Source organism: Labrus bergylta, chromosome 18 (genome assembly GCF_963930695.1).
Source record: "Labrus bergylta chromosome 18, fLabBer1.1, whole genome shotgun sequence".
NCBI classification, from domain to species: domain Eukaryota; kingdom Metazoa; phylum Chordata; class Actinopteri; order Labriformes; family Labridae; genus Labrus; species Labrus bergylta.
This window is the reverse complement of record NC_089212.1, coordinates 23997364-24100772: the sequence shown is the minus strand read 5'-3', so window position 1 is coordinate 24100772 and position 103409 is coordinate 23997364. Positions and strand designations below refer to the sequence as shown.

General features: G+C 41.3%; 7 protein-coding genes across 17 annotated transcripts; 3 read left to right on the top strand and 4 right to left on the bottom strand.

Moving 5' to 3' along the window:
• Positions 1–1232: 1232 nt before the first annotated feature.
• Positions 1233–12265, bottom strand: pgrmc2 (progesterone receptor membrane component 2). The gene is made up of 3 exons (XM_020649698.3): positions 11807–12265; positions 6355–6510; positions 1233–3010 (listed from the first exon to the last, which is right to left on the bottom strand). Exons 1-3 carry the CDS (start codon positions 12147–12149, stop codon positions 2913–2915), a joined length of 597 nt encoding a protein of 198 aa, XP_020505354.1. The 5' UTR covers positions 12150–12265; the 3' UTR covers positions 1233–2912.
• A 2456-nt stretch (positions 12266–14721) lies between these two features.
• Positions 14722–47592, bottom strand: larp1b (La ribonucleoprotein 1B). Of its 7 annotated transcripts, none has more exons than XM_065966007.1 (20): positions 46814–47592; positions 43654–43715; positions 40708–40764; positions 39294–39525; positions 36379–36558; positions 35632–35757; positions 35317–35485; positions 33116–33260; positions 32469–32646; positions 31506–31687; positions 31286–31360; positions 30743–31102; positions 24035–24149; positions 23737–23918; positions 22243–22349; positions 21028–21185; positions 20737–20881; positions 18726–18835; positions 16609–16736; positions 14722–16285 (listed from the first exon to the last, which is right to left on the bottom strand). In XM_065966007.1, the coding sequence occupies exons 1-20, from the start codon at positions 47151–47153 to the stop codon at positions 16025–16027; spliced, it is 3312 nt and encodes a 1103-aa protein (XP_065822079.1). In that variant the 5' UTR covers positions 47154–47592; the 3' UTR covers positions 14722–16024. The 7 variants fall into 7 exon arrangements, with proteins under 7 accessions (XP_065822079.1, XP_065822077.1, XP_065822078.1 ...); XM_065966005.1 differs by having other exon boundaries at positions 21028–21188; positions 24035–24146; XM_065966006.1 differs by having other exon boundaries at positions 21028–21188; positions 39294–39522.
• A 2486-nt stretch (positions 47593–50078) lies between these two features.
• On the bottom strand, positions 50079–60218 carry LOC109995832 (phospholipase B1, membrane-associated). 2 transcript variants are annotated; one of them, XM_065966011.1, is made up of 16 exons: positions 60080–60218; positions 58847–58884; positions 57627–57717; positions 57492–57550; positions 56228–56295; positions 55909–55952; positions 54881–55001; positions 54544–54595; positions 54383–54463; positions 53982–54047; positions 53482–53573; positions 52867–52948; positions 51977–52078; positions 51784–51879; positions 50871–50942; positions 50079–50779 (listed from the first exon to the last, which is right to left on the bottom strand). In XM_065966011.1, exons 3-16 carry the CDS (start codon positions 57655–57657, stop codon positions 50669–50671), a joined length of 1077 nt encoding a protein of 358 aa, XP_065822083.1. In that variant the 5' UTR covers positions 57658–57717; positions 58847–58884; positions 60080–60218; the 3' UTR covers positions 50079–50668. The 2 variants fall into 2 exon arrangements, with proteins under 2 accessions (XP_065822083.1, XP_065822082.1); XM_065966010.1 differs by lacking the exon at positions 60080–60218 and adding an exon at positions 59041–59193.
• LOC109995837 (dr1-associated corepressor) lies at positions 60169–64260 on the top strand. The gene is made up of 6 exons (XM_020649704.3): positions 60169–60307; positions 60885–60957; positions 61713–61806; positions 62243–62359; positions 62562–62661; positions 63812–64260. The coding sequence occupies exons 1-6, from the start codon at positions 60266–60268 to the stop codon at positions 63836–63838; spliced, it is 453 nt and encodes a 150-aa protein (XP_020505360.2). The 5' UTR covers positions 60169–60265; the 3' UTR covers positions 63839–64260.
• A 500-nt stretch (positions 64261–64760) lies between these two features.
• ahsa1b (AHA1, activator of heat shock protein ATPase homolog 1b) lies at positions 64761–69560 on the bottom strand. Its single transcript, XM_065966012.1, has 9 exons — positions 69328–69560; positions 67858–68048; positions 67497–67579; positions 67287–67404; positions 66806–66897; positions 66511–66639; positions 66295–66396; positions 66098–66149; positions 64761–65809 (listed from the first exon to the last, which is right to left on the bottom strand). Exons 1-9 carry the CDS (start codon positions 69405–69407, stop codon positions 65637–65639), a joined length of 1020 nt encoding a protein of 339 aa, XP_065822084.1. The 5' UTR covers positions 69408–69560; the 3' UTR covers positions 64761–65636.
• A 7053-nt stretch (positions 69561–76613) lies between these two features.
• Positions 76614–83961, top strand: cdca4 (cell division cycle associated 4). Of its 4 annotated transcripts, XM_020649673.3 has the most exons (3): positions 76614–76794; positions 80861–80998; positions 81342–83961. In XM_020649673.3, exon 3 carries the CDS (start codon positions 81351–81353, stop codon positions 82269–82271), a length of 921 nt encoding a protein of 306 aa, XP_020505329.1. In that variant the 5' UTR covers positions 76614–76794; positions 80861–80998; positions 81342–81350; the 3' UTR covers positions 82272–83961. The 4 variants fall into 4 exon arrangements, with proteins under 4 accessions (XP_020505329.1, XP_020505328.1, XP_065822492.1 ...); XM_020649672.3 differs by lacking the exon at positions 80861–80998 and having other exon boundaries at positions 76617–76794; XM_065966420.1 differs by lacking the exons at positions 76614–76794; positions 80861–80998 and adding an exon at positions 79715–79737.
• Positions 83962–87116: 3155 nt separating this feature from the next.
• si:dkey-177p2.6 (cell division cycle-associated protein 4) lies at positions 87117–93427 on the top strand. Its single transcript, XM_020649700.3, has 2 exons — positions 87117–88449; positions 89969–93427. The coding sequence occupies exon 2, from the start codon at positions 89973–89975 to the stop codon at positions 90723–90725; it is 753 nt and encodes a 250-aa protein (XP_020505356.1). The 5' UTR covers positions 87117–88449; positions 89969–89972; the 3' UTR covers positions 90726–93427.
• Positions 93428–103409: the final 9982 nt, after the last annotated feature.

Sequence of the window (103409 nt, the reverse complement as noted above, 5' to 3'; positions counted from 1 at the left end):
ACGGGCGGATTGGCTCAGCATGGACAGTAATATGGGAGCAGAGCCTGAAGGCAAAGCTCTCGATTTACCGGTCACCTGTGGTCATGAGCGTTGGGTAGAGACTGAAAGAATAAGATTAGAGATACAAACGGTCAAAATGAGTTTTCTTCCAGAGGTTGGTTAGGCTCAGCGTGGAGGCACTACTCCTTCACATCGAAAGGAGCCAGTTGAGGTGGTTCAATCAGATGCCTCCTGGACGCCTCCCTTTCGATGTTTTCCAGGCATGCCCAACTGGGAGGAGACCTCCGGGGTGGACCCAGAGCATGGAGGGATTATAACCTGGGAACAAAACTAAAAGTATCAAACGCCTCAAAAAAGAGCTGGAAAACATTTCTGGGGCGAGGGAAGTCTGGGTTAACTTCCTTCACCCGTTGCCACCGCGAAATGGATGGATTGATTTTTAATTTCTCAAAATCATGGTTAATTTTGATGTTATTTTTCATGTTCATGTGGACATTGTGCCGCTGGGTGTTAAAAAGAGAGCCCGTTTTACATTCGGTCAATGTGGATGTGACTTTATATAGATGTGTATCCATATCGCCCAGCCCTAGTTACAACCTCATATGGGGTTATCAATAAATATCCAACTGGTGTCCAATGTGGAGCTCAAAGTTCACCGGTAAAAACTGTCACCCACAATTTCAACAGAGTTCTGTCAGTGCCATAGTTTTGCTCTGTCCAATGGTGCTCGCCCTGCCCCACTGGGTCTGTCACCGGGGGCGCGGCCATGATCCGCTTTACACACAGGTTCACAAGATCCCACAGGAATAAAGAGAAAAGTTCATAAAGTGATGGAACATGTGATCAGGATTTCTGCATGTTGTGTTTTATTTTGAAATTGACCGGACGCTGTGTCTGACTTCCTGTCTGGGTCGGTCTACTCTGTTCAGCTTGACGCGTGCTTGTAGGGGCCTCCGTTGAAAAGTAGACTGGGCCTTTTTGAGCGGTCCTGCTGGTCCACTCTGGAGACGGGCCGCGGCGTGCACTGATGATGTGGAAATGGAAGTTGACTTTGATGCACTTCTTTCCCTCCAAATTCCAAACCTCCCTCCACATCACCCGTTTGTATTTTCCCCCTCTGGGTGAACTGAAGAAAAGCCACTTACTGTTAAAACATTTGATAATGAGCCATAAAACATGTTCCAGGTAGCGATCCCGTCTCGTCTCTAAAAGCAAATAAATTTTCAGACATCTTCAATTATTAACCAAATCGATTTATTATGCATGAACAAATCCCTTCCTGCCTCGGTCACGCAGACACGCACACACACACACCCAACATTTAAATACATGACGTGGTGGGAATTTCGGCATAGCTCACTTTGTTGTTGCACATGCTTTAATAAAATGATAGATATATTTACAGGATAAGCAACGTCTCCGAACGAACGAACAAAAAAAACAAAACATATTCGCAAGAACAGCTCCCGGTCCCGCCCTGCAGCACTTTGCAACTCTCCTCTTTCGGTTCGCTTTCATTTTTGGAAAATTCACCCACGTTTAAAAAAAAAAAGAAGAACTGAAAGAAAAAGAAAAACAGAAAAGAAAAACAAACCATGGGGGTTTTGGCCAATACGACATAGCATTATACATATATGGAGTTCATCAACTACATAAATATGGCAGTAACACTGAGTAATTCATACGGACTATTTACAGAGTTTGTGAAGTGGGGGAATATTACAGTCTGTGCAGGGACGACTGACAGGACGTATGCCTTCTTTAAAGTCTGGGGGACCGAGTCTAGGAGAACAACCGACGCCTCCTTCCTTCCTTCCTTCCACTTGCCTCCTCGGTTAGAACGGTCAGGACTGACGCGACAAACGAAATAAGGCACAATTAATACTTGGACCATTTTCAGGGGGATCTACAGACTTGCAGCTGGCTTGTGAGGCATGTAAACAATTGAAGTCGATTGATTAGGACTGCCTTATCACCTTCCCTTTTGTATTCCCGATCGGTGATTCAGTCCGTCTGATGCGATTCGAAACAGGATTCATATGGCAAGGACCTTCAAACCCCCCGCTCCCCCCAAACCACAAAGAAGAAGAAAAAGTATTTCCCTCCCGCTTGCCCCTCCCTCTATATGCTACTGACAAATACAATCACATGGTGACAAACAAAGAAAACTAGTAGTGCATACACTACAAACACAACAGGAAAATGCGACGCGACGCCCCGCCGATTTCCACAGCACGGGCGAGGCCGCGGCGCTGCCCTCTCAACAAGGGGGGGAAATGATTTGAACAGAGAAAACGAACGATTGATTGATGAACTGTCCGGAAGCTGAAGCAGTCTCAGTCGCGATGTGACCTAAACCAACAATAAAAAGAGAGAAATGTGTTTCCCCGTCCCGATCATCCACTGATCATCTTTGACCAATGTTTTTTTTTTTCTCTGACTACCTCGGACCGACCTCCACACAGCGCTCAGCGTTGACCACCATCACCACCATCACCACCACACTCCCCCCCTCCTCCCTCCCCCCAGCCCCCCCATGGAGAAATGACTAAAATATTTTGTGGTTTTGTTTCAATTACACCTAATGGCACATCACCTCTCCTCACACCCCCCAGACAAGGTTTCTGACGTTTTAAAAAGCCCTCATCGGTCGCCTTCTGTTTGGTGGTGATCTTCGCAGGATGGAGAGGGAGGGAGGTCGGTGAGACTTTGAGTCCCTGCCCCTTCCAGGACAGCCACGGCAGCGGACAGATTCAGGAGGGGGAAGAGTTTGGGGAGAGGGGGCGGGGTCTAGGAGTGGCCGGTAGATTGATGATGGGGCGGTAGGAGGAGGAGGAAGTCTGGAGGGGCTGGGGGGGCGGTCTGTCGCAGCTGTTTGGGGCTCCTGGCTTTGGTAGGAGTGATGGAACCGCTCAGTCGTGTTTCAGGTGGTCCTTAATGTCCTCTTCGTCTGTGTACTCCGAAGGCTCGTCTCCGGGCTTCAGCAACCTCCCGACGTAATCGTATTTTTCTGGAAAATAACAAAAAAAATTATCTCACGTTAAAAGAGACTGACTTCTTTTGGGCTTTTGTCAGATCAGAAGTCGGAAAATCTGCTTTTTCTTATTCTGCACCGGACTCTTGGACCAACATGCAGCATCTACTGGAGGGAAATGAACTTTTACCTTTTGGGCATTTTAGAAACCTGATTTTAAACCTCCCAACCTGTTTGTAACTGTTTTACATAAATGTGTTTATTTATTGCAGTTTTGTACTCGTTTAATTATCTTACTACATTTCATGTCTGTTTTCTAATTATTTCTGTAATGACTCGATGTCTTTGTAAATGAGGGTTTGCCCCTCAATGATCTTTCGAGTATAAATAAAGGTTGAATGAATTTTGTAAGAGATGAAACCATTGGTTGATTAAATACGATTAGTTTGTTTGACTGTTTGTTTATGTTTGGATAGGCGGCTTTAGATTTCCTTTTAAAAGGTGGTTTAACATGTCATTAGTCACATTGATGTTTAATACTTGGAAAAATAAAACACAATAAAATATCAAATATCATTTGAGCGATTTCTCAAACAAAAACATGATCGTTGAAGTGTTGTGAATAACCACCATCTTGACTATTCATTTAAATATTTCCTAAATCATCACGACAGCACAAGGAGACATTTCAGACACAAAACAAAGACGAGCAGAAAATATTCTCCATCAAGAGGAAGTTAACGACAGCGTTATTTTGCCTCAATCGACACAAAGTTTTCTATTTCTGTCGACTGATTTTGCAATTTGTGTTTTCAGCAAAACTCGTGACAGAAAAGTGAAAGTAGGAAACGATCTGAAACAAAACAACCACCTCGTCTTCTTCTTTTAATCCTCTTTCAATCTGTAAAGGAAGAATGTGCGACATGTTACATATAAATATATCATAAATCGAGTCTCTCCTGTGTAAATGTGTCTTTGAGTCCTGACTGTCTACAATGAGGGAGAAGCTCGAGTCCCGCTGGCTGTGTTGTTGTCAGAGCCGTGTTTACATGGACGGGACGGCCGGCTCCTCCCCTTGTGTATAAAAGCTGTTTTAGTCAAGAACTAGAGAGAAGGAGAACAGATCCTACTCAGTGCTTATTCTGACTTTATGTAAGTGTCTTTATATCACGATCATTCTGTGACAGTTTACATTAATGTGAAGCTACGAGCTAACATTAGCATGCTAACACAATAATGCAGGACACAGGACAACTGCAGCTCGAGCCAAGGACAATTTTTTTTAAGCTGCCTTAATTATGGTGCGTTCCAATTTTGCAAATGTGAGCAGAGGGGGGGTTGGAGGTGTGTCTCTGGAGGAGAGCGGAGGCTTCAGTATGGAGGAGGCGTGGCCTAACAGAAGTTTGTTTTGGTTTCATGCTGGAGCTCAAGGGCGACATCTAGTGGATGAAAAACTTGCACATTCTTCTTTTATTCCTCTTTTAATCTTATGATCGTTATTCAGGCGTCTTACTGCTTTCATTCTTCTAATCACTCATTTAATTGTTTTGCTTTTACTCTAAATTGACATATTTGTCTTTTTTTTCTCCACGTGCGTTTATCCTTTCTGATTTTTTAAATGTTGTAATCGATCTTTTGTTTGAATCTTGTAGACGACTCTGTGTTTGGCCCACCTGTTGATGCTGAGTCTGTTATAGCACTTTGTAAGGAGCTATAATAATAAAAGTTATTATAATGATCTCAAACCTCACTTCTCTGTCCTGAGATTTCATCAGAAGGACTCTCGGATCAGCCGAGTGTCAGACCTGCTGCGAGTCATTTACTCACAACTTCTGCTTTGAATTAATCAGTCACCGTCTGGAGCCGCCAGCTCCTCTAAAGCCGCCCAGTCCAGCTTTAACCGTGTTATTTGCATCAAGCGGACCTGCTTCGAGCTTCCACAGGCTTGCTATTTAAGTAAGCGGGGGCCTGGCATTACTAAGAGGGGATTCAGTCCAAAATTAGACACCGAGCGCTCAGAAAGGAGGCGAGGCCTTGATCTAAAACACAAGCTTTGATTTGAGAGAAAACGTATAAAACAGCTGACTGAAACAGGAGCTTCAGCTCTGATAGATTTACACTACGGATGATTCAATTATAGAAAAAGGAGGCCTTCATTTTCTTCCAGTTTTATTTTCCTCTTGTAACGGCTCCTCAGCAGATGTGGCTGCAGAGGATATTTTTAGTTTTGTGTGGTTTGCAATTTCACTCCAAACTTAAGTTCAGCTGCACATAATGGAAATAACCTTTTTTATTTTTGTTCTGAAACAATTGCACAAAAAGTGAATAAGTTGATCGATGGACCAACGTGCCAAATGAAAGAAGATTTTTAAGCAGAAAATGATGAATATCCATCGGTTTCAGATTCCTGATATTCATGTGTTTTAGTGCGAGACTCTTCAGCTTCTCAACAAACACACCTGTGTTTTAAAAACTGAGTAAAACAGTTTCACCCTCAGAAGCTCCTCAGCGGATGTGAGCTGAGCTGCCGGTAACTTTAGCCCAGCTTGTTTTTAGAGAAGTTAAAGAACAGTGACAGTCTCAAGTTGAGTCTATAATATGCATCTTTTTTGGAGGTTTTTATATCAGTCAACTGAGGGTTAAACACTGAAGCGTCCTAAACCTGAACACCGAAAAACCAGCACGCAGCAGCTCAGCTTGCAGCCCCTTCTGACTTCACGTTTGCTGCTGAAGAGCAAAAAAAACACATTTCTGAACCGGGGTTACTCTGTTGTTGTTTTACACTCAGTCACTGAGCAACAATCTTCTCTCACACATGCACAAACAGGATCTGAGGACATGCATTAATGGAGAGATGTCAGAGTGGGGCTGCTACACAGGAAGCTAACTAGAGCGGCTGGTTTGGTGCCTTGCTCAAGGGCACCTCTGCAGTACTCTGGAAGTGACCTGGCACAGGACCAACTTCCATATTTTGGTCGCACTGGGACTTGAAGCGGCATCCCTCCATTCCCAACCCAAGACCCTACAGACCGAGCTGCAGTCGCCCCGACTGACATGAATCACTTTTAGGAAGAGGGCTGGAAATGTTAAATATCCAGACATTAGCCAGACCTGTAAGCTGGATCTAAAGGTATCTTATCTCAGATCAAGACGCATCTTATAGGTGAAACATGAGACAAACATGTGAGCTGATAGGAGTTTGTGGGATTACTCTCTAGAGTAGAACCAGATATTTTGAATGTATCATAAACTGAAGGTATTTGTGTGAATCTTTGTGATCTTCAGTTTGATCTGCAGCGGTGATGTGGAGAGGAGATAGAGACGCTGGAGGTATCCATGAAACCCGAGCCAAATCGATCTCTCAGGAGCATCAATCTCACCCATGAACTGCATCTCCCACTCCCTCACGCTCTCCATCTGCACAGCGTTGAGGTCTGACAGGTCGTCGTACTCGTCCCTCAGGGCGTCTTTCTCCAGGCAGAAAGTGGCCAAGCCCCTCGAAGCATCCCGACCCGCGAAAATGCCGTAAGGACCATCTGAGAAGAAACAAAACACACACACACACACAGAGTCAGGATCAATACAGAGTCGAAGTGGGTTTTTGGGGGTTAAACTAGTCGGGATGCTTAAGGACACATACGTCAGTGTTCTGCCTCGTCTGGTTTGACTTTCTGTACTTTAAAAGGTTTCTCTGTTGCAAACTGATTTAAACCAGAAATTAGCTGCACAAGTTGAGCCGTGTCAGATAATGCTGACCTGTGTCATGTGACCGCTGCTAAACTTTCAAATCTTCACAGAACTGCGGATACATAGACCACATGAGAGCAGCACAGATACACAGCGAGCTGAGAAGAGGCGAGGAGTCAGGATTCTTTCTTATGAGGGCGACTAGACTCAAAACGGTTTCATTATGCCGCTTGTTTTATGACAGCTGAGGAGACGTATGGGTTTGGATGTGATGCTGCGAGGTGAAGAGGGAGATAGGTTTGGATTCCTGTGATCCTGAGAGTTGGTGAAAAATGAATTTAGAGTTAAAAATAAGAAAGTGGTAGGATGCAGCCCCGGGTTAAATAATTAAGCTTCTGACCTACAAGTTTTTCAGTTGTGTAAAACAGTTATTAATCATTTTACCTGCTTGATTAATAAAATCCACATTTCTGCTGATTGTTTCTAAAACATTAACCAACAGCAAACTTTGATGCAGAAATAAACACTAAAGGGGGCGGGGCAGATGGCCTAGCATCGGTTAGGTAGCGCACCAGGTACAGAGGCTGTAGTCCGCCAAGCGGGCGGCTTGGGTTCGAGTCTAACCTGCGGCCCCTTTCCTGCATGTCATTCTCTGTTTAAGTCTAAACCTCTTCATGTTTTGAAGTAGGGACGCGTCGGTATCGGCCGATATGTTGACAGACAAATAATGTGGCATGAACTGATGTCAGTAGCAGATGTTTATTTGTTGTGCCACATCAATTTAATGCTGCCATCTAGTTCCCCTAACGACGGATTCAGAGAAGAGGATGAAGTCACCTGTTGAACAAACTCTGACCTGTTTTCAATGCATTGTGGGAGTCTGACACCAAGAGGAGTCAGGAGTCTGATTTTCCCCCGTCGCTGCACCTCTCTTTACAACGTTTTGTTGGATTATTATGAATGACACTGTGGTGAAGAGGAGGTGTGTTCTAATCAGGAACTTCAACTCTCCTGATTTTTATCAAACTCATTTGAATATCACAACACAGGGTCTGGTGATCCTTGGACTCGCGCTTCATTCCAGTAAACAACCCTCGAGGCTTTCCTAGTGTTCATCTTTGCCCTCTTCTTGCAGAAGGAGCATCATCTGATCAGCATGTGAAAGCTGTGCAGACTCCCAGGTTTTCAGGCTTTTAACTGTGCAACAGAAAGAAAAACAAACACACACACTCTCTCTCTGTCCACAGTGTTCAAACGGCCGACCGTGAAGCAGAGAAGCCTTATCACCTCATAGATTAGATGTGCTCCCACCTTGCATAACTACAGGATCAAGCATTTCACAGATAAAGCTGCTAACAGGCACAGCATGCCAACCTCAGTGAAAGAACAGTGACGGCTCCCTCCTGTTATTTTTATATGAAACTCTTTTATTACTGAGACCTTGTAACTAGGTGTCAGATCCACCGTCAGCCACAGCTGCCAGATCGCCTCACTTCAGTCACTCTGCTGCTTTTTTTAAAGGTTTATTTTTTGGGGCTTTTATTGTAGAGACAGGACATAGAGAGAGAGTCAGAGCTCAGGGAGGGAGAGAGAGAGAGAGAGAGGCCACAGGTCAGAGTCAGACCCTAACCACGAGGTTACCATCTCCCCTTCTGTTTTGTCTTTTAAAACAGAAGTTAAACAAAATGTTTTAATAACTCACAGCAGGTTTTGAATGCAGTATGTCATGTTTAAAATAGAGAGATTATTGACTGTAAATGTTATTCTCTTCCTGTTTTCAGACTTTATATGAATACCATGAATTTGTGCATATTTTGCGACAACCCTTGCGGATGTTTTCACCTCAGTGTTAGACGTGTTCCTTGTAAAGATAAACCCGTTTGCAATTTCTCTGGACGATTCTGTTTCACAATTTTTACCTGGTCTTACCTGCTGATACGGATTTTTGGCCGATACAGATTTCTGTCTTTAAAGCTCTTTGACAGCAAAAGCAAAACAACGCTTGAGAAACGTCTTTGATTTAAAGTCTTTCTATGTGATTTTTCACACTTAAATAAAATATAAATCAAGTATATCCTCTGAAAATAACTCTGTGAGTCATGACTGTCTACAATGGGTGTAACACCCGAGTCCCACTGTCTGTGATGTTTTCAGAGTTTTCAGAGTCCTATCTTCAGTTTGTTTACATCGCCCGGACGGACGGCTGACTCCTCCCCTCGTGTATAAAAGTTGTTTAATTGAGGGACTAGAGAAAAGAAGAATAACATACTGTACTCACTGCTTAACTGTGTTTCTAGATCACGCTCATTTCAGGTAAATTTACATGCAGTGTGAAGATACCACCATAATAAAGATCCTAGCATTAGCATGTTGTGTGTGTGTGCGGCCGTCTGTTAGCGAGGTGTCGCTGTGTGGGATGAAACCGCTCGTGTGTGTTTGAGTCTGAGGTTGGAACAAAATCGGCTAAACTCATGAGGACCGGTCAGGTCGGAGGGCAGGGCAGGCTGGAAACCGGTTGATTCCCTTCACATGCCGATCTATAGCTGCACCTTTAGTTCATTGTGGAAGCCCTGAGGGGTTTCTTTTCTCCCAGCTGTGCATTTCACACACACACACACACACACACACACACACACACACACACACACACACACACACACACACACACACACACACACACACACACACACACACACACACACACACACACACACACACACACACACACACACACACACACACACACACACACACACACACACACACACACACACACACACACACACACACACACACACACACACACACACACACACACACACACACACACACACACACACACACACACACACACACACTTCTGTGTTAATGTACTCTCTTCTGCACAAATAAAAATAAAGAGTTGTATTCATTTTAATGTCATGAACTGCGACTCACAAAAAGAAGACATCACTGGGCTGGATTTGTACCTGACTACTGACAGATGTCTGAAAAACTTCTTCATGTTTAAGATAATCAAACCTGTGACATGTGCATGAAAGTCACGCTGCGTCTCGTCTTTGAGCAACAATAAAAAAAAAAGTTAAAGCGCATTTAAATTCACAAGAAAAGACGAAAATGTTAAATGCCCAGAAGCAGACTCAGAAAATTATTTGGTTTAAGTTTCTCACAACAGACTTAAAGTATCCCCAAGCATACAATAATGACATTTCTGTCGTTCTAGTGTTGACACATGGATTGGTAAACATATTGTCTCAACACTGACATGAACACCGACCGCACTATTCAAGATACGGCTCCGATGCTAACCTCGCTGCGGCTCTGAAACTTGTGTCATAATTTAAGCGAGCTGGATAGATTCAGATCTTGGCTCCTGTCCTGGCGCTGTGAAACAGGAACAGCAGACGTGACATATGAGACTGTTGGGAATGTGTTGGAATAATTAGAGCTGATTATAGAGTTGATGGGCGGGTAGGCTGGGATGGAGAGAAGCCTCTTGACTGGAACATGTACTTTACATCGACACCTTGCTGAAGGGGAGGAAGATGTAATCAATCATTTTTCTGAAGGGCTCAAGTGGAAGATGTGTGCGACATTTTCTTTGTTACGTTTACTTTAAGAGCTTTTCTACTCAGTTTGACCCGAGTAAGTAAATCCCCTTTGCTATGCATTAAAGAGCTTAACAACCCACAACTCTAATAATAGTTCAGGATCAATTTCAAGTTTTTATTAATTACACACAAAACCCAGCGTGGCCTGGCTCCTTCTTACATCACTGAAATACTGTTCCCTTATTCAACCAGCCTTCTCCGATTCTTCTGATTTAAACAGTTCTTCGTAGGACTGGGCGATACGGACCAAAACTCACATCTCGATGTTGTTTAGCTGAATGGCGATACTCGATATATATCAATATATACAGTATATAGAATATATACAGTGAAAACACATGGAAAATAAACTACCTGTTTATGAATTTAAAAAGTAATATTGTAAAATAAAAATGTTCCTTAAATACAATAAAAGAGAGAGAGAGGAGCAGACAGTCATCATCAGTGAGATGAGGAAAAGGAGACCTGGCACCTCTGTAACGTTATTTTAATGCAACATAAACTAAATCCATATTAACGATATTGTCTTACTCTATATGTTGTTTGAAAATATATCGATGTATCTTAAAAACTCGATATGTTTCCCAGCCATCGTTCTTCATTCATGTTTTAAAATCCAGAGGTGATCTGTGTGTTTACAGTTTGGAGCTCCTGAACTTTAAGCTGCAAAATCTAAAGTTTCTTTTAAACTTTTTGTGTCCTGTGCGTCTGTGCATTTTAACTTGTGTTTGAGTGCATGCTGGTTTATGTGACTTATGTTGGTGCATGTGTGTGTGTGTGCTTCTCCAGGAGTCTTCAGTCTGTGAGGATGTGAAGAAATGTGTAACTGTGTGATTGTATAAATAATTATCTGATGATGATTAAACAGCAAGGCTGCAGGAAGGTAACATCTCAACCTTTTAAAGTAATCTAAGCATCACTATCTATTCTTACAAGAAGGGGTGCTAATATTAGAGATTATTATGGGGTGATAAAGACTCTAAGGAGCTCAAACTGAATATTTTCTCTTCATATTTGTGCATCAATGTTGTTCTCTTTGAGCAAGGCACTCCTCCTAACACCTGCCTGCTTCACACTTATCATCAAAAGCGTGATGTCTCTAAATGATCAGACATTAGGGGGGTAAACCTCTCAGTGTGCATGCATGTAAACACGCTGCGGGTCCAGACAGCACACACAGTCTGCACGTCTCACAGCTAACAGGCTAGCATTAGCAGGCTAGCTTGTTAAATCTTGCACTCCTGTGGGGAACTTTGTCGAGAAAGTTTGAGACGTTTAATGTGATAAATACAAAGTTTAGGAGGGGCTCGTACAAGACCACAGCAGTCACGACTCCTGAGAGCTAAAACAAAAAGCAGCTAACACCTAGCATCCCATTCAAAAACACAGACAAAGCCAAAGAGCTAGCTTTAGCTTTAGCGCCCAAAATGTTGGGTTCGGGACCTCTCAGCGGGGACGTGTCAGCTCCCCCCCCCCCCTCCACCGGCCCCCCTCCCGCTGTGACTCTGAGAGATAACCCTCCACACACACTCACCTTTCCCGTAAAACTTTTTCCCGCTGGTCACGTCGAAGACCTTCATGTTGACAGCCATGAGGATGCGCGGGTTCTGGAGCCCGTCGTAGTCCCGCAGCTGCTCCAGACTGAAGTCCCGTCTCCTCATCTTGGGAAGCGCCGAGGCCTCGTCGCCCTGGGCCGCGTCAGAGACGAGCCGCCTGCCCCACCGCCGGTACACCGCCAGACACACCGCCACCAGCACCGCCAAAATACTTATGTTCAGCAACATCCCGCCGAGGCCGAGCCCGTCCGACTCATCCGCTGCCCCCTGCCCGCCGCTTGTGTCAACTGGTCCGCTCGAACTGTCTCCATCGTCCGCCATACTGCACGGTTAGCGCCTTACCCGCCCCTGGCCAGATGCTGCGTTCACGTCCTGTCGGAGACGACGGAACCACTGGTTGAGCGAGCGATCCGTGTTGTTAGGCTACATCGCGTCCTCTGGGGCGAAGTGACACCGTCAATGGTTAGGCAGATAAATAGAGCTGCAAGTCCCGATAACTTTCACTATCGATTGTTTTCCCATTTTGTTTTGTACCTTTTTGCACTATTTAGAATTTATTACTGCAAATATTATTTATCTTATTTGACCTTATTTTGTTTTATTTGACCTTATTTTTTTAAAATCTTATTTTACCTTATTTAGTTTTATTTGACCTTATTTTATTTAAATCTTATTTTACCTTATTTAGTTTTATTTTACCTTATTTTATTTAAATCTTATTTTACCTTATTTTATTTTCTCTTATTTTGTTTTATTTTACCTTATTTTTTTAAATCTTATTTTACCTTATTTTATTTTCTCTTATTTTACCTTATTTTGTTTTATTTTACCTTATTTTTTTAAATCTTATTTTACCTTATTTTATTTTATTTTACCTTATTTTTTTTAAATCTTATTTTACCTTATTTTATTTTATCTTATTTTACCTTATTTTGGTTGTATTGCACCGTGGGACGGAGACCAACGCAATTTTCGATTCCACTGTATATCTGGCATATTTTGAAATTGACAATAAAGTTGACTTTGACATTGACATTTTTAAATGACCTTTTGGAAGTCCTAAATCCAAAAAGTATCCACTAATTATCTTTCTTACTACTTTCTAGGCCTGCACCATGTGAGAAAAATATGTGATTGTGTTGGTTTTGACATGAATGTTTGCACTCTATAGCATTCAAATAAATTACTCCCTGTAAAAGTGATACAAACTAATTAGTATACCGCTCAGTTTTTACTGATGTTATAGGATAACCAACCATTTTTGTATTTATTGTTGCCTATTTCAAAAAGTAACCCCTCTCCCTACCTCCCCTTTCTTAAATCAGTATTAAACTTGTTGTTTGTGATGTTAACATCATGGGTGGGCATGTCAGACTTTGTACAGGCGACACATGCCAGGACCAACCTGCACATTTGACCCCAACAATAACTTGTCAATAAAGTTTTATCAGTCAGCTCCAAAAGCTGATCAGATCCAGGACGAGGAGGCGAACGTAAGCCAGGAGGCTTTCACTCCTGATCCAACATGCATACATTAATATTATTAAATTACATCTGAGGAGGGCCTGTTCAGGGGCTCAGACATGTGGAGAACTGGAAATGTTATTCATTGCTCATTCTGATTGGAGGCTTGTTTTATGGATTCAGTGCAACTTTAATTCAGTAAAGTTTACTCCATGTGTTAAGTATTATATTTGACTGAACACGGGGGAATTCACTGAGAAAAGCCAACATGAATAGTCAAAATCAAAAGCTGTAGGATCTTGGCTTTTGGGTCCTACATTTCCCATAATGCAATTTTAGAGACTCAGCTAAATAGATTCATTATTTAGGCTGTAGTAACTTGAATATGTTCAGCTTTGATATTACATATAACAACTCAATCAGTGATACATTTAACCTTATTGAGTTCTGAAAATATAGAATTAAAGAGAAGATAACTTTGTTTTTAGAGAAATTGACCATAAAACAGGTTAATAGTAACTTTTAAGAGGACTAAAATAAGCACCACAATGTGACAAACACACAAATGACAGGATTAAAGTGTAATATTTTCAGAGATTTACCAGTATATATATTTTGAGACATATTTGAAAAGCTAACACTAAGATTTACCTCCTCCAATATTCCCATCACGCATAAAAATGGCTGTATTGACATTGTGGCAATCGTCGTTTCAATGTAGAGCAGAGGTGATATTTACGAGGGACACGTGAAGGCATCAAAGCACCCGCCCACCACTTTTTCTAAGTTGCGACTGGACTACTGATGGTTTTTGTCCCTTGTGAGGACCCGTACTGAAACCCAAAAAAACTTCTTACCTGTTGTAAAACTAAATTTATCACGTTTGTTTTTCCCAAACAATGAATTTAATTTAATGTGTTGTTACGCAGGAAAAGATTGAGTTTGTTAGTGACGCATTTATTCACGTGAATTCATGACGTTTATTTTTTTTAATTTTTTTTTACAGGATTCAGCTTTTCAGGCCATTTTAAAGTTATTTTATGTTCAGAAAGATACTTTAAAGCCTTTTTAAAGATGACAAACTGGATCTGTTCCCCAAAGTGTTGCCCATTTAATCTGTTTTCCGTGTTATTTGCACACTTTATGTAAACACCTCCTCCAGTTAAGTGCTTGTTTACTCTGCTGGAGATGATAACTGCTGAAAGCTGCTCACTTGTTGGAACAAATCTCACTTTAGATTTAAAGTCTCCTCACAGACTGTTTTCATGTTTGACTGATGACTTGCTGACGGGAACAAAAAAACCTGTCGATCAGGTTCGATCACTCGCCCTCAGCAACACGACTTAATATTTAAAACTCAAAGTCAGAGGGGGGAGAAGTGTGCAGAGTAACAACAACAAGAAGCACAGATGACGCCAACACAAACTCATACAATCAAATGTTATTTTATATTTTTTTGCATTTTACAATTCAAGACTCTGGCATTAACATGCAACGCTAAAACACACTCAAAACCACACTACCGATAAAACAAATCACTTCTTAAAATCAAAAGAATAACTGAATAGCAAATGATTTTTTATAGTATTTACATTTTTTTTTCTTTAAATTCAACTCTGAAACTCTTTAAAGTCCATTTATAAAGTAAAAGGAAAGATAACGATTTAAGTGCTCTAGAGCACCAAGCCTCAAAATATAATACGAAGTTAACTTCAAGCTAAAATACGCGCTAGTTTTACGATGCTAGCTCACACCCATAATTCCAGCAGAAACATTTCCTTTTTTTTTTCTTATTTTTTTTTTTAATATCATATTCAATAGCAAAAGCCATTAAAAACTGCAATGATTACCTAAGACTAATCCATTAAAATCAAGTAAATGGAGAATAAAAACAGAAATAAAACAATAAATTATACTACCACTGGGTGTAAAAACAAAGGGGCTTAAAGCTTCCCAGATGAATTCATCGTTATTTCTGCAGGTTTTGAATTAAAAAAACCCAACATGATCGTTTAGCTGCGATGCCTTTCTGTCGGTTAAAAACATCGGGGCGAGTTTTGTTTCGGCTCAGCGGCCTCGGAGGGGTCAGTCCTTCACAAATATGTAGCTGTAGCGGTCAACATGATTGTCTCATAAAAAAAAAAAAAAAAAAAAAAACTATATCTGAAGGAAAGAAAACGTGTAAGTGATGACAGTTTCAAACCCCAAATAATTAACTTGGAAGACTTTTAAAAGCATTTTTTTTTTTTTTTGCATCTGATCGCCCCCTTTTCCTCTACCTGCAGATTCAGATTAAGGCACACACGACTATCTGCAGCATCTCTAATCTTGGCAAACTAGAACCACAGTGTGACAGGTGGAGAGCTCTTTAAATACCAGAGCTGTTTACAGATCGAGGAGATTAACAGACTTGTTGAAGACTTTTGGCATCTTGAGAAGAGAGTATAAAGGCAAAATGCAGGGAATGCATTTTTTTTGTTTAGTTTTCTTTTTTGTAAACGTTATGACGAGCTGTGAGGCGCACAGAATGAAGCTCTCTGCCTTTGCTTGCTTTGCTATTTTAAAAAATGAAATGATAAAAATGATCAAATGAAGTCAACCACGCTCAGTCTCTCTTCATACCCAAACTGTTTGCTGCTGAAAAGAGCGAACGCTGAGCCCAGAGCTGCTGCAGCCGCCGCGTTCGCTCTGCATCTCTGCTATCCAAACTCCACACCTGCAGGAGAGGAGCTTCATTTATTTGGTGCAGCGCTTTCCTTCTTCCCGGCTCCAGGATCAGACTTCTCGGCCCGGGCGGCGGGCGCGGCTGCTTTCTGCGCGCTGTCTTTGGGTGTGTTCTGTGTGGCTGTGGCGGTGGCGGGTTGAGCTGCGGCATTAGAGGATTTAGAGGCCTGCGTTGGTTTTGAGGTAGTGTTGGAAGGATGGCGCCGACGCCTTCCTTCATCCCCGGCCGAGGATGAGTGGCGTCTCCTCCTGCCTCCCTCCATTGGAGGCTGCAGACACAGAAGTCAGGATCATTAGATGAAGAGAGGTTATGTGTTCACATCAACAAATTGACTCTTAAAAAATAAATAAATTAGAGATTAATAATCGAGCTTCTGCAGCGCCGTAAAATGACCTCCTAACTGTCAAACGATCAAACTGCACAAAAGGCAAATCAGCCAAAGTTTCTGAAGATTTTTGGGGACTCATTCTCATTTTTAAGCTGATTACGGTATATTTGAGATATTTATCGATGTGTACGGCCACAATCTTCCTCGTCTCTCTTTCAAAGACCCAGCATGCGTCTGTTTGGATATCTGACATGGACACTCACCACCACCCTGAAGTCCTCCAGGTTCTTGAATTTATTGAGGTGCTCCTGCAGCTTCGGGTCGATGGGCTGGTTCTTCATCCTAGAGTATTTCAAGAAGGCCCAGAACTTCTCCAGTCCGTACAGCTGACCTGCAGGAGAGAAGACAAAAACAAAACAGCGCAGCGCAGAGATTATTTCATTTCTATTTTCAACTCAAGCATGGAAACGTTCAAGCATCACACTCCTGATCTGTGCAGATTTCAGACTAGTTTGATTATAGTTCTTTCTTTTTTTTTGATCAATAAAGGATTATCTTTCAGCAGTGAATATGGTGCTCTAGGTGTTTCCCGACCTTTATTCCTACTTGTATCTAAGAATAGCTGGGACCCTCAAGGACCCAATCAGACAGAAATAAATATGAATGTTGTTAATATGTTTTTTTATTGTAAAATCCAAACAGAATAGACTCTCATTCTTATCTAAAGACCCTTGTAGGAACCATCCAAAAAGTGTGTTGTCATGATTTTTAGTTTCTCTGTGCAAATCTTATATATTGACGCTGCAATATCTTCAGTGTTTGAAGATAAGAAAACGACTCACGGGAAGCCAACTACCCTAATAAACCACAAGAACATTTATTATCAGAGATGGTGGTGACTCATGAAGACAGTATCTGTTGTCGATTGTGGGCATACACTCATTATTCAGTGTTCTAACGTGAAGCATCTCGGTGATGGATCAGCCTCCCGAACACTGAACTCACTGAGCTGGAAATAAGAGGCTGAAGAGTTCACCGCGAGTCCTCTGTTCTGCTTCAGCGGGTCACTCGCGGTGATGAAATAAGAAGAGAAAATCGACTTTAATCCTTTTTCTTTTCCCCCCTTTTCACACAACAACACATTCAGCTAAACGACGGGCGAGCCGCAGCGACGTGAACTTTTAAACCGGGTCAAGCAGGTTTACAAGGCGCCCGTTGGTGACCCGGATCGTTTAGCATTAGTGAGCTGTGAATGTTCAATAAATAAATGTATTGTAACGCGCTTGAAGGTAAAATATGGAGAATGTTTACACTAAAATATCTAAATTAATTAAATTACTAAACCTATACTTCCATCACCTCAAATATTTCCAACAGTTATCAAAAACAGAGAAATCTGTAATTTTATTGTTGTGACACTCCATGTCTTTTGTGGCGGCTGCCATGACAGACACATGTTTATCGTTGCCGTGGAAACAGCGGATGTTACGTCAAAGACCGGTGCATAAGGAAACGTGAGCTGCTACTGAAAGCTGTCGTGTAAATTATACTCGGCTACATTAGCTCGTCTGTAAACATATTCTCTTCCTCAGGACGGTTTTGTACGTTTGTCTCGACCAGAGTCAACACAGTTTGTTTTCATCGGGGTCGGGGGGGGAGTAGCAGAGAGAATCACTCCCATGATTCCCCGCCAGCCTCAACGTCAGCATTTCTTTTTTAAAGATTTATTTTTGGGCCTTCATTTTAGAGACAGGACAGTGGATAGAGTCAGACATTGGAGAGAGAGAGAGAGAGGGGCATGATGTGCAGGAAAGGAGCCACAGGTCGGACGAAGGACGAAGGACTACAGCCTCAGTACATTCACTAACCACTAGGCCAAACATCACAGACAGTGGGACTCGGGTGTTACACCCACTGTAGACAGTCATGACTCACAGAGTTATTTTCAGAGGATATACTTGATTTATATTATATTTAAGTGTGAAGAATCACATATAAAGCCTTTAAAGCTTCAGATTTTAAAGTTGGGAACCTCTGAGTCTCTGCTCAATAGAAGAAAAAGCTGATTTTTAAATATTTGCTTTGCTTCCTGTGACCTTTTGGACCTTCATAGAGATCAATAGAGAGCGTCATTCTGTTACTGTGACGTTTTGTATCATATTAGACTGTGGATTAAAGTTCTCTCTTGCATGTGTGCTTCTTTAAATTCCACTAATTAGCCCCGTCTGTCACTGCTAGCTCCATGTCCATGTGTTTATTTGAAGCTCAGTTTGACTTGCTTTTTGTTTACATGCTTTGTCCAGCTGTGTGATTTTTTCCCACATTCTTGCCAAACCAGTGAAAGTGGTTGTGAAGTTTGGGGACAGCTGATGTTAATTACCTTTCTCAAAGTCTCTGAGGGTCTCTTCTTGAAAGTCCTTGAACAGATCTAACCGGAATCTCTTCTCCAAACCGTAGCTGTAGTATCTGAAGAGGCACTCCAGACCGTACCTGCGGGAGAGAGACAAATATTTACCTGCACTCTGATCTCAGACACGACTAAACAAGTGACACTCAAATCTGGCCTCTAGACACATTTTGTTTACACAGAGAGCATGTTTCAAGATGTCATTGATTCAGTGTGAGCTGGTCTTTAGCGTAGCAGACATTTTCCCACATGTGCACTTCACAATAAAAGCTTTGTCTCTTGATTTATTGATGGCTTTCTTAAAGCTGGCGGAGGAACCTGACGGACGAGCCTCAGAATAGGTCAGCTGCTGCATAAAGCAGCTGATGGGTTTGTTAGATTGTCTGCTCACACACCCTGAAACCACGCTCACTCCCGCTTTAACAAGCGACTTGTGTGACAGGAATGTGAGTTTGGCGGGTGTGTGAAGTGGCTCCTGGCAGATAGGCAGCCTCCCCTGTTAACCCTCTGCTGTTGAATAATGGCGGTGTAACACCTCTGCTGCCTGCAGGCAACAACGCAGGGATCAGGAACCCATCAGAAGGTCACAATTAAAAGGAGGAATGTGTGTTAGCTTTCAGGAATTAAAGTCTTACTGCTCATATGTGGAAAGTTTATATATCAATACTTGGTAAATGGTTTTCCAATCTTCTGACTACTCAAAGCGCCTTTAAGGCCCTGACACACCAGGCAGACGGTCTTGGCCAAAAAGTTGCACTTGAACACACCGCAAAGACTACAGCCGACGGCCAACCACCACGTTCGTTCTGTGCATGCGTTAGGAAATAACTCTTCATGCCAGCAGGCGGTGGTAGTCCGTTGTTATGATACGAGAAGACCATTTTCACACCGCTGTCGGTCACCACTCGTATTATAGGTCGTCTACTAATGGAGAAAAATGTCTGATAAAAAGTTGAAAATGGCGTTGTCAGTTCTTGGTCTTTTAGTGGAAAAAGAAAAGAAGAGGCGGAGGAGACAAATCAGGAGAAACCGCATTAATGAGTGAAAGCATGGAGTCTACAGCGAGGGGCTTTAATGAACCTGTGAGGAGAGCTGGAGAGAAATGAAACCTCCGACCGCTCACCGACAGTAAAACTAAAATGATCTCCTTGGTGTTTCAGGGCCTTCACACCGCAGGTCACACCTACACATTCACACCCTGATGGTACAGATTGCTTTGTAGTGTCCATCAGTGTCAACCAATCCCGTTCATACATATTCACAAGCTGCAGACGAAGCAGCAGGAGCAACTCGGGGTCAAGTGTGTTGCCCGAGGACACATCAGATATGTAGCTGCAGGAGCTGGGGGTCAAACCCTGATCATCTGATTGAGAGAAGATTGACTCTACCACTGAGCCACAGCTGCCCTGCTTGAAAAACAAATCCCAACTACCCCAGTATACGCCATTTTTGACAACAAAAAGCTTAGAAACATACTTCCAAACGAGGCGCTTGTGGCCTAGTGGGTAGTGTGCGCGCCCCATGAAGGGAACAGGAGACAAATCAAAGATGGCGGTCAAAGGGCACAGGGTCAGAGGGATGTTAAAAACTAGGGAAAGGGCGTCAAAAACCGACGTCCAAAAGGAATCGATCTCCTTGGGGGAGGGAGCACCTGATACAGGAATCGTCTATATTAGTGATTTACTTTTTCAGCCTGATCTCCAGACTCTGGGATAGTGAGCCCTCTAAACCACTTTACACTGAAGAAGGCTCGTACAAGAGAAAGCACAAGTGGAGTTGATCCTGATTAGTGCGTCCTTCCACCAGCCTTTGCCCCAGCGTGTCCTTAACCAGACAAGCATTATAAAACAAGAGCAACAGCAGAGAGGGAAAAAGTAATCAGAACAAATGTTACGTCAGGTATGACGGGATCCACCCAAAAGGCCTAAAGATAAAGTCAATGTCCTCAATTTGCTTTGTTTTATATTTCCGTCCTGAGCCTCACCTGTTGTTTTCTTTGGCATCTTCCAGCGCACTCTGTTTGAACTCCTCGTACATCTTTCTGTTGAAGTTGTCCCTCAGGAAGAAGGACCAGAATCGGAACAGGGTGTTCATCTCCTGAGACTGGCCGACCCCCAACCGTTTCCTCTCTGTGAACATGAGACACAGATTCAGTCCCGGGCAGAAGAAAGAACTATCTACATGTGAAGCCTCGACCTCAATCTCAGGTCAACAAAATGACATCAGCTTGTTTTTTTTTTTTTATGCTTCAAGGAGAAGTTGAGATCATGCGTACCGTTCAGGCACCGTCGGCGGTACTTGTGGTATCCCTGCTGAGTGAAGCCGTTGTCTCTCAGCAGCTCGTGGGAGGGATGCCAGAATTTGGGCAGAGACTGGGGGGTGCAGCCGTAACTTCCTGTCAGCGGGGCTCCTTCTGATGGGGAGGCGTTGGAGCTGCTGCAGGAGGAAGGAGGAGGATGTTTTTTTACAAAGGTTTTATGCAAATAAAGTTACTTTCAATTTGATTATCTTGGACATTTTGTCAAGGGAACAACTTTTTTTATCGATGGTTCACACTAAACAGTTTGTGATAAGGGTTAGGGTGTGTTTGCGCCCGTTTTCAACATGAAGACGCCCTCGGCATCAGCTGTTTTTTTTTTTTTTGTCACTGCACTGTCAGCGCTCTCTTGAAACACTGCCACGCTCGTCAATGTCGATTCCCCTTACTGACCAATAGAAATCAAGAGGGGGCGGGACATCCTTTTTTTTTTTTTCTTGTTTTAAGAATTTGGATTGTTTCATATTTTTAACTCCTTTTTTTGGGTCTTTTCATCTTTATTGGATAGGACAACTGAAGAGAGACAGGAAATGTTATGAGGAGAAACATGCAGCAAAGGGCGGAGGTCGGACTCGAACCCACTGCTGCTGCGACGAGGACTATAGCCTCTGTACAAGGGGCGTGCGACATAACCACTAGCCTATCCTGCACCGGGGCTTTCAGGGAACAATTTCCAGGTCTAAAGCTGCTGCTAATGCCAGGACAGGATTCCTCTACATTGATTTCACATTTTCTTTGATCAGATTTTCAAATTTAAAATCACACAGAGCTTTAAAAACTGAAGCAGCTTTGTAACCTAGCAACAACAAGCGCAGGTGAGAAGCACTCTGAAACGGAGGTCATGTGAGCTGCCAGCGCTTTATTGGACACAGGCCCTAAAAAGCTGTCCACCTAACTGTACAGGTGTGAAAGAACTCAATCAGAAGATTTGTATTTAACACCACTTGGCCATTAATAAACTTCAGTAAGTCGATCTTTTTAAAAAGTGAGTTCAAAAAGAGAAGTGGATACAGGTCAACTCGACCGACCACAACCAAGGAAGAATGGACGGAGAACAGAGGGAAAAATGGAAATAATCATTTTATGTTCTTCCTCTGCTTTCCCTGTTTAAAAAATGAAAACATGCAGCCTCTGTTTATGTTTTTAGTCTTTACTAAAAGCGAGCGGTCAGACCTGATGGAGGCAGAGCGCGGCCGGTGTTCGCGGGAGTCCATCACCCAGCCGATGTGGGCTTCCTGAGGAGGGTTTGAACTATGGCTGGTTTTCTTCTTCCTCGGCGTCTGGAAAGACAAAAAACAAAAACAACACACCACCAGATTAATTCATGAACAGGACATCTATCACCATTTAGCTCAAAAAACTTCATCAATGGGATTTAAGTCCGGTTCAGTTTGCTTTGAAACTCTTGAAACCTTTATGTTTTATTTATTTTTACTGTCTCCTTTAATCAATCATCGTCAAAGTTGTTTCTATTTTACTCTCCATGTCTTCTTGTTTTATTGCTACATTTTTTGGTTTTATTTTCAGGGATTTGTCGGGACTTTCTCTTTTATTGTTGGGATTTCTATGTTCCATAATACACTTTGATTTCTTCTTTTTTTTCTAGAGAAGCGTTTGCATATGTTGTTCGAAGCTTTTTGCAACAATGCAACCGAGTAAACACACAAATGCAAAACAGGTAAGAGGAGGCAGCGTTTACCTGCAGCTCAAGCTTAAGCACCTGTGGTAAAAACGTAACAGTTCTAGTACAGCCCGAATTTCCCCTCTGGGGATCAATAAAGTACTATCCTATCCTATCCTAGTTGCAAAAAGCAAATTACGCTCACAAAACTCTCCAGACCTGCACAAACAAAACGTGATTGATTTAAATGTCTCAAGTTTCACCAGGTCTGAAGGAAAGGTTAGTGTGTATTTAAAGAGCACCGTTCATATTTAAAGCAATTTAAAGTGAGGGAATAAACCAGGAATCACTTCATTTCTAAACAGCAAACTGTGAGCTGTAAAATTTGTTTCATTAAGACCATCATCTCTGAGCAGATTTTACAGAACATAATGAACTTAAAGTGAAACAATAAGTGCTTATTTCTAAAGAGAATAAATATGAAAAAGAAATAAACAGGAAGAGAAAGAAAAGGGAAATCGAACCAGGCTGAGTCACACATCTGTGCCGGCTGACCTTTGTGACCTTTGAAAAAATCAGAAATGCCAACTTCTGACCTTTCTTCAGCAGATTTGAAAAATTTAACCAAGTTGTTTTTTTTCCATTCTGTCTTTAACTTTAAAACTTAATAAATAATGAACTACTGGAATGCATCAAGAAAATAACATCAGGTATTTATGTTAAGAGATGGACAGTGGATCGAGTCGGAAATCAGGGAGAGAAAGTGGAAGAGTGACGCCAGCTTCCAGGACAACAGCATCTGTACATGGGGGTGCACATTCTAACCACTTGTCCACCTTCCTCCCCATCATGAAAATGTAATTAGACTTGATTTGACTAGATCACAGCCACCCCAAAGACCCTGTTATTTATCCCACAAGTCGTCATATCTATATCAATAGCCCCTCTGCTGGTCAAGACCATAACATCTAAAGAGGACCACTGCAATGTTAAAATCTGAACCCTGCTCGGGTTGTTCGAATAGTATCTCTACACCCGGTACTCACCTGCCCATCGAGGTTTCCGCTCTCCTTCATGACGGGGTAGAAGCGTGGCGTCTTGTTCGGGTCCTGGCGTCCGGGGGTGCGAGGCGTTTTGGGTGTTCTGGGCTGGTGAGAGCTGGGTGACTCTGGGACCGTCGTAGGCAGAGAGCGTGCCAATTCTGCACCGCTGTCCACTGAGGCCAAACCTTTATTAAAACACAGGGGAAAAAACATCATTAGCATTAAAGGAGTAATATGTAGCTCTGACACCTAGTGTTTAAAAAGGGTACTGCAGTCTAAATTCAAAGCATTGCGGTCTCACCTGACATGGGAATCGGAGGGGCTTCCTGGTTCGGCTCGACAGGCACTTTGGGGGTGAGAGTTTCAAACTCATCTTTACTGATCACGTTCAGCTTCTTGAAGTTCTCCACGTCCTGCTGAGAAACACAGAAACACGTTCACAGTTTAGAATCAGCAGCAGAACAATATGAATAATATGATCTCAGGTAAATGAACTTATATGTGATTATAACATATAACATGATATGTGTTTAACAGTTACATATTTAAATCTTTATCTGTATATATTTTTCTTCTTTTTCGTCTTGAAAGGTTCATTTGCGTTTATTTTATTTATTTATTTTAATTAATTTCCTTTTTTTATTTATTATAAAAAAATATTATTATTATCATTATTTTCTGCTATGTTTTGGATGTATTCTGTATTAAATAGTGCTATCAATCCCTGTACAGTTACTACATTACATATAGACTTTGTATTAGCAGCATGAGGGTGGGGGGGGAAAAAAAAAAAAAAAAAGAAGAATAGGAAATGCTTGTTTTTGTTTCTTAAATTAAAAAAATAAATGAAATAAATCAGCTGCAGGGAGAAAGATTCAGCTGGGTTAAGCGGTCCAATCATCTGGAACTGTTTTTCCGCCTCACTTCTCAGTCGCTCTTTTTTTTTTGAAAGAGACGTTAATCAAGTGCAGCCGTATTTACATGCAGTTTGTTACAGTGTTTAAAAAACGACTGACTGTAAATCGCCTTCTCTTCCTGCTCTTAGACTTTATTTGAATACCTGCTTTTGTTTGTGTCAAGACTTCGCAGATGTTTTATTTTAATGTTAGGTGGGTTCTTTCTGCATGTCTTAACAGCACTGTCCTAACTGCATCCGTTAAATATTTCCTTCTTTGCTCTGTGAATTTCACTTTCCCCTTGCAAACATTCACAACATCCAGTGCTTTTATTTTGAAGGTAGACAAAGGGTGCAAAGTGTGATGCTTTGTTTTGACGAGCTGTCGACTCGAATCACAACACTCAGAGGCTCGTTAACAAGCGGCAGGATAACATTTTTCTCTCTGTGTCGACACAAGTCAAAGCTCAACATTTGAATCATGTTAGTGGATATTATTAATGCCCCACCATCTCCACTTTGTAAAACAAGCTAACGAGCTCTTTTTAGGGAGACAAGCGAGTGCAACCGCCTTGTAAAGCCGCCTCTTTCCTCCGTCCTCGTCCATGTCTACGCAAGATGTTGCATCAAGGTAAAAACGATGCGACGTGTTGCTCACAGGCTATTCGGAAACTCAAATAGTTAACAGTAAAATCAAGGTGATTTTGTCGCTGACGATCGCTCGCAAATGATGAAACTCCAAGACAATCAATATTTCAGTTTAATTTATAACTTCAAATCGGCTTTCTCTACGATTCTGTGAAGAAGACTTCAGCAGTAAGATAAAATAATACATCTTAAAGTGTTCCTAGGCTGAGTTTACGTCTGAGACTTTTTAACGCCGCGGCCTCTCGGGCTGTCTAAACTGATAACACAGAGGTGACATGGTGTAAATAAAACTCGACGTGCCAGCGGCTGTAGCCACGGCGGCCTGTGTGACACACAGCAGATGTGCAGCGTACTTTGAACTTGAACACGTCAGCGTCAGAAAGAAATCCAGGTGACCTTGGTGTGTGCATGTGTGGTTATGTGTGTGTGTGTGTGTGTGTGTGTGTGTGTGTGTGTGTGTGTGTATTCAGGCGTGACATTTCCCACATGTGGAGATGTTATTGACAACCTTTGAACCAAGAACACGCTGACCGAGCTGAAAACACACGTCGGCAAAGACAGGAGCGGAGCGAGCCTTCAAACAGCTTGAACCAAAACTTTGGTCCTGTTCTGATAACAGTTTTTAAACACTTTATTTGTATTCTTTAAGACATTCTGTCCTCATTTCTTATCAGAGGGATAAGTCGTACTTTTAAAGGATCTGATTCATATTTAGTTGAAATTGTAACGATGCTGTTGTGCGTACCTTTTCTTTGAAGGTTTATTTTAGATATAGGACTGTGGATGAGTCAGAACTCGGGGAGAGAGAGAGAGAGAGAGAGAGAGAGAGAGAGAGAGAGAGAGAGAGAGAGAGAGAGAGAGAGAGAGGGGAACGCCCCCTCCACCTTCTGTTTGTGTAGGGGAGGAATCAACCCACTGTACTTTATGCCCTGTTGTTGTCTGTTGTTGTTGTTGTTGTTGTTGTTGTTGTTGTTGTTGATTGCTTTTTCTTTTCTTCTCTTCCCTACCTGAGTCTAATTTTGCCAGATTGTTCAAATTACTGTTTTGTTTTTGTCTTTTTAACATGTAAGTTGGGGATTTTTGTGCCTTTATTAGGAGAGATAGGAAAGGGGGTAGAGTTGGAAATCAGTGAGAGAGAGTGGGGAACGACATGCAGGAAAGGAGCCACAGGTCGGATTGGAACCCGGGCCACATTAACCACAGAGCCACCAGAGCCAAACTGTTATTGTTGTTTTTTTACCTGTATGTTCAAGTACTAAAATGAGTATCTGTCACCAATATGCCCGTATGTACTTGATGTTATTAGTGCAGGGCTGTCACAAGCCGCTATATATGCATGCAGTGGGTGATGCTGGCGGCTGACTGCACTTGGGGTCATGATGCTGCATGTCTCAGCATTTATATACCACAGACGAAGCTGCGGAGTAACTCGGGGTTAAGTGTTTTGCCCAAGGATGCATCGGACATGTAGCTGCAGGAGCTGGGGATCAAACCCCCGACCTTCCGGTTAGGAGTCGACAGACTCTACCAACTGAGCCAAAGCCGCCCCAAAAGTGTAAAGGATGCAACAACCTTTTTATTTTAGAGATAGGACAGTGGATAGAGTCAGAAATCAGGGAGAGAAAGACAAAGAGAGAGAGGGGAATGATATGCGGGAAAGGAGCCACAGGTCGGATTCAAACCCAGGTCACCTGCTTGTGAGAGCTTAATCCTCCACTCATGAGACGCACACACTCACCCACTAGGCTACCAGCGCCCCTGCACCTCACTTTTTAGAGGAAAAATCTGATTTTTAAAGAACGTCTTATACAGCTTATTTTACTGTAATACTTTCATGCTGATATTCTTTGTTTGTGTGTTTTTTTTAATGGTGCCATAAATATAAAGCCACACGTTCAAATCAAACTTTATCTAAGGGTTAGAGTATTTTTATTATCAGCTATGAGTTTTGGACGTCGGTGATGCGACAGCGTTGATGTGTCAGAGTGTGACGCTCGTTGGTCAGAGTGTTGTAGGTCAAAGGTCACAAACGTCTGACCTGTCTCCAGACGCCTCATCGTGCTGCTTTAACTTTGACAGAGGTCTTGTTTTTTAGGAGAAGATCTTTGAAGTTAAGCGTTATTTTGTTGTCGGGGCCGAGTGTTAGTGTTCATCATTTTATCCAGTTTGTGGTGAGAAACTAATGTAGGGTAACAGCCCTTTACTGACATTAAACACAACGCTGTAACCGGTCCGAAGCCCTAGAGTTTAATGCGTTCTTCTGTAATTCGCTGACATAATGCGGTGTAACCTGTCGTCAGTACTTCTAATGTTCACACTTGTTTCTGCAGACGAGGCAGCTTTCCCAAAAAGCAGGTCACACTCGTCTCTGGCGGCAGCTGTGAGACACACATGTAAACCTGGAGGCTCGTATAGTAGGTGATAAATAGTCCGCTATTTATGTCCCGCTTTACAGTTTGAGACTTAACACCTCTGTCAAAACGTCTTCATGTCAAAGTGCTCAGAGCGTCGGAGGTGCTGCTTCTGAATCCCTCAAAGTGTAGGAAAAAAACGGTGCAACTTTTAAACATATCCTTCTGAAAAAGCCTCTTTCTTTATGATTGTGTCTACAGACGAGGAGTAAATGTTGGGCGCTCGCCGAGTTCAACAGTCAAGAAGCGGTCTGACCTATTTTTCAGACTCAGGATTAAATGTCAAGTCCCTCGCCACGACAGCCAGCTTCTTTATTTAAGACCGCACATTGAGGAATTACAGCTGGAGGATCCAGTATCAATTTAAAAACGTTAAAAGCACATTGTGCGTTTGTCTTTAAAGTCTGAGTATGTTTGAGCCAAACGTTATGTATGGATGAAGTTTATTTGTTACAAATAGATTTTCTAAAATTTGCACTGTTGAACTTTTGTTTAATTTTCCGTTAATTGCAATTATGGTGATAAAGGAGCTGCAGAATTAGTCATTTTAATGTGATCATTATTTTTATTTTTAACATTTATTTTCTATATTTGTGTTCTTCCTTGCAGGGTCTTTGCTGCTCCTGTTTTTTTTTTTTTTTTTTCATGCTTCTACGCTATGTACCTTTGAATTACCCCCTGTTGGCAAATAAAGTTTTTTGAATTGAATTAAAACAGAATCATCCCGATGCCCTCCAGGTGTATTTCAGGACATCATTGGTCCAGTTTGATACGTTGGTAGCTATACTGGGAAAACACATTTCGAGGGAGGGACCTCCATTTTCTGCAAAGCTATTGATGCTGAGCAGCGGCTGGTGATATGTTTGAAGTCGACACACAAACACACTCTGAACAGTCGAATGACCTCTTAACAATTTGGACAGTTGTGAAAAAAAATGCAGTAAATTAAACCTTAATTATATCAGGCGAAGGATTCAGAGTCAGAGTGCAAACATGATTGACACGTCATGAGATCAAATTTCCTTTTTAAACTCGAGGCAATTCCTGACGGTGTGCAAGGCCTCATGTTAAACAGCTGTGGAGCGCCGATAGCCTTTAGCGGTTATGCAGCATGTACAGAGGCTGTAGTCCTCGTCGCAGTGGCTGTGGGTTCAAATCTGACCTCTGCCCTTTGCTGCATGTCGTCACCCCCCCCCCCCCCCCCCCCCACTCTCTCCTACCAACATATCCTGACTCTCTTCAGCTGTCAAATCTAATGAAGGCAAAAAGGCCGCAAAAAACATCAACATAAGCTGCAGCTATAGACTCTAAAAAGTAGAAAACTTCACTGCAACTGAAGATGATTCAATCGTTTCTTTCCCTAAAGCAGCAGCACGAGGACTTTGCAGGGTTGTTGCATCAGAAGCTACAGTCATAAAATTCAGGATGGAGATTTTAAGAATGTCGCAGTCTAAACCCGTACAGTAGGAATGAAGAACATCATGTATTAAATATTAAGTTACTCCTGTACGTCAGCGTGCGGTCTGTATTTGTATCCGGCTGTTTATGTTCAGGGTTTCTGTGTCTAACTTTAGACGTAGTCGCTCTGTTGACCCACTGGCACAGTGACTGTGACTGTAACTGTAAAATGTTAGAAGCATTCAGTGGCTTTACAAACAGGGGAGCCAATTCAATAACAGGAAGTGAATCACGCTTTCCAGAGGCCGAAGAAACACAACAATAGAGTTAACCGACGGCATCACAAGATCTCCTTCATTTTCTCTCCAACGATCATACGCCTCCATCTTAATTCTGACCCCGAAGCAAAATCATTTATTTGTTCTTTTTGAAAAACTAATTAAGCATTATTTAAAACATATTAAACACTTTGGTACGCTCTTAAATTTGATGCTAAATTCTAAACAAAAGTGTGTTTTAAAAACGTATAATTCCAGATCCAAGTGTTAAAAAGACGACAGAAAACGGTTGAATTTAAACTGAAACTTGAAGACTTCCTTCTGTATGAATGAGGAGCTTCTTGTTCAGACATGACGAGGTGAAAATGTAAATTCACTTCTCCGTGACGTACCTGCTCAAACATGTTTAGTTCCTGAGAAAAGTGAGTTTTAAATTAACTGTCAATCTCACGAAGAATATTCTCTACCGACTGGATTAAAGGTAAAATAGAGAGAGAGAGAGAGAGAGAGAGAGAGAGAGAGAGAGAGAGAGAGAGAGAGAGAGAGAGAGAGAACAGAGAGAGAGAGAGGGAGGGGAACGACATGCAGGAAAGGAGCCACAGAGATTTATTTTTGGGCGTTTTGGGCCTTTATTGTAGAGATAGGACAGTGGATAGAGTCAGAGATCAGGGAGAGGGAGAAAGTGGGGAATGACAGGAGGGAAAGGAGCCACAGGTCGGATTTGAACCTGGGCCGCCTGCTTGGAAGACTACTAACCACTGTGCCACCAGCGCCCCCACACTGGATGCTTTTAAGAGGATGTTAAATGACTTGGAGGCGGACACATCTGGCTGTAGATGTTCTCCCACATGTGTTTGTTTTTGACAAACTTTGCCGTTTAGATTTGTTAAATGTGTCTTTTAATTTCTAATAATAATAAAAATGTATTTTTTGGGGATTTGCATGTGTGGCTGCTCGTTGTTTTTTAGTGAAACTCTGTAAATTGTGCTGCTGCCCGTCTCAGCCAGGACACTCATGAAGGAGATATTTAATAAAGATTCAAACACATTTCCTCTGTAGGAACAAAATACAAAAGTCGTTTTCTGCCCAGATGGCTTTGATTTTTGTCAAAACTACAGCTCTCAGAAACCACAATATAGATTTTAAAAAATAGATTAGCTATCTATTTTTTGTACATTTGTAATTCTATTTTTTTTATTTAAAATGTGTACTGTGTTCACTTTTTGTTTGTAATCTTTGCTCTTTGCTGCTGTAACACTGTAAATTTCCCCGTTGTGGGATAAATAAAGGATTATCTTATCTTTCTAATCCATGATGACTTTGTAGAAAAATAAAATCTTTTTGAATTTCTGACACTTTTCTGTGTGTTACTTTCTTACCTTGCTGCACTCGATCTGGTCCTCTTCCTTCCACAGGTCCTGTTCGTAGTAGTACAGCCCGTCGTTGATGGCTTTGGCCAGGTCGGTTGTAAGCTTGGCTCTGGACTCGTGGTTTCCCGTCCGGTCACCACTGGGGTGCTTACGGATGTAAGGGGGCGTCTGGGTGACGATCAGGATCTTGTTGACGTCCTGGTCGTCCATCTCGTAGTCCGAGTCGTCCTCGTCCGACCAGTCGGTGAACTTGTTCTTCCTTGGCGCCAGCTGCTCCATTTCTTCGTCGAACAAGAAGTCCAGCTCCTCCTGGTCGGGCTCGGCCTTAGTGGGGGTCTGGTGGCTGTGTGGAGACGCCTCAGACCGCTCCTGGAGGACACAATCAACGAGGAACAATTTGTCAAAGGAACACAGAGAAGATCGATCAAACTTTCAGGATGGATTGATAAAATAAAGCATCAAAAAATGTGAGAGTTGGATGAGAAAAGTTGGAGTTCAGACAGTTAATAAAAGATGAGAGAAGAAATCAAGTGAGAGCAGAAAGTACTCAACTGCAGAGAGGAGGAGGTCGGGACGGAGCGGTGAGGGGGGAGGAGAGGTGACTACACACACATCGTCAGTGTCGTGCTGTCGGCAGAAAGGTGGAAGGAGAGACGAACGGGCGGGAAAAGAAAAAGTGAACACAGAAGACGATGGAGGAAATGGAGACAAAGAATAGAAAGATAGAGGATGAATGAAAGGGATGAAGAGGGGGATTCTCTTTTTTTTGTACCTTTGCTTTTCCGGAGGGTTGTCGATGGCGTTTCTCCACCTGGATCCAGGCGTCGGGGTCGGGTTGGGGGGCGCCTTTGGAGGCGTCTGTGCTCGGGAGCGACTCCTGGCTGGAGGAGCCGGGGTCAGTGGAGTCCTCGGGCTCAGCAGAGTCAGGAGGAGTCTTCTCCACGGGCGAGGAAGCTGAAAGGCCGAACAGGTCACACTCAGACAAACTTCAACACGGCTTTGAAATCACTCGCCGCTCTGTCGGCTCTCATTCAGCCACAGAGGTGAAACTGCAGCCCTGCATCTGACTCTTCAACTTAGTCGACTGTTTTCATTAACTGAAGACATGATCGTGTGTTTATTTTCAATGTCTTAATGTCTTTTTTTCATTTTCTTCTTCATGCTCTTTTAAAACTGTGTAAAGCATTTTGGATAGCTACATTTTTTTACTGATGCCCTATAATTAAACTTTCCCCCTAAATAAAAGCCTGAATGATCTCCTGTAACAGCTGGTAATTATAATTTTATTACATGCTTCAGTGTTTTTGTTTAGGGCTATTTTTAGCTGTAGATGAATCCACATCTACTGCTCTCTTTGCACTACTCACCACTGCAATATTATCTTATATTATCCTATTTAGCCTTGTACATATTAGTCTTTGCTTATTTGTTTATTTTTGTGTTTATTGTTGATATTTAATATTATACCTTTGTACTCAGAGAGCACAGTTTACCAAAGTAAAATTCCTTGTGTGTTTAAGCATATCTGGCCAATAAAGCTGATTCTGATTTTTAGTTTTTGTGTTTAAGATAGCATTCAAGGCATTGGGCTCACATGCACAATATTTGTAAGTAAGCTAATTGTTCTCTTTGATCTTCTCATGACAGTAAAAAAAAAGAAAAAACACAAGAAATCTCCATTAATTTGAACTTTTGTCTGAGAAAAAAACAAAAAACGAAGCGGTTAAATACTGACCAGAGTTTGTGGAGCTGAGGGACTGACGAGGAACGAACTCGGGGCAGTTGATGAGTTGTGAGAAGTCGGTCCGAGGGGAGCCGACGATGGCCGGGGTGGGGATCGGCCAGCGCTCGGGGTCGGATTTACAGCGGATCTTGTCGTCCACCAGCTCGACCTCTTTGCTGCTCTTCAGAGCCTGGAGAAGGAGAAGGAGGACATTATTAAAGACAGGACTTGTGAACATGCTTTAAAAGGAGAGATGTAAGTGTGAGGAGGGGGGGATGCTTTACAGGGGGCGCTCCTGAGCTGTTGGGGCTTCCTTGCCTTACTCAAGGTCACTTTGGCAGCAACCAGGATCAACTCCCATACTTTGGTCTGAAATGGCTACTCTTCAGTTCCCAACCCAAGTCCCTACACACTGAGATACTGCCGTCCCTAAATAGATAAATAAAATCTAGCAAATCTGTTTCCAAAACCATTAAAAGCAATAAACCATACTTTTTTTTCTTACAAACCGTCTTCTCAACATTTTTATTTTCATAATAGGATTGGAAGTTGGAAGCAGATACTCCGGTAAAACTGCCAGTTATCCTCAGATCAAATCTGAGTGAGGAGCCTCGTATCAGCTGCATCTCTGACCTTATTGAAGGTTTTTTTTTTTTTACCTCGACGATGAGGGCGATGTCGGTGGTCAGAGCCTGCACCCTGTGGAAGCTGGCGATGAGGGAGATGGGGAGGAAGCCCTGCACGTCCATTTTTCTCCTCAGGAAGAAGTCTCGCTCCAGGTTGTGGAGGCTGAAGTAGTACTCACTGGAGGAGGAACAAAGTGATCAATCAGTGCATCAACATCTTTTAATGTGTTCATTTACACCGGCTGTTGGTGTGCACACTCACTGTTCCTTATTGTGTTTCAACATGGACCTGGACAAAGTGTGTAATTTTAAAAGAGCCCAACAGACCGGACCGATACAGTGACTATCAGCTTATTTTATCCCAGATGTGTGCCGATGTACTGTAACTACATTTATTCACCAGTCATAAAGCTTCCTGAAGTTTATAAAGCTTCTTTACTCTCCTCAATAGATGAAGACTGACTGGGGCACCAAATACCAAATCTGCAGGAGGAAAAGCTCTCCGTCCCCACTTGTCACACCACTTAAAAGTCACCATACCACAAAAATAAAACACACACACACTCATGGACGCACAGACACACACACACACGTCTGAACATGGAGCTCAGCCTGCAGGCGGTGTGGAGTCGTCGCTTCATGTGGAGTAACGCTGGCTGAGTGAGCAGCCTGAATAACGCTGAGGGAGACGAGAGAGGAGAAGACAAGAATGCCCCCTCCTCCTCCTCCTCCTCCTCTTCTCTTACTGTCTCCTCTTCTCTCTCACCCCTCCCCCATGAAACACTTTCTTTTTTTCTATTCTTTTTTTTTTTTACATTTCCTCGCTCAGGCCTGCACATAATAATTCATCCTCTGTCCCCTCCAAGGCACTCAGGCTATATTTAGGAGTCCACCTCACCAATCCACTATTCTGAGTCTGCTGCTGCAATGAGGCCAAAGCTGTCAGCGAGACGCAGAGCGAACGCTGCCCCCTGCAGGACACACACACAAAAAACCCCAGGGGAGCTTCACTGACCACACTGCACATGCTCTGTTCACTCTTCACACCTGTAATCTGCACAGTTACAACCTTCACCTGTTCGACTTTAAGCTGGTGGTTAAAACTTAACTTTTTTTTCCCCACCTTGACCTTTTCAGCCGCGTTTCTTTTCCAAGACACTGATAAAGTGCAGACGCTTTATGTAAGAGTTAGTCAGGTCGAGGTTTCACTTTTGGCCAATTATTATCACAATTTTTGTGAAGGTAGTAACTAAAAAGTGGCTTTAAGAGGATTGTGTTTGATGCTATTAAAGTCACTTTTGTTAAATTAATCTTAACAGATCAATTTAGGGGATTTGAGGAGAGAGATAAATCATTAAAATCTCTTCTTTAGAGGCGATTACGGCTTGAAAAATGTTTGAAAGGTTTGTTTTAAGGCTCCTGTTTTTGTTTATTTTTAAGCCTTCTGATGACTTTGTTGCTGCAATTAAGTTTATTAAGTCCATTTTATAATATTTGAATACTTCACCCTTCACTAATATTCAAATAACTTTCCTAAATTCCTAAAATAGAGTACGTGTTACCTCACCCGACATGCAAACATCTTCAATTGCTCCACCCTCGGCCCGGCACACACTTTCTAAAAGATTCTGTTTTTCCACCTTGATGAACAAACTGTAAAATCCAAAACATACAGATGTTTTCCAGACTAATCGGTGATACCTGACTTTTTTTTTTTTTTCAGAGGGATACTAAAGTGTTAAGTTGCCCAGACGGTCATAAACAAAAATATACCATGACGTAAATTTGAAAGATTATGGTAAAAATGTATCAAAATGATGGAAAACTATAAATACTGAAATTCTGGTTAATCGTTTAATTTAAAAGCTGATCGTGATAAGTCAAATTTGGAATCGCTCGTTGTGAAATTACATTATTTGTCATTAAGCTTTTATTTTGAGTTTCTGTACTTTGAGGGTACTTTACTTCCTGTTTGGATAAAAAACCTGCTTTTATTTTGAAATGAAATAAGGAATTTCCAGTAGATCGAAGGTTACAAAATTAACTAAACTACAGAAAAGGGAACTCGCTATAGATCAAAAAATACATAAAATAAATACAGTAAAATGTTCTTCTACTGCCAGACGTGTTCTCTTTTCAACATTTATTCTCGTCTGTTTTTTATTTCATGTTTCTTGTCCTTTACCCGACTCTGAGTCCACATTTAAGTTTGAATTCAGAAATAAATCACTCACATTTGTCGTTTGATGTACTCCTTCAGGAGCTTTTCATCCACTGTGTACATCTGGACCTTGCTGCCGTCGTCGTAGTAATACACCATGTTGCTGCCAAACTCTGAGGAACCCTGAACGCCGCCGTCTGACGACTGAGAGTCCCGGAAGCTCTGAGAGTATTCATAACGGCCTGGAAGGAAAAAACAGTCAACAGAAAACATGAGAAATGTCGACAAACAGCAGATTAAACAAGATACATTTTTTAAATGAATTAAGGACAAATTCTATAAAAGTGGAGGTTTAGTCAGAGGGTGGTGTTGAAGTGAAAAACCATACCGCGTCCACGACCTCTCCCGCGCCCACGACCTTTCCCCCGGCCCCGTATTCCTCCTCGAACGCTCCCGCTCTCACTCCGGACGCTGCCGGTATCGTCCCCAAAGTCCCGCGGCTCTCTTCTCCAACCTGTTGGCAAGAGCAAAAATTAAAAAAAATAACATAATCAAGCTGTCTCATTTAATAAAAGTAAGGAGCATTACTCTATCGCTCAGATTATAAATAAAATATGTCAGGAACTGTAAAAAAAAAAAAAAAAAAGAAGAAAAAAAGAAAAAAAGGAGGAGGCCACAGATTAATATTTAAGTCTTTCTGCCTGAAAGTTGTGATTCCTGCTGCGTCTCTGAACCCTGAGATTAAGTAGCCTCCCATTTTAAATCCTTTTCATTTTGATTCACCACTCCTGAAATGGAGGAAATGTTACCGGGTACAAAAAGTATTTTGAGCTCCTGCTGGCTGAGGCGGAGTGATACATCTTGTGAAAAGCCCCACTGATGATGTTGTCCCCTATCATGGAACGCCTCCTGTCCAATCAGATTGCTTGGTGGTAACTATCTGTTGTGTAATATATGAAATAAAGCCTTGCCATGCATTCATTCTGTATTGTGCATTCTCATGTTGGAAAAGAAAAAGCTTGCAGGGAGACGGACTGCAGAGAGCAAACAAGCCGAGGAGTTCAAACAGTGAAGCAAACGCAGCACGGAAAGAAAAAAAGAAAGGAGACTAAAAAAGTGTGAACAAAGAACTTACTCCTGCTGCTGCTGCTATCATGCGCCCTGTTATTATGGAGTGTGTGATTGGGCGACGTGGGGTCAGGCGAGTCGCTGGTGGGATCTGTGTCCGAGCGTGCCGGCCCCCCGCCGGGCGTCTTGTCACCGTCGTCCCGGGACGCTTCCTCCAGCGGCAGAGAAACCCACTTACGTTTGTTACCTATCGATGATTACAACACCGGAAAACAGAGCGTGAAGAGTTTTGTTCCAAAAAAATAAATAAAACAAAAACGAATGAACTTTAGGTTTTAACAAAGTAGAATGTCGACTGAAATTCAGCAAAATTGTGTCTAAAAATCGTTTCCCTGACTTTCAAAGTGTCGCTGATAATTAAGGACTTAAGAGGTTTTAAACAAAACCTCCATGAGCTGTAATGCGATGGCGCTACACGTGCTACAAAAAAAAGGTAAGAGACAGGTAATTCAAAACCTTCAAAAAGATAAATATTCAACCCCCAACCTCAGAAACATGTCGTTTCAAGGTGCGGCTCATGAGCCCGACTCGTCGACAATCAATCTCGCTTTTTTGGGGGGGCTGAGAAGAACGAGAACGAGGAACAACCTGGCTGAGTCACGACATGTTTCCGACTTCACGTTGACAGAATGATCCTTGAAACCCAGTGAGCATCGGTGATAAATCTCACAGATGCCTCTTGACTCGCTCTGGATCCCTAAATGTCTTGGTCTTGACTCGCTCTGGATCCCTAAATGTCTCGGTCTTGACTCGGTCTGGATCCCTAAATGTCTCGGTCTTGACTCGCTCTGGATCCCTAAATGTCTTGGTCTTGACTCGGTCTGGATCCCCAAATGTCTCGGTCTTGACTCGGTCTGGATCCCTAAATGTCTTGGTCTTGACTCGGTCTGGATCCCTAAATGTCTTGGTCTTGACTCGCTCTGGATCCCTAAATGTCTCGGTCTTGACTCGGTCTGGATCCCCAAATGTCTCGGTCTTGACTCGGTCTGGATCCCTAAATGTCTCGGTCTTGACTCGGTCTGGATCCCCAAATGTCTCGGTCTTGACTCGGTCTGGATCCCTAAATGTCTCGGTCTTGACTCGGTCTGGATCCCTAAATGTCTCGGTCTTGACTCGGTCTGGATCCCCAAATGTCTCGGTCTTGACTCGGTCTGGATCCCTAAATGTCTCGGTCTTGACTCGGTCTGGATCCCTAAATGTCTCGGTCTTGACTCGGTCTGGATCCCCCTAAATGTCTCGGTCTTGACTCGGTCTGGATCCCCCTAAATGTCTCGGTCTTGACTCGGTCTGGATCCCTAAATGTCTCGGCCTGGATCCCTAAATGTCTTGGTCTTGACTCAGTCTGGATCCCTAAATGTCTCGGTCTTGACTCGGTCTGGATCCCTAAATGTCTCGGTCTTGACTCGGTCTGGATCCCTAAATGTCTCGGTCTTGACTCGGTCTGGATCCCTAAATGTCTCGGTCTTGTCTCGGTCTGGATCCCTAAATGTCTTGGTCTTGTCTCGGTCTGGATCCCTAAATGTCTTGGTCTTGAATCGGTCTGGATCCCTAAATGTCTCGGTCTTGAATCGGTCTGGATCCCTAAATGTCTCGGTCTTGACTCGGTCTGGATCCCTAAATGTCTCGGTCTTGAATCGGTCTGGATCCCTAAATGTCTTGGTCTTGAATCGGTCTGGATCCCTAAATGTCTCGGTCTTGACTCGGTCTGGATCCCTAAATGTCTTGGTCTTGACTCGGTCTGGATCCCTAAATGTCTTGGTCTTGAATCGGTCTCGGTTATTGTGGTCTTGACTCCAACACTAGTTGTCATTATACCTAATTTTAAATATTTATATCGATACCACAGCGGCAAAAATAAGCGCCCTTGGCACCCGATACTGGATAATTTCTTGTTTTTAAATACCAAGCATAGCGAGCAAACTCCTGCACGCCGTCTAAATTACACAAATATGTTGGCAAAGTTTCAGTCAGCGTGTTTGTGTCATTTAGACAGTGCTCTCTTTCTTTCGCTCTCGGCAGCTTTTGAATAAAATATGTCTGAAGATCTGAAGTTTGACCATCAATGTTTACATTTCACTGCATTCACACTGTTCATTATTCAAACAGGTTTTAAATTCATGCTTTTAAATCATTTTAAATCTTAATTTATTCAAAATTGATTAAACCTAAGTTATATTTTTGTTTGTTGGGTTCTTACATTACCTCAAATATTTCCAACTGTTATCAAAGCCAGAGAAATCTATTATTTTATAGTGGTAAAGGGACGTGTCTTGTCGAGGCGGCTGCCGTGGCAGACAAGACATGCGTACCGTTGCCGTGGAAACACCAGATGTTACGTCAGCTGCCGTGCTGTTGCTGTATGTGCTGCTGTGATAAAAACTACACATTACGATACATTAACTAGTCTGTAAAGATATTCTCTTCCTCAGGCCTGTTTTGCCCGGTCGTCATGACTACAGTCAACCTTGCCAGCCTTGGCGTCATTTTTTTTTAAAGTTATTGCTTTGATTGAGATCCCTTTGGCGGCGGTGTTTACACTCCGCGCGTTTAAGAGGAAACTTTAGCCGGCGATCTCGACGGATTAGGAACAAAACTCTTCATTTCCTCTCCACTTTAGACTCTCAGAGTTCATCAAGTATTGTGTCTTTTTACTCTCCACAAGGAGTCTGCGCCTGCTACTTATTTAAATAAGGTAAAGATCAGCATGAATCAGGAGAAGAGCATGCACCATCTACACCAAGCAGCAATCAAACACTACGATCATTAACATGCTACCTCTGTCCGATTACATTTCTTAATTTGGTTAAAAGTAGCAAATAGCTAGAAAAGTCATGAATGTTGTTGTACCTGGTTTCCATGACGACGTGTGTGCATCAATCAAACCTTTTAGTGTTTCTTAACGTGCTTAAAAGACAAACTCACCCTCTCCTCCCCTCTTCTTCAGCGCGGCGCTCTTGGCGTCCTGTCCCGTCTTGGACTCTCCGTCTTTGGGCAGCTCTCCCAGCGGGTCCGTCTGAGCCTCCTGGTTCTCTTTGCTCTCGCCGCCGTCGTGGCTGCTCTCGGACTTCCTGTCGGGTCGCTCCCTCCTCTTCTCCTTCTCTCTGCGTGAGGAAGGGGGCTTCTTCTCGTTGTTGTTGAGGACATTTTGTTGCTGCTGAAAAAAAAAAAAAGGGTCGTTTCAGGTCGTACTCGCAGAGGTCGATGACTCATGACGAGGCCTTTTTTATTCTCACACATTTGTCTTTGTGAATTTGGTTGCATTTGGCTGTTGCACCTCTTTTTTCCTGAGTTTGGGTTGGAATTTGAGTCGGAGAATAAACTCTCGCTATGAGACTAATTAAATCATGTCTCATGTACGGAGGCTTTACACCTCCAAGCTGGACGACCCGGGTTTAAGTCCGACCTGTCCCTCCTTTAACTGTGTAACTCTAACTAGAGGATTTACACCATCACTGTATCGAGGTAGTCATATTTCTAGTTTTCTCCGCTACTTTTTGCGGCGCCATTTACTTTAAATTCAGGTGACACAATAAATACCGCAACATATCAAAGATTAAAAAATGTTGATTTACAGAAAGAAAGAGTTGATCAACAGACTCTTTAAAGGTTAAATTAATTCATTTTTTACATATTTTTGTCAAGATTTGCTGCAAATACTTTTGATTTTTTAAGTTTATTTCTGCCCTTTTATGACTTTATTTAGAGATATGAAAGTGGAAAAAGCCAAAAATCAGGGAGAGAGAAAGAGGGGAATGACATGCGGGAAAGGAGCCACAGATCCGCTTGGAGGACCAAAGCCTCCATACATAGGAAGCACGCACTAACCACTAGGTTACCTGCACTCTGCTTCAAATACTCTAAATAATATAAACAATAAATCTGAATTAATTTGTAAATTAAGTTTGGACGGTTGATTAAGCAGTTTCCCTCAGGCTCTGAGAAACCATTAAAACATTTCTGACAATTTTTCAGTATTTAAAACAACAAACCAATTTGTAGCTAACGCTGTCGAGTCCAAACAAGTTGCCATGAAGATTAATGAAGTTGAATATATCTTATAAATGTTTGTTATACTGTTCATTCAGACATTTATTTAGTCAAAGTGTTTGTTATTTGTCTGTTATGTTCGTCCTGTCGATTAAGTTTTATTTAAATGTCACATGACTCCGAGACCAGGAAGCTATGCAGCGCATTTTGAGAGAGAGAGAAAACGCAGGTACATCAGAGAACTTTGTAATTTTCCAGCACTGTTTGTATGTTTGTTGTAGCAAAAACGTGTCACACAAACACACACACACACACACACACATCGGACACAAGCACTGAGTTGTCGTACCTCTTTGGCCAGTTCCCCAGGTGTGGGCCAGTTTGTGATATCACTGAAGTCACTTGACTGTAAAGTTAAAAAAAATTAAGACGTTAACATCAAACATCGTCAAGTCAACATTTCACAAACAAAGGATCAAACTTTATTTGTATAAAACTTTTTTATACAAAAATGCAGCAACATTAAAACGCTGATCCTCCAAACATCTCAAGGTAAAAAACCCGAGGTGATCCCTGTCGCCTGCTCTTTCATCGTATGGTTATTTCATCATTAATGTGGGTCAGGTGGATTCTGACTCCTGGTAGAAACCAGCGGGGGAGGAAAAGGAGGTCAGTGCTCCGGCTCTGTGAGGAAACTGCAAACAACGTCGATAAACAGGCTCCGGTGCGCTCCACTAAGGTGAAAGTTGTAAATTTGGACAGCCTGATATGAGCTCAAGGCTACACAGAAAAAAAGGTTAAAGTTACTCTAAAAGCTGCACAGCAGATATTTAATAGATATAGATATTTGCACGATATTTAGCAGATGCAAGTCTGTGGCGGGCGTGTCACCCTATATAAAGATCTACATGTTTATTTGTGGATTCCTGAGTGAAGGAACAAAAGTTTATTCATCCTTCCAGGTACTCTGGAGTTTAAATAACGTGCATTAACGGCTGCTTTGGCCCTTTAGCCTTTAAATGGTCAGAACAAAAATAATTACAAGAAATGTTTTCTTCAGCTGGGGCGGCTGTGGATGTCAACAGTAAGGTCGGGGGTTCGATCCCCAGCTCCTGCAGCTTCATGTCTGCTGTGACCTTGAGCATAACACTCAACCCCAAGTTGCTCCCACTGCTTCATCAGCGGGGTATGAATGGGATTAGTTACTTCTGATGGACTCTTGACTCAGCAGCCTCTACCATCAGTGTGTGAATGTGTAGGTGTGAATGTGTAGGTGTGACCTGCGGTGTAAAAGAGCTTTGAGGAGTCAGAAGACTGGAAACACGCTACACAAGCTCAAGTCCATTTATCAATTTGTGATGTGCAAAAGAAACTTGTGCCGGCAGATTTCTGATCTTCGTCCTTATCAATACTTTTTATTATTTGGTGGAAAGATGAGAGTTTCTCCTCCAATCAAACTTCATTTTTCATTAATTACAGATTAATTAATTCTAATTACATGTTTTTTTCCTCAACTGTTTCTAGGTTCTTGTTTAAATCTCACATATTTTTTATCCCTGCACAGGTTATGTACACTTCTCGTATAAGTCTATTTTTAATTGCACAGTTTAAGTTTGAGCGTCGGTTATGTGGTTAATTTGTAACAAATGTTTCATGTCATGTCTTTGTAACCTGCTACTGGATGCTTTGAATTTCCCTCGAGATCAATAAAGTATCGATCTATCTATCTTCAAGCTTCTCGCCAGAACCTACATTTTCTGTTTCTTGACGTTACATGTTCATACATCATGATGCTGTTTAATTACCTTACTGTCATTTTACCGAGCCGACCTTGAACGCATCATAATGTCACCTGGTTTAGTTAGCTAACTTCAGTACTTCACTATTTTTAACTAACGGGACTTGTGACAAAGTTTGATCTTACGGCGGCTGCTCTGAGGGGAGGACGAGGACGAGCGACCTGCAGCAGACAATATTAAGTGTCTGCATGCTTCTTGCAGCAGCCGTCAGCCAGAGTGAGTAGTGCTAATGATTTCACTCACGGGGTCAGTACAGGTGAAGCACCCGAGGTATTAGTTACACGCTGCATTGCCAAATTATGCCAACTAACCGTTTACTTGACATCAGGCTGGTGAGCAGAAAACAAACAGGTCCTCAATTAAACCAGAATCTTCTCTCGGGATTCAGAACTCTCGCTCAAATTCAGGGAAACTTTTAAAACAAATGAACACGATGAGCTCCTGTGTGGTTTACATTTAGATCAGCTGGAGTTAAAAACACCCCCGCGGAGCTCTTTGGTAAACAAAGTCTATGTTGACATTCAGAGTTTTAGGCTTTCTGTGGAGCCTCGAGCTATAACAACTTCCTTTCTCATGAAAAAAATCTGCAACAATGTTTTTAAGAGCATTTTAAAGAGTGATGAATATATTTATCTTTACTGGTAGAAAGCACACTACTACTTCTTCTTCTTCTTCTTCTCTGGCTTTGCTGACTCATTGCTGGTTTTGGCACTGCAGCCCTCGTGTACTCAGCAACACTAAAGTTCAAGAACTCCACAATGTAGCTTTAACAACATAACTTAGAAAATGTCAAAATAAACCGGTCGTATAAAAAGCGGAGAAACTTACTGTAGATCTTCTGAATCCTTTTCAGGAGTGCATATGTTAATATGCTAATTTGTTCGTTTGTGCTGCTGTAGATATATCAATAAAATATGTATTTAAAAGCTGCAACTTATAAGAAAATAAACTGTTTAATCATTCTGCCACAGAGCCGAAACTCTGACTGGGAGAGTTTATAAGAAATCTCTTTTTTTTTTTCTTTCATAATGTTTGGTACCTTTTCTGTCAGTCATTTTTGACAGCAGCAGTGGAAAAACTGGTTGGGAAAAAGAGGCAAACAAAACAGCCCGTCGGCAGCTCAAACCTGCAAACGGTTGACTTGTGGCAGATGTTGATTTCTCATCCTGCATGTCAATACCTGGCAGGAGTTACAGTACACTAACGTGTCACCCATGTGACAACTCTACATTTCAAAGCGCCAACGTGTGAGTTTATTAAAAGGTGATCAGAACATCAGCTGTGATGTAAAGGAACAGAAAAAAAGTGGCTGATTTCAAGTGTTGATTTGAGATTCTTTTTCAGGATGTATTGAGGACATGAAAGCGCTTATCTACACAGTTGGACATGTCATGATGGGGACATTTTTAGAGGATTAACTGAGAAACTTTAGAGGGTTTTAAAAAAAAAGGGAACAAAAACTTAACCTAGACCAAAAGAAAAGTAGAGACAGTTACCTTGCTGGATTTTCTCGTTCTGGGCTTGCTGGCACGGACGACTTTCAGGGCGTTTTGTTGATCTGTCGACACATAATCAATAAGTGAAATAGACATCATTGAATGTGAGAGAACAGCCAGAATTTAAAGAGCACCATCGAGCAGGTTGCTGTAAAGAAGCTGTTACTCGTTTGCTCTGCTCGTTGGGAATTTCTGTCAGTACAGGATGAATAAATACCCCCCCTCCCCTCTCTCTCTACCCCAGCTGAACTAGTTGAGGGTGTTTTGTGTGCGGCCAGAGGCAGTATGCATGTGTGTCTCTGCAGGCGGCTGCAGGCTGGGAGTGGCCCGCTGCAGCATGTCAGTCCCTATCGCTCGGCAGAGGATGGTCGGATTGATAAGAGACACAGGGCCGAGGCTTCGACTTGAATGGGTGTATGCCCTGATCGAGCCTGCAGACGTCCACCCACAGAGACGTTTGTACAGTAACTCTGTAAAATGATGCCTGCGCGCTGCCCGGGAGTCAAATGCTTCAAATATAGCTCCCCCAGCTCTGACACACATTCACAGCTCCACTCTCAGCTGAGTGTGCGAGCTGCTGCTTCGCCTCAGAGCCGACTGAATTAAAAGTGATCACAACGGCGTATCAGTCAGTGTCAATAAATTCTCACATGCAAAACAAGCTGTGCTGACCGTATCAACATTTAAACTGGCAATGAAACACTCGGCTGATTAGTTAGTTAACTGATAAGACAGATAAAAAGTTAACCAATAAAATTCTGATATCTGAGTGCGACTGACAGGACGATATTTTAGTGCTGATCCTCCATAAAGTTAAAGGACTCTTCATAATTTAAAACAAGAAACACAAAAAGATCCGGGCTTCTAGTCGTCGGGACAAACAAAAACAACTAATACTACACTTCCCACAATGCATTGCTGCAGTCCATTACAGCCACCCTGCCTAATGAACTACAAATCATACAAACCGTGCACCTGAAGCTCATGGTACAGACTTTTATAGATTAAAAAAAGAATAGGATAAAGTTTTGAATTCAAAGCAGAATTCCTCTGATGACATCACCAAAGATAAAATGTTTACTTCCATTTAAAAAACGTTTTTACTTCTCCCTGCTCTTACTTGTCTTTTTGCTGATTTTTTTATACTCATCCTTCTTGATGCGTCTCTTCAGGTGCAATTGCCCATTTTAAACCCACATAACGTCATTGCATTCATCAGACATCACTTCCTGTTTTTTTTAATATTGCAGACAGGAGACATGTCGCAGAGCCAGATTTTATAAAATCATTCAGCCGTAATTTATATCTGATATTGAGAATAAACATTCAATGTTTGCAACTGTAACACAAAAGGTCTGGGCAATATGACCTCAACTCAATATCACAATGAATTGAACATTTTACCTCGATAACGATTAATGAACGATTATTTGTTTTTGTTTTTTTGTCCTCATAGTTCACTGACGAGGTTTCTACTGTAAATATGATCAACTATTAAATCTGGGATCTGTTTTCTAATGAAAGAGTGAATATCTGATGAATTATTTTGTGGTTATTTATTGAATATTTCGAACTGAAATCAAAACAACACATTTAAGTTTTAAATTAGAAATTAACTTCTTTAAAACAGTAGAAAACTAATAACTTTGTGTTTCTGCAGTGTTTACATTTGACTTCTTTTTGTTCGGTGCGTCTTCCTTAAAGACAAAATGTGTCAAAACAACGGACATTGCTTCCATGTCTCGGATTGGACGTGTCGTCAGGTGACTGCCCTGAAAATAATCTAATAATAATATAAACATATTTATGTTTTCATTTCATTGTACAGTGTTTCCCTTTGTTATTTTTTTGTATTATATATCTTTGCTTTAATATACAGTGTATAACTTCTGTACAGTTTATTTTAAATTTACTTAGCTGTTACTACAACTTATTTTTTATTTTATTTGTACTTTTCTAATGCTTTTCTATTTTATATATAATTCTAACTTTTTTGTAGAAGCTGACTCAGGGAGAAACGCACAAAGAATTCCAATGTACCTGTACTGTCCTGTACCTCTGCAAATGGTAAGAAACATCTACTCTAATCGAAAAAAACCGACATGTGCAAGATTACATCGGTTAGCGATTCTGAATGTCGGTTTCGATTCACTTTCGATTAATTGCAGAGCCCTAGTTATAAACTATTTTGAATATCAGCCATGGATTAAACTGATTTATCTTCAGGGGGAAAACAAGAAAACACTTGAGAAGAGGATTTTACACTATTTCTCATTTTACACACAATTTTTTTTATGTTTTAATGGATTTAACTGTTTGAATAATATTCTCATTTCTAATGTCTCATGAAGCACATTACCTACATTTCATTAAAAGGAGCTACAAGCTAAAAATAAAAAAGCACCAAAGGAGCTAGAATTTCGTTTTAAATTATTATAAATCTGTATTTTCAGGGGTTTTTATCCTGATGATAATTAACTGGTGCATCACTAAAACAAATTGAGATTCACACAAAATCACTAAACTCATTAGTTTACAACCCTAACCTACTTAAAACCTTCCCACCTGTCCATCCACCTTGTTCACATACTTTCACTAGTGACAGTAGTGAGCAGGCTGGTGGGAGGAACTGCAGGCAGCCAGGCCATTGGACATGCAAAACGTGTCTCTCCAGCAGCAGCAGCTAGCCTGACTGTCTTATTAGCTTACTTTACACACAGACTGCAGCACCAATCCCCCCGATTAACACCCACATCGTGACCCCCCTTTCAGCTTTTATTCACCCACATTACCTCCTGCATCGTGTCGCTGCCACTTAAAGCAGATAAACCCTGAGAAAGAGTTAGCTGGAGGTGGCTAAAGTTAAAGGCAAAAGAAGTAGCAAGTTGTCAGCAATCAACACGTGGTGCTCCGGAGCACAGAGGGGGGGATGGGGGCAAATATGCCACCATCGACACATCTTGCACAGCTCTGACATTCAAGTTTATGCCCCTTCATTAGACTCCTAAAAAAACACCCTACATGAGGTATGACAGGAGATTAAAGTGGATAACCCTGCAGGGGGAGGCTGTCAAAATGCTGCAGCAGCAACGTGCTCTGCTGAGCTGTGACTTCGTGACAATCCGTTTCCACAGGTAGAAACTAAAAAAGAGAATCTCACCTTTCTCGTGGGAGCTCGAGTTCATGCTGTTGATCGGCACCCTGCCCGTCGTCCTCTTCGTCCACGGGTTGACTTTCGGCGGAGGAGCTTCAACAACTTTCCTCTTCACCGTCTCCACAGTCGACTCCGCGTTGCTGCTCTGGTCGTTTTCTTTATCGTTTTCTTTGCATTTCTTGTGCACGTCTGTCGGACCCTTGGCCACGTCGTCCGCCAGCTGCTTTTCCGAACCTTTCTGCGGCTCTTTCTGCAGGTCGGACTTGTTTTGTTGGCTCTTCTTCTCCGCGGAGCTGGCCGCTGTCAAACCCGAGTCGACCTGACTAAGCTCAACCTCTGTGGACATCCTGCTAGTTTCCTAACAGCGAACGGTGTTAAATCCAGTGTGAAGTTTTAGTCCTGGCTCTCTTATCCCAGAGAAAATACGCGAAAAGCTCAGGGGGTGACCACATCCACAACTCGAGGTAAACAACTTTTTTTTTTTGGGCTGGACCTCGCTAGCCAGCTAGCCGAGTAGCTTCCGAAGCTAACTGTTAGCTAGCTAGCGACCATGCAGAAGTCAGCGAGCTCGAAACGCTCGAAAGTGTTGTTGTTTTTATCAACACGTGTTTACCTCCGAGTCTGAAGTCTGCCACCATGTGAACTGGACGCGGGTAAATAACTTCGCCTGCGAGTTTCTATAAGTTTTATTTAATAAAAGAAACAAACAAACTAGTCCAGCGACCTCCTCTGTGTCTCTCTCTGGGTTCAACTCCACGCGACCAGCTCGGAGCTCGCAGCTGCTCCCTGCCTGTAAACAGTGACTCTGCTGCCCCCGGCGGCCGCACGGAGGTACTGCAGCCTGTAAACAGTGACTCTGCTGCCCCCGGCGGCCGCACGGAGGTACTGCAGCCTGTAAACAGTGACTCTGCTGCCCCCGGCGGCCGCATGGAGGTACTGCAGCCTGTAAACAGTGACTCTGCTGCCCCCGGCGGCTGCACGGAGGTACTGCAGCACATATTTTAAATTTAGGGCAAGCAGTGGAAAGGCAAACACATTATATCGTTGACATAATCATTTTTTTTAAGGTATTTTTTTTTAACTTGCAACCTACATTATTCTTGTTTTGCTTTTTTTTTTTTTTTTTTTTTTACACCTTTTTTTTTTTTTGGGTAAAACACCAATGTGACAAAACGAAAACACATACGTAAGGCATACTATAAAAACAAAAAACAAACCAGTAACATCAAAACACCAGTCCAAATTCATATGTCATGGGTATGTAAACCATCCCACTTAAAATAATAATAACACTAGTATATAGAATAGAATAGAATAGATGTTTATTGCCATTTGCACAGGTACAGGACAGTACAGGTACATTGGAATTCTTGTGTGTTTCTCCCTGAGTCAGCGTCTACAAAAAAGGTTAAAATTATATATAAAATAGAAAGAAAATAAAGAGTAGAAAAGTACAAAAAAAACTAAAAGTAAAAATAAATAAGTTGTAGTAACAGCGATTTAAAGTGATTTAAAATAAACTGTACAGAAGTTATTCACTGTATTAAAGCAAATATATAATACAAAAAATAACAAAGGGGAACACTGTACAATGAAATGAAAATATAAATATGTTTTCTATAAATAAGCAACAACAAATAAACAAACAAACAAACACACAAGGCAAAACAAAAACCCTGCTGCCCATGGTACGACCCCCGGTTCCACAACTGGGACCGATAACTTGAGATTAAGTTCAAGTAGATACAGTATGAAGCAAGGAAGTAAAAATTCATGTTAGATAAACAGTCAAATTAAAAAATGTCTTAGACATAAAACATGAGTCATTCATACATAAATCATTGTGAAATCATATTTAGAAATACAAGAAATACTAGCAATAAAAAAGTAACTGATAGTCGACTGTTTACAAAACATAGCAACGACAATGACATCAAAATAAATAAGTATATATACATAAAAAGTGTGCACCTTCTTTACACCTTCTTTTACTCCTTTTACACCGTCAGACTGTTTAATCAGACTCTTTAACAGCATCACCACCTCATGACTCATATCAATAATGCTACACACTGTGTGTGTGTTTTTAATAATAATAACTCTTTCCACAAGTGGAAGTGTACATACCTTGTATTATTCTATTATTATATTTTTTTTTATTTAACTGATGTAAATATGTTTGATTTTTAACTTCTTGTTATTTTTAACAATTATATTCCTGTTTCCTGTTTTCTTGAGCTGTTGTAATGCAAAAAATTCCCCCATGGGGGATCAATAAAGTTTCTCTTTCTCTTTATTGAGTATGTTTTCTGGTTAGCTGTATTGTATTTGCTTGGGCTACTTTCATAATTTGTCTCTGTGTTACATGTTTCTTTGTAGGAGGGCCACTCGACAAGCCCCTTTGGGTTTATTTGGCTCCTCCAGCACATTTCTTTCAAAAGATACTGTCTGTGTTTTCATTCATCTATTATGTTTGTATGTTTGTTTTAAGTGCAATAAAATCAAAATACATGTATGCTTTGGAAAAACAGAAGTGGCATTTTCCATAGATACAAGACTTTAAAGCCAAATCCAACATGATTTTTTAAACTTTTAAATTTAAAAAGTTTCCATGCTGCTTTCCAGTAGTTTTGAATCCCAGAAGACACAATGATGATGATTTACTCTCGCTGCCCCACACCTTCCCCAGCAGGCTCCCTGACCTGCACGCTTTAGTGCTGATGATATAAAACAAATGTTTGAGGAAAAAAAATGTTGAACAAAGTGACTTTTCTGTTGACATTACAAAGTTACCCTCACTTTCCCATTTCTTCATTTTGGGAACAAAATTTTAATTGATAAAGACTGGAAACTGGCATGTATAAATTCCAACCAGGTTAAAGAATTACAAGTCAACATTTTGCACAACATAAATCAGACTAACCTAAAACTCTCCAAACTCTTATTTTCTGTTGTATTTTCTGCAACTGTACCATTGTGCACATTTTATAACCTTTTGAACTGTCTTCCGCATAATAAAAGTTTAATTATGTTGTAATGACTGATTATTGGTCAGTATTCTGTTAAATACAGAGGTGTTTAAATATATATGTAATGTCCATTTACCTCTCCTAGGCAGCTCACCATCCCTATCAATCTATGTTTTTAAAATATTTATTTTTGAGCTTTTTGCCTTTATTTGATAGGACAGTGGATAGGGCAGGAAATCAGGAGAGAGCAAGGAATGACATGCGGTAAAGGAGCCACAGGTCTTCTGTGCAAACAAATGAAATCAGAAGAAGAACAGAACTTTAATCGTCCACAATGTGGAAAATTGTCTTCGGCTTCTCAGGAACAAAAACCTGATGACTAACAAGACAACATTTCAGCACAGCGTGTGAGAGTGAAGTTAATAGTTGCTAAACCAGATTGTTCACTGAGCGATAAATCTAAACACCTTCAATTCACTTTTATCCAAACTGGAGAGTTTGCAAATCAGACCGAAGAATATTCAAATAAGATCATCAGGATGCTGATATCTCCCCATGTAGACAGATTTACAACGAAACGTTAACATTAATACAGGACAAAATCAGAGCTTAATAACCAGCAGGGCTGACATATAGAGGCATGGTCAAATACAGATTAGAGAGGATTTATAACAAGAAACTTAACACACATGTTTTGAGGAGCTCTGAGACTTTTTTAAACTGCTTGAAGAGGAGGAGAATGTGTAACCTTTAAATGTGTGAACAAAGATCTTTGGCATTGATAAACAACACATTTAATTCAGGCACTCTGTACATATGTCCTTCGTTTTATATTTAGAGTTTGTGAGGTGTTCATGTTTTCGGCTCCAGAGGAAATCCTCCGCAGGTTAAACTACAGCTCATGAAACACAGCGAGCAGAGAAATCAGAGTCAGCACAGAGAAAGGTCTCAAGGTCGGTGCAGACGAGTCCACTCGAGGTCTGGTGTAGATGTACGGATGCTCCTGGAGAAGATTTGTGATGGAGATATTACTATGAATTTATATTATCAACACACAAAAGAGAAAATCTACACCATGTCGGGTCACGTCGTACCTTAGGCGGGCAGATGAGTTTCACTGGATCAGAAAATGTCTTTATTTTGTCTTTCTCTCCAACAGGCTGGAACTGAGGAACAAATGTGAAGGTCAGCGTCAATGAAAAATAATCTGTTAAGCTTCTGCAGACTTTTCTGCCCTTCAAGATGAAATGTGACTGCATTCTTTAAATACATCACACTGAATATTACCTCACCTTTTTGGTAAAAGTATGTAAGAAATATTAACACATCATTCCTGGCAATAAAGTCGCCAAACATTATTAAGTATTTGTCAAATATTTAATTTAGCCACGACTATTTAGATGGCCGGTTATTTTTGTTTGAATATTTTTTTAAAGAGAAAAGTAGTAAAATTATTGAATTCCAAGTCATAAATAATCTTAGGCCTTAATAAAGGCCATAAAACTGCTTAAAAATATATTTTTTTGTGATGACATTTAAAGATTAGGGACACACTGATGGACATGTTTTACTCATAGACTGTATTAATTAATGGAAGAAGCCTGAGTGACGTCAGCCGTCTGTTCCTGCAGGAGGCTTTGGAGTCTCATCGATGGCGGTTGCCATGCTGGAAGTCACCCTAGCAACAGGCTGAGAGCTGGAGCTGAGGTGGGTTTTAAGCCTCCTGACGAAAAATTCACCCCCGTACAGTGTGTGTCGATCCAGACATGAACTGATCAGACCTATTTTTTTTTTTGAACCAGGCTGTAAACATGTTAATCTCTGCTGTAAAAACAGGCTTTTTTGAATGGGTGTGTGTGTGACTTCCTGTGCTTCTGCAGCCAGCCTCTAGTGGACACTCGAGGAACTGCAGGACTATGAACTTCTGTATCAGTGTCATTATTCAACACCAGAGGTTGCTGTTAAAATTGTTATGTAAACATAATGAGTACAGCTGAAACACTTCACCATGTTGTTCCACAGTCCCTTTGCTAACTCTTCATGTCCTTTCACAGTGAAGTGGAAACAATCTGCAGTGAAGAAGCTCAAGTCAATGCTCCCGTCCTGCAGATGAAATAAGAGACACAAAAACATCGGACAAAAATAAAAACACACAAATAAAGTTTATAATAAGTATGGTGTGTGTGTGAGAAAGACTTACAGGAAGTCTCGGTGGTTTTGAGTTTTCTAAATAAGGCTGCAGGACGACAGCAAAGTCCTTTTTGAAGAAGCGGTCACTGTGCAGAAGTTTCTCCAATCTCCTCTGTTAGAGACAGAAATTAAAATCATGTCAATACAGGATGAAGATACAAAAGGATATGATGGTGGTTTAATGGCCTAGCGGTAAGTGTGCACGCCCCCTGTACGGAGGCTGTAGGCCCCCGGTTCAAGTCCGACCTGTGGCTCCTTTCCAGCATGACTCTAACGACTGTCCTGTCTCTAAAGAAAGGCATAAAAAGCCCCAAAATAAACACATTTGGTCACACTGGGAAACTTGAATTGTAGGTTTTTTTACCAACTGAAATGAGGCATTCAGATAAAACAATCAGCTGTTTTCTTGTCGTCGAGGAGATTACAAGCTGATCACCTCAGTTTGAGGAGTAAATGGCATTTCAGAATTAGCCGGGCTTTTGAGGACAGTCTGATGGAGCCTCGTGTAATCCTTTTTGATAAAAACACAAACAGAGACACACACACTCACAGAGATAAAGACACACACACAGAGACACACTCACAGAGATAAAGACACACACACAGAGACACACTCACAAAGATAAAGACACACACACAGAGACACACTCACAAAGATAAAGACACACACACAGAGACACACTCACAAAGATAAAGACACACACACACAGAGACACTCACAGAGATAAAGACACACACACAGAGACACACTCACAAAGATAAAGACACACACACAGAGACACACTCACAGAGATAAAGACACACACACAGAGACACACTCACAAAGATAAAGACACACACACAGAGACACACTCACAGAGATAAAGACACACACACACACACAGACACACAAGCACACACCTGGAACTCGTAGTTAATCTCCACCAGCTCCTTCAGCTCAGTCGAGTTCTCTTCAGGTCGGACGAGACAAGAGCAGAAACTCCTGTGAGCAGATCATCAGATCATCAGATCATCAGATCATCAGATCATCAGGTCATCAGATCATCAGATCATCAGATCATCAGGTCATCAGATCATCAGATCATCAGGTCATCAGATCATCAGATCATCAGATCATCAGATCATCAGATCATCAAGTTCTGAGGACTTCAAGACATGACAACAAAAGAATGACGCTGCAGTGTTCTCACATCAGCTCATCCATACTTCACAGGGACAATTTACGAGGGGGCTGGCAGGAGAAATTCCTTGTAAAATCGGAATGCAAATGTTCAGCTGTTTGCGTTCACACATGCAGCTCACCCTGAAAACTTCAGGACGTTTTGTGCAAGTAGGAACGCAAAAGTTATCTTACAACAGCTTTCATTTTGTACTGAAGAAAAAAAACATGGAGGAGCCTGTCTCTAATTATCTGAAAACATAAACAATTTGTGATTTTTTTTTTTACTTAGTACAAGAAACCTTTTGACAAAAATGGTTGTCAGATGTCAAATGTTAAAAATTGCAGGCGGTCACTTTTGAAGCTGACAGCCCAGAGAGGGTCTCTGAACTTCTCGGAGAGGCTTCATTGGAAGAATCTGCACCACGTTCACGATCGTCCTGGGGATCTGAAACCACATGACATCATTCAGTTAAAGGTGCACTACGTAGATTTGGAGAAGTGAAACAATACTAAGCTATATGTTCTGACCTAAATACACAAACTTTATTCAAAGGAAAAAAATGGGTCACTGGAACACTGTATGGAGCTAAAAATCGACCAGGAGAGTTCAGTTTCACTGCTGCGAGCCCCCCACCATAACTTCTCGTGTAGCATTGTAAATGAGCTGTGTCTGACCACGCCCCCTCTCTGGAAGGGCTTTGAGTGTACTCTGGCTTTCTGTGTTGGAAAACCATGGTAAAGTCTATTTTGCAGAATATGTGAGCTTTAACTCGTGCCGGTCAGTGAGGGGGGAAAAGAACAGGTGTTTGAATTTATTTTGTTTTGTAATGTTACAAAACAGTGTGCGTCTCACCTCGTTCATCATCATGTCCAGAGCTTCTGTCATGGAGTGGATGAAGTTGTCAGGAGAGAACAGAGTCTGCAGAGAATAAGGAGAATAAATACATATCAATTCTGACATTATTTGCCCCTTGTTTTAATTCATGAAACTTTAACAGTCCTGCTAATTTAAGTTCTATCAATTAAAGTTGGATCTCTGTGCACGTCATTAAACTGCTGCCTTGTGTTTTCTGTTTATCAGAATGTTCTTCGCCGCTCTTTTTGTCAAACTACTGGTAGTACTGATATAGAGGCAGATATTCCCATTAGGGATTCCCAGGGATAGTCTCCCGCTGTGAGGAGCAGTCCTGAGTGTATTTGTGAAAGCAGCTAGATGTGGGCTTCATTGTGGTGTAAACACAACAAAACTCCTACTTTGTCTTTGCAGTAATCACAAATGTCGTTCATGCCGATCAGCATCGTCACCACCTTCCAGTCCTTCTGGAAGTTCAGACCCTGAAACAGGAGAAGTTTGGTGTTTAAAAGACACTAAAATGTATCTTCTAACTCGCAGAGGGATGAACGCTGAGACTCACTGGATAGGACTTGAACGTGTCTATCATGTGTCTGATCTGATCGGAGACATTTCTGCGGAGGAGAAAGCAAACATGAAGTTAAAACATTTAAATGTGATAATAATCATCATAATTATTGATCTTTGATTGTTTGGAAACATTGTGCTGTCTGCTTCCTCCTGCTAAAAGTGTCCTATGGTTGCATGATGAAAATGTATGTACAGCAGTGAACTTAGATAAAACTGCAAAATCTTCCCCCAAAATAATCATCACTGGATCACAGCTCACAGTTTAAGCAGACTAACACATGAACACTCGATGGTATCAACACAGGAAGTGACCGTGCAGCTTCTCTTACAGCGTGTTGTGTCCGGTGACGGCGAAGTTGAAGCCAGTCTCGTTGACGGTCGTCGGACGGCCGTGGAAAGTCATGACGGGCGAAGGACCGAGCAGTTTGGGGTTGAAGAGTTTAAAAATATCTGCAGAACAAGACAATCACTTCATGCTTATTCAGGTGATGGATGGAACTTTAGTGGACCAAATTAAATCGTCCAGACCAATGATGAGAAAAGTCCATCCTCTCCGTCTTTCGCCTGCTCCACTTTTCAGAAAATGTGTGCTCAAACAGGTCGTTTGGAGATTTTCCCTTCATGACATCATCATCTTTTCAACCAGTTTAAATAAGTCTCAGAGCTCCTCAAAACATGTGTGTGAAGTTTCTTGTTCTAAATCCACTCTGATCCTGTATTTGATCATGTCTATAAACCCCTCTATTTCAGCCCTGCTCAGAACAGGCTGTTTCTGTGTCTGTACCTTTAAATATGTAAATGAGCTGTGTCTGACCACGCCCCCTCTCTAGAAGGGCTCGTGTGTACTCGGGCTTTCTCGCTCCATGTCCTATTGTTTACGGTGAGAAGGCAGACTCAGAGGGCAGAACAAACACCTAGCTGTGGGAGTGTCACCCACCTGGGGAGGGGCTACTGCCCTTTGTGATGTCATGAAGGGAAAATCTCTAAACGGCCTGTTTGAGCACACATTTTCTGAAAAGTGGAGCAGGCGAAAGAGGGAGAGGATGGACTTTTCTCATCATTGGGGGGTTTGTAGACAGACTAGAGACACATGTTAGAGTTAGAGTGTTATGGTATATGTGACTGAATGCATCTCACATTATAACCCACTAATACAATTTATATGAATCCTTAAAATAGCCATTCTGCACGCAGCCTCTTACTTTGCCATTTTGCACATTGCCTTTTTTCATCCATAAGTCAGCTGTCAATCATGCCATGTTTGGCTAATCTAGCTCGCTAACGCAGCTTTAGTCAAACTAAAAGAGATTTTTTTTCTCTCTCCTCGGACATCTTTACATTCTTTAAACAGACTTACTCGCCAGTGTTATGACGTTTTGATAAGTTCCATATCCTCCGATGCTGCACGCAGAAGAAGGACAAGAGACAGGAGACAGAGTTAGTAATGAATGGAGTCACATCAGTGATAACATGAATCATAATGTCAATCTGATCATACTGTTGTGACATATTTAATAAAGTTATTTATGTGACTGGCCAGATCACATGACTCTATAAATAGACCTCAGATTGGTTTAAATCATCGTAATGATGAAAGTGAGTGTTGAAGTGAGCTGTTACACATGTTTAAAAGAACTTCATCTCACATATACTTTGATGCTTTGCTGCAACTTTACCTCCATGACACCTGACGGAACTCGAAAGGAATCGATAAAATTGTAGATCCATTGGCACCGATAGCCGTCTGCAATAAAAACCACATATAGACAAAATATCTCTGTGAAGAAAAATACTGTTTTTTTTTATTCTAAACATCATAGAGAGCTGTCTCCCCCCCCCCCTCACTCAGGTCACCATGTGGTGGACTCTGAAGCTTCAGTGTTTATCCAGCTCTGCATGGGTCTGTAAACCTTTCTGTGTTCTAACCTCTCTCCATTTTTCAAAAGCATCTCCAATATTGATCCTAGTTTGAGCACGTTTCTGCTCGTGGAGCTTATTAGAAACATGCAGAGGCTTTTTAGGTCGGGTACAATCACTTCTATCTGAACCACTTCTCTTGACCGCTTCCATCGCTGCAACACCTGTTGACCTGATAACTGCTCTCATATCTGGCAAATCGAGGGGCGTCCAAAACGGCCGTGTAGTGGGTCGCCTTAAAAGCGCCTACCTTCTCTGGTCCAAACAAATCCAGAGCATTCAGGAGCAGAATCTAAAGTTAGAAGGAGGACATACTGACTGCTGCATTGTTGTCAGAGAAGCCAGCACTTCAACATAGCATGTTTCCTTAATGTCTGATTATATAGTAAGATACCTTTATCACTCCCTCTGGGTTTGTTGTTCTTGGCTCTGTGTTCACATGGATGAAGGAGCTTCCTTCAGCTTGTTTATGTTATTTTTTCCTCGTTTCCTGTGGTGATACTGGACAGATTTTCTCTCTTTACCTCAGAATTAAGTTGTTCATCACTGTTTCTTTTGTTTGTTTGCTTGAGATAATTACTGCCTCATGGGGTCGCTATTGTATCTTCTAGGACTCTCCTGCTCGCCTGGTCACTCCCCCACACCTCATCTTTAAAATACATGTGATGGCGAGCAATCACTGATAGTGTGATTGGAGCCTGTCACCTAGTGGCCCAGAGGCTGAAGAGATGGTCTCTTCACTCAGAGAACCAAGGTCACAATGTAACCTTAAGTTTTTCAGTGATAGAGTTTATTTCAGGTGTTTCATCAAGATCTCAACCTAACTTTCTTGTGATTCTTGAATAACAAAGCTGATTTTCCCATTAGAGCGAATACATTTCCCCCATCCTCTTCAGATAATAAAGCTGGTTTTCTCCTGACAGGCTGCTCACTGTGATAGGTCGGACCACGACGTGCCATGCTGCTGTTGCCCACACCAACGAGAAAGAAAAGTTTTGTAAGAATCAGAACCAAAACACTCACAGTTAAAGAGTCTCCCAGTGCAGCGATGACTTTGACGTCTGCAGCTTTCACAAATTCAACTAAAACAAAAGAATTAAAGGTCAGAATGAAGACAAACACACAACTTTGAAAAACTCCTGGTTAAGGCGCCCTTACCTGATGTGGGGACGGTGGGAGACGGGCTCATGTCGGAGCAGGTGAACGGAGGATGCAGACGATGTTGGAGAAAATCTGCTCCAAAGACATCCTGCATGGAAATCACACAGATATGTTTAACCATTAAAGGAGTGCTGATAGAGGTGATGTCTGTTTAGAGTTCAAGGGTCGAGCTGCTGCTGCAGGATCTGACTGAAGACAAACAGCAGCATCAGCCTCTCCCTCCATCCTACCCTCAAATCACCAGCAGACGACCTTTGACCCCAAAAACCTGATTATTGATTATTTTGCTCCTAAACTATTTCCTCTGAGTTAAAGTTGTGTGTCGAGCTTATTCAGAGGGAGCCACATTAACATACAGTGAACGTGAGTTTTGTGTTTACACAGTGTGGACATTTATCCCGGGAGATATTTGCTCTGTAAATCCTGCACATACCTGCACAACTGTTCAGCTCCTCCATTGCATAAGTTTCCTGTCAGCAGGAGAACAATGCGGTTCTTAGAGCCTTTCACTATTTGGCTCGACTTTTACAGTCATTGTTTTTAGTTGAAGGAACAAGGCACAACCATTTTTCACAACTTTAACATGTCTAGTTTATGAAATGGATGGTTGAATACAAATATTTTACTGCAAAATTCCTTTATTTGGTTGTTTTTTTGCATCTTTCCAAAAACCGAAACTAGTGAAAATGAGGGCTTTTCCGACCCGACAGGGGCAGCTCCTGCCTTATCACATGTATCTCTGGAAACCGAGATCAGAATGTCACTGAATGTGGACAGGAAGTTCACAGGAAGTTATTTATTAGAATTAAGCAAAGTTTTCATCAATAACATTTTCAATTTTTGAAATAATCACACTTAAACACACTTGTAGTTAAGACGAAAATGGAAACAGACAAAGTTGAGTTGAGTTAATACATTCTTTCTGTCTCAATTTTGTTATCTTCCAAAATGATTTATATGATGACGCTCGGAGTCAATCTGCTCCTTTCAACAATATTGTCACCTAGAATTTGCACCAGGTTAAATTCCTTGAGTGTGTAAACTTAGGAATAAAAAATGTGTCTGATTCAGAGCAGTGTTGACCCCAGCGCTCCGTCTTCTGTTGATCCAAAATTGATCAATACTCTGAACATTTAGACGTAGACCAGAAAGAAAACAGGGGTACATAATTCTCCTACATGTTACAAAATGCTGAATGTGTACGATGGAGACCTCACCTGGTTGAAAATGTCTTTGACCTCATTCAGAGTTTGAGCTGCAAGAGAGGAGGAGAAGAAGGATGAATACACTTTTGCTCCAGAGAAGGTGCCAACGCTTGTTTGGATCCTGTACCGAGTTTATCTGACTGTCAATACAGAGAGTTCAGAAATGACACTCCTGACAACGATTCACACTTTTCTTTTAAGCTTACCATCTACAGGATATCTGGTAAATATACAGACAGCAAACAGCACACAGTGCAGCATGTCGACGACGTCTTTCAACAAGAAAAAAAACGAAGATAAATAAAGAGCTGTGTAGCTGTTTAGTATTCAACCTTTGTTATGAACGATGATGAATCTTATCTTTGACCTTTGCACAGGTAATATAAAGCAGTTAATCGATTTGTAATTACAAAACACTTCAGGTCCAAGTTAAGGTGTCCAAGTGGCTTTCTATATAATGTTTAACATGTTAATTAATGGGATTTAAGAAGATATTCAGAGTGGAAAAGGAAATATGTACCAAATAAGTTAATGAACTATCTGTTATTCAGAAATGATAGCTTTCTAAAAATCATTTAGCAGACGCTTTTATCCAAAGCAACGTACATCAGAGAGGAAGAACGACAAGATCAAAATATTGACAGCTTCTAATCATCATCCATATCACTAAGTGCATGTGTGTTCATAAAGACCTGGGTCTTTAGCTTTTCCCATGGATCAGACGCCTTTTTCATCGGCGTCTGATTAAAGGTTTAATTTGGGGATTTTTTATGCCTTTGTTTTAGGAGACAGGAGACTATTTTATATTAATTATTTGAAATGAAGATAAAAAAAGGGATCAAAAAGTGAGAACATTTTCAGATCTTTATCCATAAACACACATGTTGAATTTTTGAGTTTTTATTGTGGAAAAGTTTGACATGAATTTTACATCATTGGAGCAAAAAATGAATACAAATGTAAGGATATGTTTTGTAAATGGTCACATGTGCACTTTTCTCATGTGTTTCTTAAGTTTCTGTGTTCATGTGCCTGTAAAACAAATGAAAGAGGGATTAATATAATATAATAACATGGAGTATTTAAAGGAAATTATAAATAAACGAATAAAAATAATATAACCTATACAAAAAATACATAAAAATGCAATAAAATTAATTAATTAAAGATGAATACATATTTAGGGAAATCGTTATTTAAACATTAACAGACGTTTTCATAGTAATTCACATACTGATCGCTTACTACGGTAAACTGCGGGGTCATGACGTCATCGTCGGGGTCACGCTGGGTGACCTCAGGTGTGTGTGTGTTTGTTTGTGTGCAGTTTTCAGGTTTTCTTCGTGCTGAAAGTAAACAAATGGACTCGGCGGCGGTTTGCGTTAAAAAAATGAAAAATGTGGTCAAAGTTTGCGACTTAACTCGAGCACGATGCCCGGACAGAAGAGGAGATATAATGTGCGCTTTCCTCCAGTGAGTACTAAAAAGTGTTTATCCAGGTGTGTTCACGCTTTTGTTAAACGTCAGGTGAAATAAAGCTGGCGGCAGAGTGAGCGCTGGTAACATGGAGTGCAGGTAGCAGTTGTTGCTTTCAGGGAGCGTCGGAAATCTGGGATTCCTGGTGAAAGTGGTAAACACCGCGACTGGATGCTGTTTGTTTCTGTTATTCACGAGGTGTGTGTACAGTGAAGCAAACCCGGAAGCAGAGTGGACATCCTTCTGAAGCTGTATTAAACAACATTTAATTCATATGTAGGCTAATTGACAGATGAGATGTTTGTTTGTCTCTGGTCCTACGAGGTCGAAACTCACGCAACATTTACCGAAAAATAAAGAAAACCAAAAGGAAACAAAGTAGCAATGATAGGCAGCAATCTAAACTTAGATTTCCATGGATTTTTTCTTTTATAATTGGGAGCCCTAAGTGCTTCACATCTTGTCATGTTTTCAAATCTGTGAAGCCGAGGTTTACCAGGAGCACCTGAATGCAGCAGCTGACTTCTCATTTGTATGACTCTCAAAGTATGTTGATGTTTGTTTTTACTCCCAGGGCCGCATCAAGAAGATCATGCAGAAGGATGCAGAGGTGGGGAAGATTGCAATGGCCGTTCCTGTGATCATCTGTATCCTTTTAAACCTGCAGCTGTTTCTTCTTCTTCTTCAGTAAATTAAAGCGCAGGTTTCATCTGTGCTGTTGAGGTGTTGCTGCTTTCAATTGGACTTCTGTTAATTTTCTTCTGCAGCAGTCCCTTATCCTTTTGCGTTTCCCTTCATCCTCCTGAAGGGCTCCTGAGCATGCTGGGAACTGTAGTCCCTCCTGTATGGCCTTTAATAAAGTGTAGGGTTCAAATCAAAAGTGTCAGTTTCAGGGTTTGGTTGAAGCTTAAGCAACTTCATAAAATGTCAAAACATCTGAGGTATGCTTAAATTGCTTAAACCTTTTGGCGTGCTGTTGAGAATATCCGGTCTTACACTTGACCATTTTTTATTCCCTCAAAAAAAATATTATGTACGCTTTTTTTCTTCTTCTGACGATCACAGAAGGAAAACATTATCAAGCTGCAGACCTATCTTAGGCCACATTCCTGAACGGGTGGATTTCTTCCAGGCTCTCCTACGGCACCTGAAGCCATCTTGGCTCTGTTTGACTCGCTGCTACTTTTAACTGAAGCATTAATTAACAAAAAGCGTTGCAGCACAAATAATTCAAAACAACCCCTGAAGGTGATACATTCTGTGTTTTTCTGCTGTTGCCCTAAAGGAAACTTGATCTCATAGTAGCTGTAGTTAAATCTTGTAAAATGTGCTTTGAGTTGTTGAAGAGCTGTGTTGAGACCAGAGTGGTAAGATCTGTAAAGTTCTGAACTGCAGAGATCAGCTCGGGCGCTGGAGATGTTCCTGAAGTGTCTGCTGACCCAAACCTGTCTGGTAACTCAGTCCAAGCACAGCGCCGCCGTGTCAGTCTCTCACATGTGAGTACAACTGTTTTTTACACCTTCACAACATGAAACACAGCCCCCTAAGAAAAAGGAGAAGACATATTGAAGTGTACAAAGACTGAAATTAACATAATACAACTTACATCTTTCTTATTCTACTTCATAACTGGCTGCATTTTTTTAAAGGAGATCTATTAAACTCACTTTCACCATTAATTATGTCGCTCTGGGACATGTATTGAGGAGCTCTGTGAGATGTGTAACCTCAAAAACCTCCTCATTTATCTGATACTGGCGTCTGTAAAATCCCTCATTTCACCCTGAAACGCTTTATTTCAGCTGCTGTCTCTTTAAGGCCCCGCCCTCCCCACGTGCCCACTCTCCTTCGATTGGCCAGCTCTGTTGGAAAAAATGTCAAATGTATTTAAATGAACTGCAGACGGGTTATTGAAGGTATGTTTGTCTGTAGGAAGCAGTGCATCGAGTCAGAGAGGCTCTTCCACTTCCTCAAAGACCTGGCAGAGCGAGCAACATCTGCGGCAGGCCAGAAGGACAACAGAGGCATGAATATGTGGCCGCTATACAGGTTAGTAACTGTAGTTTAATCCAAGTGAATTTATTTTCACAGAAGTTTAGAGTCATGGTTAATTTGGTTAATCAATTAAATATTGTCTGAGAAAGGCTAGTTTTTTTATGTTGGTTTTAAATGCTTTATAAGTTGTTTAACTTTCATTGATGGACTTCCTGTTTCAGCCTCAGTCTCTGTTTTCTACCATCGTTTCTTCCAGAACAAGACGGCATGACACGTCCGTTAAAAAACCACCTGAAGTGGTAGAAAAGGCGCCACGGCCGAGCCTCGACTCCCTTGACAATGACTCCAGCTCCAGTGTACGTGCTTTAACTATTCTACATTTATCTGATCTTAAGACGTGCAGATGAAACCAAAACAGGGACTTCATATTTTAACTTGGAAGAGTCCATGTGATCCTATAATTACATTTGAAGTCACTGATATGTTTCTGTAGACTTTATTTAATGCTGAAGACTCTGAACTTGTAGCAGGTGTTCACCCTTACTTTGGTGAAAGTCTTCTTCTTCTTCTTCTTCTTCTTCTTCTTCTTCTTCTTCTAATGGTATTCAGGCTGTACACTGTAGAGTGTAATGCTGCCCTCTATAGTCTAGGAGTGTGTACTGAATTCACATCTTATGACACAGGCCTGTAGTGTGCAAGTATCTAAGAACAGCGCCCCCAACAGATAACAGAACATATGGACTCAAAAGAGAAAAATCAGAGTCCCGGGTCAGCTCAGATAACTCCCTGAAAAACTGTCGCCTCTCATTCCTGTATTGACCACACACAAAGACAACATGACCGACTGATTCCTCCTCTCCACACAGACCATCCCGGTGTTTACCAATGACTTTTAAATAACTGGCCCGACCACGATGTCCTGACCCCAGCCTCGTTCAAACCACATCGTCCTTTCTGCAAGATTTTAGCAGCAGCCTCTTCCTTTCTACTGATGGTTGCAGAGAGAAATAACATCCCATTCTCTCACTTCTCCCCAAAGGAACAATCATCTCAAGAGAGTTTTAAGAGAGACTCATTTGCGGGCTTATCAGAGATTGAATTCCCCTCAATCTCTGAATGACCTGGTAACCATAGAAACCCAACATGACACCCCAAATTCTCAACCTGTCTCAACCCAGGTGTTAGTTTAGCTAAAAAAAAAATCTATTTGAATGTCTTTTTGTCATAAACTGTGTTTCAGATTCTCTCATCCAGAGACAACCAACAGCTAAAAGTTACAATAGCGACCCCATGTGGCTGTAATGTGCATTACACTCAGTGGAAATAAAGGAGTTGACAACTTCACTATTTTTAGATCCTGACCTCAATTGAGGTAAAAAGAATTGTCCAATGGAAACCGGAGGAAAGGCAGTTGTTGTTAGGTGGATGAAAAGGGGTTTGAGTCAGTCGAAGATGTTCTTGTTTTTGAGTTTATTCACTTCTCTTTGTCTCTTTTTTTCCCTGCAGGAGTCCGAGCTCTACATCTGCCTCTGAGTGTGAACATGCAGCCTGAAGAAACTCACAAACCGTACTTTTTGTCACTTTTGTTTGAAAGTTTGTCTTTGATTACGCTCTGCTGGTCCAGTTTAACATACACATTCATCATAGGAATATTAACTGTGAGAAAAAGCATTATTCTGGGAAGAGAACATTTAAGTTATGTCATATTTTATAACTTTTTCTGCTGATCGATTTTGTTTCGGGTCGTTTTCTTTCACGTTTTAGTGTACCTCTTGTTTTGTAGTGAAGCCTGTTTTCTTTTTGTTCAAAGCAGATTTGTATTAAGAGTGAAAATGTAAATACTCTGCTCGTTTATTAATGCAGAGAAACACTTTAAATTATTTTAGATTCTGATATATTTGTGTTGATCAGGCAGATCGCTTCAATCTTTTGTTTCCTTTCATTTAAAAAAGAAATCCATCATGTTTCAGTTAAGATGGTTAAATAATGTTGCTGTGGTTGAAATGTCAGACAAACTATTTTACAGTGTACGGAAGCCTTAAGAGCCAAACTACATGTTTTCCGCCTTTGCGTTTTCTGTTTTTGAGCGTTTAATTTTTAAAGGATTTGTAAATTAACGTTTTAAAGACAGTAAACCTTTGGTTATGAAATGAAATGTGTTCAAAACGTCTGTGGTTGACAATGAGAATTTGATCGTTCAACATTTCGGTCAAACCGACCTGTAGATATTCATCTTATACCTGATTAAGGTGGGCTCGACTGAAACGTTTGACGATTTGATAAATATGTCGGTATAAAGCGAGACATCGTGCTGGAGCCTTTAAGTTTGACCCTCCTCCCTCACACCTGTCAAACATTGAGGTGAGCAGAGATCTTGTTCTACAGACGTCTGTGGTTGAATAATTAAATGTGAAGAAGTTTAAGTGTTCTCACAAATAAAAACAAATCAAACGCATACAAGGATCGGTTTTTATTCCAACCAGCTAATCTTTTTACAGCGTGAATGATGAATCAATGAATAAATAGACGCGTCTGTTCTGAAAACTTTTGACTGGAAAATGTACATTTTTTTGATGGAGAATAAAGAAAAACATCTCTCAGCGGTTGCTACTAAATCTAGCTTCCTGCATGAAGAGGTGAAGCTCTTCTTCTTTATCTCGACAGTGACAAACATTAGCGGTATCGTTTCCTGCTGAAAAGTCCGGGCCGATCCGATCACACCGGGCAGACGTCGGGCTCGTGAAGTGCGTAAAATCAAGTCTGAATGAAACCATAATCAAAGTACAGAACTGTGCAGCTATTAAGTGACAGACTTCACGAGAATAGTTCAAATCCAGGAGTCGCTCCTCCGTCTGGCAGTCTGAAATAAAACATGCATATTGGCTGACAGCATCTTTACTACAGTTACATCTGAAGAGTAGAAAAAAAAAAAGAAACAGGCTTTTAAAACAAAACAAATCCCACAGTTATTTCATCTGTCGCAGTAATTACAGATTTATTTCATCGCAGGCCAATTAGCAAAAGTGGTTCAATAGATTCTTATTTTCTTTATTTCATTTTCCATCCACAGTCCCAAAAGCACCGTCCATCTAGCGCTTTGAACAACTGAGCAGAATACTGACGGGGAGAAATTTAAATATGTTCAAAATTAAAACATTTACACGTACACACACTCGGGTGACAGATTGGCCTCGTCGTCTCTTTCCTGAACTCGTGCCTGAAGTTTCTACGTTTGGACACGTCGAGAAAGACGGGACTGAAGGACAAGCATGTTTAAAAAATTCAACAAAAAAACAAACGGAAATGGAAACAGCACTACAGCGAGCCGTGTTCAGAAGAGCCGCGCCCCGAAGCCAAAAGTCTGTTTGATAGCCTCGAAGTAGTATCTCTTCCAGCCCTCTTTCGTCCGCTCCTCCTCGTTTTCTGGGACGCCTCGACACTCCACCTTCAGCTCCGTCTCGCTGCTCCGGTCCAAGAAGGTCAGCGTGATTGTTGCGTAATGCTCTGTGGAGAAGAAACAGGGTCAGAGGTCGTGTTTGTTAGAAACGTTTTACTGTGAAGTTGGCGGGTCAAATTCTCAACAGGTGACTCGGGCGCTCATATTTGATATCGGGGGTTCAAAAGTTCCAACTTTTACAATTTCTGATTAACAACAAATAAATAAAGTGACTCGGGTCAAGGACCTCATGTCCCACTTTCTTTATAGAAAGACACTTTAGTAATCCTTTGACACCACAGCTGCGATCACCGTCATGACACAACATGAAAACTGAACAAAAAACATAAACGTACCACTGGGCCAGTTGTTATATCGCCACTTCATCACTATTTTCTCATCAGGTACCTGGTGAAGAGAGATTTCATTGTAAAGTTTAATTAAAAACCATTTCATATTAAGAACGTGTACCACAACCCCTAAGAGTCAAATCATTCTTGAACTTCACATTGTTGATAATCGAGTGTATACACACTTTAATCTTCAGTCTTACCAGCTCTGAGAATTCACCAAAAACATTTCCCTCTAGCAGACGAAACTTTCCGCCCCGCTCTCCTTCCACTGTGGCCGGAGCGTGTGTGAACGCCTGGACCATCTACAGATTGAGAGAAACACGTCAATCAGACAGACGGTCTTTATTTTACCGCTCATCAAAGGTTGTTTTAATCCGAGCAGGGTGAGATACGGCGGGTAAAGAGACGGAGCTCACCTCCTGGTGGAGGAAGACCCTGTAGAGATCAGCCGGGGAGGTGAGGAACTTTTCCCTGATGCTGAATTTACAGGTGGGGATCTTGACGCCGGTGTTGACTGGAGCAGCTGTGCTGCTGGAGGAGGAAATCTGTTTCATACAAAAAGGAACAAAAGTCTGGTGAGGAAAGAAACACTGCACCACCTGAAGGAAAACACAGTGAGGTTCATAACTGATGCATCGTTACTGTAAATAATTGAGGTCGGTGTGAAGATGTGAAATGTAGAAACCTTTTTGATGGATTGTGAACACAAACCTGAGTTCTGTCCATCTTGGCTTTTGATTGTGAAGAGGACTGAATCTTGGCCATGCCGTTTGCTGTAGGCAGGATCATTCCCTGTGTGAACTCTGTCATTTAAAAAAAAAAGGAACAAAATGAGCTGAAATACAACTTTTAATAATCAGACTGAATAACAGCCTTTTACAAAAAGTCCTTTAAAATATAAAAATTCAGAGCGTTTAGTCTGAATTCTCTATTTATCGTTTCTGCTGTTTATCTTTAATATGGTAAGAGAAGTTAAATTCTCGTGCCTACTTTGCTTTTTATTATCACATCATTTCAATTTGCTTTTGTTAAAATGTTTTGTTTTTCCCAGACAGCCCTTATTAACTCGTTTATTACACAGAGTCACTGTGTAAACCCCGACACTTTACACTGAGTAATTGAATTTAGTATGACCAGTTGTTCACAGCTGCTGGATCCGAATGTCCCCTGAATGTGACCGTTTTTCACTCGCCTGTTTTTAAGTAATCAACGTAGCTGGCCAGGGCTTTACGCATTTTATCTGCTCCCTCCGTCCTCATCAGGTGGGTCAGCGATGTTTCGGGTTCATCTTTATTCAGCGATACTGAAATCTGGAAGAAGGTGAAATCGGAGGGGTCACAACACCGCTCTACAAAACTTTTAAAATTCATGTAACTGAGTGCTCGTTGTTTGTGAAACTTACATCAAGATCCTCCATGTCGTTCTCGTCCGACAGGTTGGGAACTTCCACAGTTCCTTTATATTTCACTCCTGCTTTTGACGTTCCTGGTTAGACAGAGAGAATGCAGATGTTAGCAGAAGTTTGAAGCCTCTTTATTCCTTCCTCTTTTCTACAATCTTTATAATAAAAGGGGATTCATCATCATCATCTGACAATTTTCTGAGTTTTTGTTATCGGACACATTTGACTGTCAAATTAAGATTTCTTTCAGTAGCGTGCTACAGGATGCCGACGATACCGGCACATAAATAACCTTATTAAAAAAAAGAAAAGAGGAATTTTGGTCAAAACAAAATCTACATCTGCCTCAATGTGTCCTCACCAGTCCAAGTAGCTTTCATGTTCCACTCATAGAAGAAAATCAGTTTCCCTTTGCGGTTGTTAATCGAGGCTTCTCCTTCCAACTTTCCGACTTCTGTCACCTCGCAGCTCCCCTCGTCGTTCTCGACGGTCAACCCGAGGACGAGGGATTTTAACTTGTCCGACGACCAGTTTGTTGCATCTCGTTCAGTCCTGAAAAAGCGCAGAAGAGACCGAGGAAATGAGAAAAGCAAATCCTAACAGGTAAACAACACAGAGTTGATTCTGATGGGGAATCAACCTGAGGACGTTCAGAGTACATCAAGTCTGTGAATCAATACAGGTGCAGACCACAGCGTGCGCCTCTCTACGACCTCTCTTTTATGTCCAGGCGTGCAACAGTTTTTGATCTTTGCATATTTCTTTTGGAGAATGTAACTACAGTTTCTTGCCTATTCCGTTCTATTGTCTAGTGTTGACAACACTTTTTGAAGGTCTCATCTCGGGAATCGAGTGCATTTTTACTCGGTCTTGTCTCGGTCTCGGACTGGCGGGACTCTGGATTTCAAATCAAGACCAGTCGAGACCACAACTGATGTCCACGTCATTACAGTGATGAGAAAGAAAATGTCTCGTTCTAAAAGAACAAATCACTTCAATTCTTTTATAGTTTGATTTTCATCCCCCAGTTTAGGCCGAAACCTTCCTACTGTTATTGTCTAAGTGAGTGACACGCCCGCTGCACACAACATGATGATCTGTCATGGTTACTCGTGGTCTTGTCTCTGTTTCGCCCTGCCTGGGTCTGGACTCGGTCTGGATCCCTAAATGTCTTGGTCTCTGAGCACTGTCTTCAGCCACAAGAGTTCATCCCCACTACTTCAAAACAGATAAATTATCATTACTAAACATTAAAATATACTTGTTTTAAAATTCTTTATTGTAACTTATTGAACGTTTAAGTGTTGAGTGTTTAATTTTGATAACTACATGTGATGCAGATATAAAATCAATGAGTAATCATGTTTCATAATCGTGATCTCAACATTAATCAAACTAATGATTTAAATAATTTACACCATAATAATCAGGCAGCTTTGGAATCTCAGCAACAGCGAAAAACTGTAATTTCAGATGGAGAGAAACACAAACAAACATCCTATAACTACATGTATAGTGTTATAACACCCAAACACGTGTGCAGCAACAGACAGTGTTGATGGCTAAAAAACTACAGTAAGCTACAGCAGCTAACTACAACGAAGCTAACTCGAACACGACTGTAATGTAAACCAATTTAGACCAGATAATTGTATCTTAACTCGTATATTTTGATTGAATTCATAGTTATTGTTGTAAATGAACATGTCTATGTCAATAATTGTTGATTATGCAGCTTTAAAACCCACAGAAAGCGGCTCTGGCTCATCACTGACTGACTGAATGGATGGTGTTAGCATTAGCAGGCTAGCTACCCGTCATCTCGTCTTACCAGTGCCAGTTGTTGACATTAGTCGCGTCGGCTCTCTCCTCCACGATCCATCGAGGGTCTCCTTCTCCCCACTTCGCCATTTGTCCGGCTAAATGGGTTTTAAAGTGTGAATGTGTCACGTTGTGATCGGTGGAGCTGGTTTTGCCGGTGACTGTCCCGGTGCACGTTGTTTCTAGAAGCCTCTAGCTGCTGCTGGTTGGTCTGGCGGTGCTCCTGCTTTAATCGTCCGGGTACAGAAAATGCTGGAAACGGAACGTTGTGGAACGCGATAGAAAAAAAAAAAAAGGAGTCCCGCTTAAGCGGAAGTTTCTGTCTGAAGAGTAGTTCCGCGTCGTAAGAAAGTGTTCCCAGTGAACTAAAAACTTATATATTAGCGGTGTGTCGTGAGTATTATTGGTAAAACGTCCTGTTAGTTGTACTAACAAAAGGATACTGCTTTATCTCTGCTGTTTATGTTTCTGTATAGAATATAATTACTTTATTGATCCCAAACTGGGAAATTGTGGCGTTACAGCAGCAGGTTATCCAAACACACAATATGAGTAAAAAACACAATATTAGCAAATCTAAACACAATATAATATTAACTACAAAGTAAATAATCAATAAAAATATCAAAACTAAGAATGGGAATATATACAACCAGGATTTAACTTAGCACTGTATGTCGTATTTACTTTTTTTGTGTTCACTTTTATTATTAATAGGCTATTGGGTACTTGTATAAAAACACTTTCTCTATTCACGATTATCTCTCTATATATTCTTATTATATATTTTTTTAAATTTTCCCTTAATGCGGAACTGCATTTGTAGTCGAAACTAGGAACAAATAAAATTACAAGAACTTCTCTTTTCTGAGTTTTCCGAGATTTTATAGATAAAATACACTTGATTCCTTGAAAATGAAATAATCAGTCAGTTCCACCCATACAGACCGACAGCGTTTACATGTTTAACAGTTCACCACCGACAAACATGATTTACATAGCAGACAGTAAGAAGGGAAATGAGGCACTGTTCTTCATTCAACAGCCTTTTCCACCTGCTGAAACTTTGGAGGAAAAATATGATTTTGTATATTGTTTACATTGTTCACAGGTGGGAAGAAAATAACCGCTCCATGTCTATGCATCACACGAGACTTTTAGGGCTTTCACACTTGCAGAAAACTCCTGATATTTCCAGGGGAATCTGTCTGAACTCAAACAGCCGAGTTTTCACGCTGACTTCACCCGGAGTGTCTCCTGCCAGCCCTCTAGTATTTGTTTTTGCAGCAAGTCCGAGTGAGCTGATGTGAGAACGCAGCAGGATATTATCCAGAGAGTTCACCTCGAGCCAATGGGAGGGGGGAGTGACATTTATATCCTATTATTGTTCTCCACTCTTTTGTTGATAGTGTGATTCCGATGAGCTACACGTATCATTGATATAAAGGGAAATATTGTCATCAGAGGGTCTTATAGCGGACTCTGTTGCTTCGTTCAGTACTTCTGTGTCGTTGTTTTTCCGTCTCGTCTTACCTCAGGAGACCTTAATATGATTTTGATTAGTTTTACCTTATAAGTGCCGGACTAAGCAAAGCATATTAAGATCATAATTCATTTTCAACAACTTCCTAATTAACCACCAATAAGCAGTTATTAGGTAGTGACCTATTAGCTATAGATCGAGGCGCTGCTTGTCAACAGGCAAGGCAAGCAACTGCTGGGTTGACAAACTTTAAACCACACCAGGGGCTCAAAATGTGCAAATTTTGCATTGACAGTAGGAAACCTCCCTAAGGGGGCCCCATCTGACAGTACTCACTCTCATTGCACTACTAAGTTGCATTCATTAAAACCAAAGTTTGTCAAAGTCACACAAGAAAGAAGAGGAATTATCCAAGTGAAAAAAAAGAATGACATGGATGGGGTACACCCAAAAAAATTTACAGGGGGCCCCCCAAAAAATGCTGATAATGATAACTATTATTTATAACATAAAGCTGGTTAGAAGTTCCCCCTTGGGCTCCAACAGACTCTAGAATCGACGCTGGCCATAGACTATGGTCATGTAGAATAAGGTACTAATAAGCGCTCAATAATGACTCATCAGCAGCCGTACGCTACTAATTAGTATGCTAATAATCAACTATAGTTAATGGTGAATATTGTGAACTTGATTTAAAGTGTTTCCAGGAAATTCATCTCAGTTTGTGTCTTCCTCCTGAAGCTTCGGCTCTCATCTTTTTGACTTGTATTAGTTACAGATGAAAACACTCGTTTAATTATTCCTATTTCATATGAATCAATTCCACTGCCTTAATTAGCACCCTTTCCAGGTTTGGTGACAAAAATAATTATTGCACCAATAAGATCCGCTAAGAGATTCAATCATCGTTATTTCCTTTGGTTCAGCCCAACACAAGTCTTTTCAGAATTACAAAAACATTGTGAAACACATCATCAAGTGGAAAGCAGATTTATGTAATTACCAAGAGTGAATACAAAAACCCTCTCTGGCAGAGATAATGAGCATCACCAGCACACATAATCATTGATAATTACACCAATCTGGCTCAAAGGATGTGATGTGTGGTAGTTTTGGTATTAGAGAGAAGGAGAGAAATAACAAGACTGAAAAGACTCTGAATATAGCTGCTGAATATATCAGGAACTGAGAAGAAAAATAAAGAAGGAGATGAGAAACAAACTAGATTTTGACTGAAACTCAACTGGCCATCTACATTTTGAAATATTGAATGTGAGAGTTACATAATTATAAGAACCTGCTGATTTGTGGTGTTAAAGGCCAAGACCGCGTTCTGACTTTATGCAACGTCTTATCAGTATAGGAACAAATCAAATTTAAGAGCAACAACCGTTAATATCAGCCTTACATCTATTATCACTGATGTAAAAATTAAAGTGAATCTTAGAGCTGCTCAACTTCAACTTCTGTAATCAACATAATCAGTCCTCCCTGTTTGATCATCATTACAGTCAGAAGCCCATTCCAAGTGTGTGTGTGTGTGTGTGTGTGTGTGGGGATGTGTGCATGGGGGGGGGGGGTGTCACCTTATATACTAATACCATAAACCATAACCAATAAAATGTGCCCCCCCCCCCCCCCCCTCTTCATGGTTTAAGCCAAAAGTCTAAAACACATGTTGACAGGAAACAGAGTATGGCTGTATAACGGCTTTGGAACATCAGTCCTCAATGTAACAAGTTACACATCATTTTTCACCTCATAAAGATATGAATAATCCCTAATTTGGAAGGTTTTTTAATCCGCCTCACTAGCTAAAGTAAGTTATGACTTGTTAAAGAGTAGCACCCTGCGCAAATACGAGAGGCAGTCAGAGAAAGATTCTGCATAAATGTAACTTTGAATTGCAACCTGGGGACAAATAAAGTTCTTTGAATTGAATTAACTGAGGTTTCCTTAGACTGTCAGAGTGATCAAGAAATAATACCCCTGATCTCTTGGATTATAAATGATGCATAATTATTCCCATTTTTTCCACCCCAGAAGGACTCCTTTATCCCCACCTTAGCCCCTTCACAAATGTGTCTTGCATGACGCCCCTGATTACAGTTGCTCCTGTTAATATTAGACTGATCAGTCTAGAGCCATACTTACTTGTTACTGCTTATAACTATCTTATGCACTGTTGTTGTTGCTCTGTTTGTCTCTATCTGACTTTATGAACATAGAAACACTTGTTGTAATTGTTGTACCTGTTCTACGCTGTGATTCCAAAACTTGTTTTAATCAAATCTAAGGCATCTACAGTCTCTTTAAGAGTCTATCTGAGGCTTTGTCTCTATATTTCTTCCTGCATCTCCCTCTATCCCACTTTCCAAGCCCATCACAAAATGAGTCTGGTTCTGCTCGAGGTTTCTGCCTCTTAAATCACGTTTATTCCTCACTGTAACTTTTCTAAATGTTGCTTAGTGCTCATGATGGATTAATGTTGGGTCTTTGTAGATGATATAACAAAGAGTTTGGTATTGTACCTTTTGGGAAGAGTCTTGAGATAACATTTGTTATGAATTGGATTTTCACCCTGATATTGACATCATGATACTGACAGTGATATTGCCATCAGTGTGAGTAGTATTCAGATGCTTTATGCAAAAGTACCAATACAATAATGTTACAACATTCAAAGTATTACCAGCAAATTGAAGTACAAAAAGGAAAGTATTAGTGCTTACTCTGCAGAAATACTGGCCTCTGTGGCCTCTAAATGTGCCATCTTTACTGACACATAAACATTGTAGCTTCACTACTGTTCCTCAGTTTTGTTCAGTAGTTTCCAAAAACCTCTGCAGGGTCATTAGATATATCTGCTAAAACAAATCTGTGAGCATTTTTTGACCATCTTTTCTTATCTTTTTTAAATATTTAAGAAATTGTGAAATCACACTTATTTTGACTCTACTCAGTCTCTTAAATGAAACCATCTGGACAGTTTGGAGGGAAAATCCCTCCAAGCACAACAGCTCGAAGACATCTGAAACACATCACAGGGCCCCGGATAGTCACAGCTCTTTGTAAACAGGCCTTCTGTTAAACAATGCATTTGTATGAGCTTATCCTCAGCTCTCAATTTCTTAATTTCAAGAAAGACATTCGGACGTTCGATATGGTTTAAGATTTAAACAAGGTGCTGATAAACTCAACTAAGTTGATCCAAAGTGCTGAGCAGCGCAGAAAAAAAAGGCTTAAGATAGTAACAGACAAGAACAACAACAATCAAAATGAAAGAACAGGTAACAATTATCTCCAGTGTAACACAAAACTTTCAGAGCTCTGCCTCACTAAGCGTGACGGGTTATTGGAAATTGAAGGCAATTGAGTAGAAATGTGTTTTAAGGTGAGTCTTAAAAACACCAATAGTGGGTGAGAGACGGAGGTTGTGAGGTAGAGAATTCCACAATTTGGGTCCAGCAGTGTGTTTTCAGATGCTGTGAAGATGTCTTTGTTTGAAGCGTGTTGTAGTGTTGTAGTCAAGTCCACACAAACCGAGACCAAGACATACTCGAGACCAGAGTGTACCCTTGGCACCCTAACAGAAAGGTACCAAAAAAGTAGGACGGTACGGATCCCTTAGTTTGGTGCCATTCCCAACTTTTGACTGTGGAAACGCCAATAAATGGGTACCATACCGAACCAAACTGAACCGGATTGCTTGGTGGAAACGGGGCTCAAGACATTTAGGGATCGAGACTGAGTCAAAACCATAAAGACCAAGGCAGGGCGAGACTGAGACAAGACCAAGACAATAATATCACTGAAAAATCATCATCTTGTGTGCAGCGGGCGTGTGACTCATTTAGACCGTAACACCGGGGGATAAAAATCAAACTACAAATTAATTGAAGTGATTTCTTCTTTTAGAAAGAGGTATTTTCCTTCTAATCAAAGTAATGAAGTGAGAAAATATCCTTTCAGTGGTGGTCTTGATTTTAAATCCCAAGTCTGCCCAGTCTGAGACAGAGACAAGACCGAGTAAAAATGATGTCCAAACCAGTCTTGGTCTTTTGAGTACCGTAGAGTATTGTACACCTTTCCAAACTGCACACAGAAAAGAAAGCGAGTATGCAGTGACAGGCAGCTTATATTGACGCTTTGAGAATATTACTGAAGAGACCTTGAAGGAGCGATACAAGTGAGATGTTTTTATCTACATCATTAATACTCTCCAAGCTGCATTAAGAAACCGACTTAACACCTCTGAGAATCAAATCATCTTGGCCAACATCAGATACAGTACTGTTCATTATGTTAGCAGTCCCAGTTACGGAGACATTGGTCCAGACGCCTCTTGTTAAATGATCATAGTTATTTATGTTTTTAATGTGTAGGTGTGTATATGTACATTTTATACTGTATATCCTGTTTGTGTATCGTGTTGACTTTTAACTGCCAGCTACGCTCTTTGCCAATGAAAGGCGTCTGATCTAACATTCACAAAAAGATCCCAGTCTCTAGCTAGACTCTCCTCCTCTGGCGCCCCCCGGTGGTGGAACGAATTACCAAACTCCATTCGATCCGCGGAGTCCCTTTGCACCTTTAAGAAAAAGGTAAAGACCCAGCTCTCTTTCATGAACACCTACGCACCTAAAGATGATGACGATAACAATGATGATGGTTTTGTTTGATAATAACGATATTTAGGATGGTTTTGATGCTGATTAGAACAGCAGTCGATGTTGTTATTTGCCTCTGGTCACTTCAGACATGTTGCTGCAGGAGCTGGGGATTGAACCCGAGACGACGACTCTACCAACAGAGCCATGCACAGCCGCCCCTTGCACACAATTGTAAACCTGAGTGTTTTAAATGCGCTATATAAATAAAACAGTTATCATTATTACACTCGTTTTATTTTTGTAGGCTGCTCTCTGTTCGGTCTGACTGATGACGTTTAGTGTGTTATTATCCTGAGACATGCCTTTGCATTTGTAAACATCTGTTTAACAGACTGATACAACTCTGCTGTCACAAGGACAGATACAAGAAATCTTTCTTACCGAAGGCCATAACTCTGTACAACAGCTCACCTCATGCGAGCAGAGAACTGTCATCATGTTAATATCTGTCTCACCTTACTGTAATCTGTTCTGCACATGTTAAATTTACAAATTATCCCTGCACTCATGTTCACTTCATTTGTCTGTCTACTCGTTTCTGCACTCATGCACTTTAACTTATGTCAATACTGTCCATTTACAACTCTGTTCTTGCACATTTACATTTAATCTTTCATATTTAAGACTAGTAATGCTAAATTAAATCCTGGTTGTATATATTCACATTCTTAGTTTTGATATTTTTAGTGCTTAAGATAAGATAAGATAATCCTTTATTTATCCCACAATGGGGAAATTTACAACAATACAAATTTTTTTTAATTTAAAATTTTTAAAATTGATTTACTTTGTATTTAATATTATATTGCGTTTAGATTTGCTAAAATTGTGTTTTTTACTCATATTGTGTGTTTGGATAATCTGCTAACGCTACAATTTCCCAGTTTGGGATCAATAAAGTCATTCTATTCTATTTTAAAGGCGCTATAAAAAATAAAGTTATTCTGATTATTCTGATTACAAAAGAAGAAGTGTAATTGCAGAAGCAATATCCTCATTAATAAACTCCCCTTCTTGTTCCTTTCTGTTGAATGCCAAACCCCTGGCTTTAACTTGTTTGTCATATTAAAGCATTAAGAGGAGAGAAAGAGAAATGATTAAGAGAGGAATCCCAGGCATATGGCTGGCTTTTGTCGGCTCCCCTCCCCCTCCCTTCCTTCCCTCCTGCCGTCCGCTCCGCAGCAGCAGCAGCAGCAGCAGCAGGACAGAGGTAGTTCAGTTTTTGAAGCCGTGGCATGAATGATCTCATCTGAACCTGATCTCCGCTTTCCCTGCCGTCGATCCTATGACCGAGACGGGAATAAAATAACACAAACACGAGGTGAGTACGGCTCCACACAGCCACCCCCGGTGATACGTCGTTTTTAACCCGGTACACTTGTGACCGTGTGTTGTTGTGTTTTGTTTTTTAAGGAAGTTAAAACAGCTCGGCCGCGGAGAAAACTCTTGTTTTTGGCTAGAAAAGGAGGAAGGACCGCGGAGGATGTGTGGGTGGGCGCTTTGGGCTGATTAGCTTCACGCTACCTAGCATTCACATTGTTTTTTTTAAATCAATAACACGAACAAGGCAAAAAGATAGCTGAGGTTAGATGTGTTCCGGGCGTTTTAAACATCCACCGTGGTGTCGGTTTTGTCCGTTTCACCGAACACGTTAGCGCCGTTAGCTCAGAAAGCGTTAAAGCTAGTAGCATAGCTAGCCGGCTAGCTGTTAGCTACTAGCGCAAAATGGCCTCATTGTCGCTCGGTAGTTTCTGATGCTGTAAAGACAAAGCATGCGGCAGTGACGGCGGAGAGGCTCCACACGCTCTCTGGAGCTGCCAAACCGACCTTTTTTTTTTTTATCACGGATAATAGTGAGAAAAGTGTGTTTTTTTTACAAGGGGACAGGGGAACATAACGCCGCCGTGCTGTTCGGTTATTTGTTAATTTAGTGAGACGGGCTGTGGAAGTGCTGGTTTTCAGAGAGGTGTGGGGGATGGGTCATGTTAGGAGCCATTGACGTAAAGCGAGGCTGCATTTTGTTTGGCTTCTGGCTCCTAGCATAAAACAAAAACAACAAGCTCACTTTGGTTCTGATGTTTCTCTAACGCAGCTCTATGTGGCCTACTTTTGATTTCCACATTGGTAAATAACCTCCCATTAAACACACGTCGTTTATTGCACTTGATTACTCATTTCCTGGAACCCACCAGACAAGTTTTTGATCATCATATGTGTCAGCCTTTTCTTGTTAAATCTTGTCAAATTGCATGACTAAATCAAATACTATTAGACCTGATCACAGACCAGGGCTGCACGATGTGGTCAAAAACTCATATTGCCATTATTTTTGTCAGATATTGCGATTGTTATGTGTTTCATGATGACATTTTGCATCCCTATAAACTATTAAAATCCTGATGTTGTGACGTTTGTTGGGGTCGACACCAAGCAAACATGTTTGTTTGTTTTTTTACACCTGGAGAAAGTTTTCAGGGGTCATAATGCTGTTTCATGACACATTTCTATCTTTATCAAATAATTGCAGCGTCCAGTATTTTTGATATTGCACTCGCATGTTGCGATTTTGATTATTTTGCGATTAATTATGCAGCCCTCATGCAATAACGTTTTTGTCAGATATTGCGATTGTTATGTTTTATAATCACATTTTGCATCCCTATAAACTATTAAAATCCTGATGTTGTGATTTGTTGGGGTCTGCACTAGGGCTGGGTAATATATCGAGTTTTTAAGATATATCGATATATTTTCAAACAACATATAGAGTAAGACAATATCGTTAATATGGTTATAGTTTATGTTGCATTAAAATAATGTTACAGAGGTGCCAGGTCACCTTTTTGTCATCTCACTGATGATGGCTGACTGTCTGTCCCTCTTCACCCTGCTCCTCCTCTCTCTCTCTTTTATTGTATTCACGGAACATTTTTATTTTATAATATTACTTTTTAAATTCATAAACAGGTAGTTTATTTTTTTCATGTGTTTTCACTGTTATTAAAATACATTTCGAGTATCGCCATTCAGCTCATCAATATCAAGACATGAGTTTTGGACCATATCGCCCAGCCCTAGTCTGCACCAAGCAAACATGATTTTTACACCTGGAGAAAATTTGTAGGGGTCATAATGCTGTTTCATGACACATTTTTACCTTTATCAAATTATTTCAGCGTCCAGCAATTTTGATATTGCACTCACATGCGATTTTGATTATTTTGCGATTAATTATGTAGCCGTCATGCAATAACGTTTTTGTCACATTGGCAAATATACTCCTGTCACTTCAATTCAGCATCGAAAGCAGACCAAATGTCTTAAAATCAATACTAATCTATAACGCTATTAGCAAATTCAATGTTGGGAGCAGTTGTAGAATTGCACCTTAACAATGCAAATTGAAGATGATGTTCTCAAAGTATTATCTTTACTCTGTTGTTCTTGGTGTAAATGAATTAGGTTTGGTGTTATTATGAGTTAATGCTATTGTGTAGAATCAGTTTTTATTTAAAAGCTTGCAGGAAATGTCTGTAAATGTCTTGAAAGAATGATTGTAAACCAATTTAATTAAGAAAAACACATGCCATATGTATTTGTAAATTGCTTACAATACAACACAATGCTTCATATTTTGTCTGCTTTAGTTGCAAAATCAGACATATCAAGATACAAGCCACTTCATTCAGACACTTCAGATTTAACTCTAAAATGCTGAACAATAAGGTGATCAAAACTTTAGATTTCTCAGACCAAAACTGTCATGTACAAACTGTTTAATTGAATTCACTGCAGTGTGCTTTCTCTCAGGTTGTAGGTCTTCCTTGCTATATCTAATTTTCTATTTTTATTTTTTACACACTGTTGTCGTTTTTCCTTTAAGGAGCTAGCTCTCTCTAGTGTCTCTTGTTTAACAGGGGCCAGCAAACATGCACTACACAAGAAGACAACATATGTCTATGATTGTTTTCTCACTGTCTTGTATTTTAGATCTCCAGGCACCTTCATAAATGACTTTTTTTCCGACCCTGTCCACTGTTTGGAAATGTTTCTTTCTGTATCCAAGCCACAAAGACCCAAAGCCTCCTCGGCCATTCAGTGTACATTAGATCCTCTTTTTTTTGTATGGGTTACAACCTCTAAAGACACGATGCTGATCTGATCAATCAGGTATTGGTAGTAGTTGTAATCTAATCATTCTCTTTGATTTGATGTCAGGTTTTCATTGGTGTGACGAAGCACAGTACCTCCCTCTTTTTAAAAGGTGATGTAAAGGAAGCCTGGCAATCAATTGCTAATTAGTCATCAGTCAATTTATTGATTGAATGTTTGCTTACATGTTGATTGAATGTAAATTGCTGAATTATTTAGTGTTTTTGTCATCCAAGATTTTGGCTGTAACATCTTACACAACACCCCCAAGTTCAATATGTGTTAATTGAATGTAATTTGCATCGATTATAGGGCTTAAGTTTTGCCTGGGACGATGGCGGTGACAACTTAAAGGAAAGAAGTTCTGTTTTCAAGATGCTGAAATGAATTGTAACTAACAAGAAAGATGTTAACGACTCCTTGCTGTGTAAATTATTTTTGTACACCTCAATCCTGCTTTTACTGTCCCAACATATACCGGTCCCTTTACACTGTACTCCTGGTTTTACTTTTTGTGATTCAAAAAAAAAAGGGGCCCCAAATACAGATTGAAAGCAGGTGGAATTATTCACCCAAACACCCTGCCCCAGGTTTTAACAGAGAGGAGACACAGCCAGACACTGCAGACTATTTTTCTGTCTGATGGAAAATTAAATGCCACAGGCTGCTGTTCAGTGCTCAGCCTCCTATTTATGTGTATCCCATCTATTTTGGGGAAGTCAGAGGGACTTTAATGTTGGCAGGAGTGTTGTTTTGTTCCTGTAAGACATCTGTGTGTTCCACTCGGTGTGTAATGAGGAAGTTGACTTTACCTTTCTCCCCCCCCCCTCCCTTCTCTCAGTGAACAGAAAGTGAAAATCTTGTTCTACTAGTTTTTGAAGCGTGTCGTGTGTAGAACTGGAAACCTGACCTCCCTTGTAAATATTAGTGGTTCATGGTGGTATATTTTGTATTGTGAATATTGTAAATGCTGTCATTTTCTATACTCTTGTTCTCACGTTTACCCCTTAAACGCACCCTTTATTGATTAGGATATTTTCTTGATCACAGGTTGCAGTGGGGAAGAATACGAGTGCACTGATCATGTAACTTGAGTGCTGTTTTTCTTTTTTGTTTCCTGACAAAGGTCTCTCTAGTCTGTGCTTACTTTGATACAGCGTCGGCTTTTAGTTGGTAACCATGCTATTTTCGGTGGCTCAGTGGTCTGTTAAAAGTGTGGTTGTTCCGCCCAGCAGGAGTCTTGCTTCAGACTGGCCTAAAATGGGCAGAAATGGTGCTGAACAAAAGCTGCTTGTCGCTCGTACAAAAGTACTTGAAGCGTTGCAGCCCGGACCAAGCTGCATTGCTATTGCCTGTGCCTCTCAACAGGAAAGGTATAGCAAACTTTAAGAAAAAACTACAACAAACAATTCACTGTTTACTGTAGTTCATGAAGACGTTAAACCTGTAGAGCTAATAGTTACAGTCACAGCTGCTGTTGAGCAGAACTTAGCCTTAACTACAGATGTCCATACACACATACTACACCACATAGCTTCATTACATCACGTACACATCATTAATTACATGACACTTACTCTTTCACTATCTTAGCTAGTGGAATCCAGAACAGTAGGCATCATGTGTGTTTGTCTGTGTGATTAATTAGTTATTGTCAAATTTAAGTGGTGCTTTCAGACGTCTAACTGTCTTTCTTTCTCCTCGCCGCCACCACAGAGAGACAACATGTTCCCGAAGGGCACCAAGCGCAAGTTCTCAGATTCCGGGGAGGAGCCAGTCAATGGCGGTGACCAGGTCCCTGCAGCTTCATCTGCAGTGGCTCGGACGCTGTCGTCGTCCTACAGCCTGCAGAGGCAGTCTCTTCTTGACATGTCGCTGATCAAGTTGCAGCTCTGCCACATGCTGGTGGAGCCGAACCTGTGCCGCTCGGTGCTCATCGCTAACACGGTGCGGCAGATCCAGGAGGAGATGACCCAGGATGGCACCTGGCAGATAATGACCCAGGCCCTGGCAGCCGCCCAATGTCCTGCAGACCGCCTGGTGGCCACAGAGGTGCTGTGCCGGCAGACAGACCCAGCAGCTCAGGCCAGCCAAAGTCCGAAGCCCTTCTCAGTGGTCGGTCTGGAAGAGGGCTACCACACTGAGGAGGTGGTGATGGATGGAGAAGGGGAGACAGAGGTAACCATGTCCACTTTGTCGCCAGTTTCTCCGCAGCTGTCCTCCGCTTCTTACCTGGCAGGACCCTTCGGCATGGGACCCTGCTGGGAGGACGAAGAGGACGATGGTGACTGCGAGGAGGACGAGGAGGAGGACAGCGAGGAGTGTGTGTCTGAAGGAGAGGAGGCAGACCGGGACCACCTGAGTGCAGACTCCAGGACAGGGGAGCAGGTTTTTGGGACTTTCGAGATCAAGCACCCAGCGCCGCCCCCTGACCCTGCCCTCGAAGAACTTTTTTCAGACGTGGACCCCTCCTATTATGACCTCGATACGGTGCTGACAGGCATGCAGACGGCCCCAAAGATGGGCCCTTACGATCTGCTGGAGAGCCTTTCCTCTCACGGGCCAACAGCCCTGAGCTCCAGCACGAGCTGCAGGTCAGACCTGAATGAACTGGACCACATCATGGAGATCATAGTGGGATCCTGAAACTCAAAACATTCCTCTGGCCTGTACTGATCCCTCAGACTCTTTCCAGACTATGCACAGTACACGTGCATGTTCTGTTTGTGGTATTGTTGCACACGGAGATTGTTGAAGGTTTTGGGACAAGGTGGGAAATTATCAGCACGCCGAGTAGATTTTGGGATTGGCAGTTAGGGGTATAGTTAGTCTGCTCTAACGGCCGCTTAGGCAAGTCGGCAGCTGCTGTCCGGACCTTCATCTTTTAAAATAATTGGCTGTTAAAGTTCTGAGGATGGAATCAATGAATTTTGGGATTGGTGAGCCTTCCTGGCTTGCAGGCAAAGCAGTTAATTTCCCACTTTGTGGTTGAAATCCCAAACCTGACAATATCAGTGAGAGGGCAAAGATAATTACCTATACCATGATGCATTCTTATTTACGTACTTTCCATGTTTACGTCTGTCATACATTCTGTCATACTAGCTCCTTCTGGACGTATTCGCTGCCATTTTGTCCATTTCTATTTATTATTACATGGACTGAGGAACAATTCATCACACTACACGCATCAGAAACCAGAACAAATTGTAAATCCAAATCTATGAATCAATGCATATTTTCCTAAAGATTTGAGCAATTATGAATGGAATATATGTATATGTACGTATGTGTATATAGAAATATATTTTTTGCATTATACAGCTGGGGGATTTTGCAAGTATCATTTGATATTATTATTAATTTTTGTCCCTCCCAAGCGGTTTTTAAGATTTTAATGTAGCCAGACTCGAGACAGTGTCTTCCCATGGTTTGGTATAAATAGTCGACTGTAACAGGTGTCAGGGCTGGCATCGTCACACTTTCTAGGCGCTGTTCTTTCATTTCTCAAAAGCTTTATGCAGGGCAGTGAAATTACTGACAACCACCGACCACACGTTGGTTTTAGATTTATCCCTCTCTGGTAAGTTTCACAGTATTTAGCGGACAAATCGGAGTAATTTCCCTGCCCTGCTTTTCATACAGATCTAATGACAATAACAGCTTTTTTCTAAAGCATTTGGTGAAACCACGGGGTGATAACTGCATCAAGAAGCCATATTTCTTTCTCTCATTTGTTCGAACTACAAATGAAGAATTCTGTGTGTTAACCCAACCTAATTTATTGTTTTATTTATTGTATTTATTATATCTAGGTACAGACATGCCATTTTGATTCATCAAATCAAACACAAGGCCCGATGAAATTACATCTCCAAATTTTGCCCTCCGTTTTGAATGCAGTACCTATTTATTCCTCACATTTTTTTTTTATTATTAGTAATAATAATATCCGGGTTACTATTCAAATCACTATGCAGCTCTGTCATACGTGTTTCAAAATGATTGTATACGACTCCAATGTCCTTTAATTCCTTTATGCAAACAGTTGCCTTTCTCCTAAAGATGTGGAAAATCAAATGCATTTTTCAAAATTGTTCCTTATCATGGTGATGAAGAGATTAACTCAGGCAAACAAAATGTATTGACAAAAATACAGTATTACGACACGCTGAATACCTTACCACAACACTCCTGAAGGATGTCACTCTGGTCTGAATGGGAGCTAGAACTTCAAAGACTAATTACCGTTGTAAAATGTATGCATTTTTTTATATTAAGGAAAAACATTGTAGCATCTTTGTAAATATTTTTTATAATAAAAGGTGCAACTATTGATTGTGTGGTGTGCTTTAATCTTTTTCCATGTAGGGGTGTTTTTCTTTTTTACAGCTTTACATCAGAAAACCTGCATTGACTTCTGGATTTTGAAGCGACAACCTCCGGGATTGAAAAGTGGAGCCAATCCTGTGAATCCTGCAGATCATCGGGTGTCCACTTGAGGCTGGCTCCAAGAGCCTCAGAAGTCACATACGCACGCCATTCAAAAAAGCAGTTTTTACAGCAGGAATTCACACATTTACAGCCGGGTAGGAAAACTGATATTGGTCAAAATGCATGTTATCCATAGATAGGCGTGTATCTGGCCTCATTGACAGTTTGGAGGCTCATCGGCGGCAGTCACCATGCTGGAAAAACCATCCAGCTTAACTTTCAGTCAACCAGGACTGGCTGAGAGCTGGAGCTGAGACGGGTTCTAAGCCTCCTGACACTGTTTCATCGCACCAGCTACGCGCCTTTTGTGAAAAACTTTTATCCCTCATGAAATCAAAACATGAGTAATTATAAACTTCATCCCCTGTACAGTGTGTGCCGATCGAGATGAGCTAATCAGACCTATTTCCTTTTTTTGAACCAGGCTGTAAACATGTTAATTTCTGCTATTGGCTTTCGAGAAAGGGGTGTGTATGTGACCTCTGGTGTTTCTGCAGGCAGCCTCATGTAGACACTTAACAACGCACTGCAGGATTTTTTAACTTAAGCATTGGCTTAATTTTTCAACACCAGAAGTTGTTGCTTGGGTATGAAATGCAGGAAAGGAGCCCCAGGCTGGACTTGAACCTGCCTGGGCCTCCCGCTTGGAGAAGGATAGCCTCTGTACATGGGGCAGGACCTAACCACTAGCCCATCTGCGTCATGAAAAGGAGATTTCTGATGTATGGAGGAGCAAGTTCATGTGAAACAAACAAGTAGAACTGATTATATAATCAGTTATGAGACAGTATGCTGTACTGTAAAGCTCCATCCCCTTGCAGCTCTGTTCCAAGGGTTAAAGTGCTACTGGAAAACGAGGGGTCGGGCAAAGTGGCAGAGGTAGGGAGTCTAAATATGCCACTTCAGACCAGCTACAGAGTCCAGGTACATCCTGATATTTGCTCAAGGACTCTGCTTAAGTAACTATTCATGATGTTTGTATGTGTGTAAGTGAGTACATTTCAAACTTTGTCATGATGTCAAAATGCTTTCAGTGAATTACATTTGACTGCTGCAACTCGTCTGCAGTATGACTTTGATGGTCACATCACATGCTCTCTCACATGATGAAGTTGGACAGGGACATTCTGTGTTAGATATGCAGAGAGAGTGACAATGTCTTCAACCAAACAAAAGTATGTTTCAGTTTAAGAACCTGCATGAAACCATCTCCTTCACAGCCTCTTTTTTTGTATTTTAACAGACAGCAGTTGAATCCAAATCTCTTGTTTGTAAAATTCAAGCTTACTCTGCATGTTGGCACGCTGCCTAGTCTTGGTTTGCCCATAGTTAAAGATTAATGGCCTCTCGATGGTGACTCAGCAAAAAAAGCAGCCTGAGGAAAAACTGAGAATCATCAGAGAAAGAGACTATTGTGTCTTAAAAAAGCAGCAACGGAGAAACACAGTCAACATGCTGCAGAAAATGCAGAGTGCGAGAGATGCACAAGAAGTCTGAAGTTTAAAACATTTTATGTTACAAGGAAATGTGTTTGCACTTCTGACATGTTGGGGACGGTTACTAACTTTGAATAAGACATGTTAAGCATACTGTTATTCTGTTGTGTTTGCTGCTGAACTGAGGACTGAGCTGCCTTGAAAGTCTGAACTGGAGAAGTTGATAAGAATAGGTCTCAAGTTGCCTTCAGGTGCTTCTCAAAAGCTTTAGATATGATGTGAAGATGCATATTATCTCTCAATACAAAGAAGTATTTAGGTATGGACAATTACTAAAAATAGCCCTTTTAAGTTCTGAGTTTGTCTAAAAGATTTAAAGTACAATGAAAACAGTTTACAACAAGAAAAGTGGAATATTTTACAACAAACTTCTTATCAAAGAATTGCTGCACACACAAAGGTTTCACCACATTAAATCAACGAGAGCTTTTTGTTTTTCTTCCTCGTGTCTGTTTCTGTTCTGCTTTGTCGTGTATAAATGAGCGCTTGAAAGCACAACATATGGAGTTTTCATAAATGTCACAAAAGCAAAAATGAAACAGTTTTTCTGTTCGCTGATTGTCTACTTTCTGTTTTAAAGAAGGAGACGAGGAAAGAAGAAGAAGTAGATGTGAAGCCGTGACAGTCTCAGCAGGAAGAGACTGAAAAGAAAAAAAACGTGAATGAAGAGTTTCCTTATTTGGTGTGCGCCTTCCACGTCTTTCCGGTCCCATCCAACCCACCCAACCCCCACCTCTTCCCTTCTGAGTCATCTGTCCCTTTAAAGTGCTGCGTTCAAGTGCTCACTGCAGCTTCCTAGGCACTTGAGACGATTCTGATATATTCCATATTGGTTGCGTAATATCTTCATGTATGAGTGGTGCTGTTGTTTATTCTACCTGAGCCAGCTGCTCTATTCAAACTCACATCATGTTCTGACAACTTTTTTAATCACAGTGTAATGAGAATCACTTTATACAAAGAGTCACAGAAGTATACTTACAATGTTGTTATAAAACATCCTAATTTATGTAACCTAGGGGGACAAAATGAGCTAATTCAGACCTCATGTTAATGGTGTTGGAGTCAAGTCTAGCAGAGAGTTACTTTAGACTTAACAGCCATTTTCACATATGCACATTTCAGGCAGGCTGTCCCTGACCTTTTCCTGACTTGCCTGTTCACACATGCACTTCACAGTGGAAGGCTATCCCTGTTGGATTGGAGGTGGGGGTCTCAGGATGTGAGACTTGACGTAAAAGAACGTTTTGGTAGTAACTGACCAAGCAATGCTATGATGACAATTTTTGCCTTTACATACAAGTTAATCAGTGATCCATGCAGCTCTCATTCACACTATCAACAGAAGAGCAGATAAGAACATAGTGGAGAACAGAAAACATAATAAAGCAGTGTCATTACATGCACGTGCAGTTTGCACCAGGTGCAAGCGTACGGTCTATGGTCGTCATCAGTTGTAGGACATAAACGTCGTCCCCTCCCACTCGCTCACATGGACTTTTCCTGATTACTCCCTGCTGCATTTTCACAGCTGCTCACCCTGCCTTCACGCGGAAAATTAACTCAGGGGCTGGCAGGTAAAATTCAGGTGAAGACAGAGTTATAGGTTGTGGCTGTTTGCGCTCACACATACAGCTCACCCAGTTTTGTGCATGTGTGAAAGAACAAAATACGACCAACCTTGACACACGCTACCTCACTGGATAGTATCAACGAAGGGAAAGGGGACACAGGCCGGACCAGGTCCCGGGCCGCCCGCCATCCTAGACGACTACAGCGTCTGTACATGAGGCTCAACTCAACCACTAGACCATCCGCGCCCCAGAAGTCTTATATTGGATTTATTATTTTGAATAGAAAATCCCTTACCCTTTACTCTTGCTCGGCATCACCACACAAAAAAAAAACACAACCTGAGGAAGGTTAAGAGGAACCGAAATATTGTGATTTTTTTCCAATAAGTTGGTGATGCCAAGCAAGAGTAGTGTGCAGGATTGTTTATTTTCAAAGTGATAATCTTAAATCCTACGCAACTACTTCATGAGATGTTTTGTTTTGTGCGTACACCTCCATTAAAACATTGTCTCTTTATTAGAATAAATGCAAAGTGTAACCATCAAAATGCTTCTTTTTCCCCAGAGTTTCATCTCCCTCTTTTTCTTCTTTTCATTTCATTTTTCTTACTACACTTGAGTTTAAAGAAGGCTGTAAAACATCTACTTGTCTGTGAATATTTCACAACGTCTGATTTGAAACTCTTAATTCCATAAAGACTCTGAATGTGTCTTCAATCTCCGTTTTCCAGAACATAAAAGATGATTGTGTCAGTGCTATTATGTGCTGCATTTGACGGTTAGTACAAGATATTAACTCATATGCATTTATATGTTGTGCAAAGTTGTGTTTTTTTAAAATATAAAATCCGTAGTTGCAATGATCTTTATACCAGTTTCTCCGCTCACGTGTGCCCCGATGTTCTTTCTGATTTTTACGAGCCGCTCCTGAACGCACCTGCAGGAACAGACGTCCGCACATTCGCTGCCCCGTGAGAGGCGGAGGAGGGCGCATGATCAGCGGGCAAACGGACCAATCAAATCGGCCCCTTAGGTTCCACACGCTCCCCCTGTCTCTCTCCCTCCTCCACCTCCACCTCCACCTCCCCCCCCCCCCCGCGGCTCCGCCTCCTCCTCCCCCCGCTCCTCGTCGCTGAGGACGGCCGGAACATTCCTCATATTCCTGGGTCTCGATAAGCGGAGGAACGCGGCGACGAAACGACGCGAGCCGAAGACACGACGGATTCAAACACCTCATGACTCTTTAGAAGGACACGGAAGGTACTTTTAAACCTCTTTTTATTCATTCGTTTGAAATTTAATCAAGTTTTACGCATTTTTAACTTGCTCTATGGGGGGCTAGTGCTACCCAGCTGAGGTCCGGGGACCATTAAAGGGGGTTAGGAGGTGTTCTTCGGGGTCCTGGGTAAAATAAGTAAGATGGAGGGATGTTGTTTACTTAATTTACTTTTAGAAACGGATAAAAAAAAGAGCTTTACTCATTATATTTGACTGTCTCCTGGCGTTTATATCTCCTTTAAAAAAACCCAAGCAGCTATAAATGTCCCTTTCAGGGGTCAAACTCCAATGAAAGGGGGCTTCGTGTGGACCCATCTGTTATTCCAGAGACTATTATCTCATGCTAAAACTAGCCCCATGTCTGTGAAGGATGAGTAAAGTCTCACAGTCTGCAGGGGTGTCTCACACAGTGACTCATTACACTTTGTAATGTTCACTTTTTAAAAAAAATGCACAAACTCAAATGTTAACCCTTTAAATTTGAGCCTGCAAGTGTGTTTTTCTGATGTTATGTGATCTGTTCTTGTGATGTGGATCGATTGAAAGTGAATGTGGGGAATTAGCCAGACTTGCTAGTTTGGTGAGGTTACATAAACTGGATGTAAGGTTTGTTAGCACAGGGCAGACGGTGCAGACTGATGTGGACATGAATGTTTCTGTTTCCTCTCAGATACTGTTCCGAGATATTTTCCTGTTTTCTCCTGTTAGAAATATGACAGATATTTGTGTCTTAGTGCTGGAATGAAAGTTCAATTTATACATAATTAATTCAGAAGTTAGCAGCCTCTAGTTTGATTGTAATGAAGGGGGTTTAACCATTTTCTCTCCTTTCATTTGGTTCCTCTTCTGACATATGAGGATATGTTTATACATATGATATAGCACTCATAAATACACATTATTATAACACATTAAGTTAAAATCATCATGATTAATAGATTGGTGTATGTATAGGATACACTCAAACAGAGAAGATAGATAGATGAATGAATATTAGGAAAATAATGTCACCCCAGTGTCAGTTTGCTAAATTGTTGAGTTATTTTTTGACTTTAGATGTTAAGAATATTTCAATTGAATCACTATTAAAGGTGAAGTTAGCCCGTCTGTCTTCAAGAGTTTGTTACCAACTCTTTTCAGTTTGACAAAGTTGCAAATGTCTAGAAAACTGAAGGCAACTTGAGTTGTTTTTTAGCCACATTAGATGGTTAAAAAAGAAATTATAGATATATAATTATAGATATCGACAACAACGGGGTGCTGAATCCCAAATAAATGTCCAAAACCAGAAAAATGATAAGGACCGCACTCTGAAGTCTACTTTTGGGTGGCTATTTTGAGTGAAGAGTGAAGGTTATTGACTATTGAAGGCTATTTTGAAAAATGTAAATATATAAATATAAGCTGCATGACTCCCAAAATACAGTCAGAAAATCAGTGTTACTGGTGAAATCCTTTGTGAATGAAGTCTAACTGGTCACCTTGTAATCTCTCCATCCAGGCTGATGTTGGGTCGTGGTGTTAAGCGGAAGTGGAGCTGCCTGGAGGAGCTCGAGGTGGAGACCCTCCCTGCTTCTGCAGAGAAGAAGAATGGCGAGGAAGACCAGGAGGATAAGGACGACTTCCTCGTGGGTCCGTCCAAGTCCGACATGAGCCACCTGCAGCAGCGTCAGCGGGTGCTCGGCCTCTGCCTGGAGAAGCTGCAGCGCTACCAGGTGGGCGTGGAGCTCAGCCTGCGTCGCTCCGTGCTCCTCATCAACACGCTCAGGCAGATCCAGGAGGACATGCAGAGCGACGGGGTGGGCGCCTGCACATCGGGCGTTCTCCTCAACGGCGTCCACTCTAATTCCTGCATTCTCAGGGAGGACTTGCCGGTTACGTGCCCCGGGTGCGCAGAAGTAGAAGAAGACAACTTTTCTCCACAGCTGTCGTCTGAACTCCACGTTCAAGAGGCAAACAGCTCGCCTGACCAGCCTAAATCACTTCCGGCGGCGACCATCAATGCTTTCAGCGATGCAGTAAACGCCATGGGCTACCTCAGCGACCTCGCCCTGGACGACATCTTTGAGGACATTGACACATCAATGTATGAGACTTCAGACCTGCCCTCTGCCTGGGCGTCCGTCAGCGTGTCACTTTGGGCAGACGAGGACGTTAAAATGCGCTCTAGCAGTCACGCCTCAGCTGGGAGTCTCCAGTCGTGTCTGACGGACCTCAACGAGCTGGACCACATCATGGAAATTCTGGTAAAGTCCTGATCGCTGAGACGAACTCCTGAAACTTTTAGGTTAACTGAGGAGTCTGATCACAGCTGATGAGGACAGCGAGGACTGATCCGAGCGTGAATGAACTCTTGGATTTTTTTTGAGGTTCCATCAGATATATCAGGAAGTTTCATGTTGATTAAAACACCAACTTCTATGCAACTGCTTCAGAACTAAACATCTTACATTTTTAGTTAAGTTATGTCCACAAGTGTGTGCTTCTCATACAACCAAATTATTTACTTAAGCAAATTAAGTATGCATCCTAAAACTTAACTGAGATCATCAAACATGAAGGAAACTTACTTTTAAACACTTTCATACTGTTGAATATACTGAATATTATTGTTGACATTCAACAAAGATAACTGCACTCTGAACACAGAGAGAGACCAATTTCTGCATCCTCAGTAGCAGGAAACACATCTGATATCTCTGCAGCTCAAGGTCAGGTTGTGTTTTATGTCGTGGGTGAGTAATCTGTAGTAAAAGCAGACGAGACATGTCTCGGCAAAGTCAGAAAAAGATATAGTAGATTGCATTATTTAGTCAGGGAAGTGCAGTAACAAAGAGAACAGGAGGACTTCATTAACAGTGTTAAGAGTGTCTAAAGGTGAGTTTACCTTAAAGTGATGAGTCTATAAAAGCTCAGTGATGGAACCTCAAATTTCCAATCTCACATAATTTAAGTTTTGTAAATTATTAGTAAGAAGCATTAGCACCTCTGCGAGTGAATCACCCGCTCAGGAAGAACCTGAGCCGCTCGGCGTCACTCAGGCTGTTAGATCCGACCCGGGTTGATTATTAATTGAAATCTCTTCAATTACTTAAAGAGGGTGTGATTCAGCCAGCTGGGAGGGCAAAGGCCGGGGTTCCCTTTCAGTTTCTTATCGCTCCATGTAGGATATTTAAACGTATGGCTGTGGTAATGCAGCATTGTATATTTATTTGTCTTGTGGAAAGAAGAATGTGTTTCTCTGAATTTGGGGAGTTTAACAGCCAAAGAAGTAAGCTTCCCATCCTTGTAGATGAAACGCCACATTCAGGTCCTATCTCAAGAAAGTGGGAAAAAATGGTCGACATCTTGTCCCGAACACTTTTATGTAATATTATTCTTATTTATGAATGAAAAAACCTACTACGAACCTGCAGCAGATATTACTTGTTCTCTTTGTGTACAGTCTTTTGTTTGGGGCGCGAGTGTAACTTATTATTCTGATTCTTTGCGACCTTGGACTCTCAGTGTATCAGCTGCCATTTCTACTGCTTTTTTGCTGACTCTGCTGACAAACTGTCAGCGCCTTTAGATGAAATATTCCCATCTTCTTCCTCCCTTATCGGCAGCTTGTATTTTCCGGTTAACGCGACATGTCTTCAATGCAGCATCAAACATGTATTTTAAATAGTATGTAAAGAATCTCTGGTCTCGACTGAGGAGCTGATCGCCTCAAGTCAACAATCAGAAAGACTTTTGCCATGTCTCAGAATTGTAAATGACAACAGAAGCCTATGTATTTTTACAGCCATCGTGATGGTTTGAACTTTTATTGCAATGTTGGGAGTTTTTAAAACGGTTTTTTTATGCGTTTGTACCTGAGACTCGAAATCACTTGTCCAGTAGAAGAGAAAACAGCGAGTGAAGGGCTGCGGCAGAGCTCATGCTCGACCTTCACAATCTGTGGTTTACTCCTGTTCTACCTCCTGACGTCTGTTTGTTGTCGGTGCAGTGGGATGGTTCTGTTTCACACCACCGACCGTCTTTTGATAGAAATCATGTCGTTTTGTTTCACTGAGCTAACTGGGCGGAAAAAAAACCACAACCCAACTGAATCCAACGCTCTCCTTTCAGACCAAAGTCAGCATCTCCATCTCTCTCGTCGACAATGTGCCTTACTACTGAACTGAACTTTTTATTCATGTTGAGGTTTTTGTGCTTGCCTGAGCTTCATTGATAAAACAAACCTTAAGAAAGGAGGCACGGTGTTATATAAAGCATTAAAAACCCTGAACCGTCATCTCTTCTTCCCTCTTCTTAGCCTTTTTTTCCTGCGCCTGGTGCACACTAGTAGCATATGAGCTTAATGTATCGTGACAGGCTGACAGCGAACTAGCTGAGGGAGGAGGTGGCAGCTAGGGCCAGGAGGGAAAAATAAGAGGAGGAGGAGGAGGAGGAGGAGGAGGAGGAGGGGTGGGAGGAAGCTGCTTGCGTCACTGTGCTCAGTAGGCGGGGTTTAGAGCTTGTTTTGCCCAGACTCTGACCACCGACCAATCACACGAGAAGTACGAGGAGCTAGATTGATGTGCGAGGAGCACACTGCTTCAACAACAACAACTTGTTTTTGCTCCTGATGGCTCTGCACAGAAAAACAGAGTGTGTGTGAAACTGTTGGATTTGAGCCTGAAACAAATCCACTTTCCTGTTGTGTGTGTGTTGTTGTTGTTGTTGTTGCCATTCACATAAACTTCCCAACAGGACTGAAAACAACAAAGCAGAGAGCTGCAGTGTTATTTATAATAGTATGAAAGTACAGAGTGTCAGTAGGGTTTGTAAAGCACAAGCTGTAATGTTGATGTTGATTATGATACAAATGAAGGATGAGTTTCTGCAGTAATGAGATGAAAGATGAATAATGTATTGTATTTTTTTGTGGAATATTTTATAGATTTTATTCAATAATACAGTAAAAATACCCTAACTTCTGTGTGTGACTCCTTATTGCATTGATTTACTGTAAAGCACACCTCATTATGCAACATCGCACAGACCTAAGACGTAAACATGACGCACAAGTTACAAAAAACACCAGCGAAAGAAACAAATTATTAAAGAGATATCAGCCTGAGAAACGTGCTGTGCTGCACGCCATGCATTTACAATGAGGTATTAGTCAATACACCACCGCCTGCATGAGGTTTATGGACTAGCACTGTGTTTTTTTTATCCCTGAGTCAGGCCTTCAAGGCTGCCTTTGCAGAGACTTCACCTTAATCATCTTTTTTTACTATCACTGCATAACTCAAACATGTATAAGTCTATTTTTTAAGGCAGCTGGCATCAAAAATGTTGGATTAAAAGGCTCCATCGTCCTGACAAGACAACTCAAATTGACTCACTACTTTAGATTTTTTTTTTAAGTAAAGGAAACTTCGTTCACATCCCTCACCACATCTGTGTGAACATCTGCAACCTTCAACATGTAGATGAGAGAGGTCGTGATCAGCAATGCATATCCTGAGAAGCTCAGCTCAGGGTAACAATGCCCGTCTCCTCTTTTCAAACACATGGCTGAAGAATCAAACAGCAGCCAAGACTGCCCTCTGGTGGTCATCTGACTGAACAGCAGATGCGCACTGATTGCAGGAATGACATTGCAAATTCAAAATGTTTGTGGGTGTTTGTTGATACTGAAGTCTGGTGTTTTTGCAGCTTCCTCATAAAAACCTGATCCTTGAGTCAGATCAGCTCCTCTAGTGTCTCTGATGTCAGAGGAACTGGAAACTTCCTCAGTCATGTAAAGGATTCAGTGAGAGGTCTTAATCTCACATTTCAGCCTCACTTCTTCTGCGGACACGTCTGCAGAAGTATGAGTCGATACTGTGGGCGAAAATGTATCCAAAGATCCTCTACTACTCTACACCACAACGGGAAAAAAATACTGCTTTACAGTAAAGGAGGAACGATGAGCCGTCTCTGCTCGAGTCTAAAACGCAGACATGATCAAATAACTGATGTGTGCACGTCAGCAGTATTAAAGAGTTATATTACAAACAGCAACTAATACATTCAATTACATCTCCTCAGAGTTGGACTTGGTTACACACGGTAAGAAGCGTGCCCAGGTCAATGTCAATAGAAACAACAAAAACTTCCCACATGGCCGTCTGGGATGAAATCTACAGAAACATGGCTCCATGGAACTTTTCTATCAAGTTGGTTTTCATATTTTTATTTTGATGTAGGCCTGCTTTGCTTCTAATTCTAAAGTAAAAATGTACTTTCTAATCTAGGTTTAATAGGTGCAATGAGACATTTCTGACGAGATAATTAAGCAAATAAACTTGCTAAGATTTGAGTTGTTGCAGTGCTCTCTCTATCATGATAAACATTTAAACAAACATGTTCTGATGGTGACATTATTCAATCATTGTTCTGTTATAATTTGCACTGCATCCTTCTTTGAACGGAGAGTGATTGCTCTACAGAGTGAACAAACAAACGGAGGTGGAGTTCCTGTAGATGTTGTTGTTGAAAGGAGCTGTGGTGCTGGAATCCAGGGAGTGGTCACACACGAGGAGGAGCAACACGTGCACTGCTGCACAAAACCCCACTGCTCCAGAACAACACATGCAGAGAGAGCTTATCTGACTGTACATCCACCATGTACCTACCTCCCTACCTACCTACCTCCCTCCCTACCTACCTTCCTACCCCCCTACCTACCTTCCTACCCCCCTACCTACATATCCATCTACCTTCCTACCTACCTCCCTGCCTCCCTCCTTAACTACCTACCTACCTACCTACCTACCTAAATACCTACCCACCTCCCTCCCTCCCTACCTACCTTCCTCCCTACATACCTTCCTCCCTCCCTACCTACCTACATACCTTCCTCCCTCCCTACCTACCTTCCTCCCTCCCTCCCTCCCTCCCACCTACCTTCCTCCCTCCCTCCCACCTACCTTCCTCCCTCCCTACCTACCTTCCTCCCTCCCTCCCTACCCACATTCCTTCCTTCCTCCCTCCCTCCCTCCCTACCTACCTCCCTCCCTCCCACCTACCTACCCTCCTCCCTCCCTACCTACCCACCTCCCTCTCTCTCTCCCTCCCACCTACCTCCCTCCCTCCTGTCCTACCTCCCTAGCTACCTCCCCCCCTCCCTACCATCCTACCTGTCTATCCATCCTACCTCCCTCCCTTCCTACCTCCCTCCCTCCCTATCTATCTATCTACCTATGACACTGCACATTAGTCATGGTGAAGCTGAAGGTGTGGTACAGATGTATTAATGCATGGCTCTGCGGTGACTCAGACTGGGTTTAATGTTTCTGCAGGCAGACATCAGTCGGCTGCGGTGGATTGAAGCTGGGATCTTTGGCTCCGGCCACAGGCTGACTCAGCACAAACTCTCAGGACAAAAAAACCCTCTGCTGCTGCAAAACTATCAGATGGACTGACGGAAAGATACACCACCAAGCAGCACTCTGCGAGATGTAGACCCAACACAAACATGTTCTTAATTAACAGAAAGACAAGATAAAGGTGTCTATATGGGGCTAGATGTTTTTCTTAAAGGTTTATTTTTAGGCTTTTTGTGCATTTATTGTAGAGAGAGGACAGTGGATAGAGGCAGAAATCGAGAGAGAGAGAGAGAGAGAGAGAGAGAGAGAGAGAGAGAGAGGGATGACATGCAGGAAAGGAGCTACAGGAACCGAACCCGGGCCGTCGGTGTGGAGGTCTGTAGCCTCAGTACATTGGGCGCTTGCACTATCCACTAGGCTACCTGCGACCCGGCTAGATGGTGTTTAAACAGCTCTGACAGAAATCGAGGTGTTAGACAGAACAAGTCTTTCACCAAACAGACTTCAGCTGCCCTTATGAACATCCACACAGGTTTTTCTTCTTCTTGCCACGATTCCAAGTCTTTTTTAAATTAAATTTAAGGCAACTACTGTCTTTTTTATCGGAGGCTAAATGAGGTATTTGTCCTGCATCTCCCTCCAGCCCACTTTCCAAGCCTGACACTCTCAGCTGAAGTCTGTTCATAATGAGTCTGGTTCTGCTCGAGGTTTCTGGTTTCTTTCACTTTAAGTTTCTTTTTTTGCCACTCTAACTTATAAGTGTTGCTGAGTGCTCATGATGGATGATATAACAATGAGTAAGGTCTTTTTCCTGCTCTTTTTGTGAAGTGTCTGCAGATAACATTTGTTATGAATTGGAGCCGTAAAAATAAACATTGATAGATAATATTTGGTGGTTATTCTCCAAAGTTAGTCTCTTTTTTTAAGTAGAAGATTCTCTATATTTCTGTTGGCAGTGTTTCCCTGTAAACCCTGAGCTGAAGGTGAGCAAAACAAAAAGAAAGAAGTTTGGACAAAAACGTTGAACGACCAGATAAATGTTTGAGCACATTCTTCCAGAGAACAAAAACTATGGATGCAAAAGTTTCTCAGACTGTTGGTTAAATAAACGCAAAGTGATGCAGTACAGCAGGAAACTACTGCTGTCATCTCAAACTGCCATCATGCAAAGTAGTCGTTGTTTTATTTTCTATGTTAGTGTTTTTATAACTCACCTATATTATTTCTTATTTTCAAATACATCAAAATGTTTAGTTTTTCGTCTTCTTTGGACAACAAGATTTGGTGTGGAAAAGTGAGAGCCTTAGCGCCCCACGCTGGTCCAGAATTGGTGTTTCATGCTCTTTTTTTAAATCTTGAAAAGTTGCACTAGTTTATCTCTAATTAGAAAGAGTTGCTTTAAATTTCTGGACATGAAAATTATCGAACAGAAACTTTAAAGAATCCCCTAAATCTGCTCCTGAATTATTCTCAGGAACATTTATTCTGATTTAAAGCCCAGTCCCCTTTACTAGCCTGGTGTGGCTGCACGTTTTGACAAATAAACACAGGTCTCATTTAAATGCCCTGGTGTATTTAGTGTTGATTAGCTTGCAGATTAAAAAACATATAATCAAGAGTGTCTCCCTCTCTCCCCCACAGCGCAGCAGGTTGGTATAGATGCTCTCTTACAAAGCTAGATCAAATTAAACATCTTTTATTTGTTTATCAATATCCTAATCGTGTACACAGTTCAATATTCTTTTTGGTTTGAATTTGAAAGTTGTCTATTGTCTAAGTGTAAGAAGAGATTTGTCTTATAAAGTAGATTTAAAAATACAGACAACAAGCCCCCAAAGAGAGACACTTGTTTGGTATTTTTGTCTCGGAAAGAATAAAATGATAAAGTGATTGGGATCATCGTTTTGATAAGATTGGACATCTTTGTCATTTTTATTGATTGATTTATTGTTTGTATCATTCCCTACAAAGTTCTTATGTTCACCTTATACATGTTACTGTATTTTAAAGAGGTAATAGAAATGTGTTGACTTGATGATGTAATAATGTGGTTTGAACTAGGGCTCGACCGATGTGAGATTTTCCGGGCCGATACCGCTATCGATATTAGAGATAATAAAAATCTGATACCGATATATTGGCCGATATCTTTCTTGGTTCTATGTTCGATCTGTAGAGATACACACACATATTTATTGCATTAATACCTCAAATGCAGTTATCAAACATGTGACAAGATGGTCACTCTGCTGTTAGGCAACTGTGGAGGGCGATGATGCTCGTTGTAATCCATACAGCGCCCTCTGCTGGTGAAAGAGAATTGCTAGTGTAAAACAATGATGCTCAAATTAAATTATATTTGACTGCTGAATAAATCTATAAATATCAGCACACATGTGTGATGAAATTAGCTGATACTGATAGTCACTTGATGTGATGATGATCAGTCGGGCTCTAATTTGAACCCAATTCAAATATGCATGAAGAAAAACAACAACAACCTGTAAGACATTTACAGGACTTATCTGAAATCTTGTGACTCTCTGACTAATGTGTGACCTTTGACTTCTTAAAGTCAGACCTCGGAATGTGTCTGATGACCCCGGGGACAAATTCCTCTGATTATCTGTAAGTGATTTACAAGGTCGTCCAGACAGCGTGGAGATTCAAGTGCAGGTCCCAGATGTGACCCGAACATGTAAGAAATGGATTTAAAGCAGGATAGGCTCCCATTCATTTTTCATGGGGAAACAAATTAGCCGCTGGTATGTTGTTTTTCTTGACTCACTATCTGTAAAACAGAGGCGGCACAGTTTGTGGGGATTTGTGAGGAGGGCGTGATTTTTAAGGCTGTGACCCCTGACCACGTGGGATTGTTAATTAAACGGGGAAAGACGGGGAAGTTAGGGACGAGGTTATTTCCAAACTATCACTGCCAAAACTTCAGCTCACACTGGATGTGACATCTATTTTTTTTGTCGGCATTAACGCAGCGTGAAATCGTGGAGGTAATCACATTTTGGTGTACAAGATTTGAAAATTACTTTTCTGGCACAACTGATGTTTCGACAAAGATAGTCACCAAAGTTTAATATGTAAGTGCCTTGTATGTTATGGACTGAATGTATCATAAGTGAGAAGTATTTTTATCCACAAATAATTCAAGGACACTGGCACTCATCACAGGTTTTTCTATTTCATGCTTCTTCTTTGTACTCTGCTGTGAGAGCTCACTTTGCTCCTCTACACATTACGTCATGAGCAGAACAGATTAGAGTTTTTATGTTTTTATAAACATTGTTTTTATTTATTTAAATCTTAACAATCCAGGGTCTGAGTCAATTACAGTGTACACATTTACAACCACATTAATGCCCAATGAGACCCCCCCACTAACCCTCCCTCCCTTCAGATCTGAACTTTGATCTCTTCAGCACGAGTGCCCGTGCTTGTTGCCCATCTACTGATCTTTAGATTTCATGTACCTGCACAGCCCATCAAGTCTTTCTTTTGGATAAATCTTGTATAGTTTATGTTGGTCACCTCTTATAATAAATGTGCATTCTTCGTTATGTAGAGTTTGTTTAATCGTTAAAAACCATAACTTTAGTTCTAGAGTGCCCGTTTTTAATCCAAATAAATAAATAAATGAAAAGAGAGGGACAAAAACGGCAAAATATCAGAGTTCTTAATTTAAACTTTAAACACCGGTGTTAATCTCAAAATGGAGCAAATTCAGAGAACTGATCTCAATCCCAGTAGTTTGAAGAATATGGAGTAGCGTCAAACTTTTATTATTATTTCCTTTAGTCCATAAAATGAAGCTGCCTTTATTTGGGACAGGCGTCGATACAAGCCTGGCCTTTAATTAATTTCAAACAAAATTTCAGCAAAACAAAGATGGGAAAGAGTAGAAAATAATATTTGACCGCACACTAAGTCAGAATATCGATACAGATTTAAGTTAATGTCACTGATTTGCTTTTGCTTTTTAAGACAATACAGTATCCTCCTGCACACAGGCTGATGTTTACATACAGTGTTTAAATGGTATCAAGTTTGGCTGAGTAGAAACCACATAAACCATAAACAGATAACTCCGGGTATTGTTTATGTTTATAGGTGGAAAAAGAAAAGAGTCTTAAACATGTTTCCAGAATTTTCAGGGAATTAAATTAAATCATTAAGGTACCTAACTAACGATGTAAGTGAAAGTTATTCATTCTCATTGATCCATCAAATTATTTTCCAAGAAACAAGTTAATCAATGTGTCTTTTGTCCAAGAGTTTTAAACCTCTGAATATTCAGTTAACTGACAAAACGACGAAAAACTAAAGACTCAGATGTTATCAGAGAAAGTTGAACCTTTTTTTGCTGCCTGTCAATCAAAGAAGTCATTATTAATTATTTAATTATTTAATTATTGTTTCAGCTTAAACTTCCTTCTTCATAAAAGCTGTTGTAACCAACAAGATAAGGGAGTTATGAGGTTTTCACATGATGAAGTAACCATGACGATGAAGATGATGATAATCATGATGATAATGATCGTCAGCCCTTGGCCGGATATCAGCTGAAGGAGAGTGGGACTGTACCACGCTGCTGCTCTGCCTGCACAGCTCAATTCAATTAGTTTCTAATTAATTATAAATGTGGGTAATTAAAGGCGGAGAAGAAGCTATTAGTCACGTCTGCCACTGGTCGCATGTAGATGAGACACATGCATGTGGCAGATGAGCTCTAAGTAACATGCATGGAGGCCTGTCATGTGGGGATCACATGAGGGGGCTGTAATGACATAGATTACAGGTATTACATGGAGCAGCAAAGTGATGTTTCACTCAGTTAAGTTAATAAATCCACTGATCTGTGTGTTATCTTTAGTTAATTTTATCTTTGATCAGAATCAGTCGGTGTGTTTGTACAGGGATTGCACCCAATGAACTTAAGAAGGAAGAGACGAAAACAGTGAAGATCGAGGGCAACAGGAAGCTGAACTGAATCCCTTCACTGTTTAAATCATGAGTTTTATCCCTAACATGAATACCAATCTGTAAGATATCTACTGAGTGAAATGATAAAGGTATCTTACTATATGATCAGACATTAAGGAAACATGCTATGTTGAAGTGCTGGCTTCTCTGACAACAATGCAGCAGCCAGTATGTCCTCCTTCTAACTTTAGATTCTGCTCCTGAATGCTCTGGATTTGTTTGGACCAGAGAAGGTAGGCGCTTTTAATACACCCCCCCACACGGCCGTTTTGGACGCCCCTTGGTTTGTCAGATATGAGAGCAGTTATCAGGTCAACAGGTGTTGCAGCGATGGAAGCGGGCAAGAGAAGTAGTTCAGATAGAAGTGATTGTACCCGACCTAAAAAGCCTCTGCATGTTTCTAATAAGCTCCACGAGCAGAAACGTGCTCAAACTAGGATCAATATTGGAGATGCTTTTGAAAAATGGAGAGAGGTTAGAACACAGAAAGGTTTACAGACCCATGCAGAGCTGGATAAACACTGAAGCTTCAGAGTCCACCACATGGTGACCTGAGTGAGCATCCACTCTAGAGAGGGGGGGGGGGGGGACAGCTCTCTACAATGTTTTGAATTTGGACTGCAGTACCCATTTTAAACACTAGGTGTCAGAGTTACATATTGCTCCTTTAATAACACCAATAAACATTAAAACACCACACCTAATTTGCAAAAGCAGTCCTTGTATAAATCAATTACATCAGATGAACCAGAGAAAGAAAAACATGAAGATAAATATATTTGTTTTTTCTCCCTCCAGATTAACTTAAAGAATTTTGCACAAAGTGTTGCAACTGTTAAATAAGCTTTACAGATGATTATCAAATATAAAAGTTAAAAGTTTGAGTGAGTGTCAGGGTGGTTGAACTTTGTCTAACAGAGGAGATGATGTTTGCCGTCGTCCTCCCCCGAAATCCTCCGCTCTGTAAGTGGAGCTGTTAAACACTTGTAGACAGCTGATTTATTCTGAAGAGATCAAAATGGAAACTTCTGGTCAGTGGGAGTTCAGGGGAATGATTCCGTCTGGGACAAGTAGATAACACGTTTAGGCGTATTTAGATATTTCACTCATCAGCCACGGTTAGGTGCTGAAACAGAAGGAGGTCTGTGAAAAGGAACGTCTGATGCAACTCTAACATCAACTCTTCTCCTCTAGAAGCCAAGCAGACGCCTCAATCTACATAATGAATTACGCAGACACATTACACAAACTGAGGAGTGAAGGTGGCGCATGAACCTCAACTTTGAAAACATTTTGCAGGGTCTGCAGATGGTTTCAGATGCAGCAGCTCGCGTTCTGATTGGAGCGTGTAAAACATGACAATATCAACCCGTTGTTGGACTCCCTTCATTTGCTTCCCGTCCAGGTGAGAGCCCACTTTAAGGTGCTGCTGTTAACTTTATAAAACTGTTAATGTGCTCCAGCGTTCCTGACTGACCCCGTATGTCCCTGCACGGGCTCCTCGCTCCCAGGGGGTCTGGTCATCTTAGTGACCCAAAGGCTGAAAAGAAAGACGGTTGGTGAGCGGCCTTTTTTCATTCCACGCTCCGACTTTCTGGAACAGTCTGCTTCTTGGCATTAGGCAGGCAAGTCACTGCAGCGTTCTGTCCACCTATGTCTGTGGAGAACAAGATCATGCCTTATGCATGAGGACATAATTCATTTTCAACACCGCTGAGAGGAAAGCATTATGTTTGCTTTGCAGCTGTGACATTAACTGTACAGCTGTATCTTTCTTACACAACTTACTACGACTGTCATTTCCACACACGGATGACCCTGATGAAGGCCACAAGCCAAAACGTGTCGGTCTAATAAAGTCGATCTTCATACTACAAAGTGTTGTTGGAGCTTTTAGACTCTTCAAGCTTTACACTCTCTGTGCCAGATTGACTGTGACTTCTTCCTCAGTCTGCCGTTTGTTGTGACAACCAAGCATTTCAGATCCAAACTTCAAAGATATTTGGTTGCGTTCACAAGACTGTGATGTCAAGTAGATGCAGAGAGGCCGGGTATATAGCTTTGGTATTTGCACCTGTATTAGCTGAAGACTTTTGCAGCTGAGGAGCACCAGGGTGCAGACTGCCCTGAAGTCTTCCTCCATGAACATGTACATCTGTGCCTGTCTTCCACTGCACATGAACCCAATTGAATGTCCCAGAGTCAGAGTTAAAATGAGCGTGAGTCCAGCAGAGCGTATGGATCACTTACAGTCTTATCCACACACATTCCAAAGATGCAGTATAAACACTGTGTTATGTGACTTCATGCACATTTGTTTGCAGTGTGTTTTTATGTGTGGATGTGTATTTTTAAGGTTTCGCTGCCATGTGACGCCGGCTCATCTCTGCGACCATCAGCTTTGCTTTTCACAGCGTGTTGTGTGGAACCGAACACTCATCAGGTTGCATCTCTCAGGGAATAAGAAGTGTATTCAAACTTCTCACAAGGTTGCACCTCCTGATTTTCAAGGCAGGTTAACTGAATCCAATCCATCAGCACTGCCTCAAAGCAAGCAAGGAACACGTTTACAACCAAATGCTGTTTTCTCGTTAATGATGC

Coding starts and splice junctions, on each gene's coding strand:
- si:dkey-177p2.6 (XM_020649700.3), top strand. CDS start 89,973: ATGTTGGGTCGTGGTGTTAAGCGGAAGTGGAGCTGCCTGGAGGAGCTC.
- pgrmc2 (XM_020649698.3), bottom strand. CDS start 12,149: ATGGCGGACGATGGAGACAGTTCGAGCGGACCAGTTGACACAAGCGGC. Junction 6,511..11,806: donor GAAAAAGTTTTACGGGAAAG/GTGAGTGTGTGT, acceptor GTTTCTTCTCAG/ATGGTCCTTACGGCATTTTC. Junction 3,011..6,354: donor GTGGGAGATGCAGTTCATGG/GTGAGATTGATG, acceptor GTTATTTTCCAG/AAAAATACGATTACGTCGGG.
- cdca4 (XM_020649673.3), top strand. CDS start 81,351: ATGTTCCCGAAGGGCACCAAGCGCAAGTTCTCAGATTCCGGGGAGGAG.
- LOC109995837 (XM_020649704.3), top strand. CDS start 60,266: ATGCCCGGACAGAAGAGGAGATATAATGTGCGCTTTCCTCCA. Junction 62,360..62,561: donor AATATGTGGCCGCTATACAG/GTTAGTAACTGT, acceptor CGTTTCTTCCAG/AACAAGACGGCATGACACGT. Junction 62,662..63,811: donor ACAATGACTCCAGCTCCAGT/GTACGTGCTTTA, acceptor TTTTCCCTGCAG/GAGTCCGAGCTCTACATCTG.
- larp1b (XM_065966004.1), bottom strand. CDS start 47,153: ATGTCCACAGAGGTTGAGCTTAGTCAGGTCGACTCGGGTTTGACAGCG. Junction 32,647..33,115: donor ACATCGCCCTCATCGTCGAG/GTAAAAAAAAAA, acceptor CTCCTTCTCCAG/GCTCTGAAGAGCAGCAAAGA. Junction 16,737..18,725: donor CCTCAGAGACTTTGAGAAAG/GTAATTAACATC, acceptor TCTCTCCTGCAG/GTCAGCTGTACGGACTGGAG.
- LOC109995832 (XM_065966010.1), bottom strand. CDS start 59,095: ATGCTGCACTGTGTGCTGTTTGCTGTCTGTATATTTACCAGATATCCT. Junction 54,596..54,880: donor GTCACCGGACACAACACGCT/GTAAGAGAAGCT, acceptor TCTCCTCCGCAG/AAATGTCTCCGATCAGATCA. Junction 50,943..51,783: donor AGGGACTGTGGAACAACATG/GTGAAGTGTTTC, acceptor TTTGTTCCTCAG/TTCCAGCCTGTTGGAGAGAA.
- ahsa1b (XM_065966012.1), bottom strand. CDS start 69,407: ATGGCGAAGTGGGGAGAAGGAGACCCTCGATGGATCGTGGAGGAGAGA. Junction 67,580..67,857: donor CATGAAAGCTACTTGGACTG/GTGAGGACACAT, acceptor CTGTCTAACCAG/GAACGTCAAAAGCAGGAGTG. Junction 66,898..67,286: donor CGTTGATTACTTAAAAACAG/GCGAGTGAAAAA, acceptor TTTAAATGACAG/AGTTCACACAGGGAATGATC.